The sequence below is a fragment of the Saccostrea cucullata genome, unplaced genomic scaffold (assembly GCF_032062105.1).
Source record: "Saccostrea cucullata isolate Sc308-1 unplaced genomic scaffold, CSIRO_AGI_Scuc_v1 ctg71, whole genome shotgun sequence".
Lineage (NCBI taxonomy): Eukaryota > Metazoa > Mollusca > Bivalvia > Ostreida > Ostreidae > Saccostrea > Saccostrea cuccullata.
This window is the reverse complement of record NW_026936410.1, coordinates 431,380-575,558: the sequence shown is the minus strand read 5'-3', so window position 1 is coordinate 575,558 and position 144,179 is coordinate 431,380. Positions and strand designations below refer to the sequence as shown.

At 33.3% G+C, this 144,179-nt stretch overlaps 5 protein-coding genes across 5 annotated transcripts; 3 read left to right on the top strand and 2 right to left on the bottom strand.

The window, feature by feature from the left end:
- Positions 1-24,110: 24,110 nt before the first annotated feature.
- Positions 24,111-29,508, bottom strand: LOC134245545 (probable G-protein coupled receptor No18). The gene is made up of 2 exons (XM_062727827.1): positions 29,491-29,508; positions 24,111-25,466 (listed from the first exon to the last, which is right to left on the bottom strand). The coding sequence occupies exons 1-2, from the start codon at positions 29,506-29,508 to the stop codon at positions 24,111-24,113; spliced, it is 1,374 nt and encodes a 457-aa protein (XP_062583811.1).
- Positions 29,509-43,630: 14,122 nt separating this feature from the next.
- On the top strand, positions 43,631-83,493 carry LOC134245538 (uncharacterized). Its single transcript, XM_062727819.1, is given in 24 exon segments — positions 43,631-43,870; positions 45,897-45,927; positions 47,605-47,735; positions 49,124-49,168; positions 49,302-49,451; positions 49,670-49,788; positions 49,941-50,060; positions 50,807-50,920; positions 51,588-51,750; positions 53,687-53,837; positions 54,038-54,194; positions 54,581-54,681; positions 54,865-54,962; positions 55,216-55,398; positions 64,322-65,212; positions 65,456-65,763; positions 66,113-66,214; positions 68,536-68,626; positions 73,931-74,040; positions 76,775-76,987; positions 77,448-77,516; positions 81,472-81,630; positions 82,386-82,594; positions 82,770-83,493. Coding segments are annotated over 24 exon segments (3,954 nt in total). The 5' UTR covers positions 43,631-43,767; the 3' UTR covers positions 82,906-83,493.
- Positions 83,494-87,663: 4,170 nt separating this feature from the next.
- LOC134245544 (transcription factor RFX4-like) lies at positions 87,664-104,374 on the bottom strand. The gene is made up of 14 exons (XM_062727824.1): positions 104,289-104,374; positions 103,276-103,422; positions 100,228-100,432; positions 99,841-100,026; positions 91,526-91,567; positions 91,075-91,105; positions 90,857-90,967; positions 90,638-90,718; positions 90,208-90,371; positions 89,799-89,899; positions 89,470-89,664; positions 88,384-88,478; positions 87,854-87,980; positions 87,664-87,776 (listed from the first exon to the last, which is right to left on the bottom strand). Exons 2-14 carry the CDS (start codon positions 103,409-103,411, stop codon positions 87,694-87,696), a joined length of 1,557 nt encoding a protein of 518 aa, XP_062583808.1. The 5' UTR covers positions 103,412-103,422; positions 104,289-104,374; the 3' UTR covers positions 87,664-87,693.
- Positions 104,375-108,203: 3,829 nt separating this feature from the next.
- On the top strand, positions 108,204-115,253 carry LOC134245537 (LHFPL tetraspan subfamily member 6 protein-like). Its single transcript, XM_062727818.1, has 3 exons — positions 108,204-109,555; positions 112,092-112,190; positions 114,506-115,253. Exons 1-3 carry the CDS (start codon positions 109,096-109,098, stop codon positions 114,628-114,630), a joined length of 684 nt encoding a protein of 227 aa, XP_062583802.1. The 5' UTR covers positions 108,204-109,095; the 3' UTR covers positions 114,631-115,253.
- An 8,541-nt stretch (positions 115,254-123,794) lies between these two features.
- Positions 123,795-126,640, top strand: LOC134245525 (zinc finger protein ZIC 4-like). Its single transcript, XM_062727806.1, has 2 exons — positions 123,795-125,037; positions 125,917-126,640. The coding sequence occupies exons 1-2, from the start codon at positions 124,179-124,181 to the stop codon at positions 126,477-126,479; spliced, it is 1,422 nt and encodes a 473-aa protein (XP_062583790.1). The 5' UTR covers positions 123,795-124,178; the 3' UTR covers positions 126,480-126,640.
- The last annotated feature ends 17,539 nt before the right edge of the window (positions 126,641-144,179 follow it).

Here is a 144,179-nt window from a genome sequence, read left to right as displayed (position 1 = left end):
TCCCTATATACAAGAAAGGGGAGAAACATCAACCATCAAACTACAGGCCTGTCTCGCTAACATCAATAGCCTGCAAACTCCTGGAACATGTTGTACACAGCACAGTTATGGACCACTTCGATCGGAACAACATCCTCTGTGATGAGCAACATGGTTTTCGAGCCCGCCGATCATGTGAGACACAACTTGTTATAACACTGGATCAGTTAGCCAGGAACATGGACCAGGGATACCAGACAGATGTGATACTTCTGGACTTTTCAAAGGCTTTTGACAAAGTCCCCCACCAACGTCTCCTACTGAAATTGGAGCACTACGGAGTGTCAGGCACCACCCTAGGCTGGATAAAGGATTTCCTAAGTCGGAGAACCCAATCAGTGGTACTGGATGGGCTTACATCCTCACCGTTGGATGTCCTTTCCGGAGTGCCACAAGGAACTGTCCTGGGACCACTCCTTTTCCTAACCTACATAAACGACCTTCCTGAGTGCACCAAATCAGACGCCAGACTGTTTGCGGATGACTGTCTCGTATATCGTCAGATCTGAAACCAGAGAGACGCAGACAAATTACAGAAAGATCTCACAGCCTTAGAAGGATGGGAAAAGAAGTGGCAGATGTGCTTCCATCCGGAAAAGTGCACAGTCATTCGGATCTCCAACAAAAGACAACCACTGCAAACATCATACACCTTGCATGGACATCAGCTGGAAGTGGTGGAGAGTGGGAAGTATCTTGGTGTTACCATCTCCCAAGACCTACAGTGGAACAACCATATACACACCAAGATAGGGAAAGCTACAAGAACTCTGGGCTTCCTGAGATGAAACCTTGGCCAGTGCACACCAACAGTTAAAGCAACAGCATACTGTACCATGATCAGACCATCGATCGAATATGCGTCACCAGTATGGGATCCCTACCAGACCAACTTAACAAAGGATCTAGAGCAGGTACAGCGTAGAGCGGCCAGGTTCGTCTTTAATCAGTACACGGATACCTCCCCCGGGTGCGTAACATCTTTACTTGAACAACTAGAGTGGGACTCACTCCAGCATAGGAGAACAACACATCGATTAGTCCTATGCTATAAAATAAGGAATCGCCTGGTGGACATCAACCCAGACAAGTATTATACACCCGGGGACAGAAGAACTAGAGGTAGCCATAGATACAGACAGCCTCGTGCCACCAAGGAGGTCTACAAGAATTCATTTTTCCCACGGTCGGTGAGAGACTGGAACCGCCTACCAGAGGAAATTACAGCAGCCCCTACTATACAGGAGTTCAGGACTGGACTGAACAGCGTCCCCTGGACCCAGCTGCAACCCTGGTAGACAAAGACAGCCACATTGTATATAGTTTTAACCGTTTTTAAAGAGGAAGCCTCCTGTTTTTAACCGAGCTGGAGTTATTAACACTCTGTATAGAGTTCAACTCCCTACCGGAAGAAGAAGAAGAAGGAAGAGTATTAATTTGTAGTAAGCACCAAAATATATTTATACCAATATTTAAATCATTGTTTTATACAAATATTTATTACAATGAAGGATATGGAGATAAAGAACAGAATTCAATATCAGAGTCCATAAACAATACAAAATAGGAGCAGAGCAAACACGGACCTCTAGAACATCAGAGGTGGAATTAGGTGCCATGGAGGAGTGAGCATCCCCTGCTGACCGGTCACACACGCCGTGTGATCAGTGTCATGATCGGGGAATATCGGAAAAATCCGTCGTCAATTCAGTACATAAATAATGGACTAACAATAAGTATGAACAACATCAGTTAGCATTTGACTCAATGATAAATTGTATTTGCTGAAAAGGTCATTGTATCGACCAAAGAACTTACGAAATGATGATGACTTTAAACGAGACTGCTGATAATGTTGTTTCATCAAATTGTTTGTCAATAATTTACCTCGTTTAAGAAATTGTTCTTACGTAGAGCATGCTCTTGCGTATCGAATCAACTAAGATATATAAACGCCGTATGCAGGTGATGAAGGTATATTTCTGCATAAGTAAGGGAAGTTGACGATAGAAAAGTTAAAGTCATTACGTTTATCATAGAGTTTGGTTGTTAGATTACCATTAACGTCTTTTTCAAGTAAAATATCCAAGTATGAAACAGAAGTTTCAGACTCTTATATATTTTTTTTTATCTCTAGCTCACCAGGATTTATCGTATCGACAAACGAATGGAAATTACCATTGTTAATTGACAATACGTGGTCGATATATCTAAATGTTGAGTTGAAGGCCACAGCAAGTGTTTTCTTCTTTTCACGCATAAGATTTTGCACAAACACTGCTTCATATGAATAGAAAAATAGGTCTGCTAATAATCCATTTGCCCCCTTAAGAGGTCTCCCCGTGAACGTAACCAGTCGGTAAGGGATATTTACTCCTCCTGGGTCCTTGATCCAACTCTGCAATTTTCAAGGACTCGTGTTTTCCTTTGTCGACGATTTTTTTTGTACAGTGTTACATGCATTTTACCAGACAACGAGGTAGCCTATTTCTTATAGTAAGTGACAGATATGAAGACAAGAAATTTATTTCAACTAACGTTTCCACTAAAACTATTGAAACGTTTCCACCAAAACTCTTGAAATTTCAGCTTGTACTCTGTTCACGGTTGACGATGTAGCAATCAATACAGCCTGCGAAAACAGAAATTAAACACTATCTTTCGAATAGCATGGTGTGAAGCAACCTCAGGAGATAGCGGGGGGGGGGGGGGGCTAAAAAGCATAGTTTTATGGATACCATTTATCTTCACCGATTACCATTCTTATCTTTTTAAAATGCACTTTTTTACTTCCGGTTCCATTGATTTCTAAGCACTGCTCCAGTTCAACATTAGCCTTACAAAGGCATTGTGTTGAAATCTTGGTTTGATCAAACCAAGTCAAGTACCGGTATTTTCATTTCTTTCATTTTGAAGAAAATGAGTACCATTTTCCTAAACTGGTTTGTAATCTATAATGTTTCATTTGTTCCAGTCTTCACATAGTGCATTCTACACATTTTATATACATATATAGATTTAGGAGTAATAAAATCAATTCACCTTTTGAAGAGACCCATTTTGTAAAACTTACATGTTCATCAAAACCTGCCAAACAGGTTTAGTTTTGAAAAATTAATCTCAAACTTTGCTCGGATTTTAGCTTTAACTCTGAATCTATTGATCAGAAGAGAAAGACTGATGTATCTGAAAAAGAGCTAACATAACTCACCATTAAATGTTCAGTCATGAATAATTTCTTTCAGTTTCAGAAAGTTCAATCTTTATTTTGTTGAGAAACAAGTTTTACCAATTAAATTTTAGAAATGTATTTAGCAAATCCAATCTTTTTTTTTTTAAATTTCAGAAAAAGGATAATTGGACGGAGAGAGCTGAAAAGTAATGCATCTAAGATATTGTGTGATGGTAAGTAAATGTTTTGAAATTTTAGATATGTGTTTGAAAAAGGTGAATATTGATGAGTTATTAAGCAAAATGTAGTACAGAATAATTAAAATTGAATGGTCATTTACAATTTTCTCCTCTTCTTACAATCCAACTTGAAAAAAAGTAATCTTTAGTATTCAGCACTAATATTGCTGAAGGTGAGATATGAATCCTTGGCAAAACAATACACCAGGTAAGTTTCATTCTTTCTTAAAATGTTGTCCATAAAATAGAAAATGAAATATATGGACATAACAAACAGTATTCAAGCTCAACAGTCCATTAACAATACAAAATAGGAGCAGAGCAAACACGGACCTCCTAAACATTAGACATCGGATCAGGTGTCATGGAGGAGGGAGTATCCCCTGCCGACCGATCACGTTCGCCGTGTGCTCCTTGTCATGATTGGGAAATAATGGAAAAATCCGTCGTCAATTCAGTATATAAATAATGGACTAATAATTAGTATGAACAAGGTCAGTCAGCATTTGACTCAATGATAAATTGTATTTGCTGACAAGGTCATTGTATCGACCATAGAACTTACGAAATGATGATTTTAAACGAGACTGCTGATATTCTTGTTTCAAATTATTTTTCAATAATTTACCTCGATTTAGAAATTGTACATACGTAGAGCATGCTCTTGCGTATCGAATCGACTGAGAGAGATAATCTCCGTATAAATGCAGGTTATAAAGGTATATTGCTGCATAAGTAGGAAATTGGCGATTAAAAAGTTAAAGCCATCACACTTATCATAGAGCTTGGTTGTTAGATTACTATTAACGTCTGTTTCAATGTTTTACCAACAAAATTGGACCATGAGTAATAATAGGTTCCAGGTCATGCATATTGTTATTTGCCATCAGAAGAATTGCTTGTGGTGTAATAAGTTGTATAATATCATAGTTTGGTAATGTGACGACATTATCGTGTCATAAATGATTGTAAACAATAGCTTACGATAAACGAAAGTACTTGTAATCTACATCAGTTTTATGTTCAAATATTTTACTACTGAAAGGGGTTATTTGGAACGAAAAAAAACGTTATGATTAAAGTTATGACTTCAACTTCCTTTACTTATGGTCGCCCGCGTGTCGCAGTGGTCAGAGCGTCTGCTCTAAAGTCGCGAAACAAGGAGTCGATTCTTACGTTGCGGGTTCGAATTCCACTTCGGATGAGACCGTATAAACCGAGATCTCTTGTTGCAGTAGGTGCTGGCACGAAAAAGATCCCTCACTGCTCAATGGCCCTTAGTGCCGAGTATAGGACAAAATTTGTAGCTCTCCACCTGCAAGGGGTGGTGTCTCCATGTAAGTGGAAAATTCTTGAGAAGGACGTTGAATAAAATAAATTATTTACCACTGACGTCTGTGCAATGTAACATATAAAAATTAATAACCCGGATCGGTTTTCCGAAATACGTTGCCGGTCAATAGATCGCAGTCTATTGGCAGTCAATAATAGGTTTCAAAAGATAAGAAAAACTGAAAACACATGCAGAATAGATGAAAATATTAAATCTCTCATAAAACAACAAAATTCATTTGATTAGGTTATAACATATTACAATCAATTAATTCCTTACTTATACGTAGCAAAATACCTTTTCTTCTGCGTATGGAGTTACGTCGTCTCACCGTTGCTTCAATTCGCATTGCAAGAGCATGCTCTATATACAAACGATTTCTAAAACAAGGTGAGCTTTTGCTTAAAAAAAGTGGATGAACCACGAATATCAACAGTCTCATTTGAAGTCAACATTTGGCAAAATCTATTTGATACAATGACTTTTTCAGCAAATTTATCATTAAAGGCAATGTCGACGGACGTTTTCTGAATATCATATAAATTGTACTTAGAGTTAACACATGCAAGTAAATTGCCAAATATTGATATAATACTAGTCAAAGTTTGATAAAATAAAGGGTCCCCGCCTCTTTCAAAGGTACCTCTTTCGTCTGATAAAATCGCTTTAAAAATCAGTAAAATAAAATTGTATTAGGATGTTTAAACCTGTGATTTCTTAATTTTGTAAAATTTTATTATTTTTTTTTTTTGAGAAAAATGCTTAAAAAGAACAAGTACGCTTTATTTTACTATGATGCACAAAGCATTGAGTAATGGAAACCCCAGTCGGCCCCCTGAAAAGTATAGTGTCATATTGATATAGAAGCATCCCCAGGAGTTGCAAATTTTAATTTAATTTGTTCCAGTCATGGCCTTTATTGCAATGGTGGGGTCACAATTGAAATCTAAGCTTTAGTTAAAAATATATATGTATATACTTAGGTAACAAGATCTCCTGATAAAAAACAGAGTGCCATTGTGACTTGGGTGAGCGTTTTGGCCTATGGACCTCTTGTAAAATCAAGCAGATAAATTAGAAAAAGCAGTTTTCGCCAGTTTACCTCTGTCCTTGGGAGAAAAAATGACCAGAGTAACGTCTTCCTTTCTCCTTAGAATATGCTGAAAATAAGGTAAAACTATCGTAATGTCGCTGAATTAATAGTGTAAACTAAAAAATATAAATTACTTAGAAGCTTCCCTTTGGGGGAGCTTGTTGATATAACCATACAGTTAAGTAATTTAATACTTTGAACAGTAACATTGTAATGAATATAATGTGATAAGTTATGAATTTCCGACACTCATGAGACCGAGGACTATTAGAAGATGTGTTGTTCAACAAGCGTCCAATAATCACTTGTTTTTTGTGATAAATGTTTATTTTTTTCAATATCAAAAGTGCGAGACTAGAAACCATTAAAAGGTATTTGTAGTACCCTCTTGACGGAAATTAATAGTTCTTAAGCCTTCATTATCGTAACTTTGTCACGTAAATATGAACAAATTCCGGATCAAAAAATCAGCCGGTGACCTCCGTTTCAACTTTTCATTCACAAAAATCGTCTTTGTTACAAAAAAGAATCCATAAAATTCCTCTCTTCACCGTTTGCCAATCGATAGGTTGTTTGCATAATTGCGACGGGAGATATTTTTCGAGTCTCATTCATAGTTCTTTTTTATGTCGGATTTTAAGTAAATTGTCTACTTGGAAAATCTTCTAAGTACGCCATCCATTTGTAATTAGTCTATCACGGGGAAAAAATCACAAATGCTCGACAGTATCGGCTGAGAATGAAAGGAGAACGGTTTGTAATGAATGGTCCGTAGTAATATCCTTCATAACAGAAGTGTCATAAAATCTATCAAGACTGGTTTAATTTTTTCAACGTATTCTTTAAACATTGAATACAATTGAATGAGTATTTTGCAAAGGTGGTGAAATTTTCTTAATTGAAACATTTTTTTTTAAAAAAGATTAGAAAGAAAGGAACAGTATGGTTCAATGAATTGAGTACTTTATTTTGTTTCAGAGTTTTTTTCTGATAATTTATAGAAAATAAAATCTTTATTCACAAAGAGAACGGTGTATGAAACATATGGAAATAAAGAAAAGTATTCAAGATCAAACGTCCATAAAAAAAAAAATTCAAAATAGGAGCATAGCAAACACGGACCTCGAAAACATCAGAGGTGGGATCAGGTCCCATGCAGACCGGTCACACCCGCCGTGTGCTCCTTGTCATGATCGGGAAATGACGAAAAAATTCATCGTCAATTCAGTGTATGAATAATGGACTAACAATAAGTATGAAAACGTCAGTCAGCATTTGACTCAATGATAAATTGTATTTGCTGACAAGGTCATTGTATCGACCATAGAACTTACGAAATGAAAACTTTAAACGAGACTGCTGATATTCTTGTTTCATCAACTTGTTTGTCAATAATTTACCTTGTTTTAGATATTGTTCATACGTAGAGCATGCCCTTGCGTATATAATCAACTGAGAGATATAAACTCCTTATGCAGATAATTAAGGTATATTGCTGCATAAGTAAGGGAAGTTGACGATAGAAAAGTTAGAGTCATCGCGTTTATCATAGAGCTTGATTGTTAGATTACCATTACCGTCTTTTTTCAAGTAAAATATCCAAATATGAAACAGTTATGCCAGACTCTGTGGTATCTTATTATCTTGAGTACTCCATGATATATCGTATCGACATAAGAATGGAAAGTACCATTGTCAATTGATAATACATCGTCGATATATCTAAATGTCGAGTTGAAGGTCACAGCAAGTGTTTTCTTCTTTTCACGTACAAGATTTTGAACAAAGTCTGCTTCATATGAATACAAAAATAGATTTGCTAATAACAGGGCGCAGTTGGTACCCATAGGAATTCCAATAGATTGTTGGAAGACCTGGTCTCCAAAAACCACATAAATATTGTCAATCAGAAACTCAAGCATCTTTTTGATGTCAACTTGTGTGTACAATCAAAATCTTTTTTAACAGAATGATTTTGCAAATGAACAATGACAAGGTTAGTAAATTAAAGAGTTCCATTTTTATTGAAAAGGCAGCTCTCAGCAATATACCTTCATAACTGCATACGGAGTTTATATATCTCAGTTGATTCGATACGCAAGAGCATGCTCCACTTATGAACAATTTATAAAACGAGGTAAATTATTGACAAACATGTTGATGAAACAAGAATTTCAACTGTCTAGTCATCATTTCGTAAGTTCTTTGCATGCGCGGATCTAGAGCCCCCCCTCCCCCCCCCCCCCCCCCCACGAAATAGGTTTTTGAAGTCTGGGCGAGTTTAAGGGGTTTTTTTTAGCTTGTCAAGAAATTTCTTGGTTGGATTTTTTTTGATTGGGATGGAACCCCCCCCCCGGAAAAAATTTTCTGGATCCGCACCTGCTTTGGTTGAAAAAATGACCTTGTCAGCAAATACAATTTATCATTGAGTCAAATGCTGACTGACGTTTTTCATACTTATTGTTAGTCCATTAAATATACACTGAATTGACAACGGAGCAGGGGATGCTCACTCCTCCATGGCACCTGATCCCACCTCTAATGTTTAAGAGGTCCGTGTTTGCTCTGCTCATATTTTGTATTGTTTTATGGACCTTTGATCTTGAATACTGTTCGTTATCTCCATATGTTTCATCAAAAAGCTTGGACTTTACTTTATCATGGGGTATTGTTGTGTATGAAGTAGAAAAGTCGTAAGTTTTCAAGCTGTTGATTTTCGTAAAACCTTGTGATTTCAAATTTCCCAAAAGTTTCTGGGAATTTTTAAGTATCCACATCTTCTTTACACCACTTCTTGAATATATTGTTGCACAGTACTCTTGAAGTTTTTCCTTCTTTATTGTTAATATCTTAGTGAGGAGTAAAGAAAGAGGCTTGGTTGCACATTTACTGGAACCCATTATGTACCTTGTTTCTAAGGATTTTTGTGAAGTTTCGGAATCCGGTATAGATATGGTAGTTCAAATTCATTTTGGTTCATTTGGATCTTAAAAATATTCAGAACTGACATATGATTTTGAAGAATTTAATTTCTTCTTTAGAAAGGGAACTAAGAGTATAAGCTAGATTACAACTTGTAGAATTATATCCAAATTCTTTAAAAATACAATTTATATAATGAGCCTTACAAAAGAAGACAATGTTGTCACCTGATTTGCCACAGGGACTAGTGCATGCTGATCATGCAATCTATCTAATTCTTTTTTCACTTCTGGATTGTTGAATACAGAAGAATAGATGGTTTAATTTCATATTGCCCCGCAATCTTTTAATACGCGATTTTAACATAAATCTGATACATTTAATTCATTCTGACAAAGTGTCAACTTCCTCTTTTTCATATCTTGTCCATCATTTCTTTGCAGGCTGCTATCCCCAAAAAGCAAAAAATTTTAATGTTCAGTTTATATTCAATAGCTAAACAATGTGATACTAATTTTAATAATAAGGCACTGGCAGTTATTTCGAATCACAAATGTATTATATCAAACTGTGTCTCGTGCGATATAACGAGGAACGTGATTACACGAGAATATGGACACTAAATTGAATAAAACCATTTCCCAAGAGCAGTAAATTGTCGCCTGTGGACGCAGAAACAAAATGCTGCTGTTGAAATAGATTTGTTTCCATGGGAACGACAAAGATGACCATCATTTAACATTCTTGTTTTTTATGTTTTCCATTTGGTGTTTTTGCGATGTGTTTTTAAGAAAATTGTAAGCATTAAATATTGTTTATCTGCAATATTTGTGGTAACTTTAAATGTCTTTCCTTCCTGAATTTGAAGATTCAATTATTCGTCATTATCAAAATACCATATACATGTAGTCATACAGATATTTAACTGAAGACTTCTTGTGGAGAAATAATTAAAGAAAATAATTCATTCCAACAACTTTTCAAGGTTTCTTGCAGAAACACTTTTTGATCAAATATATCTTATTCGTTGGATAAAAGAAATACAAAATCTCTTTTAAAAGTAAGTACAGACATCTTTTCGGAAAAAGACCATACATTGAAATGAAGGTCAAATTGATAAATGTCAATATGTTGCCAAAAAGGTCAATCTTTAACAGAGAAAGAATTCATATTCCCAAAATAAGATGTGTTGTTTTACATTTTGCGTTTAAATATATATAATTTATAGGAACTTGTGGTAAAAATAAGTAAGGGGCGCTCTTATTGGTCTATAAACGAAACAAGTGTCCGTGGATGCTCAATCCCTAATGAACTCTTTTAATAAAGCAAGAGTTCGTAGTAAAAAAAAATACTTAGTTTCGAATTTGACATTCATTTCTTTTCAAGAATAAAAATTGACCTTTTTGTTGGTGTCTTTCATAAGTTTAGATGATGTGTACACACAAATATTCTCTTCATTTTTAACTATTTTTTTAATGTGTTACAAAACTTTTCCAAAAACATGTCTGACATTTAAATATATAGGCTTTTAGCATGACAAAAAACCTAAGAATTAGTTTAGGACGGAAATAGATATTATAATATATATAGAAACAAGACCTATTGATTTTTTTTCACTTAAAAAAAATTGGTGTTATAAAGGAACTGTATTTTGATATCTATTGTCTACAGTGTATGTTATACATCATGGATGGTCATAGACATTTTTTCTTACATATTATAAACTTTGTTTTAATTATCTGTTGTACTATATTATTGCCTATTATAATTCGAATGTTCCTAAACTCATATTGTGTAACCAACTGCTTTAAACTTATCTCCACAATCGCCTCGATTTTCTTTTTAACGTCGGGTTCGATGCCATCAGACGTTCTGGAACTTTCAATATAGAGTGAGATCATAAACGGAAAGGATTTGCACATTTTCTTTTTTGATCACACGTTATTTCTTTTGTATCACTTAAATCAAGTTTTGAATGAATAATTCATTAAATAAATGATGTTTTATGAAAATAATTAGGCTTGTAAGATTATTGTAAGATTTTTCATACCAAATGCATGCCAAATATGAAGTCTCTATCTTTCACAGTTCAAAAGTTAGACAACAGACAAACAGGCAGACAGGACAAAATCAATATGCACCCCAATCTATTAATACGGGCTAATAAAAATGTCAGTAACATAGATCTGCTGACCTCTCTCTCTCTCTCTATCTCTCTCTCTCTCTATTTAGAGGCCGTTGACAGAATTGAAAGATACTTTTAATAAAAATTTACACTAATAAACTACGCAAGTGAAATCTGAATATAGTTTAAGGACATCACTTTATACCTTTTGTGCTCCTGGAGGAGTAAGTAAGAACACTGGTGCAGCAGTTTCGGAGTTTATTGCAAAATATATTAACTTTACCTATACAATCGTCAACTTCTTTTACTTACGCGGCAATATACATTAATTACCAGCATATTGCGAAGTTTATATGTCTCAAAACCTTCGATACGCAAGAGCATGCTCTAACAATGTACAATTTCTAAAACATGTAAATCATTGACAAACAAGTTGATGAAACAAGAATATCGTCAGTCTCGTTTAAAGTCATCATTTCGTAAGTTCTATGGTCGATACAATGACCTTGTCAGCAAGTACAATTTATCATTGAGTTAAATGCTGACTGGCGTTTTTCATACTAATTTTTAGTCCATTACTTATATACTGAACTGACGACGGATTTTCCATTATTTCCCGATCATGACAAGGAGCACACGGATGCTCACTCCTCCATGGCAACTGATCCCATGTCTGATGTTTAGGAGGTCCGTGTTTGCTCTGCTCCTATTTTGTATTGTTTTATGAACTTCTGATCTTAAATACTGTTCCTTTTGCTCCATATGTATCATTATAGGTATTATTTAAACCATATGAGTTTTGACATTAATTTTGATAAAGAAAATATCGAGATAATTTTTTCATACTTCACAAAGTACATCTTTTTTAGTTGACTGAACATACAGCTTCGTTGGTGTCTAGGAATAACCTCTTTTGTTCGTTCATGCATTCGCCTTTGATCAGCAGAAGCTTTCCTAGCTATAAAAAGAACAATACATAACAGCTGATACCCATTCCCAATGATTCTATATCAATATTGTCAATAAAAGCTCAGCGATTCTATTCTGCGTTTATGCCATTGGCATTCCGGAGAAAACCGTTAAAACTATTGGATATTTTGGTCATAATTGAAGAGCGAAGACGGGAAAACCTGCAACATCTCTCACGAGACTTCTAGGAGGTTCCTAAGCGTTTAATTACGCGCATAAAACATCTGTATTTCATTCCCAGATGTCCTATTAGAAAGTTATCGCATTAGAAATAGGATATTAATAAATAATAAAGTTGTGGACAGTACTGTTCGCCGAGAGACGATAATCAGTATTTTTATGACGATCTTACTGCCGGGTTGTCAATGAAATTCATTGAAAAATGGCAGGCTTCGGTCATTGCATCGCATCTGGTTTCTGTGTTCAAGGTTAAATTGTTATTTTTATCAGTGAATGAAATATATGTAGATAACGAACAGTATTCAAGCTCAAAAGTCCATTAAATAATGCAAAATAGAAGCAGAGTAAACACGGACCTCCGGAACATCAGAGGTTGGATCAGGTGCCACGAAATTGTGAGCATCCCCTGCCAGTCACGCTTGTCGACTCCTTGTCATATGATCGGAAAATAACGAAAAATATCCTTAAAATTGTATGAATAATTGTTTAAGAAGTTAGAGACAAATTAAACATGCATTGATAAAATTGTTCTTAATATTGTTTTTATAAAAGAATTTTTCAATGAAAATCAGAACTAATTCTTAACTTAACAACTATATTCCAGTTATTTTACATTACAACGAATACTCTCTTTACAAAACGTGACAATAAAACCAAACTGTTGATGTTAGTCTTTAAAGGTGTTGTATAAAACATGCCATAGTAGCTTTTCCTCCATGGAAAGCTTATATTGAAGCTATACTCCCAAGGATGGAGGCTTTGTAAAACAAATATTATAAATGAAATAAGCGTGCATACATATATAGGTAAAAAAGACTCAACATGACACATACGAAACCTTAGCTTGTCATAGCGCAGTGGAATACACAATAGAAACTCCATACATTTTAATGCACTAGGGATACCAAATGTATATTGTCGCTCAAGTTTAACAAAAAATGTGTCTAATAAATTGTAAAAAAGAAATTAAATTTTTCCATCGCAATTTCCTTTGCGTTATTTAATTTACACTTCGTGGCGACTATCCGGCAGTACAGAGAGGCGCTGAATTTATCATAAAGATAAATGGAAATTACATTTATGCAGAATTGAAATAAGTTGTTTTTGGGGGTGTCAATATTCGTATAACAGCACCTGTTTAGACCGGAAAATTAAAATACGCGCTATCACGTGGTATTCAATTTGTCGTATGCAGGTGCTGATTTGCAGCTCGGTGCACTTTTTAAGCTCAAATGGTTTTTCGCACAAATTAAGTCACACTCTTCTTGTCATAAAACTTAAAATTATGAATATCAAACTTCAGTCGACGACATAACCTTATGATGTATTATATATCTCATGTCAAAGGAACGTGTCCTTTAAAATCCCGAAATCGACGTCTTAAAGGGTACTTTATCAATAAAATATTTTTGTAAATGAAACAAAAATGATTTAACTTTATATTTGAAATATATATAGCGCTACTAAACTTTAATTCATGGATTATTAACTTATGTCAAGAACAAAAGTCTGAAGGATACCTTATCGTTCAGTTTCTTTTAAATCCAATATCTATTGTTCGTTACCTTCACATATATTTATCTGTCAACAAAAATTTAATGTATGTATGTATAATGTATATACAAAAGTTAGCCCTTTTTTGCTGTGTTTTTATTTACATAGTCTAAATGGACTGTTGAGCTTTAACACTATTCGTTTATCTCCATATTTTTCATTTCACAATACCATGGCAACTTACGTTTTGAAACAAAAATTATAAAGATAACCATAATATGCAAGTGTTAACGGAATATGTTGCATAAATTTGGGAAGTTGTAGATTAAACAAAAATCAATTCATCACGTTCATAAAAAAATTTTAATTGTTAGTTAACCGTAACTATCCTTTTTCAGTAAAATATCTAAATAAAAAAGAAATGAGTCAAAAACTGTTATTGTTTTTTTTATGTCGAGTTCAAAGGGATATATCGAATCAACGCTTTCATGGAAATTCATATTGTTAATTGATTTAATTTCAAAAACTTTATTTCTTGTAGAACATTTTAATCAAAATTTTTTCTGCGTTTCAAATGAATACAAAAATAGGTCTGTTAATTTTTAATAACAAGGTGCAGTGAGTATTAATGAAAATCCCAACGTATTGATGAAAAAATTCAATTTCAAAAGCCAAAGTTTGTAGATACTGTCAATAACACAAATATAAACTTTGGAGTATGTCGGAGTAAACAAAGGATTTACAATTAATGATTTTTGCAAATGAACAATGACAATGTATGTAAATTCACAAGTTTCCTTTTTATGGTCAATACGTGATTAACACCCCTTTTTGAAGTAGTAGCACAAAATGTCTGATGTTTCTCCTTCGCTGCAGCTTATAATTTTGATCTAGAGAGAAGGTCTTAGTCTCAGGCATAGGAATTATGTAATGATAACCTAATATTTACAGAACATTGTATATACCCTAGCGTCATTGACTTGTTTGTCAGTAGCCTCGTTTTAAAGTTGTCGTTCGAAGAATGCGCTTTTGCGTATCAAGTCCCACTAAGCACAAATGTACGAGTATATTGTCTTTTGCCGGATATATAACTGGTGTTGACAGTAGAAAAGTATAAGTCATCATTTTATGATCATGATTAAGTTTTAGTTTACCATGAATATGTTTCTCTAGTGAAGCATCTTAATATGCAACAGATGATTCAAACTCATTAAGGTCTTTATAGTCTAATTCAATGGAATCTTTCAATTCAAACTGATTTGTTTAATAAAAATGAATAAATGAGAATTATTTTAGTTTGATTTCTTTCGAAAAAAGTATTTTTAAGTGCAAAATTTTGATGTGGTCTCTTTTATCCGAATTTCTGTCGTTGCCATGTACTTAAATTGAGATATTTCTGAAAAAGTAATATTTAAAAAAAAAAAAATGGTGCATGTCGTTGCTCTCTATGATTTCAACACCATTGTTTATATCAGTTCAAGATGACATGTTATTGCTTATAATTCAAACTAGTAGTTTCTAGTCATATTTTTTTTTATTTCGTTATATAGTAGGATACGTATACAGAAAAAGATTAAGTTGAATGTTAAACATTTATCAGAGGTCAAGAGAGGTTGCGAAGCTTTATTTATATGTTTTATAAATGCTTGGAAAATTTTTCTGCTTGTTTTTGATATTTCGCCTCAGCAATTCAATGATTGGGTCTTTCTTTGTGATTTTATATAAAACCTATTTATATCATAGTGTAATGGAATGGATAACATGAAAATTATAAAAGGTTATTCCCCCGGCTGTCGTCAATCACAGCGCTTGCCATAGGATTTTTTCAATGTCATAATATGTGGTCTTTAGGTGTTGTTATGTTTTATATTTAAGTTAGATAAATATATTTTTTATTTATCCATAAACTACCTTTGATATTAAAATGATATTAATCCATTGCTGTAAAACTATATTGTGCATACTTTATTTAAGTCAAGATTGTCGTTATTGCGGATTATCCAATTTAAAGAAAAACTTTTTAGCATGCAAAAAAAACCAAAAAACATGGGATCATATTATAGCTTTTTCATGTAAACTAGCCCCTTTAAGAGCATAAACTCTTGCAGCCAATTTATGGTATCCCTTCTCAAGACCTTGCTTATATAAATTGGGGAAGCATAATGAACGAGTACTTTTTACACAATTCAGATAAAATAAGAGTATTCAAAGTGTCAAATAAAAATTTTTAAAAGATATACAAAAAGCATACAATACTTAAACACAAAAACTTTAAAGAAGTGTTACTCTTTAAGCAGTTCCTTCTTTTTCTAAAACCGATACGCTTTAGTTCGAATTATCAATATGATTACAATAATTGATTGAAACAAACTTTTTAAACTGTATATAATCAATAAAGTCGCTGCATATAAACAACCTAAGATCTAGAACTACACAACGTCTGATACTGCCTCTAGCACCTCAGGATGAATTGTTTTTGACATACAAATCATTTGAATTATTTGATTATCTGATGTTTAAAGCAGAACACGTCATTTTTGTTTACTATAATTAGATGGTCTGTCCCTCATCGATCGCCTTCGTTAGAATCACAAAAAAGACCTTGTTAGTTGTCAATATCATGAACATGGATTAATAAACAGAATTAGAACAGGGTTCAGGAGGAAAAAAGACGACGTTCTTAAAATTGGATAATCAATTGGATTGTACGATAGCCAAGGAAGTGATGAACAAACACTGTGGCAGTTCAACAGCAATAAATACTAAAAATAAAAAATAAAAACATAATAATATTATTAGTAGTAGTTTTAGTAGTAATTATTGTTTTCAAGTAGATGAGACTTTAATATTTTTATACATTCCGTTCACTAGTTCACATAGTAGAATTTAATTTAATTTAAATTACTTCTGATAATAGTCACCCGTTTGGCTCAGTGGTTAGAACGTCTGCCCTAAAGCCGCAGAGTGAAAGAAGGAAATCACTGGGGATCTTTTGGTTTACACAGGTAAAACTAAAGTCATGAAAATAATGTACATTGTGTATACAAAAAAGACTTCTGGAAAAATATTTAATCGATCTCTGCTTTGATATAACACGCATGTACATATAAGAACAACGTTTTTACGCAAACATTTCAAAACAAAATTTGAAATTTCGTGTATTTAGTTTGTACATGTATTTATATATTAACATTTTAAAAACAGCTCTTGAATTATTTAGCTTCATATAGAATTTGCAGCTAATTAGTATGTTGGAATTGAGATTGATAAAGAAAAACTTAAAGCAAAGGTCAATCCTTTTGATAATGAAGATTTTTTTCGTAATATTTACTCGTAATTGCTCATGTCTTTTGGTCTCGTTCTAATTTTTGAAATAATCTTAATAATAGTTTGGTTTCGCACGGTCGTCTTCGGAATAAACATTTTGATGGACAAAAAGAATACCGGGTGTTTTGCAGAGCTGATTTATGACGGTTAAGTAAAACCTTCAAATTTCCTCCCTTCAGGGCTCCCGGAGGGTGTGACCGGTCAACAGGGAATGCTTACTCCTCCTTGGCACCTGATTCCACCTCTAGAATTCCAGGGCTCCGTGTTTATGCCTCGTTTAAAGATTTTATTAGATCAACTTTTCTCGTTTTTATCTCTGTCTATTACCGCTCGTTCCTAGAGGAAAATGAATTCTCATCAAATTACTTAATCTATATGAAATAAAATTCATGAATATAGATTCTGATCACAAAAATGCAAAATAAATAAATAAATTACCATTTTGCAGGGATTTGCCATTGACCCGCTTATAAGTTGGTACAACTTTTTGCCAAAATCAAAATGACAATTTCAAATAAATGTTCTGATGTTTTAACCTAAATTCAATTATTTTTTTTAGAAATGAGGTCGATATTTAATTTAAATCATTTAAAAAATAAATTGTGCTTCATACGAATTATTTCGCTTTTGCTTTTTAGCTTAACTTGACTACAGACTGCCCTGTCTACCCGATCAATGCATAGGGACTGGGGTTGCTTACTCATAGGCCTCTTAGGCACCTTATCCCATCTCAGGAATTTTTGGGAGTCTGTGTTTATTGCCCTGCTTTTTACGGTTAATCACTTATCGTTGTCTTATCATTCCAGACACCAATTTGTATCGTAGCAAAAGGAACCAATTAGCATTATACTAAAACACTTTAAAAACATAATAGGTAAATCAAGTTTTCCATTATTGCTGCTATGTTTGCAGGAAAATATTCTTTTTTTGTTTATTTAGAGCTTAAGAGAAACCCCCCTCTGCTTAGAAAAGTGAACATGCATATCTATGTTTACTTTTCTTTTCAATTCCTCAAAATTTTATTCAGATTAACACAGAATCAATGATCGATTATGCTTTTGCCAAAATTTTCGACTTCCATGGATTTACGTAAAAGAACAAACTGTTTCCAGTCCACAATTGAAAATTCTGGATATGATGTAAAAAAGATGATTGAGTTTCTGATTGATAATATATATGAATTTTTTCGAGATCAGGTCTTTTTTCAACAATCTGTCGGATTTCCAGTTGATGCCAGTTCCGCTCCATTTTTAGCAGATCTATTTTGGTATTCATAAAAAACAAATTTTGACTTGAGAAGAAAAAAAAACTTGCTATGGCCTTAAACTCTTTTTTTTTCAATGTAGTGATGACGTATTTTCATTTAACAATAGTATGCATATATCGACTCGGTATCTCCCAATTACCTTAACCTAAAATCTTCAATAAAATCTGACACATCTCTTTCAAAAGTTGATATTATACTAATTTAAAAAAACTGTTATGGTAACCTACCAAAAAAAAATATTGTGTAATTAATTACTTTAACTTTTCTATCGTCATTTTATTCCCTTACATATGTAGCATTATCACCTGCATACGCGGTTGCCCAGTTTAATCGATACGCAAGAGCATGCTCTACATCCATACAATAAATAAAGCATTTAACGAAACAAGAATATCAACAGTCTCCATTAAAGGTCAACACTTTTGACTTTATGGTCAATACAATGACCTTGTCAACAAATACAATACCATTAAGTGCTGAATGACGTTTTTAAAACTTACTGTTAGACTATTATTTACACATTGAATTGTCTATGTTTTTTATCATATCAAAGAGAACATGGTGGGTGTGACAGGTCGACAGTGGATACTTACTCCTCCATGGCATTTGATCCCATTTTTTGGTGCTTTAGAGGTGTGCTTTTGTTCTGCTTCCTATTGGTACGTGTATTATTTTAATGGTCTTTTGATCTTGAATAATATGTTCGTCATCTCAATATTTCTTTCTTGGATATCGATTACGGCTTTTCATACAAACACATATACATTCATTCTAAATAACGGATATTTTGAGATTTCATGCTGAAGCATACTGAATAATTTCTTTTGCACATTCAATTGTACTTTGGTCATAGTTGAATAGTTGTACGAAATTGTATTGGATTGACTCGACATAAATTGATAAAAGAACAAGAAACTTTTAAAAAGTTTTCATTCCCCTTTACTTTATTATATTAGTATTCCACAACATCTAAACATTAATGATCTAAATACATGTAGTCGCTCCATGTATCAAAATTCACTACTACACTGCGGAAATATTCATCTGACAAAATTATTAACCCTTCCCTTTCCAAAAAAGAAATGTTTTAGTTGCCAAGTGATATGATTCTGGCTGAACGTCACAAATCGTACCTGCTACAAGTTTTAACTCATCATTGGAATGCATTGAACTACAGTATTCTTAATCTTCTCTAAAGATTATTTCACTAAGGTCGAGTTCAATAATAACTAAACTTAGAATTGTGTCCAAAACCTAAGTATCCATTATTAGAAAGAACGAAAAAATTGACCTTGGATATATTTTTGCCCATGACCTAAAGTTATTAACTTCATAAAAACGACATATTTCAAAAGAGGTCAATGTCACTGGCAAAATATGGTTTCTGTTATTAGTGTTTTTTTGGTATTGATTAAAAAAATCTAAATTGTCGATTAGATTTTATTCTATCGCCTTTATATTCATGATTGAATTTCTTACATGCATGTCAAAGTAAGAAAAGACAACAAAAGTATAAATACATGTATTAACAAAATATATCAATGAAAAAAATCCTGTTTATTAAGTTAATAGAATAAGAGTAAGACAAATCTTTTAAACCTTCAGTCACCTGCCATGTTCTGCTTGTTCAATATGAAAATATTTCCGTTCTTTACTTATCTTAATTAAGATTATTTAGCATTTGCTGAATAAATGTTCAAGTTTTATGATGAAATGTCACAAAATTTCTAAATACCGCAGTATCAAAAGTCGTGAAATATGTCTGATAGAGAATACATTAAATCTTCAGTCTTTTAGGACGTCAAAATAATGTATTCTTATACTTGCCATTTCATATAAAGTTCATAAAAATCAATTTTCAAAGCGTTAGTAATAAACAGACGAGGTTTTCACACGGGAAGTATCAATCTTTGTTATATTACAAAATTATTTGCTGATTTCATTTTATGATTAAATAGAACACATTAAATTATTTCATCTTCTTAATACTAAATAACATCTGCAGTCATATTCTTTGTAAAATGGAGCAACAACGAGAAAAAAAGTCCTAGACGGTCAAATTAAGAATAGTTACATCGATTCATAATCCAAATTATGGCTAAATATTTTGCTTCGTTGAAAAGAAATAAACTTGAGAAGATAGGTAGTCCTCAATGAAAACGACAAAAACGATGACGTTGTAAACGTCACGGAGCAGCAGATAACGATCGATGCAATTTTGTGTTTTAGTCGGGGAAAATCCTGAAAAACTCTATATATATTGGAGGAATCAAAAAATATGTCACAAGCGAGTCGTGCATGTGTGTGTAAATGGTACAAGTACATGAGTAACAAAGACTATGTATCGAACGAAGACGATTATTTATCTGAAAAATCTGAACAAGAACTTTTAAAATTGGAACGTGATGGATCGACATAGGCGCTTCAGAGTTGCTGATCTTGTGAAAGCACATTTAAATGATAAAAGAAATTAAAACATTGACAAAGGAAACTATACAACGAGAAAAATTGTTTATTAACAAGTGATATAATAGGGTTTTGGTGAGTTGGCATTGGACTGTGTGAAATACAAATTGTTAGTCTAGAATTTACACTCTTTATTGATGTCGGATTTTTTCGTTCTTTCCCGATCATGACAAGGAGCACACGACGTCTGTGACCGGTCGGCAGGGGATGCTCACTCCTCCCTGGCACCAGCTGATCCCACTCTGATGTTTTGGAAGTCCGTATTTGCTCTGCTCTTATTTCGTATTGTTCGGATATACTTTTGAGCTTGAATACTGTTCGTTATCTCCATATATTTCATGTAAAGGGATAGGAATTTTGAGAAGTTCTTGACGCTATGTTTTTGACGTTACATTGCCATAAAGTGTGCTCCGAGGTCACAAAACATGTTGATTATAAAGTGAAGTAAATTGATTTCTGTTGAATCGAATGGAATAAAATGCACACATCAACAAAGCAAATATGTTTACACATTATATTGTGCTTATTTTAAATTTCTTGAAAGTAATGTAAAACGAAAGATTGGCATCGTCCACGAACTTTTCGAAAAGCCCTCGTACGTAAAAAAAAGTTTTAAAATATGCTTTTGCCATCAACGATATTCTGTGAAAATGTGACACCTAATAATAATTTAATTTCACTTGTATCAAGCAACCTCATTGGCTGAATCATTCAGAGCAACATATAATATTTTAACTTGCCTACGTCACAATGAGTTACGTCAAAAACGTATTGCTTTTTCTTTTAAAATAATACATTAATTTTTCTGAACAACTGAAATTAAATTATAAGGAATGAATTTTATTTCAACTTACCGGTATGTTTTATGATATAACATAACTTTTTCATAAAGATTTTGTTATATCGCATAACAAAAGTTGTGTTCCTTAAATAAATATTTATTTAACATTTTTATGGCAATATAATTATTGGAATTTGCGTTTTCAATCACATTAATTTTTCTGAACAACTAAATAAGTTTAGAATCAATTTTACCCTTCCTTGAACTAATTTTGTTATTTTGCGTTAAATAATTTTCTATGTTAATTTTTTTTTAGAGTTTTAATTAGATATATCCTCAATTTAATTGCCTCATTCATTTGTAGTCATTGGGTGTAAATGACGTCAGAAATGATAACGAGTATTTTTCCATTCAAATCAGGCAAAATGTGCTTTTTTCTTAATCTTTACCTTATAGGAATCGTAGTGAATCTTTGTACAAGAATACTTTTATTCAATAATAAGTTTTGACTAGATACATCTTTAAAGAAATTATAAAGTCTATTCAAATCTGCGCTCCCTTTTTTCTAAATAAATAAGCTTCAATATAAGCTGTTTTAAACCAAAAAGGTTAAAATGGGAAGAAAAGGTGAACTTCACCATGTCCCTTTTCTAAATCAATGTGGTATTTTGATCAAATTGAAAACTCAAAGTTACGTCATTTATAAAGCTTTACATATTAATCCTAGAATTTTTTTAATTTTGGGATGCCGCCTGAGGCTAGTTCTTTGCTACAGCATGTAGCAGTAAATATTCAATGTCTAGAAGCGTAAAAAAGTTGTTTAGTGTATACATGTATCTATAAAACCATAAATGTATCGAGTGTACACTGTACTAGATCGTCTTAACTTTACTCGAAATTATTGCATTCAAACGTGAAAAAAGAAAAGTTAAATAAAGGAAGTTTTCGTGTTTGCGTGATAAGATATAACTCCTTATTATGCTACTTAAAATGTATGAAATATGATCAGCATTTATCTCTTTTCAATACCCAGATCGAGACAGTTTTTTTCTAGAACCAAGACAATAATGTAGATAAAAAATATCAGAATTAATATTCTGAAAAATGTAACCTAAATATGGTCAGAGTAACAGTGAGTATTTGGAATAAAAAAAAAGAGGCAGTATTTTTGGCATCAGTATATTTTATTTGTGCAATATATAAACTGAATGTAAAACATATTTGTTAAATCAATGTTGCAGACAAAACAAATCTTGAAACAAACATAATGCATCTATCTATGAATCTTTAAAGGAGGAATGACTATTTTCTTTATAATATGCTTATCATACTTTAGATAATAACTTCATACTTCTTTATACTAAATCTGTAATTACACATTTTCCTGTTCTGTAGATTTTTCCTCATTTTTTTATTAATTAAGACATATTTTATAAATGTACATGTATACATGTATAATGTATTACTGCCATAAAATAATTAAATCCATATCCTTTTTTAACAATCGATGTCTGTTGGTAAATATTTGATTTTTTATCTACTTAAACAAAATAACATACTTCACAATTTCTAACTCGATTAAATTCTCCAGATACTTTTACGAGTAATTACACGTGTATTTTAAAACTTAAAACGAGTATTTTATGTTATAACGAGTATTATATAAGTTATACCGGGTAATGAGTCTTTTACAAGTTATTAATAGTATTTTTATGTTAGTAATAGTACTTTACTAGCTAAAATAGTATTTTAATGTTACAAAAAGTATTTTATAATAACAATTGATGAAAACGATTTTACAAGTTATATAAAGTATTTTATAAGTTACATACCTAGCACTTTCGAAAATTTAAACATAGACTTTGTCAAGAAAATCAAATTAGCGATGCACTAGAAAATCCGTCTACTTATCTAATTGATTAAGACGCTTTTAGAGATCTGGTATTATATTCATCACTGCCAAGCGTTCTGATGCCGGAAATACTGGAACATCATTACCCACTGAATGAAATGTAGTTTTCTTGTTAGACTCCTGGGAACATAAAATGACCTTTTCTTTAGTTCATGAAATCTTTAACAAGATCCTTACAGATGAAAAAGATGAATAAGAATTTCCCTTTTCGTATCTTGATAAGTCTGAGCATATATAGAGAAAAAAAAATCAACATTTTGATCATTTCATTTAGAGCTCTCCAGTATAGAAAATTCCCTCTTGTATAGCTTTATTAAACATGTACAATGATGATCATAACCTATCGTATACTGCGTATCCTAAAAAGGAATCAAAATAAAAAGGAAATAAAATTTTTACCCAAAATATATGCATCTAAAGTAGCAAAGCTTTTGAATTTACTTACATGTATTTATTTTTCATTTAATTCTTTTAGAGATACACGCTTTTCAATGCTGAAAAGACATTGTTGAGGTTAATTTTATTTATGTAGATTTACATGTAGTTAGTGATTGTTTGTTCATATTGTTTAAATGCTTACATGTACTAGTATTTGTACATTTAAGAATTGATATCTGAACTTAAAAATCGTTTTAATACTTAGTTTTTTCCTAATATTTACCGATATAGCTGCAGATTTTATTATGTGTATATTTAGTTAGTGATCGTTTGTTCATATTTTTATTTAATGCTTATTTGTACATTAAAGAATTGATATATAAAGTTAAAATTTGGTTTAAACTAATACTTAGTTATTTCCTAATATTTACCGATTTTAGGTGCAGATTATTATGCCTTTCGGGTCTTCTAAATTTTAGATACTTCTGAACAAGGAAATGGAAGGCCTTTCTAAAATCAACACTAAAAACTGTATATATGATTGGGTTAAGGGCTGAATTGACATATCCTAGAAATGTTATTCCCATCTCTACACCAGGAGGTAAGTTGCACGAGGTGCAGAATGGAACAGTCACGTACATAATGAAAAACGGGAGCCAGCAAAGAACAAACACACCTACAATTATCCCCAGAGTACGGGCAGCCTTCCGTTCCTTCGATAACGAAATCTTTTGTCTCTGGTTGAAGAAGTTCTCCATAGTGTTGGCATGTTCGACGATTCTTTCATTGAGAAGATGGTTTGAATGATTTGGTGTGGTATTATAGCTGAATTCACGATTATGCTGTTCATTGTTTTCGTTACTGTCTTCAGAGATCTGTTCCGCTGTTAAATTTGGTGATGGAGGTGATCTGTTCTTCAAGAGAGCCATTTTAGAGGCGGCTGAAGCTTTTGCTCTTTTTCGGAGCCTCTCTCTGGTCGCAAAAAAAATTTTGATATAAACAAAAGTCATGATAATGAGAGGTATAAAGAACGATCCAAATGAGGAATATATGATATAACCTTTTTCTCCTGTTAAACTACATTGTTGAGTATTTTCTTTGTATAAGCTGTTATTTGGATTGTCAATCCATCCAAACAGAGGTGGTACACTTATTACTGCACTGACCACCCAAGCTGCCACAATCATGAGAAGAACACGTGTCATGGTGCGTTTTTGTGCATAACTGAGAGGATCGTGTATGGCAAAGTATCTGTCCAGAGCAATGACACATAGGTTTAATATTGATGCAGTGCACAGCAGCACATCACAAGTCACCCAAAAGTTACACATCGGTCCTCCAAATTTCCAGCTACCACGGAGTTTGTTCGAGATATGAAGCGGCATTACAAGTATTGCAACCATCAAATCAGCCACCGCTAAAGAAATTAAGAAAACGTTTTGGACATTTCGTAGCGGTTTGTACGTCAAAATTGCTAAAACGACAAATATGTTTCCCAAAATTATTACTATTATTGTTAAAATCATAAGAAAAGTCAGGAGATAATCTTCAACACACTGCATAAAACCTGAAGCATCGGTTTCGTTGGTTAAGGAAGCGTTGCCTCCAACCATGATGGCTTCCCGGAGCTCCACTGGCAGGATCCGCGACAAATCGAAGCTTATTACATGATAATTAGAGTCCAGATAAAACTCTGAATGTTTCGCTGGTGACAGCCATCTCTCCTTGAAGATTGGCAGAACAATGCTCACCTCCTTTAAGTAAGCCTGCTATTGATTGAGGTTTTATATGATAAAATATCTCTCTGGGTTTATCCATCTCCAGCACACGAGCACAACGGACAATTCCACACATGAACAATTTGATTTGCCCTTGAATCTAAACTCATCAAATCATAAAACTAGATTATTGAACGTTATTTATTCTTGTATTTCATTTATGTACACGAGTATTTGAATTAAATTGAATAGAATAGGATTAGGATTTGATTTTTTTTACCTTCTTGTACTAAACTGTTTATCCTAATGGTAAAATTATTTTAACAGAAATTTGGTTTGTTGTATTCAAACTTTTTATTTACAAATCAATGCACGCAAGAAATAATTTGATAACCTAATGAAAGAAATGTATTGTTGATCTCTTTATAAAGGAAGAAATTGTACCATCACAGCTATGATAAACCATTACTTTTTTGTAAAAAACGAGCATATTGATTATTTTCATATAAAGTGTTCAGTAAGTCTTCAATTAAATGCTAGAAAAAAAATATTGAGCAAAATTTTATGATAATTTGATTATCTTTTCTTGTTTGTATAGCAAAATTTCGCAGCCTACATTAAATTTAAGTCACGTAAATGTTTCCCCTTTTTAAAGAGAAATTATCAAAACTTTTTACACCAATTATTTGGTCATTATTTACACACTGAATTATGTACGGATGTTCCTGTTATTTCCCGATCGTGACAAAAAGTACACGGTGAGTGTGATTATTTGGCAGAGATGCTTAGTACTCCATGGCACCTTATGCCTCCTCTGATGTTTTAAAGGTCCGTGTTTGCTCTACTGCTGATTTGTACTGTTTGGATATACTTTTGAGGTTGAAAACTGTTTGTTATCTTATCTTTTTCTATTTTATTACAAATCAATTTTCATTTTTATTTAACTATAAACTTTTTTAAAGAAATTGGAAAGAATTTTAGCAATTATATCAACAAGCCGAAGGGAAGAATAAAGTCTCAGTTAATTCTTATCAAACTTACATTTATTTCTAAAGTCGAATATGTTTTATGAAAGCATGTAAATAAAGTTTTTCGAAAGAAAGACAGTGTTTTCTTTCTTCTCAATAAAAATCTCTTGGAGCAAAGTCAGATTTGTCCAATACATGTACCTGACCTTCAGTCAATAAGTCTACAATTTTACGAAGTATTGACAAGAAAGGCGCACGACTGTCAAAGGTTTCTGATGAATGATTGTCTATTTCTAATCGCTTTCAAACATCTTTAGATTTTTATGTCTCATTGCTGCTTCCTTGCATATTTTGTCATAACAAGCCTTTGATGTTCCTTTATACGATACCATATTTGCAATCGCTGTTTGATAAAGGGATTACTTGAAATCCTTTCTTAGGTGGATATGTGTATAAGTAACGCATCTCTGGTTTTCTCACGCTCCATCAGGACAAAGAATGACATATGATAAGATGAATCGATGACAAATATTTAAATTAGCAATTTTTTAAATAAAAATCTTTGATATTTTTCAGCTTTCATTTCATTTCATTACACAATAAAGAACACGTGTGTTTAATTAAAACTTCAGTGACTCTAATTTTTTGTCTTTCGTTTAATTTACCGACTAACGCGGTGGTGTATTGGTGTCTTGATAATTCTTGTCTGGACAAATTTCAATAAAAAATTTAAAATTGCCAAATTTTGAAAGTTGAAAAAAAATTAGTTTTAAAATTCTTATCTGATAATTATTTTATAAATTTAAGCCGGGCAATGCCTACTCCCTATCGAATTATGTATAGAAAATATTCGTATGTTTGAATCAAAATTGATATTAGCAGTTTACTTTTTCATATAATTATATACATCTTTTCATTTACTGACTTCATTTTTTTAGTAAGCAAAAGATTTTAATTAATTTTATGTATATGAAATTAAAGCTTGAGTTATTGGGGATGGGGTTTAGGATCAATTACCTTATTTTAATCCTAGACACCATTGTCTTAATTTACAGCCAATCAGCGTGGCTTCTCCTAATCACGTGACCATTGTTTTATTTTTTTACCAAAGGAGAAAGCCACACAAATTTACAAGGAAATTTTTTTTATCGAAAAACCCTCCATCCATCCCCCTTTCTTCCACCGTCTTATATTATATTTGTTATATATGTACTTGTATTAGTGTTCATATTTATTTGTTTGGCGTTTATTTTCTTTTAACCCACCCTTTTTTGATGAAAGGCATATCAGTGCCTCCTTTATGATATATGTAATTTTAGGGGGTCAGATTGCATAATATGTTACCAAAGATTTTTGTATTCTTTCAAAGTTTTTTCTAGTCTTGTCTGACCCCCTTATACATGTTATAATATGTTTATATTTCGTTTTGCGTGATTTACTTCAATAAATGACATTTTTTCACTTTCACTACTGTTGTTATTTTAATTTTAATCCATCAAAAAACTAGCTCAGTTGACTTGGCTTCGGTCTTGCATAATAACAGAGGAACATAAGTAATATTCATCAAATCTAACTTTGCGTTTGTTTTATCTGAAGCACAAATTGAACAGTATATTTTTTAATTAAAGGTTAGAATACACTCTTTTTTGTTGGAGATTTTTATTTCCTTGTTTGTTAGGTTTGTTTTTGTCCTCGTTTGATGTTTGTACTTTTCTTTGTTAGTATTTTTATTTTTGTCTTAGATAACAGTATTATGTTTGTTATTTGTTTTGTTTTGTTTTGTTTTTTTTTTTTTTTTCTCTGTGGTATCTTTTATCTCAAATTCACCTGGATATATATCGTATCGACATAAGAATGGAAATTTACTGGAACTTGCTAAGTATCTTTGTAAGGATTATATGAAGTTTCGGAATCCAAAATTCCCGTACTAACAATTTACCAAAGAAAGCATTTTATTATTTTAAAAAATAAAACCCACAGGATAACATTTCAAACCAGAGGTACTGTGAGCAGTGAGCTCATGAAATGATACCACTGCCTTCCATATGATTATCTTGTTTTGCTCTAGGAGACCCCAAATAAGTGTCAGATCAAAAAGTAAAATAGAAGGTAACAATGGCATTATGTTAGAAAGAATCTGTGAAAGTTTCATTAAATTTTATTCTCTTGTATAGGAGGAATTGCGGATGAGAGATGGGTACCATTCAATACTGAGTATTATAGAAAAAATGGTCAGTGTCAATGTTTTGCTATGGGAAACCTGAAATAGGTCTCCGATCAAAAAGTAAAATAGGAGGTGCACAATGGCACTAATGTGACAAAGAATATGTGAAAGTTAAATTTCATTCAGCGGTATAAGAGGAGTTGCGGATAAGAAATGGGTACCCCAAAGCGTAACAAACGGACGGACGGACGGATGGACGTACAGACAGACGGAATGGACTATGGAAAAGTTATAACATTTCTAAAGAGCATTGCCATCAGGCATTTCAGACATATAAGGATTATTGCTGCAAGAAATTCTAAACTCCAATCACTATATACCCTCCCACTTCTCAAGCGGGAGTATAATGAAGTGCAAGAAAAAGCAGTCTTCAGTTCGCATCTGGTTACAGTTATAATTCCTTAAAGTATTTAATCTTGGTCTAAGGCGGAATACAGGTAATATGAACGAAATGAAAGGCTGTATAGTTAAGATTGATCAAAATGGCTCGCGCAGGCATCGTGCAATGTGTCATTTATCGAACCTCTCATCCATGAAACAATATTCCTTCATTAATTTTTCTCTTGATTTAAACGAATCCTTCTAATCAGATGTCTTGTCAATGTAGCATGTACATGTACCAATTAGTAAGAAGGTCTTACTGTAAAAAAGCTGGAGATTTCCATGTACAAGGGAGGTTAATCTCCTACGAGCCTTTCTTTATTTCTTATACTGTGTAGCAGTACACAACTTGATCGTTCTTGTTCCATTTTCAAATTCTTACAAATGTTTGCGTTGAAGGAAAACCATACTTGTATTTGCTGTTTTTTAAATGAAGAATGATGGCATTTAATTATATTTGACTTATTAAGTACAGTGTTTGTACTTGATAAAGAATAATTACTGCTTTCTTTGCTGCCATTTCGATACAATCACTTTCTCAGCAAGTATAATCTATCATTATGTCAAAGTTGATTGCTGTATTTCAAACCAATTGCAAGACCATTATTTTCATTATTTATTTGAATTGTCTACAGAATTACCGTTTGCTGGAACATGTACATGCACAGGGAGCACATGTACACGGCTGGCCTGACTAGTCCTCAATGGATCTAATCCTAAATCTGATATGTTTAGAGCTCCGTTTTTGCTCTCCACCTAATTTGTCTTCGTTCAATGGACTTTTAAGCATGATTACAATTCATTATTTTAATATTTTATTTTAAGAATTCAAACTACATTTTAGTTAAATGTAAACAATACATTGTATGTAAATAAAGTTTAGAGGTATTAGTATATGCCTTTATAAGATTAAAACAATTTTAATTGGTTTGTTTCCTGGGCGAAAATTGATGACAACATCATCTTCATCTTATTCCTATCATTTATTTATATGGTGTCAAGTGAAGAACACCCGCGTGACCATTGGAATGTCAGCATTTTCTGAAGGCCAAAGTATTGGTTATTTCATAACTGATGGTGTTCTAATGACAGGAGTGTAGAACTGGGTTCCACTGAGATTTCAAACCAACATCACACTGTCGACAACATGCAATACAGAGTTTATTTAATGGCAACAAAGTTCATTGACCAGTAGTATGTTTAAATATTTATGTATGTTGGTGTCACTTCTTTTAGTACAAGCATGAAAACACTGTTTTTACATTCTATTGTTTTTATTCACTCCTGAAACTAAACTTCGCATTCGGTGTATAGGTGAACATAGTTTTGAATGTTTTTAAAACATCCAAAAGAACCAAAATGAATTTGAATTACCATAAATATATGTGTTAGATTCCGAAACTTCATAAGAATCCTTACAAACAGAGATACATAGTGGGTTCGAGTAAATGTTCAGCCAAACCTCTTTCTTTACTCCTCACTAAGATATTAACAGTGAAGGAGAAGCTTCAAGAGTACGGTGCAACAATATATTCAAGTAGTGGTGTAAATCAGATGTGGATACTTAAAAATTCCAAGGAACTTTTACCAAAATCAACAGCTTAAAAAGTTTTCAACTTTATCCACAACCATTCCCCACGAGAAATTAAAGTCCGGCCTTTTTAAAAAAAAATTGACAGCTGCTTTTTCAATAAAAATGGAAGTCATAAATTTACTTTCCTTGTCAATGGTCATTTGCAAACTTATTCTGGTAAAAAAAAACATTCTGATTAAACACACAAAACTCTGAAGTTAACATCAAAGAGATGCTTGAGATTCAGATTGACAATATCTATGTTGTTTTGGAGACCAGGTCTTCCAACAATCTACTGAGTATTGGAAATTTTATGGGTACCAGTTACGCCCCGTTATTAGCAGACCTATTTTTGTTTTCATATGAAGCAGAATTTGTGCAAAATCTAGAGCGTGAAAAAAAGAAAACACTTGCTGTGGTCTTCAACTCGACATTTAGATATACATGTATTATACTTTCATGTAAATTACTTGAATCTGATTCGCCGAGAAACATTTGTTAAAAAATACTATTACCCGCTAAACAATGAAGTCACGCCCTCCTGCGTAGCAACAGTCAACATTGCTTGACGACGGGTGATATTCCAAAAAATAGCGACTGCGCAGAATTTATGCGCGCACGGTTCACTGTTATATATTTGTATAAAACATTCACTCAGTATAATATAATAAATATTGCATGTAGTTGAGTGTAACATTGAAAATTTTCACCCCTTGAAAACCATTGTTAACCTTGGCTGCGCCTCGGTTGACAATACATGTAGTTTTCTTGGGGTGAGTGTTACACTTAACTACATGCAATATTTATATAATATCGACGACGTCTGTCAATTAACAATGGTAATTTCCATTCTTATGTCGATACGATATATTCTGGTGAGCTTGAGATAAAAGATACCACAGAGTCTGACACATCTGTTTCATATTTGGATCTTTTATTTGAAGAAGACGTTAATGGTAATCTAACAACCAAGCTCTAGGATAAACGCGATGACTAACTTTTCTATCGTCAACTTCCCTTACTTATGCAGCAATATACCTTCATCACCTGCATCCGGAGTTTATATATCTCAGTTGATTCGATACGCAAGCACATGCTCTATGTATGAACAATTTCCAAAACTAGGTAAATTATTGACAAACAAGTGTATTAAACAAGAATATAGGCATTCTTGTTTAAAGTCATCATTTGGTAAGATCTATGGTCGATACAATGACCTAGTCAGCAAATACAATTTATCATTGAGTCAATGCTAACTGACGTTTTTCATACTAATTTTTAGTCTATTATTTATACACTGAATTGACGACGGATTTTTCCGTTATTGTCCAGTTATGACAAGGACCACACGGCGGGTGTCCTCATTCCTCCATGGCATCTGATCCCACCTCTGATGTTTTTATTAGATCTTTGTTTGCTCTGCTCCTATTTTGTATTGTTTTATGGACTTTTGAACTTGAATATTGTTTGTTATCTCCATATGTTTCACATATACATGAATACATTGGCGTCGGAAGCAAATTGAAAGGGAAGCTAAGTGAAAGAGAAAAAAAAATCAAACCTACAAAAAAAAAACTTGACAAGCAAAAATAAAGGGGATGTGTCCATTGTCCAAACATGTAAATCCCATTTCGTGGTGGTGGTGGTAGTGGTGGTGGTGGGGTAGGATCGAACTTCGTTCAGTACCAAATTCTTTTTTTCCAAACACTACCACATACCCTTTTCTGTCCTAATCTGCAACGTGCCTGTTGAAAATGTTCAGTGCCTATATTAGGTCTATCTTTGCAAAAAAAGTGGGGGGCTAAGCCCCGCTAGCACCCCCCCCCCCGGTTCCGACGCCTATGTGAATATGAAGACAAGTATTTATACAGCACACTACAATTTTCTTTTTTCAGATTACATAAAATGTTGAGAAAACGAACAGCATTCACGCTCAAAAGGCCACTCAAACAATATATATCAGGAGCAGAGCAAACAGGGGCCTCTAAAACAACAGAGGTGAAAGGTGGAGGAGAAAGCATATTAAATTATATGCATTCAAGGTATAATAGTGTTCTATTGTTTTGCTCAGTTTTATTTAATTTGTGATCTCGTTTAAATGGTTCGGTTGTAAATTAAAATCATTTATGGAAAGTTCGACCGAACAGTTGATTTGAATTTGTTGCAAAGAAGATCTTAAAAATATTTAAACTAGTTCTGTAAATTGTCCACAAGCTTTCTAAAAGCTTTCAAGGAATGCAGGAAAAAAGATGATGTCAATAATGCTTATTCCAATGAGCCTGTCATTCCACTGCATACAGAATATATGGAATCAAGGTAAGGATTTAAAAAGTTTCAGTGAATTGAGATATTGAGAAGAAAAACTGATCAAGAGAAACGTGAAAGATATGATCAGATGCGCCGTAGATTGCATAAATAAAGATCACTATTTTTAATTCACATTTTTTTATTAACTACATTTAATGATGATGTGTAGAAGGAGATTATGAGTTTTCGTCGAGAAATGAAAATCTTAATTATACATTTCTTAGAGAGAAATATTGATTAGACATATCATCACTATCTAACACTACGACAATACTCGAGCGCATGCTCAGTGATATGGAAGATAATTGGAAGATTATTTTTATACAAGTATTTTCCTTTGATTTAAGATTTTTGAATTTTTTCCTTAAATTCGATTGACAAATGTTACAATATATTTTAATAAATTTTTAATATTTTTTAATTCATTTTTATTTATCAATTATTTATTGTTACATCACTTGAAGATTGTTAGCAATCCATATATAGATTGAAATAGGTTGAGATAATGAACAGTGCTCGTGCTCAAAAGTCCATGATACAATACAAAAGAGGAATGGGCAAACACGGATCTCAAAAACAGCAGGGGTTGGATCAGGTGCCATGGAGGAATGAGTTTGCATTCCCTGCCGACAGGTTGCACCCACCTTGGATCCTTGCCAAGTTCGAAAAAAATCAATGGACAACTATGTGTATAATTAATGACCTAACAATCAGTATGAAAAGTGTCAGTCAGCCTTTGACTTTATAATAAATTGTTTTGCTGACAATGTCATCATGTTGTATCAACCATAGAACTTACGAAATGATGGCTGCTGATTTTCTTGCTTTATCCACTTTTTGTCAATAATCTGTCTTGTTTTAGAAATTGTTCATACGAAGAACATGATCAACTGAGAGATATAAACTACGTATGCAGGTGACAAAGGTATATTGCTGCATAAGTTATGGAAGCTGACGATTGAAAAGTTAAAGTCATCATGTTTATTATGAAGCTTTGTTGTTAGATAACCATTAACGTCTTTTTTAGTAAAAGATCCAAATATGAAACAAATGTGTCAGACTCTGTACATATGTTTTTTTTTAATTTCAAGCTCACCGGGATATATTGTGTCGACATAAGAATGGAAATAACTATTGTTCATTGAAAATACGTCGTCGATATATCTAATTTTCGAGTTTTAGGCCACAGCAAATGTATTCCGCTTTTCACGTAAAAAAGATTTTCAACAAATTTTGTTTCATATGAATACGAAAATATGTCTGTTAATAACGGGATGCAGTTGGTACCCATGATAATTCCAATAGATTTAAATATTAACATCAGATTTACACTCTTTGAATACTGTACAGCTGTATATTGTTACACAGTACTCCTGAAGTTTCTCCTTCACTACTGATATTTTAGTTAGGAGTAATGAAAGAGGAAGAAAGTTCATTGATATATTAAAGCCTAATAAAGTATATTTTTGATAATATAGCTATGGAAAATCAATGTTATGATTCAAAGAAATTTAGCCTTTTTAAAGTGTAGAATGATGGTTCAAAGAAAATTGGCCTAACATTTTTAGAGGTATAGAAAGTCCAGTGTGATGATTATGTAAGGTTGACCAGTTAGAAGGTATAAAGAAATGAAACCTTATTTATGGATATAGAACGATTAGTTACAATAATACAAAGACATGTTTCATTTCTTCTACAAACGATTACACCTGTCTTTCTATACATGTATCATGAAAAAGATACTCTCCATTTCTTAGGACTAATATTATACTGGCCCCAGGATCATGAAACAGACTTAGACTTAAGTTCAATTTTCAATCCCTGTAAAATGTTTATTTATGATTGAATTTATCTCAAAATTTGCAAATAACAACACCTTTGTGAACCAAAATTGAGAAAAAAAAATTAATTTTGATCTGCTTTCTTCAAGAGCATTTAAGTTTTATACATGTATAAAGATTTTGACTCAAGCGTAAGATGTTTCATGATCCCAGGGCCTGGTCTCTCTATATCACTTATAAAATACGCTCCATATCTTTGAAATATTTTACTAGTCTTTCTATATCACCAAAAAGATACGCTCCATTTCTTTGAACTATTTTACTAGTCTTCCTTTATCACCAAAAAAAGATAGACTCCTTTTTTTTACCCGTTATACTGTTTTTTTTACATCACTAAATAGATGGGTTCCATTTCTTTAAACTATTACATGCTGGTCTTCTTATAATGTATCACTAAAAGAACGTATTATGGTTCAAAGAAATGGAACCTGTCTTTTTAATGATAAATGAAGCAATTATAAGGAGTTCAAAGAAATGAAACAATGAAATAGAAAATTCATTCTTGGTAAGAAAGGTACCACAATTGTTTACAACCAGACTCAAGTACTGTATATCAAGCTTAGAATCAGAAAAAGTATTTGATTTTTTTTACTTGAACATTATATTGATTTTAAAGAAAAATGAAAAGCTACGTTAAAGGCTTGTTACTTGCATGCATGTATAGTTCATGTAGTCTTACACCTTTTAAGATACAGCATTGGGTTTGACGTTAAGATTTTTAGGTTTTTTAAAATGGTTTTTATTATTATTTTCTGTTTTAAATAAATGCCTCCATTTCTACATGTCTACTATCTGATTAAGGAAAGGCATCCGTACCAAAACACGGATAAAAAGGCTTCAAAGCTTAGATGATAAGGAACGCTATGATGAATGGCCTTCCGTCGTTCGAGGTGGCAGGGACGTCTTCATCATACTATTGTAATTAATTGAGTACGTATTAATACCATTTGATAGTTTTCGCTTGACCGAACTTCTCCTAATTAATTTCCTGTAATTTTTATCACAGACAAAAAAGTATCGTGCGGCATAGAGCATCGCAGGTTTCTGCTTCGATCTCTCGTTGCTCTGATTGGTTTTATAGATTGCTAATATTATTAGACTCGGGGTTCAGTGATAGGCCAATAAAAGACAAAACAGCTCACAAAATGGTCAAGAAAAACAGCGTCGATACAATTTGTCACTCACTGTGCTGCTTCTACTAGCACCATTTGCCTGTTAAATGTCAATTACATGGTATCCCTTAAGTTGATTTATTGACGAATTAGTACACAACGCAAACAGAGGAGAAACAAAACAAAAAATTATCTAGGAGGTGTAAAAGTTCGTGCCAATACACGTAGACCTTTGCAGCTCCTGATAAATTCGATTACGTGCAATGTTCACGGCATGCTGAATTAGATTAGTCAACTTTTGGCAGGTTAATTTGGACATACAATTTATTTTTTCTTCTTTGTAAATTGGATTTTCTAAGTTGTTAATGACGACAGGAACTCTTGGTTCTTGTGTGTGAATACCATACATAAATTGCTTTTGGAGGGGATTAAAAAACGTTCGTTCTTTAGGGGTTAAGCGTAGGTCATAGGCAAAACAAAGTCGTTTTCAAGAAAGCAATAACGTAATTATACATTATTGTGCGTTGCGGTGTTCTTCGCAGGCTCGACACGTGGTGATTTCCAATTTAGTTGGTCCCCGTGGACCTTCTCGTCATCAATCAAACAACAATCTACACTACTATAAGGTGTCCAGTCACTGGGAGATATTTCATTTCTGGACAATGATAGCACATTATACCAACATATTAGCGCGGCTTTTTACAGCCGTATGTGCGTATTCCCCTTAAAGTCTTGTAATCTTTTCTTTTCCAAATATTAGAAATAAAACTATGTAGTCAAGTTGTCAAAGATTCTCACGTTTTACAATACAAATCTATGTATGCAAATCCCTAAGGTTGTAAAGGTATTGGAAATAAGATGGTTAACTAAATCAAGGCTTAGACAAGAATACTAACGCATCCTTTTTAAGCGCTAAGCGCAGCGCACAGCGCTTTCTGTCAGCGTAAATCTACTTCCGTTCTGGATCCAGCGCCACTATAAGCAAGTTAGATAACTCCACTTGTTATTCAAGTACTTGAAGTAGGGAACTAGGATTAAATAGTTTATGTAAAGATGTGTCTCAGCTGTGTTGCCGATTCTTAATGAAGACTTAATTAAATAAAAAACGAAATAAAATAATAATGGATACCTTCATGAAGATTTATTAATACTTGATATTAATACTGTATTTTCTTTCTTGGACTCTTGAATTATTAATCATTGAAATAGCAGAAATATTATAGGCAATTATTTTCAGTATTCCTTTTTAACTAGCACAACAATTCTCGTAGATATAATTTCCTCTCATTTTGTTTTGCATGGTAGTGAAGATCATACATACACAAGTAAAGAATGGTGAAATGCACCAGGCGTCCGCAAAAAAATACTGAAGCATTTTAAATTATTTCAACATTAGTCAAAATACGTATGACGGGTTTGACGTATATTTAATCCAAAAAGAAAAGTTAAATTTTTTATTGCAAAAACGTGTCATTTACTAATGAGTGACACATATTGTATATCAACACAAAAGTTACTGCAAATACATGTACACTGTAAATCAAATATTTGAATATCAGAGATTACAGGATAACATCAAAAGATAAATATAATATCTTTATATTAAAATGTATATTTACATATTATCTCTGACATACAGGGCGTTAATTCTACGGATGTTAATTTCATTTACATATGACGTTGTTACAAACATGATGCCAATCTTCAATTTGAAAAACTTGTAAACGCAGAATGAATTTGTTATTAAATATGATCACCAGAAGAATTTATCTTTCAGTGTTGCACGTAAATGAGAGGAATTTTAGCGACATTTTCAAGTGTTAACATTTTTTTTTCAAATACATTGTATACATTTTCCAGCAAAAGTATTGTCTTCAGACAGTATACCTACATGTACATTTAAGTTTAAATTTGACAAAACTCGATTATCATCTCAAAGAAAATAATTTTACACGCAAAAATATTTCCTTGCAATTTCTTGTACAGTACTGTAAGTAAAATAGATTGATCTTTTGACATACGAAGATAATGTATGATGTTTGAAAAAAAGGCATGAGGCAATGCTGAATTTCATATCCCGACGGGGTTCACATATTCAGGACTCACATACTTTTTGAAAACTGTGCTCGACCTAGCGCTATCGCACTGTCAAAATATCGCTTAGAATCCAATACAACAGGACATTTTAAATTAAAATATAATTCTGACGAATTCCAAATCAATATGCTTAGCGCTTCCCAGTACTTTCAGTACTTTGATTGATATCTATTTTTGTTATAACCGAAGTCAATTTCCTGCCATTTTAGAATTAAATACTTTTATAATCCCTAAAATTCACACTTGCCTAAATAAATTTAACGCCTTAATTTTCTGCAATAAAGAAATACTTAAACAAGTGAAGAAGGAATCACTCCAACTCAGTGATTTTTATTTTTTTTTTTTTTTTGATGGTATATATTGAGCGATTGTATGGAGGTTATATTCTTTTCACTGCTTTCAATACTTATCTACTAGAAGTATTTATTTTTATATATTTATTTCTGTTGTTATTATTTAAACAATAAAATGCTTTCTTTCTTCGTTATTACTGGAATTAACGGAAGCAGCTGTTGCAGAAAAAATACATAACCCGCGTAAGCGGGTTATGTAAATTTTTTCTGCAATTAATGATGCGAACGTCTTTATGCGTTTCATTGATGGAACAGCCACTGAACAAGAAATCTGTACAGGCGACATGCCTAATGTAGTTCATGCAGTGATTAACGCGACGGGTTTTCTTAAGAAATAAAGGAGAAAAATATTCAACGGATGTAAATATTTGTATGTTAAATAGATTTATTGGGGGAACAAACAGGAACAAACTTGGGAAGTTTCGTGAAGAGATAGGTAAAGAATTGGGTTAAAGGACTTGGTGAGTGTAAAGCCCACAACAACATGAGCTATTATCTGACATCGAGTTGGAGAGCAGAGGATTTTATAAAGAATTTAAAGACCAAATCCAGTGCATTGATGTCAGAACAGAATCGGCAATAGCCAAGAGAGTCAAGACTAACAGACAGATCTCGAGTTTCATCATTTAAAAAGTATTGTTTTGTGGTTGTCAGTACATTGCGTTGAGGGAATACAGAGATGAACAAACAGCAGAGGTGAGTTCAACAAAGGAAACTTTCAGGAGTTGATCCATTTTCGAGTTGAAGCAGGAGACAACATTCTTCAAGACCACATTGTCCTTTCAGAACAATTCAACTCCAAAATGAGCAGATCTAACTGGAAACAACTTGCTGTTATGCCAAGATACATATTATGTAGACGCTGAAAACGGTATACAGAAGTTTATGTACTTTGTTCCCTATGAAGCAGTTACTGGGGAAGCCCTGACGGACAAACTGACAATACGGAAGCAGCTGTTGCAGAAAAAATACATAACCCGCTTACGCAATAGCTGCGACCGTTAATTCCAGTAATAACAAACAAAGAAAGACATTTTATTGTTTATATTTATATCTGTTTAAATAATCATTTAAAGAAGGATTAAAAAGTTTAATCATTGTATTAATGATGCGAACGTCTTTATGCGTTTCATTGATGGAACAGCCACTGATCAAGAAATCTGTACAGGCGACATATGCCTAATGTAGTTCATGCAGTGATTAACGCGACGGGTTTTCTTAAGAAATAAAGGAGAAAATATTCAACGGATGTAAATATTTGTATGTTAAATAGATTTATTGGGGGAACAAACAGGAACAAACTTGGGAAGTTTCGTGAAGAGATAGGTAAAGAATTGGGTTAAAGGACTTGGTGAGTGTAAAACCCACAACAACATAGCTATTATCTGACATCGAGTTGGAGAGCAGAGGATTTTATAAAGAATTTAAAGACCAAATCCAGTGCATTGATGTCAGAACAGAATCGGCAATAGCCAAGAGAGTCAAGGCCAACTGACAGATCTCGAGTTTCATCATTTAAAAAGTACTGTTTTGTGGTCGTCAGAACATTGCATTGAGGGAATACAGATATGAACACACAGCAGAGTTGAGTTCAACAAAGGAAACTTTCAGGAGTTGATCCATTTTCGAGTTGAAGCAGGAGACAACATTCTTCAAGACCACATTGTCCCTTCAGAACAATTCAACTTCAAAATGAGCAGATCTAACTGGAAACAACTTGCTGTTATGCCAAGATACATATTATGTAGACGCTGAAAACGGTATACAGAAGCTTATGTGTTTTGTTCCCTATGAAGCAGTTACTGGGGAAGCCCTGACGGACAAACTGACAATACGGAAGCAGCTGTTGCAGAAAAAAAATTTTCTGCAATAGCTGCGACCGTTTACTCCAGTAATAACAAACAAAGAAAGACATTTTATTGTTTATATTCATATCTGTTTAAATAATCATTTAAAGAAGGATTAAAAAGTTTAATCATTATATTAATGATGCGAACGTCTTTATGCGTTTCATTGATGGAACAGCCACTGATCAAGAAATCTGTACAGGCGTCATGCCTAATGTAGTTCATGCAGTGATTAACGCGACGGGTTTTCTTAAGAAATAAAGGAGAAAAATATTCAACGGATGTAAATATTTGTATGTTAAATAGATTTATTGGGGGAACAAACAGGAACAAACTTGGGAAGTTTCGTGAAGAGATAGGTAAAGAATTGGGTTAAAGGACTTGGTGAGTGTAAAACCCACAACAACATAGCTATTATCTGACATCGAGTTGGAGAGCAGAGGATTTTATAAAGAATTTAAAGACCAAATCCAGTGCATTGATGTCAGAACAGAATCGGCAATAACCAAAAGAGTCAAGACTAACAGACAGATCTCGAGTTTCATCATTTAAAAGCAGAGGTGAGTTCAACAAAGGAAACTTTCAGGAGTTGATCCTTTTTCGAGTTGAAGCAGGAGACAACATTCTTTAAGACCACATTGTCCCTTCAGAACAATTCAACTTCAAAATGAGCAGATCTAACTGGAAACAACTTGCTGTTATGCCAAGATACATATTATGTAGACGCTGAAAACGGTATACAGAAGTTTATGTGCTTTGTTACCTATGAATTACTGGGGAAGCCCTGACGGACAAACTGACAATACTTCTACACCAGTGGGGTCTTCCTATCATGAACATGCGACAAGGCAATGATGGGGAATCAAACATGGCAGGTGCAGTGAAGGGAGTTCAAAGTCGCATCATAGCTATCAACGAGAAAGCTATCAATGTTCAATGTGCTGCACGCTGCTTTAAACTTTCCATTGTCAAAGCTAGTCAGCTGTCAAAGGTACGAAATGTGATGGGAACTCTGCAAGAGATTTGTATGTTTTTTTTACTAGTCACATAATGCAAAGGGTATTGGAGGAGACCATTTTAGCAGAGGCACCATCATCCAAGATAAAGCTGGTAGCAAGACAAGATGAGTAGAAAAGCATCAAGCTTTTTGAAAATTTTCAGAGTTGTATGAATTGGTTTTAGCCTGTATGGAGTCCATCAATGATACCAGCAGATCTTGGGTTTCCGAAACTCTAATCAAAACCAAGGGATTGCTTGCTTGACCAGTTTCCAGTAAATAATGACATCTTCATTACAAAAAGCTTTTTGGGGGGTACCTAAAACCAATTTCAGTGAATATTCAGCAAGGTCCCAAAGACATAATTGCTGCATATGAAGAAATTAAAACTGTGAAATCTTGCCTGCAAGACATGAGGAACAACACTGAAACTTACTTCTTCGTGATGTATGAGGAGTGCAAGTGAGATACATCCAGGATTGACGTTGATCCAAAGATATCCAGACAGAGCTGTCGACAAGACAAAACGCTGCAACACCCAGCAACTTCACCAGATGACTATTACAGGACCAATGACTATTGTAGGGAATGTGACTATCCTTGGAGTGCAATGATTGATTGATTGATTGATTGTATACTGTTTAACGTCCCTCTCCAGAATATTTCACTGATATGGAGACGTCACCATTGCCGGTGAAGGGCTGCAAATTTAGACCTATGCTCGGCACTCAGGGCCATTGAGCAGTGAGGGATCTTTATCGTGCCACACCTGCTGTGACACGGGGCCTCGGTTTATACGGTCTCATCCGAAGGACCGCCCCATTTAGTCGCTGGAGTGCAATGAAAGTTCGGCTTACGAAAAAAACATTGTTTATTAATGCATTAAAAAACTTTCCTTTGCTGTATTCTTTTTAAAAAAAAATCGGGGGAGACCCCCGGACCCCTCCTCCCAATGGGAGGGTATCCCCCTCCCATACCCTTCGGCCTCTTCGGACCTCGCCCCCCCCCCCCTTAAACCTCTGGATCGGATATATTTATTACAGAAGAAAAAATGTAGCGAAAATCTATGTGCATTTGACAGCAGAAATTATATTTTTATTAAATCATCTTATATGCTAGGGCTGGGTATTGGCTGGAAATTTCATATTGCGATATATTGCGATATTTTAAACTGTATTGCGATATGTATTGGAATATTTTCAATTGCAGTTAAAATGCTCTTTTTCTGTTTTATTAATCTAAAAAAAAGCCATCGCGTGGGCGGCGTGGCGCATTGGTTATAGAGCGTCTGCTCTAGAGTCGCAAAGTAAGTTGTTGATCCGTACGTCTCGGGTTCAAATCCCACTGTAGTGTGGGACGTGGAAACCCTTCGGATAAGTTTCATAAGAACGTATAAATCAAGATCCCGAGTCGCAGTAGGTGCTGGCACGAAAAGATCCCTCCCTGCTCAATGGCCTTAAGGGACAAGGGGCCTAAGGTCCTAGTTGAGCGTACGTTTTATCCTTCTGCTGCGGAGTATAGGACAAAATCTGCAGATCTCCATCGGCAAGTGGTGCCGTCTCCATATGAGTGTAAAATTCTCGAGAGGGACGTTAAACAACATACAATCAATCAATCAATCTCTGTATAAGAAACGTGTTTAACACTATTATAAATATGTTGTTAATTTTTTTATTGACTTCACTGCTGCTTTGGAAATCTAAATCCCAAAGTTTGCTGGTATATCGGTACTGGAAACATGTATCGCAATGCGTTATATTTAACGAATTGCAGTATATACAGATATTATTGCGCAGCCCTATTTTATCTCAAGTATTATATGCTTTTTATTCGGCTATGTTTTTATGCGCCCGGATCGAAAGATCCGAGGCGTATATTGTTTTTGTCCTGTCTGTCTGTCTGTTTGTCTGTTTGTCTGCAAACTTTAACCTTCGACATAACTTTTGAACCATGAATGAAAGAGACTTTATATTGGGTATACGTACTCCACTTATTAAGCTCTTTCAAATGACACCAAGGTCAATGACCTTGTGACCTTGACTGTGACCTATACGCTAAATATAGCTTTTTTGTCGGCAAACTTTTACCTTCGCCATAGCTTTTGAACGAAGAAAGATAGAGACTTAATATTTGAGATGCATACTCCACTAATTAAGCCCTTTCACATGACACCAAGGTCATCTGTGTTCTATATGCTAAAAAGTAGCTTTTTTGAACCTTCACCATAACTTTTGAACCATGAGAGATAGAAACTTCATATTTGGTATGCATACTTCACTAATCAAGTTCTTTTAAATGACACCAAGATCAATGACCTTGTGACCTTGACTGTGACCTATAAGCTAAAAATATGTTTTTTTAACTTTGTTGCCGCCGGGCGCATAGTGTTTCACAAACACATCTTGTTTTAATTAAGAAAAAATGAAGGGTCTCTTTAAAATCGCAAAAATAACATCGGGATCGTAGAACAAAAATTATCAGCAAAATCCTTGTCAGTTGTAGGTTTTATAAAACGAAAACAGGAAATGCGAGAAGAAGGTGCAGAATAACATTAAATTTAAAAAAAATTGTCTGCTTCTCGCTTCTACGAAGTTGATATGACGATTTTGGTTGTTCTGTTCGTCTTGAGGTTTGACATGGGACAATGAAGAAATGATTGGACTTTTAAGAAAAATATGTTTCATTTCAGAACAATCTAGAGGACTGAGATTTATTTCACAGACTCCGTCAAACAGAAGAAAACTGTACTCTATTGGTTAGTGTTGGTAAACATTAGTGAATTGTTGATAAGTTCATTGGTATTTGCACTGAGTGCACACAAATGATATTTTAACGATGTGATGGTTGGAGCAAGCGCAGGGGCGTCTATTGACATAAAATACAATGATTGACCCGGAATTGGAGACGACCCGGAATTGGAGACGACCCGGAATTGGCGACTCCAGTGTAAAACATTGAATACATTGTACCTATAAACACTGAGTTTACCTACACATCAGGGACTGGACCTAATTTAAACCTACACAAGTAGCTATTTTTACCTACCTTTTGTATTATCTGGCATTCTGCATTTTGTTCCCAAAAGACCTAATGGCGCAACATGTAGCTGCAGAACTGTAGCTCTCTGCTTGAGAAAATTCGAACAGATAAAGCAGCCTCATGTGTCCTCCGGGGCATGGAGAGGATAAGTAGTAAGTAAGTAAGTAAGTATAGATCTAAGCGTTAAAAAACCCTTCAATTTACGCCACCGATTTTTTTCGCTCACTTTGGCTATTATTTCTTGTATTTTATACATTACCCAATTTTAAAAACATGCAGTATTTAATAATTAATCATATATTTAACTCCAATTTTATTGATAATTTACTTAACGTTCACATGTGTTTCAATGCTAACAAAAGGCTGTTTGTGGTGAAGTACATCGAAATAGTCTTTTTTAAACCAACATTACAAAACTATATACAGGACAGTTTTGGTCTGTTAAAAGGTAAAAAAAAAAATATCAAAAATAAGAGTTAAATATATGATTAATTAAAGGATACCATTCTATTTTTTTTTTTTTTAAGCCAGTGAAAGCTTAAATTACAAAAAAAATACCTAAAGTAGCGACAAAAAATTGGTGACGTAATTTGAAGGTTTTTACAACACTTGGATTTGTAGCTCTCTGCTTTATCTGTCTGAATTTTCTCAAGCAGATCGAGAGCTACAGTTCTGCAGCTACGCGGCATGGTGAATACTATATTTTTTGATACACTCACACTAATGATGAATACAACAAAATTTTGGCCGAAAAAAGAATTACTTCCTAAATCAGCAATTTACCATTAGTTTTTATGCAAAATTGTTAATTTACGAATTAATGTTTTGACCAAATTTTGTCATATCCATCATTAGTGTGACTGCATCAAGAAATTTGGAACTCACCATTTTGCGCCGTTCAGCCGTTTGGCCACAAAATGCAAGTAAAGCAGAAGTAGGCAAAAATAGCTACTTTCGGTAGGTTTAAATACCTACGTAGCTATTAACAGCTAACTCGGTAGAAATAGTCTTTGGACTGGACCTGCACATTAGCCCAGTGATACATGTAGATGAACAAACCCAACACCTGAACATCCCATATTGTGACATTTACCTTAAACAGTCATTTAAATTCTATATTTATACTACATTTGCCTTTTCTTGTGTAATTTTATTCTTGTGAATAAATTCTATTTAGTGATTTGGACTGTGGATAGAGACCTGGGTGGATGTCAGGAAGACCTGACTATCAAGACATCCTGGGTCCAACACCCTTAATTGTTTAGCCATATTTAAAAAAAAATTCCTGCCATATTTGATACCATCAAGCACCTCTGGCAGGGACCTATAATACTAAATACTAGTTAGACTGGACTTTCCAATGAAAGTCCTGCTAATGGCCAATGGGGGAGGAATGTAGTAATATGGGCTGTATGGGCCAAGAATATTGACTTGGATAGTTCAGTGGTTAGAGCCCTTGTCTAATAATGTAAGGTTTCTGGATTTGATTCCCAGTCCAGACATAACTTGTTCTTTCCTGTAATTGTTATTAAGGAAAATTCATTTAATTTTTTTCAGTTAGGAGCAAAGTCTTGATTGTCTGTGTTTTGTTCACAGCATTATCAATATTTGCATAGGAATGATTTTTAATTGGTATTTTCTAATTGCAAATTTAAAGAAAAATAACTAGAAAATGCACTAGTATTTATCATATTTACAAGTTTTTAAATATGCAATTTTTGAAGTTTCATTTTATGTTACAGGTTGTCTATCCATAGCAATTACAACTGCAGGGTAAGACTTAATAAAGACTTAATGATTACTTAAACTTTTTATGCCCTGCCATGAATATGGCCGGGGCATATAGTGTTTGTCATGTCCGTCTTCCGTCCTTCCGTCTTTCCGTCCATCCATCCTTCCGTCCTTCTGTCCTTCCGTCCTTCCGTCTTCTGTCACACTTTGCGTTTAGCTCTGTTCAAAGCTAAGTTTCTTTGAAACTATTCAAGATATTTTCATCAAACTTCATATGCTGATAGATATTGATGAGAGCTATGCAACTGCGTCAACATTTTTTGACCCTGACCTTTCCTTTGACCTTGACCTCACTTTTCTTAAATTGGTGTTTAGCTCAGATTTGAACATACCATTCAAGTTGGTGTTATCAAACTTCACATGTTGATACAAACTTGCATGGATGATGCATCTAGAGATGAACACTACCAGACTTGCTTCGGATGCTGGATCTGACCTACATTTTCCAGATAAGTGACCAGGTTAAAGTTTTTGGAGCAGGTCCATTTCCAAGGAACTATAAGCCCTACCCAATCCAAATTTTCATGTACGATGCATCTAGGGATGAACACTACCAGACTTGCTTCGGATGCTGGATCTGACCTACATTTTCCTGATGAGTGACCAGGTTAAAGTTTTTGAAGCAGGTCCATTCCTAAGGAACTATAAGCCCTACCCAAACCAAACTTACATGGATGATGCATCTAGAGATGAACACTACCAGACTTGCTTCGGATGCTGGATCTGACCTACATTTTCCAGATAAGTGACCAGGTTAAAGTTTTTGGAGCAGGTCCATTTCCAAGGAACTTTAAGCCCTACCCAATCCAAACTTTCATGTACGATGCATCTAGGGATGGACACTACCAGACTTGCTTCGGATGCTGAATCTGACCTACATTTTAATTCCCTAATAACTATAAGCCCTACCTGAACCAAACTTGCATGGATAATGCATCTAGGGATGGACACTACCAGACTTGCTTCGGATGCTGGATCTGACCTATATTTTAATTCCCTAATAACTATAAGCCCTGCCTGAACCAAACTTGCATGGATGATGCATCTAGGGATGGACACTACCAGACTTGCTTCGGATGCTGGATCTGACCTATATTTTCATTCCCAAGTAACTATTAGCCCTGCCTGAACCAAACTTGCATGGATGATGCATCTAGGGATGGACACTACCAGACTTGCTTCGGATGCTGAATCTGACCTATATTTTCATTCCCAAGTAACTATTAGCCCTGCCTGAACCAAACTTGCATGGATGATGCATCTAGGGATGGACACTACCAGACTTGCTTCGGATGCTGAATCTGACCTATATTTTCATTCCCAAGTAACTATGAGCCCTGCCTGAACCAAACTTGCATGGATGATGCATCTAGGGATGGACACTACCAGACTTGCTTTGGATGCTGGATCTGACCTACATTTTTATTCCTTAGTAACTATAACCCCTACCTGAACCAAACTGATCAAATTTTATACACATACGAATTTTCATGTTGCTTTATTAAATATCCTCGGCGGGGCATTCATGTCCTATGGACATATTTCTAGTTTATATTTTGTTAAAGATTGAAAAGTACAATAGAATATAACAACAGTAAATATCACTTGACTTGATATTCAGGGGTCCAGTTTTCAAAAACAAAAAACATTTTTTTACAGATTTTATGTAGTGAGATATAGTATCTTGCATGATACAAACTTTCGAACTGTGACAGAATCAACAGCATTAGACAGAGATAGATACAAACTGAACAAAAATCAAGAAGATATCACTGAATTTCAAATAAAAGGTAACGGTACATGTAGACTTCACTGAGAAAAAAAAAAGCACATTATATTAAGAATACACCCTCAGTGTGTATTACTGAGGACAATTATCTTTATGATCATCTTTCACTTCTTTGAATCTTAATGAAAATTGATATTATACATCATGTACATTGCATTTGCCATATTTTTTTTATTACACAATGCCCAGTGTTATACAGATGCCTCTTAGTGACTTGAAATTTGATTTATGAAAGTGAAATAATGTATTTTTCCTATTGTTACAGTACCCCCTATAAATCAAGCAAATTTGATCTCTCCTAGCTGTTTAAAGTCCTTTTCAAGTTTACTTAGTGACATAAAATCCATTATACATGTTATATTTTGATTTTTTTTTAAGTTAAATACAAATAATTTAATTTTGGCTTAGTGCATTATTTGACTGGACGAAAAATTTTTCACGAACCTTATAGCCTGGGTTCCCTACGTCACAAATAATCAAAAGCATATCGATCTGCTTGACGTTAAGTTAAAAATTTGCTCAATTTGAAGTCATCTTTGAAAGATAATATGACTTTGATAATTTCAATACATCATTATAGAAAATTAAATTATAAGGAATAATTTAATAGCTACCCAAGTTATACTGGTATAACCTGGGTTGGAGCAGACTGTTTATGCCTTTTTATAAACTGCTTCAAGGTTTATAATGCATAAACTGCATCAAGCCAGGTTATGCTGTATAACTTAGGAAGGTTTCTTAAGGTCAGACGACACGTTCCTCAAATGTATGTTTTGTATCTCTTGGTATTATATCAAAAATTATTCATATTTGTTATTCTCTTCTGATTTCTACATTGTTTTCAAAATGTTTTTAAGTATAAGTACACCAAAAATTGTGTGATAGACAATTTAGAAGATTACCTATAAGGGTTATATAAGAAATTTGACCCTATGGTATCCCAGCCAAATGCCTGGTAAGGTACCCTAATTTTTTGTGAGGAAACTTGTTTAAGTACCTATACTTCAGTTACAAATTCTTAGGAAAAATTATATATTTTTGAGGAACGTGTCATCAGACCTTAAATGTAGTAAAAATTGCACATCTGGAAATGTGAAGGTTCAGTTGAACTTTGGTATTTCAAAAATAGATACCTTGAACTCTTGTGTTTGGTTTTGTTAAAGTGATTTTGAAGTCACAAACATTCATTCCTTCAAGTATTATATCCTCAATATATTGAATCCTCAGGTATCTAAAAGTATTTTCTCAGTCCCCCTGAGTTTGAGATAATAAGGTTAGACTGTACTTGATTTGTAAAAGAAGTGTACATGTACATAAGAAATTCTTCTCCACATGCAGACATCCAGCAAGTTTTATGATTTGACTTTTTTGTTCATTTATTTTTAACAGATGACAAGAAACCAAAAAGAATCTTCAATGTAAAAGACAAATTAGGTAACTATATCTATATTTCTTCTCCTTTTAGCAGGTAGGTTGTACTCTATACATAAATATTTTGCCAGATTAGTGACCATTCTAGAAATGGACAACAAATTCAGATATTGTACATGTATTATTCAATTTATAGGAAATCAGGTTGGATCACACATACCAGCATCTCTAATTGGACTCCTCCATTTCAATGATCCACACATGTTAGTCTTACTGACTCAATCAGCAGACCCTGCAAAGAGAAAGAAGGCAGTTCAAACTCTGGGATCCATCCATCATTGGCCAGGTGAAGAATATACACAGCTAAATTAACAGTAACTTACAGCAGTTTGTAATTTTTTTAGGGGGGGGGGGGGTTACTTTTTTCCTTACTTAGCCTCCTAGAATTTGACTTTTACTGAAAGATTATTTAAGGTATACATGTACTTTCTGATTAATGAAACAATGTATGCAATAATTTTGCAATATTGAGGCTTTTTTTTATTTCTTTGTACATACTACTAGATGAAAAATTTGAATGGGTCAGGAAAGCTTGTGATTCAAGAACATTGGTTGGTTTAGCTAGGACAGAAGATGTAGATGGGAGATATTTTGCTCCATTTCCTACCCCAGACAAAGTAGAGGTACAGTGCTAAAAAGAACTGTTTATTTTCCTGTTCTTCACACTCATAAACATAATTATTTTGCACTTTTCTATATCTTAATTGCTGCACATTTTTTGTGCACAATGTAATGTTGTTTTGTATTAAAATTGATCTCAACAATTTATTTTCAGGGAGATCTGGAATCAGGATTAAAAGTTCTGTTGTCTTCCTTGCCAAAAGATGGCTTCAGCAAATGTTTGGAGTATTTTACTACACAGGCCCTGATTGAGGGGAATATAGAAGAAGAACGGGTAAGTCAGACATAGAAGATCACAAAGAATAGTTCAGTATGGAGTAGGCCTGTTCTATTGAAATTGATCCTTCAAACAAACTGTTAGCATTTTTGAGAAATGAGCTCTTCTCCAGAATTGAGGTTCTTTACTACTGATTAAGGTTCTGGTCCTAGAGTGGGGTTTATATGTATGCAGCACATATGATTATACACTGAATGATTTTAAAAAATGCATTTAATTCTTTACTTATATTCCTAATCATCTGGAAACAAGATGCATTGCATGAGCATGATACATTTACATAATAGAATCTTCACTAAATTGTAAAATTCACTTGAGTCCTGAGTTCTAGTTCCAGAAACAGCTGGACTGTTCTATCAGTAAAAACTCATAATATTCAGGTAGCATCCAATGCCCATTAGTCTCTCCAGTACCTGTCCTTATGATATGTACTTTAACTTGAGCAAATATGTAGCACAATGCTGTAAAACATTATAAAGTTATTCAAAATGTGCGTCCTAAAATGATATACAAGGTGGGATAAACCTTTTAACTTCTTATTTTGATACACTAATAAATTTCATCATTGGAAATGGAAGAAGTGACAAAAAATTGAATTCTTGTTGCATATTACATACTTGATGTACTTGTGAACAATTTCAAATTTTAGATGGCAAATACCCAGGCAAGAATTATATATTAGTATTTTTATGCAAAATATATGTACAGTGTATTCCTTAATATTGTTGAAAAATATTGTTTAGGGAGGATATTGGAGTTTTGGAGGACCTGGAGTTGATTTTGCTAAAACTGTGAGCCGAGGGCCAGAGGAGAGGGTGGAAATTATCTGCCTACAAGCTCTGATCAGTCACTCCAATGTAAGTAAGATTCTTCTCAAAGGTGTTTCTAGGCATGAAGTTACAGATCAAAAAATGTAATATGTGCTAAATTATTAATTTTCAACAGAGGAATGATGAGATTTATTTATTGAATAAACCTGATATTTTGTCACAGTGGGAAAAATTATCAGAACTGAGACAAAGTTCTTGATTTTCCTCCCCTTTGTGAAGATCTGTAAAAAATACTCCCTGACTTCTTATAAGATGGAATAAATAAAATAAACCATCCTTACAGAGAATAAAACTACCAAAGTTTCTCCAGATGTGTTAAATTTCATGTTTACCATACGGTTTTCAATCTCATAATCCCCTAGCTATGATGTCAGGCTCAACTTTTATATTTTCAATCTCTTTGGATTAAATGAATATTTCTTCAAACATTGGTTAAACTTTTATTTATTTTAACTCAAAATTTGTTTCCAAAGTCTGAGACATATTCTTCTAAATATGTTTAAATGGAAGACATGCCTCTCAACTTTTTAGGTGAATGACTGCAAAATTACAAAAATCAATACAAACCAGGATGTTCATTTTCTCACTAGAAGTATCTGCTGATTTTGGCAGTGTACATTGTCTGTAGCAATGAGCTTAAAATAGCAAACATTCTTGATATTTGTCTCATATTTATCTATTTACTTTTTGCCAGGAGCGACATCATTGCTTTGAGATGATGAAAATGGGAGTGCTACCACTTCTACAACAGACGTACCACAAGAGAAAATACAGCATAGTGATGAGGAGACAGATTGCAAGAATCCTGGGAAATTTGTCCGTCCACGAAGAGCTACATCCAGATATCATTAAAGGGGGTAAGGGAACCCCAAAGAAACATAGGGATCTTAAAGTTATTATTCTTTAGAGACAACTGAAAGCTTATTCTTAAATTTAGCTTTTATTTGCTGTAACTTTTAATTTTTAAACCCCTCACAAACATAGTTTGAAGAGACTTATAATAATGACATTGTCTGTAAGTCTCTACCTGTCTCAGTGAAGAAGATTGTATGTAACAAACACAATTGTATTGACAAGGCCAAAAAAATTATAAATAGTTTCTCAGGCACCGCCGCATCAGTTCAAAAACGGCCGCATTGATCAATTTTATTGGCCTATTGAAAAGGGAAATAACTCAATTTTCTATTTTTCCAAGTTGAAAATGAAAATTGAGTTATTCCCCTTTTCATAAATTTTTATTAGAAAAACGATATGTTTGTTCTAAATCTACAATATTTTATAGTTTGACTTTTAAATAATTGTTTGGAATAACATTATTTAAAGTTGAATACATGTTATAACTAGAGACCAAAAATTAAGAATTAGTAGATATTATCATTTTATTGAACAAATGGCTTAAAAAAAGATGTAAAACCTGCTTAAAAAAAAAAAAAAAAAAAAAAAAAAAAAAAAAAAAAAAAAAAAAAAAAAAAAAAAAAAACAAACAAAAAAAAAAAAGTTAAGGTAACTGGAAGACAAAAGTATAAAACTTATATCTGCTCCATAAAATGGTGAGACTAAATCATTAGATGCAGTAATTTAGGGGAAAAGATGTGGCAGGGGCTAGAATTTTGTGAGATCATTTACTCACAATATCTCAAATAAAATCACAAAGATTATGTTTGTTACAAGTAGCAATGATAGGTTAAGATGTAAAAACAAATTCAGATTCTTAAGTCCTACTGGAGTAAGTATTCTTATATTTTCTGGCAATGGATATCTTTATATAACTGGACATATTTTATCTATGAGTAGCAATATGGGGACATCAGGGTTTCACAAACATATCTTGCTTTTTTTGGAACAAAGGTACAGTAAAATATGCCAATAGTGAATTGCCAGGGATGAGCAATTTTGATTCGTTATAGTGTCTGTTAAGATTACAATACTGCATCGTCTCAAACCACGGTCCGGAGTCCACATATATAGCTCTCTCCTACCCGTGGCTGTTTGATCGCCAAAAGTGTCGTAATCTTGAATATTTACACCTCTCTATTGTGAGGTCTTATTCAGTCAATGACAAGTTTTGTTTCCATCGCAATTGAAATCGACAAATTACATCAGCAGTATTTCGTACACTGCGATTGGGTATTTAAAGGTTGCATGAAAGGTCAATTTCTGACTATGCTTTACTCACATTGCTCACTTCTTAAATGCGACACGAAATATTCTCGTCTCGTCTCTTGCAACCACATTCAGAATGGGAGAAGATCGTACATTTTGGCCTTGGTTTGCGACGATGACAATACTGGTACTTTTACTGGTACCTACTACCTACCTAGTCCTTGTTGCACCCGGAGGCACATAGGGCAAGCCTTTTACTGGTACTGTTGTTTAATGTCCCTCTCAAGAATTTTTCACTCGTATGGAGATGCCACTACTTGCCGGTGGAGAGCTACAAATTTTGTCCTGTACTCGGCACTCAGGGCCATTGAGCAGTGAGGGATCTTTTTGTGCCAGCACCTACTGCGACACGGGACCTCGGTTTATACGGTCTCATCTGAAGATCTCCAATTCCCACAGTGGGATTTAAACCCGCGATGTAAGGATTAACTCCTTACTTCGCGACTCTAGAGCAGATGCTCGTGGAAATTGAAAAATCCACTCTTTTGACTGTTATTTTCCTATAAGGGTATACCTGTGTTTTACTGTACTTTGTTTATAAAATTTGAAACATTGTAGACTATGATTATTGTGTTATTAGGTATCCCGGATATAAACATATACATGTAAATGAGACTCCTGTATTTTCAGGTTGGGTATCCCTTTTGTATAAATGGTCTAAGTCCTCTGACCTTCAGCTGTCATTACACGCCTCTAGAGCACTAGTTAATCTAGACAGGGATGATGGGACATTTCTGTATCCCAGTGGAGTCTACCTTGTACACCCAACAAAGAGATCCAAGTAAAATAACATTCAACCAATTATTATTATAGTAAATGAAGAATATGATTCAGTGAGAATCATACTGTTAGCTAATTTCAAGTTTAGTTGAATGAAGATTTGATATTTTGACTATTACCTTTAGAACTTATCACATATTTTGCACGATTCTTTATATTTAAATGTGTGCAAGATATATTAGTGATACGATATATTTGTAGAGACCCAGTGATGGCTGATGTGGTGTTTGTCCATGGATTACTTGGTGGACCTTTTAAAACCTGGAGACAACAGGACAGGAAGATGCCAGACAAAGACAATGTAGCAGAAGGGCCGGCAAGTGTCCGCAAAGGAACATACACCTTCTGCTGGCCAAAGGTATGGATGAGAAATCTGTGAACAAAAAAATCTCTAGCTGTTTACTTGTACAAGCGTCTCCCTGCCACCTCTGTAGCCTGATTTCTGCACACAAGTACAGTTGAATGCAACGTCATTGTAAATGCAAAATTCCAATAGTAAGATGTATACTACTAGTTATTTTAAAAAGACATTAGGGCTGACATTTCTAATTCTGTATTAAATATATAGGTTAATGTTGAACATTTTCATAAAAAATAGTTATCAAATTAATTCAAAGTTCATTTATATGCTTTTTATTTATACATGTAATTTGCAATTTGTAGTAAAGGATATTTTTAATATCAAGACTTGATTGATCTATGAAATGCAGATAGATATAATTAATTAATTTAATTTTTTATAAGGATTGGCTGTCAAAGGATGTTCCCTTTGTCCGTATTTTGTCCGTAGAGTATGACACAAATCTCAGTACATGGAATGCAAACTGTCCATATGAGACAGAAAAGTAAGTAATGTACCTTCTTTTCTTTACTACTGATATATCATTTGTAAAAATTCCACATCATAGATAGATTTGCTGATAATCTTTATTAAAAAATAATTACTAATATAACTATCAAAGAACAAAGTTTATAAATTTAAAAAGGTACCTATATGTTTCTATAGATCAGCATTTAATGTGTTGTAGGCGTTCCTTACCAAGGCGAGCTTCAGAACTTCAGAAGAAGTTGAAGGCAGCAGGGGTGGGGTCACGACCTATTATCTGGGTCACACATTCAATGGGAGGTAAATCTAACTTCTTTAAGATGCTAAGTTATTAAGGCAATATTCGTTTAAAATGAAATACATTAAAAATGTTTAAATGAAGAAAAACACTTACTTGAAAAAAAGTCAACAAATTGTGTTAATTTTGATATAATTAATAAGTTAATTGCTGTGTTGTGTTTTACTCAGTGGTAATTCTGTATTTGCTTGCCTTCCCAACATAAAATCTATAAACTTAAGCATCTTTTACACTGTGATTTTACTTTTGATACAGGGCTGTTGGTTAAGGAAGTTCTCTGTCAGAGTAACCTAAGTCCAGATTGTTCAGACATTGTCCACAACACGTCGGGGGTTATCTTTTACAGCACTCCCCACCGAGGCTCCGCCCTGGCCAACATCTCCAACCGGGGGAGTCGTATCTTCTCCCCCACAGTAGAGGTCCAGGAACTCAGTCAGGGTACACTTTAACTTATTCATATTAGGTGCCTACAGTTAATGCAAAATGATGTTTGGAACATACGTAACTTCAAAATGTGAATATAACAAGCTCATGCTATTTCAGACAATGAATATTATAGAACAATATCATCTCAAGATCTTTCCTTACTATTAAATGATTTTATGTTTTATGTATTTGTAAAACAAAAAAATATGTTGGGGTTGGCTAGAAATTACAATGTAACGTTAATCTGAATTGATGATTTAAAACATGTACCTCATAGATTTTGTAAATAATTTTATCAGTTGTCTTCTGGTCAATACAACATTCTACTGTGAACCATAAAATGTGCACTATTCTAACAATATTTAAACAATTAAAGTCTTTTTTTAGATTCTTTAGCTCTGAGAACATTGCACAGCAACTTTAAGCAGATTGTGACAGAAAACAGAATCAAGTGCCTGAGTTTTGGTGAAACTGAGAAGCAGACTGTTGGATACAAAAGAATCAAACTTCTTATTGTTCCACCTGAGTCTAGTGGTAAGAACAGTCAAAAGTTCGTATTGTTCCTTCAAAGAAGTGAGGGCAAATTGCTTTACTGTTGTCTGTCTGTCGGTAAGTCTATTTGTTGGTCCACCAACATTTTGCATTCATTTTCTTCGTAGAGGCTGCACATACTGAAATGAAATTTTGTATATAATTTATCATAATAATATCTAGATCAGGTTCTGTTTTGGGTATGATTGAGCAATTTTTGACAGAGTTATGCCCCTTGGACTTACAAAAATTCCAATTATTTGCAGTTTCTGTTCAATTTCTCTGCAGAGGTTACACATGCTGAAAGGAAATTATGGTTTACAGATTTATCGTAGAAATATTTAAGTCATTTTCTGTTTTGGGTATGATCAAGCAATTTTTGACAGATTAGATTTAGGAGGTATCAGTCAGTGTTGCTTGTTCAAGGACAAGACCATGACATTGATATCAAATCAAGATCATGGTTGAGTCAAACTATGTTTTACTAGTATAAGTAAAGAACTTGCATTACCATTCCTCCTGAGACTAGAGAAATGTTTATTTATGACATTAGTTTCATATACACAGTGTACAATGTCTATGCACTAAAAATCCCATTGAATGATTGTTAATGAATTATTGGATGTTTTACAGATCCTGGTATTGGAGAGTTCCACCCTTTGTCAACCACTCACCTTAATGTATGCAAGCCGTGGGACCAGAATTCTGAGCTTTATTTGCTCACAGTCAAATTTATCAAACACTGTATAATGTTAGATCCAGTAAACCGCATCTTGAAGACTGGAAATGTTGTCCAAAGTCGAATAAGTGTGGATAGATTCAGCAAGTAAAATGTTTTCCATAGGGATTGAATTTTATATGAGCAAAGTGGCATAATACACTGTATTTATTTATTTTTGAAAATATATTTGACTATGCTACATACTTAAGAGTATCTTGTGTAAGAAAAAAAAAATTACGACTGAAGATTTTTAATAGTGCACACACTCTCATAGTGCAGATTGTTTATATAATATGGCACGTGTTGCATGAAATGCACAGAAAAAGTTTTATTTTTAATTTATTTTTTGAAAAAGACAACTATATTCTAGCTGCTAGCTAGTGCATGTAAACGGGTAAATTCAAATGTATTTAAAAAGAACTGTTTCTGTTGGAGATAGATCTAGATAAATCAAAGTCTCTGTTAATTCTTGTCTTATCTTGATGGTGTTCACATAAATGAGATCTGAATCCATGTAATATTTGTTTTATTTGTCATAATTTCTTATCAATTTTTAAGAAATGCTGCCCTGCAAATGAAAAATTGAACCTCATATTATTATTGATTTATTGTTTTTTAGCCAAATAATTTTTATTTTTATCTCTTAGTCGGTGACAAGTTTATGAATGCAGATGGGAGTAGAGAGGGGGTAACCCCTGCATAGTACACTGTATTATTGTGAATGTCTGTAAATCTTCCTGATTTCAATTGTTGACCAGTGTTATCACAATGTTACTGTCTTTTTGATTGTTTTCTTTTGTTGTTACATTTAGTTTTAATTAAACTTTTTTTCACATTATGAAAATACATGTTTTTATTCAAATGCTAAAAATTCAGAAAATATATACCAAATTGCTGTAACAAAATATTGCAGTCATATATAAGATATAAACTTATATACCCGGTATATCTGAGCTAAAAGAATAATAATACAAGTTTGAGTGTAGAGATACATTTTAAATGTTATTTTTACATTTTTAAATGAAATTTTCTTCGATTTTAAACTTGGATAATCTTAAATCTAATTAAATTGAGATGTTAGATCTGCTCACATGCTCAACTACACTAACATACTTAAGGGAGTATGGGAGTGGAACTCACATCTAATTTCAAACTACAGTGTACGTCTGTTGTTTAAATGTGCAATGGAGTCGGTAAATAAATTGGATATTACACAAATGAAGCCTTTTGCTGAGGTTATACCTAGATACATGTATATAGACCTCAGAAAAAGCATATTGGCCGAGCATGAACTATAAGCACCAAGATCATTATGCTTTCTCCAAGATCCATATAATTAATTATAGATAATTTACAAATTTAAATGCTATACACATGTATTTGTTTTATTATATTTCTTTTAAGGAATGAATTTAATAGCTACCCATTTTATACGGTATAAACTGGGTTGGGGCAGTTTACGCTTTATAAACCGCGAAGCGGTTTATAAAAAAGCGTAAACTGTTCCAACCCAGTTTATACCGTATAAAATGGGTAGCTATTAAATTCATTGCTTATAATTTAATTTTCATTCATTTGATGCAAGAAAAAAAGGTGATTGTTCTAATAAAATGACTTCAATTTGTACAAAATTTGAATGTAACGTCAAGCGGATTGATACGTTTTTGACGTAAGTCATTGTGACGTAGGCAACCCATTTTATACAATATGAAGTAAATTTTTTATCCAATCAAATACAGCGTTACAATCAGAATTAAATTATTATCATTTAATAAGAAAATCTAAAAAAAAATCTATGTTATAATTGCTTAGGATCATGTAGCATGAATGTTACCCGGATAGTTAATTAATGGCCAGCTAAACCTGAGTTGCACAAAAAAACTAGTGACAGTAAAAGCTTTACTGAGGTTACCTAGGTACATTAAATATTTTCATTATAATTAACATTAATATCAAATTTGCAGATTTTTTATCATTTGAAACCAGTTCTTTGCATGGAAGGGAGAATTTATATAGTGATAGAGAAAATAGAACAAGTCTAACTTGAGCAACACAAAAATTTGATCCAAATTTTGATTAAGACAAGATTGTATTATATAAATGCCAGTACTTTCTCATATAAGGCATTGTTATGACATAGTAGCAGCTGCAGTATCATCCAGTTTTTATTCAAGACTTGTAACAAAAATTATATCAACACAGCCACTATTGTTGCTTAAATTCACAGAAGAATGTTTCTATATAAAAAGGCAGTAGGTTTATAAGCTTTTTAAATGCATGAAATAGAAACATAAAGTGTATAAGACTTTTATTCATGATCATCACAAGTGATCTAGTATGAGCCGATCAGAAAGCTGCCAACAATAGAGAAAAACGAATAAGTTTAAGTACGTGTTATCTTCTACTAATCGGACATCATTGGTAAAAGTTAGCTAATATCCAATACGCCTTTTTGTGTTAAAAATAAAAAGTTCAGTTGAAACTTTGATAAACAATCGTGAAACTGAAACTAGAGAGAAAGAAATTGATAAAGGTAAGTGAAACATTTATTAAACTTTCCATAACTTAAGTAAAAAATGTTTCCCCGAAGTGCAGTTCCGTTGAAATTTTAATATTTCTTCTGCAGATCGATTCGGGCACCAGACATTATATAAGTGACGTAATATCTCAGAGTAATTACCGAGGTTGCAATATATCGTGATACACAATGACTTTGAATGAATTATTTGTTAGAAACACATAAGTATATAATTACCATCTTAAGTATATTAACATGATTAAGAAAAAAGATCTTGCAAAATGTCAGTGGCAGATAATTTTCATATATTTTTTCACCGGTGGCGATGATATCATTAACAAATTTTAAAAAAGGGAGGAGGAGGATCCAAATGATAGAACATACAGGATTAGAGCAATACTTAATTGTATATTCTTTGCTAAATGTATTAGCTGCAGTACTATAGCTCTCCGAAAAAATATATATTGACAGAACAGAGAGCTACTGTGCCACCCATTGTAAAAACTGTATATTTATTGTGCACAAAAGTTGCGCTTAGTTCTGGATTAATTCTTCCAAATTCTTACCTCAAACGCGAAAAAAAATGCCTTACTCCTCTATGAAGTACTCTCGCAGTTGACAGCAGCACGAAGAGTATCTTGCAAACCAAAATGGCAGTATATAAAATAGATGAAATTTTCAATGATCTCAATTCAGGGCGAGGAGGGCTATTAATAACAATTGAATTATAAGGAATAACACATGGTTAGTTATATTTCTTTTATCACAGTTTAAAAATATGGAGAAATAAATCGGGAAACAGCACCCTTTTTGTATAATATATACATAATCTTTTCAATGGGTGGCACTCTAGCTCTCTGGTCTGTCAAAATATTTTTTTCACAGAGCTACAGTTCTGCAGCTATAAATGTATGTATTCATATGTTTTGCATGGTTATCAAATTTGATTTCATCTATATAGCTGGCCATTAAGTGTGTCATAATTTTATTTCCACTTGAATATATTACACTGAAAAATACATTTTTCTAAAATATAATTGCTTTGTAATTTTTACTCATTTTTTTATGACTAAAACATCATTAAATGTGGAATTCTTTACAGTTTCTTCAAATTATTTCAAAATAATTTTATCTGCAGGCATTGCAGATATATTGCATGTCTAATGCAATATAAAAATTTTCAGACTCTAATTTTTTAAGAAATCATAGTAATTTGAGGCTAGAATTTTTTGTCTTGAAGGTTTTATAAATTATTCTGAATGATTAGTGTATCATTTGAAGAATTCTGCACGAATCGGTGAAAAAATCATGGAAGTTGGGCTTAGATTGGCCTCACAATAAGGTATAAAAAAACATTCTGATGAAATATATATAAATGTAAAAATGCAATCATGACTTTCTTATGGCCATATACTGTACCATATTGTCTCTAGTAAGAAGTCGCTGCTCAAAAATTGATGATTTCCAAATGTTCAAGAACATTTCAAATATTTGTTGCATAATTACCATCATTGATTAATGAAAAAATCTCATTAATGACAAATAAAAATTGACTTTTAATAGCTTAATTCTGCATTTAATTTAATACAGACTAGCTACAATAATGTAGCCCTTATCCTTTTTCTGGAGAGGGAAGGGGAGGCCTCTCCAGAAAATAGCAGATTAAAAAAATCGGAGAGGGCTACATTATTGCAGCTAATTAAAACACAGCAAAAGTCATAGTACTAAGGATGGATACCTTGCTTTGGATGATTCATTAACTGGAATTTATAAACTTTGAAGTTATTATAAATCATACACTGACAGACTGCCTCATCTCTTATTGATAAATTAAGATATCTGAGTCATTTAGAAGCTGTGTCAGCCTCACTCAGGTGACAGAGAGTTTGTTGTTTGTACTTTACATGGCTATAAGTATAGTAGGGAATATGAGGATAATAACATGTATTATAAATATTTTTCAAATAGTTAACCAAACAAGATATCTTGACCTGATTTTATATACTTAGCCTAAGGACACACACTTATCTACAGATTTATCTGTTACATTCATTGATAATAAGAAGACTCCATCTTACATTGCTAACATTCCATTAATTACTGTCCATGCTAATTATGTTTAAGTTAGAGGATGTGGTTTTGGAATGATTTGAGTCCAGCTGTATTTTTTAAGATAATTTTTTTTTTTATTTAATCAAAATGTGATGGATATTAGTTAGGGGAATATGAGGATAATAACATGTATTATAAATATTTTTCAAATAGTTAACCAAACAAGATATCTTGACCTGATTTTATATACTTAGCCTAAGGACACACACTTATCTACAGATTTATCTGTTACATTCATTGATAATAAGAAGACTCCATCTTACATTGCTAACATTCCATTAATTACTGTCCATGCTAATTATGTTTAAGTTAGAGGATGTGGTTTTGGAATGATTTGAGTCCAGCTGTATTTTTTAAGATAATTTTTTTTTTATTTAATCAAAATGTGATGGATATTAGTTTGCCATAAAGAGGTACAGGTATTGTAAAATCACGTATTTTAATCTCGTCAAATTTTTGTGGTTTGACATTTGAACACATATTTGAATGAAGAATAGTCAAATAAGGTAGTAAACTTAAATCGATTGCATGGGTCTCTTCATACCTTGAAAACAAAACAAAAATTACACATAGGCATACAGTCCCACCACAACAACCACAAAATGAGTGAATTGACAGTATTTAAACTGTGTCGGATCAAAACATTTTATGTTGATAATATTTTGTTTAGCTCATCATGTTTTGTTACTTAATATGCATTAAGGATTCTTTCAAAAACTGTAAAAAGGATTAATTTTTTTGATATATTCATTGTTGCCTAGATACTTGTTTTATTTCCAGGTTATTTAGATATCAATATTTCCTCAAAAAGCAAGTAGTCTGACTAATGAGATAATTGATTTTTTTTCTGTACAAGGCTTGTAAAATATTTTTTTGTGTAGTTTAAAGAGAAAATGATATTAGCCCACTCCAATTTTTATTAGATTTCTTTTTAAAAAAAAAAAGGAGGGGGGCTACATTTTTTGCAGCTCCTCTGAAACCTGCATGCTAAATCTGTGGAATTTGAAGCAAACTACTTTTGAAATACCTTAATCAATTTTAGCTTAGGCCATAGTTTATTTGAATGGTAGGTCCCAGGGTTTTCATATTCCACATGTCACGATTCCTTGTGATGATATAAACTTTCTATTTCTGTGAAAAAAATTGTACCTTCTGACTTTGACCTTGAAGTTTGAGATACCTTTGAAAAATTATAACCTTGATCATAACTTCAGAAAGGTTGCTACAAGGCCATTCTTATTTCACATTTGTACTCTTTGTAACACTTAAGACCTCTCTTTGGATTACAGATTTTTGATCTAATGATATTGACCTTGGACTTAGACTTTCTTTTTTAAATAAAGATGTATACATTTGCCATGGGGCCATGTTTTTCTTGGTTCTCTGACACTGTATGTTGTATTCCAGATTGCTTGACAGTACAAATATGTTTTTGTACACAGATTCAGTCTAGGCTTTCTTTACATCACTGCCATTTATGTGACAATTTGGCATATTTGTGTCTAGTTAAATAAATGATACATGCACATTGCACTTTAAAAAGAATGCTTAGTGACCTTCTCTTACCGGTAGATTGAAAGAAATATCTAGAATATTCATTGATTTCTATTGGGACTCCTCAATCATTGTTTGATAAAGTGTATAAACAGGTTAAGAAAGTTATAATGGAGTCCTCAAATTTAATTCAAAATTCAAATTGATTGCATTATTTTATTGATTATTGAAAACAAATTAAACTTTCGACAGAAAATAATAATAACATTGGTATACTTATTTTAGGCTGCTAATTTGCATTTAATACTTTCAAATTGATAACGATACACAGTACATAAATTTAATATTCCCTTTAAATCTGAAAAAAAAACCAAAAAAAACCCCTAGCTCTTATTTCCTTAATTGTCATGAATTGGATATATCTCGGTAGACAGTGCTAAATTGAAATGGCTTTAATAGGGCAGATTCATGCAATAAATTATTGTGACTGTCATAGATCTTGTATGGTTTCAGCTTTGAAAATTGTGCATTCACTTGTGCAATATATATGAGGTTTTTGCTGAAATAATGCAATAAGGCAATGAAGGCAAGACATTAGAACATGAACTGCTTGAGAAAAAGTAAGGGTTTTCATTTTTCAATTCATTGCAATACATGTTGATAACAATTAAGGTAACCTAAAAATTTTGCTGGAATTTTTTAAATGTAATCACCAAATGGAAAATTGATGGGCATATTAGGGCATCTAAATATTTTCTTATCTGGCGAAACTGCATGTCCTTGAACATTTTAATGGAGCGTTTTATCTACAAAGTCTCACATAATTTACAAATGTTCAAAAATAATTTCTTGTGATGGACAGATGTACTGTTTATTGGGAGTATGAGTGTACTGACAATTTGATATTAAATTAACATTAAACTTTTTAACTAAAACATGAGAGGATCATACATCAATCTTAAATTTGATGGATGTGAAAGGTCTTAAATAGACTTAATCCTGTACAGAAGTAATTTTCATCTGCATATGCACTAACGTGAATGTCAATGCTGCAACCATTTGATTTATAAAATATCTTGTAGAATCTTTTTTTAGTGATTTAAATATATTGATTAAAAATTTTAAGTGATCTGGATAATGGATATGAAAGCTAATTCTTATCAGTAACAGACCTAGCTCTTCTCTGAGTGAATAAGGAATAACAAATATGAAGTGAAAAAAGGTAAAAAAGCCAGACTATAATTACTCAGATGCATTTACTTTAAACTTTTCTTAACACCAATAAAATATTTTGCATGTCAGTTCCAGTGCTGAATGTCTAAAAAATTATTTCTTTAAATGTTGGCCATATATTTTACAGGTAGCTCATTCCCTCCAGTGTCCTATAAAAGTTTGTCTGAAATGACCATTAACTGAATACATTAGCACCTTTTTAAAATCATCCATATGTTACATGACAGTCTAGACTTGTGTTCATGAATTTAAATATGAATTTCCCTTCTTTGTAGGTTGAATCCCAGGTCGCAACATCCAAATTAAGCAATATTTAGATACGGGAGATAGTAGCTTCATTACCAGTGCAATCATGGGATAGATATCTGAATACATTTATCCAAAGGACATGGAGAAAAATATTGAATATGAAAAGAATGATCTAGGGAAAGATATTGAAGGTAGAGAAAAAGAAGAACAAGTGATTGATGGATTTCAGGAAGGACTATCAAACGATGAAGATATTGTTGACAGAAAGAAAGAGGAAGAAGAGAGTCAAGCAGAAATAGTCAAGGAGTCTGATGACCTGAGAGAGTCTGGTGAGCAGGATAAAAATGAAAATGAGGCTGACAGTGAAAATGAAGCTGATGATGAAAACGAAGCTGACAATGAAAGGGAAGAAAGTTTAAAAGTGGAAGAAGGAGAAGATACTGATAATGTTAAAACAAATAAGGAAGTTGTGATAAAAACTCAGGAAAAAGAAACTGACAAGCGTACAGGGGAAGACAACAAGTCAAAGGATGTTGAAGATGGTAAAGAAGTGAAAACAGAAGTGGATATGAAAACCAAAGATTCTAGTCAAATGGAAAGTAGTGACTCCATGACCTTGAGTAAATCTGAGGTCACCTCAGGAGATATGGAGGACTCGGATGTGATTTCCAATGGATTTGAGGTCATTCCGGCTGATAGTGTAAACATTCCTTTTACCCACTATGTGGATCATAAAAATCTAATACGTTCAGCAGGACAGGCTGACAGATTTGATGGGGAAATGGAACTGACTCACCTTCTAAAGGGGTATAAAAACAGTAATAAGGAGCTCAAAGACTTCCACAGAAAGAACTCCTGGGATACCCACCACACTATCCGAGGTCAACTCTGGGTCAAAGTCTGTGAAACTCTTCATAAAGCTAAAGGCAATCTGTATGATGACTATGAGAAAGATCTTTTTCACCAAAGTAAGTTATATGTATATAACTTTTTGTTCATGTTTATTTGGATTTCATCAGATTCTGAATCTTCCTCAGATATGAAAACATTCTACATATTTAAGTTGTATTTTTTTAGTATAACAGGTATTTCCTAATAAGCTCTATTGGTTGGATATGTTTTTACTTGTTATTTATGTAAAGTGTTAAAAGTCCTCCTATGATAATTTTTATCATGTGAAAACATGCACAAGTACTTTATTATCTTTCCAGGAAACACAGATGATATAGCTTTACCTCCGTTTGTGGATTTTAATAACCTTACCTCCTATCACCTTTCTGAACAAGGAACCAAAACTGTGGCCAAAATCCTCGCTATAATCCAAAATACCAATCCAGAAATTTTGTACTGTCCCACACTGTACGCCAAGCTGAGTATATTCCTCCACTACATGGGACCCTCCGATGCTTTTAACTGTATATATGCTTTACTGCGCTCCAAAGATGCCTGCATCATGCAGACCAAAGTTGCTGTGGAGGCTTCCAAACTTGTACTTCGAGATCTTACCAAAAAATATGCAGTAAATAATTTGAATAAGAAAACTTGAAATTTGTACCAATTTGTGCTTTAAATATTGGAGTAGGAAGTAAAAGTAAGGCAAATGCTGATCAAAATTTGAACTCAGGAATGATATAAAGGAAACTCTTTAAAACAACATTGTCCTAAAAGCAGTAGTAAAAGTGTTTGTGTGTTTGTTATGCAATATTGACATCAAAATTTTTTGAAAAAACAATTAAAAGAGAGAGAGATTGTTGTATAAATGAAAAAAAGGTTAAAAAAAAAAAGGATGTTTTATCTCAGAGCATATGTTTAATGATGGGAGAATCATGTAAGAATTAAACCTTGGACCTATTTTATATTTTTTACAGAAATCAGCTTATGTTTACTTGGTCCGACACAGCAGTGACATAACATCTGTGTTTGATACCTGGATGTGGTGGCTGTTTTCTGACCTACCCTTCCCACACATTGTAAGTATTCCTCACTTTGTAAGTCGTCTCTTGTGGCACTAACCTCATAAAACATTTGAGACTGACTCGTATCATTATACATCAAAGCATGAAAATACCTTTGTATCAAGACTGTGTAGTCATATACCAGATTTGTTTTTAAAAATACAGTCCCAGGATGTCTAATGTCTTTTGTCAACTTCAGTAGGGAGTCAGTAGATCTATATCATTTCTCCCAAACATGGCAAAAATGACATTTGTGTCTTTGGAATCTTTAAAGCTTTTCCTTATAAATAATAAAAATGAGTTTCTCATTTCTCTGTTGGAAATGCTTTTATGCTAGAAATCAATTTATATAAGAATGACTGAAATTCTAAGAATGAATACTTTATAAATGTTGCTTATTTAAAAAAATGCATTTATTTTGTGTACAGTTAACAATGTAGGAATGCACCTATTCACACATATGTACACCGTTCTTGTTCTAACGCTTAGAATGGGTTCATTAACTTTTATGACAGTTTTATAATCACATGACTGTTTATATTTCCCTGTAGTAAATATCGCAGTAACTGACATATAGCTTTAGGTGTATTAATTGTACCCATTAATTTTAGATGAAAAAAAATGGGAATTTCTAAACAGGAAATATGTTCACCTGTGTATGAAATATATCAACAAATTAAATTATCTGTAGGTGACTTATGAAAATAATACAATTTAAAAAATTCTTTAAATTTAATATTTAAAATATTACACTTTTTGTCTAAAATCCAGCTTCTTAATTTAAAAAAAAAATGAAACTGAAATCTTATGTAACAAATGCCTGAACAATAATGAATCAATGATATCATTTATAAACTGAGATAAAAAATCAAGGATTTTGAAATATATATCTCACCTTCGTGTGATTATGCGGTATTGGTACCCCTTTGTACCATTCTGCGTACTTTAGGATAGTCTTTTATTTTTGTTATCAGGCCTGACCTCAGATTTATACTGATACGCTGCTGCATATATGTGTTGAAGTAGAAAGTTTTTACCAGCTTTATCCAGTATTGTGAAGGACAAATATTAATCATATATTTTTATCATAATAATAATGATGCAAGACTCAAGTATCTTTTTTAAGACATACACAAGGTACCTTACCTACTGATAATTTTTCAAGATATTCTTAATTTAAGATTATTGTGCTATCAGATGTTCATAGACAAAAACTCAGTAGGCATTACCAGAGGTTTTTGGAAGATATCAAATAATGAAAATTTTTGCATTATTCAAAGAAAAATATATAAGAATTACAAAACATTAATTATTTCCTGATTTTTTTCCACAGGCACTTGTTTCTGTAATAAATGTTTGACCCATAGTATAATACTTATTATACTAGGGGTTAAAATTTATTCCTGAAACAAGTGCCTGTGTTTTTTTCCATCAAAATTTAATGTTTTAAAAGAAGTGTTCAAATCCATATATAGACATTAAAAGTACTGCACACAGGTCCTTTATTTAGTGGAACTCTTCAACTCCAGGGAAGAACCCAATAAAGTTCAAACTACGTTGCGTATGACCTTAATATCTGAATTGCCTTGTCTAAATTTGGGGCTACATTATTTTCTTTTGAGTTGTAAGGTAGATTGTATATATTTGTATTTATAAACAGAAAGTTAAAAATGGCAAAGAGTGTTTCAGTTTCAAAGGCTTATTTTATTTTTTTTTTAAATCATTATACATTGAACAGAAATGCAAAATAAAAAAAATCTTTGTAAAATAAATAAAGGATTTAAATTTACTAATGAAAAGTACCACATAAGGGGTTAAAAGTACTTTTAATATAAAAAATAGATGTATCTGTATGTGTGTTAAATAATTTCATAGTATGAGATTTAGCAATATCAAGATCTGATATGTGTGTGTTGACACATAAATCATGAGGATTGAAGAGTATCGTCAGGAGAGATAACTCCTCCCCTATACCTATATTACAATCGGTCATTGACTGCAATAGATAATAGAATGGAGACACTGACACAACCATGTGTTATTCATTTTAAAAGTAAACAAAATTGGTCATTTATTGGTGTTTTATCAAGAAAAGATCTGTGCTATACGATAAGATTTAATCTATTAGCAATAAATCAGTGAAACCTTTTTTGAGTAAATATCCATTAGATTCAAGCCTTCATGACACAGTTTATCCCACATAAAGCAGTAACAACCTTTTTTTCTTAAAAAGCACACTCTTTTTAACATGTTGATCAAGACACTAGACATTTGTTAAAGTTTTCATTTGAAAAGAACCTCAGCTATAATGTTGAATTTTGGGGTTTACTTTACAGGTGAGAATTCTGGACTGCTATTTAGTTGAAGGAGTGAAAGTGCTATACAGAATTGTGCTAGCTATACTAATCTTATTTACAAAATACTCAGGTAAGTAATTGTTCTAGCTATACTCATTTACAAAATACTCAGATACATGTAAGTAACTGTTCAAGCCATACTCATTTAATTAAGTGTTCCCATTAAACTCAATTTACTGGGGTAAGTAATTGTTCTAGCTATACTCATTTACAAAATACTCAAATAGGTAACTGCTCAAGCCATACTCATTTACAAATTACTAAGGTAATTAACTAATCTCATTAAACTCAATTTACTGAAGTAAGTAATTATTCTAGCCATACTCATTAACATAATAAGTAAGCAAAGTTAATGATCCAGAGTCTCAGAGTAACAGAACAATGTTTAGTATACTCCTGACAGTAGCCTCCCCTTTCCCCCTGTTGACTGGTATAATTAATGTTTTATTGATTTCTTAATTGTATATACATTTTTTTTTTTAGTTCAGTTCAGTTCTTTATTCCGTGGGACGTACATCCCATAAGCATCATAAGTACAACATTGTATTTATCAATTACATACACAGTACAATAACATGTTATAAACTTACCAACTAGTAATACATACATTTTATTATATAGCTAATTGATTTAAACATTCCATTCGTAATTTATTAGCATGATATATATATTTCCCTAACTGATTTACATCTTTCGTATTTGTACTACAGAATAATTGTATTAACTTGAAGACACTTGGTCTTCGGGAGTAGTAATGTTTGATGAACTTGTTTCTTAAATCGTGAAAAACTGGACAAATGAATAAAAAATGAAATTCGTCTTCAATATCATTTAAATTACACAGAACACATTTCCTATCACTCCTTATTAAGTTCTCGTATCTTCCAGTTTCAATCTTTAAATTATGTGCTGAAAGTCTGAGACATGAAATTGCTTTTCTATATTTTACATGGATGGGTTTCTTTAAATAACCTTGTAAACAAAAATAATCAACTAAATGCTTATAAACATACATTTTGGTGACTTACATATATCAGATATAGCCTTCTGTTTAAAAACGTCACACATTCTATTGTATATTATGTCTAATAAAATGCTATCTTTTTGATTACTATGAAACAAGTCAGCTAAACCTAGAGTGTACATTTCATTTTTTATACTCATAACCCAGGGATCTTTATTCTCTACCATAAATCTTGATAACATGCACTCAAAATACAATTATTACTTTTTCTTAATTTTAACCAATATTTTAATATTCTGAGCTTTCTGTATATATCTAGTGGTATTCTACCTAACTCATAATAAACAGCACTATTACAGGTATTTTTTCTTACACCAAGTATTCTTTTACAAAAATTAATATGTACTCTTTCAACATCTGGACCTTTGTGAAAACCCCAAATTTCAGCTCCATAGCATAACACACTTTTAACATAAGTATCAAAAACATTGATCTGAGTCTCAACATTGAAATTTAAATCTTTCATCTTACTATAAATACTAAACAATGCCTTGTTACCTTGTGTTGCACACTGCTTCTGTGTAGATAAGAATTTCCCATTATAGTTAAATAATAATCCTAAATAATTAAATTGATTTACAACTTCCAAATTTTTACCATTATATGTCCATTTTTCTTCATCTCTTACATACTTTCCATTTCTAAAAACTACAATTTTCGTTTTTTGTACATTTACAGTTAAATTCCATTCTTTTGTATAGCTATACAGAGTGTTTAACATTTCTTGTAAACTTTCAACTGATTCCGCTATTAAGACTGTATCATCTGCGTACATTATTAGAAACAAATTAATCATTTGAAGTTCAACTGAGGCACAATTATTTTCAATAAAATGTCGTTCAAAATCATTTAGATACATGGAAAATAGTACAGGCGATAATATTTCTCCCTGCAGAACACCCGCAGATATACGAAATGTATCAGTCAATGTACCTTGGTGTTTTATACAGGCTCTAACATTCTTATATAACGACTTAATAATACATAACATTTTTCCTTGTATACCCTCTGTTTGTATCTTGTACCATAACTTGGATCTGTTAATTAAATGAAAAGCTTTTGAATAATCTACAAAGCAACAATATAATCTCTTTTTGTTTCTCAATGTCTTGTTAATTAAACTTTGTAAAATAAAAATAGCGTCAATTGTACTTGCACCTGGCTTAAAACCAAACTGAGCGTCTGTAATAATATTATATTTTTGGTCCCATTCTAACAATCTATTATTCAAAATACACGTAAATAGATTCGCTAGACAGCTAACCAAAGTTATGCCTCTGTAATTATTTGGGTCCTGTAATCCGCCCTTTTTGAAAATTGGTACAATACATCCCTTTGACCAGCTATCTGGATACATACCAGAATCAAAAATATTGTTAAATAATTTACATAGAATAGGAATCATAACTTCTTTACATTTAATAAAAAATTCATTAATTACACCATCATCTGCGTTACTCTTGTTACATTTGAGTTTCAAAATTGCTCTCTCGACTTCTAATTCTGATATACACGTATCTAGTTCCTCATAACACGAAGCTGAGTGGTGTTCAACACCGTCGTCAGTAACGTTAGATTCGTTCTTGTTCTCAAAAACACTCTTAAAATGTTCAAAAAATTGCTCTGCTGTTATATCATTATCTAGTTTTTTCTTATTCTTAAATAACTTAAAAAATTGTCTTGGGTTATGCTTTCTTAAATATTCCATGTTATTTCCCTGGTATCTTTCATAGATGTGCCTATATTTATTTGCAGTTTTTTTTAAAATCACGTCTCTTATCACAAAGTGAGTTTCTGTTCACAGAACATTTATTAGTATTAAATATACGTGCAGACTTTCTGTATAGTCTTTATATTTAGACTTACAGATGTCATTTTAAACCAGGGTTTATCATTACTTATTTTCTGATCTGTTTGTACAAGACCTCCAGTGACTTTACAAAAAGGTGTCATGATATCACACAATGTCTTACTGAAATTCTCCACAGAAATATCTATCTCCTCTTGTGTATTGAATGATTTATCGACATATGAAAGAAAAACATCCTGAATTTCTCTTATTGTACTAATAGCATCAAGATCAGAACCTTCTTTCCATTTGACTGATTTACATGAAATCCTAGATTCATATTCATTGCCTATTTTGGTATTTTCAGTATACTCGACACTTGTATTTAAGAAATTAGTTTTTATGACAAAAGTAAGAGGTGCATGGTCAGAAAAAGTATTAAATTTCCCCGTTTGGAAATTAAAAAAAGTATCTAATGTATTCATGTCCGTCAATAAATAATCTATAGTGCTTGTACCGTTTGCATTAAAAAAGTAATATTGCCATTACAATCATTTTCCTTTCTACCATTAGCAATGCGTAATCCTGTAGTTTGACACAAATTTATCAATTTTTTACCAAAATTATTAATTCCTTTATCCATACTAAATCTACCAGTTTCGTTTGCACGCTTAGTGTCGTAGTTTACCAAAAACTGTATGTTATTCGCTAACGATTCTTCCAATACATCGTTAAGAATAAAATCTTCTAGATTTCCACATCTAGCATTAAAATCGCCTGTGACATATACGCAGCCTTTGTTATAAAAATCAGAATAAGATTCTTCAAGATATTGAAAAAAATCAACATTTTCTTTTTTATAGAACACACTGTTTTCTGGCGGTATGTAACATGCAGCAATAAAGACTGGTTTACAATGCACGTTCAACTTATTTTCAACTTGTAGCCACACCACAGAGTTACAAAATGGATCAACTACTGATATTTTTATATCCAAAATGCTTTTAACAAAAATTACAACACCACCTCCTTTTCCACTTGTTCTTGGAAAAATGTAACTATCATAACATTGTAATTCCAAATGATCATTATTTGTTATCCAACATTCTAACAAAATGATTATATCATACGCTTTTATGATATCAACAAATTCAAGATCGTCCAACTTAGTTTTTAAACCTTTGTTAACATTCCCTGTCCAGTGGCTGAACGTTTGTGTCAGTAGGTCGTACGACTGCGTTTCTTTGTTGTAGTTGCGTAGACTGCCACCCCTTTAGCTGTGCTTGCCCAAAGTTGACATTATTGTCGGTTCTGTATGGTTTACCATTTACATATAGCCGATCTTTAACAAGCTTTGTTCAATGTCCTTGGTTTCGTAGTTGCTTCACGATTGGGTAAATTTGTTTTCTACGTTGCGCTGGGGAATTGTTCATAGATACCATATCCCGATCCTTTTAATCTGTACGCCCTTTCCAAAACACTGACTCGTTCACTTTCGTATAGAAATTTTGCCACAATTGGTCTGTTTTTATTCTGTTGAAACCTCCCGAAACGGTGAACATTACCAAATTCCAGCCTCCAGTCAATCCCTAATTCATAATAGATGAATTCTCGTAGTTAGTCTCGGTATCTTCATCTTTCGATTCTCCAGCTAAACCAGTGAACACTAAATTGTATTTCATGGAACGCCACTGAAGGTCCACCACTGTGTCTTTAAGCTGTCCTATATCTTCTTTTTCAGTTTGTAATTGTTTCACGTCTCTTCTTACTTCATCAAATAGTTCTTTTTGGATTTTTTCAGCTTGTAACATATTGTAGTACCTTCTGAAAATCGTCTACTTTATTGGATACGAAACTAGCACATCTTTCTACTTCCGTAGTTTTTTCTTCTACATTTAACAATTTTTTGTCTGCTACACTAGCCCTATTTTCAATAATTTACACCTTCGTTTCAACCTGTGATAGTCTTGAATCTAGAGAAAATAGCGTTTGTTCGATTGAATCAAGCTTAGTCAACTTTTTGATCGCAGTGTCTAGTTTTCTATTAGTATCTCTGATTTGCTTCACTATTTTGTCATTTGATTCCCTAAAAACGTGATCAAAATTTCCGGTAGGGGTGGATGTGGCTGGGCCTGGGGGTGATATTTTAGCACTGTCTCCATATAGGACTCTTTCGGCCTGCCCAATAACTTCACTCAAAGGTAATGAGTCATAATCTGATTGATCTAATTGTTCATTATCTGTTGTTATGCTCGTATCTTCACTATTTTTCTTTTTTCGTTTTTTTTATTGTTTTTCTTTGCCTTTTCCTTTCCCACCCATTTTTAAAATGATTTCCTAATGTCCCTTTAATCGCCTCTATGTTCTACATGATCAGGTTTTTCTTCAAAAGTCCACTAAAAGAATTCAAGTAATCATTATATGAATTGTATTAATGATAAGATTATTATTGTAGGTGAGTTGTTTTAATCTACAAAAAGATGAGCTGTTTTTACAGTGAACATGATGAAAGGGGGGAAAACTAGAACAGTAATAACTGAGTGGTTCTCTTTTGATTTCAGTTTCAGCTAAACAGCACCACCATGGGGTAATTACAGATACTTTCACTGTGTCTGAAAGAATTCGACAATTTTGTACCAATATGCCGTTCCCTGTAGAGAAACTGCTGAAGGTAGTAAATATAAACATATTATATAATTATATATTTTATCAAGCTTCATACAAAGATTGGTAAGAGCAGTCTAGTTGTGTCATGAGTCTCTGTCATTGACCTTTTGACTGTGTGACCTTGACTCTTCTAATTCCTCATTCTGCATTGCCATTTGCCATTTAATATTAAAAAAAACAACTTTAAAATAAATTCATCAAATTCCATATAAATTCAGCATTCAGGTACAAAAATCACAGTACTTAGCTATGTAGTTTGAATAACCTACTGTAGCTTTATTTGGCTCTTGAAAAAGCCTAATTTATTCAGCTAAGTTTTCAAAATTTTGCCTTTTATTTAAATGAACAAAAATTTATATGTCACTACTAGTATTTTTACTAGGGAGTTTTCAAATAGCAATGTAGAGCATTGATGGACTAAGCATTGCTGCATTTGAATGCTTTTAAGGAAAATATGTATTTCCATTGTTTAAGTAATTGTACACCTCCTTGTGTGCAATGGAGCATGGATAAGTATAATTATTTCATATTAACCATGTTAACCATTGCTGGTCTTCTTTGTTATTTCATTTAATAAGTAATTGTTTAATCTCAAAAAATCTGTTAGAATTTCATGAAGTGTATTCAGATCAGTTCAAAGTTGAAAATTATCACTGTATCAAAGTGCTATTTTTGGTACACTTTGAAAGAAAGTGCTAATTTAAGAAATATGTGTGATTTAATAGCTTAATAATAAAGCCAATTCAAGTACAGTTAATTCTCGATAAACCGCCACCTTTTGTAATTTAGAAATCATGGCGGTATAACGAATTTGGCGATGAATCGAATTTCCCATCTTTTTAGAAAACAAGAAGTGGATTACTTTAAAAACCATTCAAGCGTTTCTATTCTTATAATAAAATGTACATGTATAAAGACCTATTTTTGATTGAAAATACTTCCAGTATTTTTTTATGTACAATTTCACTAAAACAAATTGTGCAGTAATGAAATAAAGACAAGTCATGTGTATTTAATATTATGTAAATCACGTGTATATTAAAAAAAAAACAAGCTGGGTGCTTTTTTTTATTGCCGAAAGTACGTAAAATGAATTCTTGAATAAATTCATTGTTTATGGCATCATTGTAAATGAAACGTTCACAATTCATGCCGTATAATTATTTTTTCAGCAAACTTTGCATTAATTAAAGCAGACATCATCAAAATAATATCGTTATCCGCGCACTATAACAACGACCGCTTTCATGGCAAAGCCGTGACTAAATGATTTTTATTAAACAAAAAACAAAATTATTATAACAGTTCATGTTAAAATTATTATTTATTTTATTCTTGTTTAATTACTAAATTGTATGTACCTTGTCTGCCATTGCATGCTTTAAAACAGGGATAGCGTCAACTAATTAGCCGTGCTTCACTGACCGTTTGAATCTGTGGCGGTATATCGAGATAATTGACACTTAAAAATGGACGTTTGTTTTGAAAACAGGGTGGCGGATGGCGGTATGTGAATTTGGCGCTATAAAGAGAATTTTATATAGCAGGAAAAACGTTCTGGGGAAATCATGGCGGTATTGCGAAAATGGCGATGAATCGAATGGCGATAATTCGAGAATTGACTGTACAGTCAATGAATCGAATGGCGATAATTCCGCCATCCGCCACCCTGTTTTCAAAACAAACGTCCATTTTTAAGTGTCAATTATCTCGATATACCGCCACAGATTCAAACGGTCAGTGAAGCACGGCTAATTAGTTGACGCTATCCCTGTTTTAAAGCATGCAATGGCAGACAAGGTACATGCAATTTAGTAATTAAACAAGAATAAAATAAATAATAATTTTAACATGAACTGTTATAATAATTTTGTTTTTTGTTTAATAAAAATCATTTAGTCATGGCTTCGCCATGAAAGCGGTCGTTGTTATAGTGCGCGGATAACGATATTATTTTGATGATGTCTGCTTTAATTAATGCAAAGTTTGCTGAAAAAATAATTATACGGCATGAATTGTGAACGTTTCATTAACAATGATGCCATAAACGATGAATTTATTCAAGAATTCATTTTACGTACTTTCAGCAATAAATCACGACGATCGACCCTGCTTGTTTTTTTTTTAATATCAGACGTGCAGATTTACATAATATTAAATACACATGACTTGTCTTTATTTCATTACTGCACAGTTTGTTTTAGTGAAATTGTACATAAAAAAATACTGGAAGTATTTTCAATCAAAAATATGTCTTTATACATGTACATTTTATTATAAGAATAGAAACGCTTGAATGGTATTTCTAAGAACGGTAACTCCACTTCTTGTTTTCTAAAAAGATGGGAAATTCGATTCATCGCCAAATTCGTTATACCGCCATGATTTCTAAATTACAAAAGGTGGCGGTTTATCGAGAATTAACTGTAGTTAAATAAAGGTATACCTAGGTAATTCAAGTTACATATATAAATTTGGTGATTGTCAATGTCATATTTGACCTTGACCTCTTATTTGACGGAACTTTTCACATTTTCCAACTTTTGCTTTTATGTTGATAATGACTTATTTCATGTATGAATACTTCACACAAGAAAAGCTTTGTCCTTTGTAAACATTTTTAAAGAAAATTTGCTTCTCAAGGGAGAATAAAACTGAACCAATTATAACACATCAGATAGTTTTCAGATAGGTATGGTCCATCTTTATTGTCTGACATTTATCTGTTTTATTATCAGAGGGGCTTCAGGATCAGAGGCTTGAAGAAGAAGGAAATTAAGAAGTTACAGCTTCGTCATGAGATGACGGTTAGCAGCCAGCACCATATCCAGCAGGAGATACAGAAGTCTGCCTCCACACATTCCTTCAATGGAGTCCCCCACTCCCATTCCTTCAGTGGTCGCATCGTATTTGATCAAGCTCAGTCCAGCATTATCACCAGTAATGAGATGGTAAGATTCAAAGCAAGTCCAATATTTATTTTCTAGAATTTTTTATCCATTTTTTGAGCAATACACACCATTAGTACAATATTCTGTCATCCTTGGACTTGCAGTGAGGCATGATATTCTCAAAGCTACATAATTAGCGTCTCTCAAATCCTTACTGGTTAAGAAATTTAAAACATCAGCAAATTTAAATTGTTTTTGACAACGATGAGATGACTTTAAGCCCCACCTCTTTGCCATATGAGCCGTATGGCATGTCTTACTGAAAGGTCAAGGATAACAGAGAATCGTACTAATAAATTTCTAAAACAGTCTACATATAGTTATAAAATGAAGAAGCTCGAAGAATACATTTAAGCTTTTTACCAAAAATTAAAATTAAAAAAAAATTGCAACCTCTGTCCCATGATTTCATTATGGAGAGCCCTGTTTGTTGATCAATCTTTGCTTTTTTTCTCGGAAGACTCGCAGTAGGTCTCTGGGCTTGCTCATTTTCCCCACTGTGGAAAGCCTGGTTGTTCTATTGGAGGATGTAAGTGAGCATGAAAAAAAAAATTGTCAACCCAACACATCAGCTTTAAGGAGAAAAATGTTTTTCCTCATTGCTTGTTTGTGTTACAGTAAATTGTTTCCAGCTGCTATGCATTCAAGAACTTTTGTTAAATTCCTGTTTAGCTTTGATTTGGGAGGATATCTTTTGTAGATACATAAAGTAATGTTGTTTTCATTTAGAATTTGAATCCGTGTTCTCTGCCTTCATTGTTAATTTTGACATTTTTTGTTATATTGGGTTGGAGTGGGAAAGGGGGAGGGGGGTTAGGCAAGCAATGACTTTTGCAGCCTTGGTGTAGTCCAGAGTTTAAACATTAAGTTTGGAGATGTTTAAAACTCTATTTATTTGATTCATAATTGCTACAAATATACAACATATAATTCAAGCGTATTTTAAAGATTTTCTTTGAGAGAAATATTGTGTTACTATATTGTTCATTGTTGTAAATTATATTATTAATAATATTTGTTCTCTATGAAAGAAAAAGTAAAATTAGGCCTTTTGTTAATGATCTTATTTCTCAAATTGGTTAAAGTATTTCATTTCTTTTACCCCAAGAAATGATGCAAAAATAAAAAAAAAAACAGTCTTGTTTTGTACAAGTAAGAAGACACTGGAAACTGGGATATATATAGCCAGACTGTACATTCCTATATGGACAGGTTGAGGGCAAATACAGACATAACATTGTCCGTGTTTGTTATTTGGAATATGACTACTGATATTGGGTTGTTGAGAGACTTGTAATGTTATGTGCTAAATGACTGATCAGCACTTGACAGGTCTTGGTCCTGGGTAGAATTTGGAGCAAGTGTTGTAATATATACGTAGATCATATGTAGATCAGACGTAGATCATCAAAAAGGGGCCTGTAAAGGAATATTGTAAATGTAGACTTAAAATTCTGAGAATTTTTATTTGCTGAAACACACTAAATTTTACAGAAATTTTCTATCTTGAAATTCCCTTTGTGGACTATGAGGAAGATGATTGTTTTCAGAAGCAGGAAATTGAAACCCCCAAGTAAGGCCCCTGATTGGGAGAGCTTCTCCGATTGGTGGGGTATTTGTTCTATAGCATTACTCTGCAGTTGTATTTCACTGGAGAGAGAGAGAAGTGTGTGTACTGTTAGTTTTCGATTTTATAGTACCGGTAGTATATTTAGTTTTCTCTTCTATAGTTTATTTGGAACATTTAAAAAAACATATTTCGGGGAGTCTCAGTTACTATTTTAAGGAAGTGTGATTTAATGAAGGAAAGGGAACCTCTGTTTAACCACAATGCTGAAGCCATGCATCAGCTCCACAGAGTGATCGCGTATCTACAGACAAGTGTTTGGTATACATCTTCACTGGTAGCAAGAGACAAAGAAAACAACTAGATTCTTTGTAAAGGGACATAACTCTGACATTGGACCTAGTGTTTTTTTTGTTTTGTTTTTTTTGTTACCAAAATTACATTATCTGCTGTTTGTTCTTTGTGAAAATGCCTTTGAAGCTTGGTAAAATAGTTAAGAAGCCTTTTAAAAAGCTGTTTCACAAACACTGTGTGACGATAAGTGTCTCATCTGTTGATGAGGACGACACTGTCGATGATAAAACAATTGAAAAAGTCCGCAGGAAACTAACATGCAAAAAGGTGGGAAAATCTTCCAATTATTTATTTTTCAATAATAACACACCTTGATTCTTAGAAATTCAGAAGAAGAGATTTTTTTATTCAATTGAAAGACTGTGATAAAATGTCATTTTCTCATATTTTTTTCATTTTAATAAAATGAAAAAGAAAAAAAAAAAAAAAAAAATGTCATTATAAGATATACATTTAATATTTGAATTTATGAAGCAGTTCTCCAGCTATTTTGAAGAAACTTAAAAATGACTATGGATTTCACAGAACTTATGTACTTACCAAGCCCATCAGCCTAGATATTCAGTAACACTAGCATTACAGACACGATCTACCCTTAAGCCATACAACATGACTAAATATAAACAAGCAAACAGAGCAAAGAAAATCTTTAATAATTTGATGTTTGTAGTACATTAAAATTAATAGCATAGGCTCCTAGAATGTGTATAAGCCTTCTGTGATACATAAAAAGTTTAATTCATGTGCTTTTTCGTACAGATAGCTCTGGAAAACAGTTCTAACTAGTTCAGAGCCTTGGATTGATTAAGAGAAATAATTTTCATTAAAAAAAAAAAGAAGAAAATATTCCTTAGGTGTAGATAAATAAAATTGCTGAAAAAAGAGATTCTTCAATAACTCCACAATAGTATGGGATAACATTTGCTCGGAGGGATGGATTTCATTGTAACCCTTCTCACAGATTAAGGTCTGCACAAAGATTATTTTATCTACAAACAGTTAACTGATTCATTGAATCATCTGTGAAATCAAGTTATTTGTATGACAAGAAATTGAGTTATTTGTATGACAATATGTCCCTATGGAGTATGAACTAGTTATTGTGCATGCCCATGAACATTGACCCCAAAAATTTAAAAAATTCCACATTAGTCTTAGGTAAGGGTATAATAAGTGTCCATAAGTAATAAGTCTATACATGTATCATAGAAATTGATAAATCATAATTATTGATTGTGTCTTCCATTATATCCTAAATGCCAACTATTTATGTTTATTTTTTTATTGCTTTAGTCTGAATCTGCAGTAAGAATTACATTCGCAGCACTGTTAAGGCTGAAAAAAGGGGGCGGGGTCTAATTTATACAGGAAAAGTTAACTGTGACATCACACAAAATAGTTTTCCTCATACATGTAATACCTGAAAATTAAATGATTTGCAACTTTAAACTGTATTAGCATAATAAACAACATTGAAACTTTTCAATGCTATAAAAAAAAGTAGATGGTTAAATCCCACATAGCAGGTTTTAAACAAATCACTGATCTCAAGGAACTTGTCGACATGACGTCATTTTGGAAAAAATGACGTATTTCATGTGTTGTGAGAGGCAGATAAAGTAATATTTAAGCAGCAAAAAATACATTCTATTAATAAACAGAATATATTACTTACAGATTTCAGGTAGACTATTTATACCAATATAAAACGTTTGTTTATTGCAATTACTCAATAATTATCGAGAGAGTGTATTTAATTAATCATAGCATGTTTATGCGTACAGGTTGGGCATGTTTAACATCGAGGTGCCTTCGCCTTTACGCAAGGGCATACACTCAATAGATCTTTACCATTTTTTGCTAATAAATAAAGGATTCTAACTTGAAAAGTGCTGCTGCTTTCTTTAAATCGAAAGCGTGACTTTATAAGTACACAAAATACTTGGTAAAGGTCAAATATATTTCGACATTAGCCTATTTACTTGAAATTTTTACTAATAAAACACTAATTCTATTTAAAGCAGCAGCACTTTCCAGAAAATACAAAGTATATAGAAACAATTCATAGCTTAAATTTTTAATTTCAACTAGGGTATGCCCTTGCAATATTGAAATTTGTTAATGACCTACTTGACATTTATCACGTGACTGTCCATTGATGGGACCAAACTTTGTTCAGTACAGAGTGGGTTACACTATGTTATTTCAAGAAGTATTTAAGTTATTTGATAATAAATCAGTTTTATAAAAATAAATTCTGTTTTAAAAAGTTCACTTTTTTTGCACGTCTATTTTCTGTTGATTTTTCATAGTAAGCCTTAACAGTGCTGCGTTGTATTGAAATGCTTCAAAAAACTTTCTTTGAATTTATACATGCATGTAGTGCAGAGAATATTAAAAATTGTCTCTTGAGCACACACTTCAAATATATTAATTTCTGATTTTTTCTAGCTGTATTCCATATGGTCGTGGCTGCGTATGTACTGTAAACTCTGATTTTTCTAGCTGTACACAATCTGGTCCTGGTTGCTTATGTACTGTAAACTCTGATTTTTTTTTCTAGTTGTACACCATATGGTCGTGGCTGCCGGCTAGATGTGCAGTGTGTCAGCCTGAACTGTTATACACTTCTGAGGAACACGGGACAAGCCTGAGGACCCTGTACACACGAATCGAGAATCACCAGCCCACACTGATCCTCATAAAGACCACCACTGATGAGGTATGTATATAAGCCCCAAAAGTCATGTATATGATTAAAGCTGAACATGACTCGTAAATAGGCATACACCATTTTCGATAGCATTATCTACGATACATCAATACTAGGGTATACTCGTCACTTTCGTTACACCTGACTGCTTTATTGTCACGGGTGTCAGCGTGGAATGGCGACCCACATCTTGCATTGCCTTTGTTTATATTTTATTGCAGTTACGTTTATCTGTGTTGTTTGTATACTGCACTGACTTATTCAACTATAATTGTAAATTTATTTGGTATCTTACTTTCCTGCATTAGATGAAGTATTACGTTATTATTCTTGCTACCGAGTCATGTATAGCATACGTCCGTCTACACCGGTGTTGACTGATTACACTGAATAGTGAATAATTTCTGCCCTATTTATAGGGGTCTGTAGAGGAGCGAGACTCGAGAACAAAAATGGCGGACACATTCTTTTTACGAATCATGTTCAGCTTTAACTCCTTAACAAAGCATACAGCTTTTAACATAAAGTAAATCCACACAGTTAAAATCTGTTCAGAACGGAAAATACTTCATTTGGAAGAACTTTATTTTTGCATGATCGCACAAGACAGTCTGCTCCTGAAAAAAAAAAAAAAATTTTTAAAGATAATGCAGACTTTGTGAAAATTTGTCCACCTTATAAATACCAAATGCTTATGATATGTAAACAAAATGTAATGAATATTCGGTTGAAGAATGCATTTTAAAAATGTTACTTTTTTTCAGGTGTTTGGAGCATTTTGTTCAATGTACTGGAGAGAGAGAAAGAAGAGCAATAAGAATGTGTATTACTTTGGTACGGGAGAGACCTTCGTCTTCACGCTCTACCCAGAGAAAAAGAAGTATGAGTGGGTGGGGCTTCGAGAGGAAAATATCCCCAGCACCGCCAACATGTTCCTCGCGGGGGACAGCAAGATCCTTACTGTGGGGGGAGGGTAAGTCGGAGACTCAATTCTACATGAGTTTACTGGAAGTACTTACTTGAAATTGTACCAATTCTGAAATGTAAAGGATAGATATGTATGTGAAAGATATCAGTTGTTGATTTGAATAAACAGTGTTGATTAGGTAGACATTTAATTTTTTTTAAACTTTGATTTCTATTTTTAGAAATGGTGAAGCTATTCAATTGGACGAGAATCTCCTTCACTGCCGGACAGAACACTGTGATACGTTTGATAACCCCCCTCTGTGTTCTCACGAGGATTTCACCTGTAAAGTGGTGGAAGTCTATGGATTTCAGTAAATATGTAGACAGATATAGGGGCAAAACAATGGGCATTTTACAGCTGATAATATTAAGTTCATTATGAACTGTTTGACATTTCTGGACATTAGAAGCTATGAGTTTATGTGTAAGCAGTGCTTCTGTGAACTTCGGTGTAGTGGTAACATTATAAGGACAAGATCTGTCTATCATTTATTTGTAATTAATCATGACTTAATTATTTATGTGAATGATCTTTGGATGTGTGTCAGTAAATGGAATTGTAGAAAATGCTAGTATAAAATACTTTCTAAATTGAATTCTTATTGAATGCAAATTCAGGAAAAGACAGATAACTCATACAAATCATTTGATTTGAAATAGTGTATATTTTTAGTAAAGGTCTGTGTACATGTATTTGAAATGCATTGCATTTTTTTATTACAATGTAGTGCATTGTAGTGAATTGCATTCCTTTGCAAATGAAAGATTATTTTGTATTTTTTTTTTAATCAGTATTTTTTAATAGGGATTTATAAAACATTAAGTTGAAATGTGTTGAATATTTTATGTACATATGGAGTAGTTCAAATCAAAATGAAAAACAAACAGAAAGAAAAAAATGGAAAAGTGCAATACGGTTTTGTGGTAATGATTTTTTAACATTCTTCAATTCGATGACCTTGATATGTTCATGATAGGAAGATCATTTCAAGTAACAATATTTTTTTCCTATTACTGATAGATTCTATATATTTCTATGTCATATAAATACTCAGGCAATACTTTCCTGTAAGAATTTTTGTTTATGATTTTTAGAATAGTGCTATGAAATGTCAGTATATATATTTTTAAATTTCATCGTCGAAATATTTGACAATGTAATTTGCTGATGTTCTAATCAAGATTAACAACCTCGAAAAGATACAAATTGAAGCAAATTTAATTGTTAAATGAATAATTTTATAGTTTGTCAGAAAATGGTGGTAAACTTCTTTTTGGTTTATGGCTGTATTATGAACAAAACTTGTATAGAATGACTTGTACCTATGTTTTAGCTTTGTTGACTTAGTTTGTTGAACCTTGTTTTTGTTGAATGTACATGTAGTGATGCCATTTATTGCACATTATGCAAGAAACTGGAAAAGCTTATTCGAACTATAGAAAAAGGAGGAATTTGGGAAATGCTAGTTAATTAAATAGGCGTACATGTAATTCCTTATCTAAAATTATGTTAAACCATTGATTTTCTCCATTTTTGGCTGACCATTTAAAATTGTGTTGTAAGGAAGCTGTCAACACTGTATGCTGACAAATTCCAATTCTGTCATTTTAGCTCTACTGGTCAGAGACCAGAAGAGCTTATGCGATAGTAATGCGTCTGGCGTCCGTCCGTCTGTCTGTCTGTGTGTCTGTAAACAATTTTTCAAAATGCTACTCCTACAGTTTTGGTCCGATTTTATTATAACTTGGCACACAAGTAGACTACACTATGATACATAATTCTGTGCATCGGTTTTTGATTTTGATGAGCGGTGTTGCCATGGTTACTGAAAATAGAAATTTCTGTGAAATTCTTTCAAAATGCTACTCCTCCTACAGTTTTGGTCTGATTTCAATATAAGGGGGGACCTATGTCTAAAAAGTCTTTGTGTGAAATTTTCAAAACTTTGACATTTCTTTCCTGACCACTTGCTCTTAATTTTTAGGTATTAAAAACAATACCTTTATATGCGTATTTTTACACATGAGCACACGCAAAAACAGTGTGAAATGCTAAAAATAGATTATTTTCAGTCATTATTGTTCTACCCCAAATATGTGCTAAAAAGAACCAAAAATGTCAAATCATATTCAAAATCAACACTTATTTAATTTATATGACTTATATCTTTAAAATGGAGGCAAATTCATTGAAATCCATCTTGCATGAAAAATTATAATGGAGCACAATGTAAGTATTACCCCATTTTTCTTGTCGTATTTTTTACAATTCCGTCATGCATAACAGGTAATATCTTAAAAAGTCTTTGTGTGAAAATTTTGTAATTCATATTTTTTGAAAGAAATGATTCGTCTCTTTATTTCAACAAAGAAAAAAGTATACCTTTATGATAAAATAAACGAGAAATATGACGTTTCCTTTTATTTTTGTACTCTTGTGTCATAAATATTGACCTTTCTGCACTAAAAAGGGTAAGTAAGCACTGACAAACACCTGAATATAAAACTATTTTGCGGAAAACGAGTATTTTGTTTTGATTAGGAACAATTTAAATAGATAATTTTTGTTCTACATTCCATTCATTCTGTTTCTCTCCCCCCCCCCCATTTCCCTGTCAACAACCAATGCCTATTAGAACCTAGGAATGACTTTATACAATAAAATCTACGTGTACTATATAAATCAATAAGCAAAGATACACCCGTACAAGTACATTTCTTAATTTTTTTCTTAGTTTTCTCCAGAAAATCGATTAATGGTAATTATAAAATTAAACATTTTCCCCTGATTTAAGCCGCTTTCTTTCCTGAATTTCATCTCTTTTTTGCACTATTATATCAGCATATTATCGGGGTATTTTTTCACAATAGAAATTGCTATGAATTATCAACCAAATGAAGAGAATTCTAATATTAACGAACTCCATAAATCAAATAAAACTGTGATTAATATTGAATAAATTTTCCTATTTGTAAATTTTGTACGTAATTGATTATCAACAATGTTATGCCTATATCACAGTTGCAAAAGTCAACAGGTAAAAACAAACGTCTCTATTGTGACGTCACATAACGCTGCCTTGACGTAGAACGACATAGGTGTAAAATATGGACAAGCAGCGTTAGCAGATTTCGTGTGTTAACTACAACATAAGAGTTAGTCAGATATCCATACAAACAGCATAGGCAGATATCACAAATGTATACTTTCACTAAACAATCAGTGAAAACCTGGACAAGCTGAATAGGTAAATATCACACAAGTACCTCCGACACAAAAGTAAGTGGGAAAGTCTATACATACATTGTAAGCAGATATCTTAAGTGTACACCCTTGAAACAACAAGCAGTGTAATATCTGTGGAAACAGCACAGACAGATATCAAAATGTTCTGTTTTTGATTTCAAAGAACGATGTTGCCATGGTTACTAAAAATAGAAATTTCTGTGAAATTCCTTTAAAACACTACTCCTCCTACAGTTTTGGTTTGATTTCAATATAACTTGGCACACAAGTAGACTACACTAAGATACGTAATTCTGTGCATCGGTTTTGGATTTCGATGAACGGTGTTGCCATGGTTACTAAAAATAGAAATTTCTGTGAAATTCTTTCAAAATGCTACTCCTCGTACAGTTTTGGTCCAATTTCAGTATAACTTGACACACAAGTAGACTATACTAGAATACATAATTCTGTGCATCGCTTTTTATTTTGATGAGCGGCAAGGATCATTTTTCTATTTATTGCTGTTTTAAAGTTTCCCAACTGCTACTTTTCTCTTCCTTTGTTTTAAGTATAAACCAGTAGAGCTACAGTCTCGACAGAGACTTCTGGTTTATTTTGCAGTTAGAATGATCTCCCCTTTTATGTAAGATAAATAAGTTGACATCTACAATTGACAAAATAGAAATAGATTATTCTTAATATATCATTAGATCAAAATAAAGAATTGAATACATAATTTGCATAAATTTTCCCAATATAACTAAGCAGCAGTAATGTTTGTTTTCTAAAACTTTTTTTTGTCTAAAAATATTTAACTTTAGGAAAACGATAGGTAATGTACTAGTATATTAAAAGCAAACTACATGAAAACTTGAAACAGTTTAATAATTCACAAAACATGTCATTGGTGTTAAAAATGTTAAAATTGTTGCTTTTTGCTTGATGTTAAAGGATTCCAGTGAAGAAGTAAGAATTTAACACATGTACCCATATTTATCTCTACTTTCAAGCAATATCCTAGTCTATTTCATTGTGTTGTTTACTGTGTAAAATGCAAAAAATGGTATGGATGAATATTAAATGGGAAAACAAGGGATGGTTGTCTGCTTTCTTTTATGACCATCATGAATATGGTGGTGGAATAATGATATACATTAGAGTTAGACTGGGGCAATTGTATGGTATTAGATATTTTTTTTCTGGAATACTGTGAGGTCACATATTTTTGTAGGTTTTTTTTTTTTAGGTTTGATGAAAAAGGATTAGGTAATAGGTAGAAGGATTTAATTTTGAATTGGGAAGTGTGGAGCAGTGGGACATATGAAATTTTACATTTACCCTCTAAATTGAACCCGGCCACCCCACATCCCCCCAAAAATGGGCAATTTCACAGTATACAGAATCTATAAAACCTGAAGAACAGCAAGACTGTTTTTCAAGCATTTTGAGAAAAAGTTGTATCACAAATCAAGAGAAGTTTGCTATGGTACTATGACTCCATTTTTAAGGATTTATGACTGTGCAATATGTCTCTTTAATCATATTCTAACTTGCAGATTACGATACCTATAATCATTTGTCGCAAATGTAATCGCATTTTGATAGGAAGGCGTATCAGGATTCAAAAATAAGATTACTAGAGCCAAAGGGAGCATAGCACTTCTAAAGCTTAATTTTTACAGATGTGATCCTTCTTGCTTGAACATACTTATATCTAATAGTACAAAAACATTAACTGCACATATACATGTACATGTATATTTATTCTTTAAAATTCATATACTACAAAAACAAGTTCATTTCTAACATGGTTATATTTCTTTTACATTAAAACACTGCAGTAGCATGAGATCCTCTCATAACACCTAGTCTGGTCATTTCAACAAATGGACATCCCATCTCTCCAGCAGAAAAAGCACATAGTCTCTATATAGCATGTCCAGCAACTGTAGTGGTCCTATAAAAAATTCAACATGTTTGATTTAAAGAGTTTACATGAATTCGCTATAGATTTGAATTCTGACCTTTAATTACCTAGAGAGGCAGGACAGACAAATGTGAGTATTTTGAGGATCTGGGTACAGATGAACGCCCACTCCAGCACTAGCTGACGGACCAGTTCTCCCCTCAGTGTGGGCTTGTTCTGGGAGAGGCGGGTTATCTGAATAGACAAGAGTATATGAAGTACGTCATAATATATTCATGAAAAACTAGTATATTTATATATGTATAATCTTTAGTGTCACATGAAAATCAACATGAAGATTCTGATTGTTTCTGTTTCAAAATACACAAAATGCAGTATCTTTGCATTATCAATGGTGAAAATATACTACTGGATGATGAAAAAATGCTTTTTGATCAAATTTAATTTTTTGCATGATTTTCTGCAAATCATCTTGTTCAGGAAATTGATTCTCTGAATTTTTTCTTGCAATTATTTAGGAATCGTGCTGCATTTGCATCTTAAAAGGCAAAATATTAAAACATGGACTTGCATAGAGGATATCTGCAGAATTTAAACTCTCTTACAGTTCAGAAAACAGCAATAAAATCTTCAGTACCTTTTCCATGCTCTTCAAGACAACACTCTCCACCCAATTCAAATGCTGAGAGAGAGAGCACGAACTGTCCCAGAGACTGCCATATTCCTGCAAGACTAACAAATATACTCATCATAATTTTACACCACTTTTTTCATCCAAACATATAAAGAATATTCCTCAGTATCAAATTGTATGCATTTTTTAACATAAAAATGGTTCCTTCTTTAAAATTATGTATAAACATGTATCACTTTTCATTAGTGTTGGCAACGAGTACCCGGTTAACCGGTTAACCGTCGAACGATGCGAGTATCGGTTAGTAAAATTGCTATTCGGTTACTCGGATAAAATGCATCTTATATGGTAAATAACTAAAAAAAATGTTAATTTGTTTATAAGCCTACAAATAAATATTTCTCTAATTTTCTTTACCGTTAGACTTAATGATTTATGGTTTCACTAATACGATTGATTGGTTTTCACACTTAATTGATAGCTTTGATTGCCAGCAGGTTATACAAGATTTGAAGACCCATGTTATAATAACCTCATTAAATAATTTAACAAGATGCCGCCAAAGACAAGTACATGTATAGCTTGGAAGTATTTTTAAAGAACAGCTGATTCCATACCTGTAAAATTAATTGATGTGAATTGGAGTTATCGTGACTTCAAATTTCTAAATTATTATTACTTTGAGCGTGACATATATCGGGGGTTGAAAAGTAAAACTGATGAACGCCATTGTAAAATAGCGTGACACGTTGAATATTTTTTTCTTCTATTTAATTATTTTTTTGATTATAATTATATTTAAAATTCAAGATATTTCGTGCGTGTTCTTTTTAAGTTGATAAATAAAGTTAATTCACAATACCTTTGTGTTTTATTAGAAATGATGAGTAAAGGATGAGATAAATGATACATATGAATAAATCATCCGAGTAACCGGGTACTCGATCGGAAGATAGAGCGAGTAACCGGTTACTAAAAATCGTCCGATTTGCCAACACTACTTTTCATTGAACACTTCTGCAAGTCAAAGAAATGCAATTTTTTTTCAAAATTTCCCAAATTAAACATTCTTTCCCTTTAAATACTGACACTGAGAGAGTAATTTTTGGCCTGTGGGATCTTGGGAGTTGAGTAAGGGGTTGTTCCTGAGGGATTGTTGTAAAAGCCGCCATCCCCACTGGATTGACCTGGCTATGGTAGGACTGGTCACCACTATGTTGGCCGTGATGCTCATGTGGTTTATCTGAATCTGTCTCATAAAACTTGTCTTGAACTGATGACAAGCTAAAAAAAAAATTAAGATAATTTTTACATGTCACATTTATGCATTAGGTGCTTTGAGAAGAAAGGAAAAATAATGACTTTTGCCTATGCATGCTTCATCTTTTACAACTCTTTCATAAGCCTTGAATTTCCACCTTTGACTTTGGCCGATTTTATGACAGGTGGGATGCTGTATAATCCATCTTGATGCCAGTACAGGAGATTCTTTACAAAGTTCTTCAACGTCAGCATAAGTCTGCGGAGACAATTAAGAATAACAATATTCATTTTGGAAGTAAGGTTGTTTGCTTACATCCCTCAACACAGCTTCAATAGTCTCTTTCAACAAAGAAACATTAACAAATCTATCGAGTTTTCTTCTCAGAATATAATTTTAAACAATGGACACAAAAGACATATTCTTCAAGGAATATACTTGTAGTTTTAAGTTTCTTGTTCCAAGATACATGTCTTTTTCTTGAAATGCAACTGATAGTTCAACATGAAATTTTTCAACAAAAACCTCATCCAGTTAAAGTCTAAGAATTGATCTTTTTAACTTACCCCGTAGGAAGCAGAGTTAAGATCTGGGGTAAGAGAATGCCGTTGATGGTTCTGTAGAGGATTTGATCACATCTTTCTATTGCTGCCACCACCAGCGGCACCGCCAAAGCACTCAGTGTTGAGGGAGGCACTGACCTCCAGAATTCACCTATGATATCCTTGATCTACAAAACGCTGATTTACTTTTAAAACTTGAGAAAATTTTATGGATTTTAAAGACCTGAAAACAACCATTTTATATTAAAGAACACATTAAAACCTGATTATTTGCAAAACACATATTTATAAATTCTTTAAGATTTGAAACAGTTCATGATCAATGGTAGACAATGCATATTTTTATCAATAAGCACAATACTGTACAGAATTTTACAATGTACAAAATTGTACAAATTTAAACAATATACAAATTAATATTGTCCAGTTTTACCTCGTAAAATTCAGCCCTAAGTATACAGTCAAGTATTCTCACTGCATGCCATCTGTATGTCAAATTAAGAAACTCCTCCACCTGTAAAATAAAACAGCTCATTTTCTACAACCAATTAAATTAAATGACTTATCTTTCTTGTGGCAATTTGGGGAAATTTTTGTTCAGTAATATGAAAAAATATATGTAGATGTAGTTATGTACATAAGTGCTACTTGCCACTTGATTCTCTGTCTCTGGCAGTCCAAGGTCTTTACAGGTAGGGAAACTGTGTAGCAAGGGCAGCAACTCTTGTGAATGTTCCACCACAATGTTCGGTGTTTCATTTCCCTTTAAATGATATATCAAAAGAATTAAAAAACAAAATATAGACGTGATGATGAAGTGAATAAAAAAATGTCATTCTTTTTTGACATTAAAATTAATTGAAAACTTACTGAAGCAATTTCCTCTTCGATTTTATTGTCCCTGTAATTGATTTATTTAAAAATGTAAATATCAACTTATACAGCCTTTGGATAAACAGAGAGAAAATTAAATGTAGATGAAAATACTGTAGATCACTAAATTTTCGCGACACCTTATTTTAGCAAGATAGTCATTGTCTTTGATTAGCGAGACAAAATTTTCACGAATTGTGGTTAGTGCTCTATATAATCTTCAGGAATGCTATTATACGCGAGAATTAAATTTTCGCAAGGATACGGTCTCACTTAATTACGCGAAAATAAAGTTCTTGCGAATAAAAAGTGATTTACTGTACAAATTATTTCCAATTTGTATGGCAGAGGTAATGTACATTAATGTGAATGTGAATTTGTTTTACTTCATTATTATGAAAACAGTCACATGTAATCTTTCTACCTGGTTCTTCTTCAGTAATCTTACCGCATTGTCTTAGATTTAATGCCTATGCCGCAATAATGATATCTGAAAATATACAAAAATTATTAATATCAATACATGGTTTGAATCCCTTGCTAAAAATGGAAAATGCAACCTTACTCAGTAGTCAGAATTTATTTCTTTGCAGAGCACCTTAAAAAGGAGATATGAATTTGGAGAGGTTATTGATTAGGGACCTATTTTAGGATTCAAAGCATCTGAACTTGACCTTGACACAATGATCTTGGGTCATATCACCTCAGGTCAAAAGAAATCTTTGTGTCAGGTATGGAATTCCAATGTTTCTACAAGATATTAAAGGATAGGAAATTGAACACTTTTATACTTTTCTGAATGTTACCTTGATCTTTACCAAATGACCTTGGGCCAACTACAAAACACATACTTATGTACCTATCTAATGTATCCTTAAAATGGACAGGGAGTAACCAGTCAATATATACTCTGAATATCCAATGTTATGTATCTGTAGAAATTACTATAATTTGGGAGTCTAAACTTAATTTGAACTAAAAAGGAGTCAATCTATTCTTTCTCTGACTATCCAGTTAATAATTGTGTATTACTCTTGAACTGACAGAAACTAGTTACCAGTCTATACTTACTCTGACTATCCAATGACTCTGTAAAACTTGACAGAATAATATCTGAGGTTGCCAGTCTATAGTTACTCTGACTATCCAGTGTATCTGTAGAACTTACAGGAGTTACCAGTCTATACTCTGACTATCCAGTGTATCTGTAGAACTTACAGTACAGTGGAGCTTCATTTATCCAGACGCTTTGGATCCCAGTCAATTTGTTCGGATATGTGAAGCATCCGGACACCTGAATCACCAGTTAAACAAGACAAAATTACATTTACAGATTTCGTTCCGATAAAAAGTCGTCCAGATACTGAAGCATCCGGATATCTGGAGGTCCACTGTAGTTACCAGTCTATATTAACTCTGACTATCCAGTGTATCTGTAGAACTTACAGGAGTTACCAGTCTATATCAACTCTGACTATCCAGTGTATCTGTAGAACTTACAGGAGTTACCAGTCTATATTAACTCTAACAATCCAGTGTATCTCTAGAACGTACAGGAGTTACCAGTCTATATCAACTCTGACTATTCAGTGTTTCTGTAGAACTTACAAGAGTTACCAGTCTATACTCTAACTATCCAGTGTATCTGTAGAACTTACAGGAGTTACCAGTCTATATTAGCTCTGACTATCCAGTGTATCTGTAGAATGTACAGGAGTTACCAGTCTATATTAACTCTGACTATCCAGTGTATCTGTAGAATGTACAGGAGTTACCAGTGTATATTAACTCTGACTATTCAGTGTTTCTGTAGAACTTACAAGAGTTACCAGTCTATACTCTAACTGTCCAGTGTATCTGTAGAACTTACAGGAGTTACAAGTCTATATATACCCTGACTATCCAGTGTATCTGTAGAACTTACAGGAGTTACCAGTCTATATTAACTCTGACTATCCAGTGTATCTGTAGAACTTACAGGAGTTACAAGTCTATATATACTCTGACTATCCAGTGTATCTGTAGAACTTACAGGAGTTACCAGTCTATATTAACTCTGACTATCCAGTGTATCTGTAGAACGTACAGGAGTCTATATTAACTCTGACTATTCAGTGTTTCTGTGGAGTTATCTGACTCTGACTATCCAGTGTATCTGTAGAACTTACAGGAGTTACCAGTCTATATTAACTCTGACTATCCAGTGTATCTGTAGAACTTAACAGGAGTTACCAGTCTATACTGACTCTGACTATCCAGTGTATCTGTAGAACTTACAGGAGTTACAAGTCTATACTCTAACTATCCAGTGTATCTGTAGAACTTATTACCACTCTATATTAACTCTGACTATCCAGTGTATCTGTAGAACTTACAGGAGTTACCAGTCTATACTGACTCTGACTATCCAGTGTATCTGTAGAACTTACAGGAGTTACCAGTCTATATTAACTCTGACTATCCAGTGTATCTGTAGAACATACAGAAGTTACCAGTCTATATTAACTCTGACTATCCAGTGTATCTGTAGAACTTACAGGAGTTACAAGTCTATACATACTCTAACTATCCAGTGTATCTGTAGAACTTAACAGGAGTTACCAGTCTATATTAACTCTGACTATCCAGTGTATCTGTAGAACTTAACTGGAGTTACCAGTCTATACTGACTCTGACTATCCAGTGTATCTGTAGAACTTACAGGCGTTACAAGTCTTTACTCTAACTATCCAGTGTATCTGTAGAACTTACAGGAGTTACCAGTCTATATTAACTCTGACTATCCAGTGTATCTGTAGAACTTACAGGAGTTACCAGTCTATATTAACTCTGACTATCCAGTGTATCTGTAGAACTTACAGGAGTTACCAGTCTATACTGACTCTGACTATCCAGTGTATCTGTAGAACTTACAGGAGTTACCAGTCTATATTAACTCTGACTATCCAGTGTATCTGTAGAACTTAACAGGAGTTACCAGTCTATACTGACTCTGACTATCCAGTGTATCTGTAGAACTTACAGGAGTTACAAGTCTATACTCTAACTATCCAGTGTATCTGTAGAACTTACAGGAGTTACGAGTCTATATTAACTCTGACTATCCAGTGTATCTGTAGAACTTAAAGGAGTTACCAGTCTATACTGACTCTGACTATCCAGTGTATCTGTAGAACTTACAGGAGTTACCAGTCTATATTAACTCTGACTATCCAGTGTATCTGTAGAACTTACAGAAGTTACCAGTCTATATATACTCTGACTATCCAGTGTATCTTTAGAACTTACAGGAGTTACAAGTCTATACATACTCTAACTATCCAGTGTATCTGTAGAACTTAACAGGAGTTACCAGTCTATATTACCTCTGACTATTCAGTGTATCTGTAGAACTTAACTGGAGTTACCAGTCTATACTGACTCTGACTATCCAGTGTATCTGTAGAACTTACAGGCGTTACAAGTCTATACTCTAACTATCCAGTGTATCTGTAGAACTTACAGGAGTTACCAGTCTATATTAACTCTGACTATCCAGTGTATCTGTAGAACTTACAGGAGTTACCAGTCTATATTAACTCTGACTATCCAGTGTATCTGTAGAACTTACAGGAGTTACCAGTCTATACTGACTCTGACTATCCAGTGTATCTGTAGAACTTACAGGAGTTACCAGTCTATATTAACTCTGACTATCCAGTGTATCTGTAGAACTTAACAGGAGTTACCAGTGTATACTGAGTCTGACTATCCAGTGTATCTGTAGAACTTAACAGGAGTTACAGTCTATATTAACTCTTACTATCCAGTGTATCTGTAGAACGTACAGGAGTTACCAGTCTATATTAACTCTGACTATTCAGTGTTTCTGTAGAACTTACAAAAGTTACCAGTCTATACTCTAACTGTCCAGTGTATCTGTAGAACTTACAGGAGTTACAAGTCTATATATACCCTGACTATCCAGTGTATCTGTAGAACTTACAGGAGTTACCAGTCTATATTAACTCTGACTATCCAGTGTATCTGTAGAACTTACAGGAGTTACAAGTCTATATATACCCTGACTATCCAGTGTATCTGTAGAACTTACAGGAGTTACCAGTCTATATTAACTCTGACTATCCAGTGTATCTGTAGAACTTACAGGAGTTACAAGTCTATATATACCCTGACTATCCAGTGTATCTGTAGAACTTACAGGAGATACCAGTCTATATTAACTCTGACTATCCAGTGTATCTGTAGAACATACAGGAGTCACCAGTCTATATTAACTCTGACTATCCAGTGTATCTGTAGAACTTACAGGAGATACCAGTCTATATTAACTCTGACTATTCAGTGTTTCTGTATTACTTACCAGTCTATACTGAACTATCCAGTGTATCTGTAGACCAGTCTATATTAACTCTGACTATCCAGTGTATCTGTAGAACTTAACAGGAGTTACCAGTCTATACTGACTCTGACTATCCAGTGTATCTGTAGAACGTACAGGAGTTACAAGTCTATACTCTAACTATCCAGTGTATCTGTAGAACTTACAGGAGTTACCAGTCTATATTAACTCTGACTATCCAGTGTATCTGTAGAACTTAACAGGAGTTACCAGTCTATATTAACTCTGACTATCCAGTGTATCTGTAGAATGTACAGGAGTTACCAGTCTATATTAACTCTGACTATCCAGTGTATCTGTAGAACTTACAGGAGTTACCAGTCTATACTGACTCTGACTATCCAGTGTATCTGTAGAACTTACAGGAGTTACCAGTCTATATTAACTCTGACTATCCAGTGTATCTGTAGAACTTACAGAAGTTACCAGTCTATATATACTCTGACTATCCAGTGTATCTGTAGAACTTACAGGAGTTACAAGTCTATACATACTCTAACTATCCAGTGTATCTGTAGAACTTAACAGGAGTTACCAGTCTATATTAACTCTGACTATCCAGTGTATCTGTAGAACTTAACAGGAGTTACCAGTCTATACTGACTCTGACTATCCAGTGTATCTGTAGAACTTACAGGAGTTACAAGTCTATACTCTAACTATCCAGTGTATCTGTAGAACTTACAGGAGTTACCAGTCTATATTAACTCTGACTATCCAGTGTATCTGTAGAACTTACAGAAGTTACCATTCTATATATACTCTGACTATCCAGTGTATCTGTAGAACTTACAGGAGTTACAAGTCTATACATACTCTAACTATCCAGTGTATCTGTAGAACTTAACAGGAGTTACCAGTCTATATTAACTCTGACTATCCAGTGTATCTGTAGAACTTAACTGGAGTTACCAGTCTATACTGACTCTGACTATCCAGTGTATCTGTAGAACTTACAGGCGTTACAAGTCTATACTCTAACTATCCAGTGTATCTGTAGAACTTACAGGAGTTACCAGTCTATATTAACTCTGACTATCCAGTGTATCTGTAGAACTTACAGGAGTTACCAGTCTATATTAACTCTGACTATCCAGTGTATCTGTAGAACTTACAGGAGTTACCAGTCTATACTGACTCTGACTATCCAGTGTATCTGTAGAACTTACAGGAGTTACCAGTCTATATTAACTCTGACTATCCAGTGTATCTGTAGAACTTAACAGGAGTTACCAGTGTATACTGACTCTGACTATCCAGTGTATCTGTAGAACTTAACAGGAGTTACAGTCTATATTAACTCTGACTATCCAGTGTATCTGTAGAACGTACAGGAGTTACCAGTATATATTAACTCTGACTATTCAGTGTTTCTGTTGAACTTACAGGAGTTACCAGTCTATACTGACTCTGACTATCCAGTGTATCTGTAGAACTTACAGAAGTTACCAGTCTATACTCTAACTGCCCAGTGTATCTGTAGAACTTACAGGAGTTACAAGTCTATATATACCCTGACTATCCAGTGTATCTGTAGAACTTACAGGAGATACCAGTCTATATTAACTCTGACTATCCAGTGTATTTGTAGAACTTACAGGAGTTACAAGTCTATATATACCCTGACTATCCAGTGTATCTGTAGAACTTACAGGAGTTACCAGTCTATATTAACTCTGACTATCCAGTGTATCTGTAGAACTTACAGGAGTTACAAGTCTATATATACCCTGACTATCCAGTGTATCTGTAGAACTTACAGGAGTTACCAGTCTATATTAACTCTGACTATCCAGTGTATCTGTAGAACATACAGGAGTTACCAGTCTATATTAACTCTGACTATTCAGTGTTTCTGTAGAACTTACAGGAGTTACCAGTCTACACTCTAACTATCCAGTGTATCTGTAGAACTTACAGGAGTTACCAGTCTATGTTAACTCTGACTATCCAGTGTATCTGTAGAACTTACAGGTGTATCTGTAGAACTTACAGGAGTTACAGTCTATATTAACTCTGACTATCCAGTGTATCTGTAGAACTTACAGGAGTTACCAGTCTATATTAACTCTGACTATCCAGTGTATCTGTAGAACTTTACAGGACTTAACTTACAGTTACTATACTGATTCTGACTATCCAGTGTATCTGTAGAACTTACAGGAGTTACCAGTCTATACTCTGACTATCCTGTGTATCTGTAGATCTTACAGGAGTTACCAGTCTATACTGACTCTGACTATCCAGTGTATCTGTAGAACTTACAGGAGTTACCAGTCTATACTCTGACTATCCTGTGTATCTGTAGAACTTACAGTAGTTACCAGTCTATACTGACTCTGACTATCCAGTGTATCTGTAGAACTTACAGGAGTTACCAGTCTATACTGACTCTGACTATCCAGTGTATCTGTAGAACTTACAGAAGTTACCAGTCTACATATACTCTGACTATCCAGTGTATCTGTAGAACTTACAGGAGTTACAAGTCTATACATACTCTAACTATCCAGTGTATCTGTAGAACTTAACAGGAGTTACCAGTCTATATTAACTCTGACTATCCAGCGTATCTGTAGAACTTAACTGGAGTTACCAGTCTATACTGACTCTGACTATCCAGTGTATCTGTAGAACTTACAGGTGTTACAAGTCTATACTCTAACTATCCAGTGTATCTGTAGAACTTACAGGAGTTACCAGTCTATATTAACTCTGACTATCCAGTGTATCTGTAGAACTTACAGGAGTTACCAGTCTATATTAACTCTGACTATCCAGTGTATCTGTAGAACTTACAGGAGTAACCAGTCTATACTGACTCTGACTATCCAGTGTATCTGTAGAACTTACAGGAGTTACCAGTCTATATTAACTCTGACTATCCAGTGTATCTGTAGAACTTAACAGGAGTTACCAGTGTATACTGACTCTGACTATCCAGTGTATCTGTAGAACTTAACAGGAGTTACAGTCTATATTAACTCTTACTATCCAGTGTATCTGTAGAACGTACAGGAGTTACCAGTCTATATTAACTCTGACTATCCAGTGTATCTGTAGAACTTAACAGGAGTTACCAGTGTATACTGACTCTGACTATCCAGTGTATCTGTAGAACTTACAGGAGTTACCAGTCTATATTAACTCTTACTACCCAGTGTATCTGTAGAACGTACAGGAGTTACCAGTCTATATTAACTCTGACTATTCAGTGTTTCTGTAGAACTTACAAGAGTTACCAGTCTATACTCTAACTATCCAGTGTATCTGTAGAACTTACAGAAGTTACCAGTCTATACTCTAACTATCCAGTGTATCTGTAGAACTTACAGGAGTTACCAGTCTATAATCTAACTATCCAGTGTATCTGTAGAACTTACAGAAATTACCAGTCTATACTCTAACTATCCAGTGTATCTGTAGAACTTACAGGAGTTACCAGTCTATACATACTCTGACTATCCAGTGTATCTGTAGAACTTACAGGAGTTACCAGTCTATACTGACTCTGACTATCCAATGCATCTGTAGAACTTACAGGAGTTACCAGTCTATACTCTGACTATCCAGTGTACTGTATATACTCGCCTATAAGTCGGATTTTTGGGAGTAAATTTCAGGTCCAAAACTCTATGTCGGACTTACAGGCAAGCTATAAAATGAATGGTATTATATGAAGTCAGTCCCTCTGATTTTTAAGGTTATTAAATACAACCGACTTATAGGCGAGTATATACGGTATTTGTAGAACTTACAGGAGTTGCCAGTCTATACTCTGACTATCCAGTGTATCTGTAGAACTTACAGGAGTTACCAGTCTATATTAACTCTGACTATCCAGTGTATCTGTAGAACTTACAGGAGTTACCAGTCTTTATTAACTCTGACTATCCAGTGTATCTGTAGAACTTACAGGAGTTACCAGTCTATATTAACTCTGACTATCCAGTGTATCTGTAGAACTTAACAGGAGTTACCAGTGTATACTGACTCTGACTATCCAGTGTATCTGTAGAACGTACAGGAGTTACAGTCTATATTAACTCTAACTATTCAGTGTTTCTGTAGAACTTACAAGAGTTACCAGTCTATACTCTAACTATCCAGTGTATCTGTAGAACTTACAGAAGTTACCAGTCTATACTCTAACTATCCAGTGTATCTGTAGAACTTACAGGAGTTACCAGTCTATACTCTAACTATCCAGTGTATCTGTAGAACTTACAGAAGTTACCAGTCTATACTCTAACTATCCAGTGTATCTGTAGAACTTACAGGAGTTACCAGTCTATACATACTCTGACTATCCAGTGTATCTGTAGAACTTACAGGAGTTAACAGTCTATATTAAATCATACCTGGAGTTTCCCCTTGTCCCTATCCTCCTTGTTTTGATGTCAGGAAACACTGATCGCAGGACTTTACCAAATGTAGCTGGATTACAGTGTGTAAAATTGTTCCTCTGACAGTGTTCGATATAAGCCCTATATATCTCACCTCGACTCAAGTTGTTATCTGGTTGAATCAAAAAATGGCGCTGTAACCTGTAAATATTTGTTTGAAGTAATTGAGGCACACAATAGTATGCTGAGTATACTTGAAACCCACCACCACTATTCACCCATAAACTGCATTGGAAGCATAAAAAATTCAAGAAAATGAAGAAGCATATCAATGTATGTAGTATACGATCTACTTTAAAGCTGCTGAATCTCAATGTTTAAACCGCTCCTTGTGTTACCTACCATTTGGTGATTATGGGTCCATGTGCCCCTCCCATTACAGGGGAATCTAAGTGGAACTCTTTTTCCTCCTCGTCCTCCTCCTCTGATGTGCTGGTTTCCTCCCCTGAAAGAATGGTTAAGCCAGGATTTCCTCTGTGCTGCATTTCACTTGTTTGCCTTTCCATTGCAAATTTGGCTTCATGAAGTTCAGTTTTGATTAATTCATCTACCAGAAGAACAAGATATGAAGTGAATTATTCGACCTCTTTGAAGATTCAACTCTGGCAACAGTTCAGTTTAATATCCTCGGTCAAATGATTTAATTAGTCCAATTTTAATTTTCAGTAATTTTATTCACTGTGAGAAATGTATAGGATTAGGTAATTATGGCACGCCAAATTCACAAAAATGAGATAAACCTAGTTTCACAATTGATAAACTAGGTTTATCGACGGTAAACTATAGTTTACAAACTGTAAACTATAGTTAAAAATTCGTTAAGTATAGTTTTCATCTGTAAAACTATATTTAATGGTTGTTAACTATAGTTTACGAATGATAATCTAAGTTTATCCGTCTGTAATAAGCGTTAACAATAGATTTTGTTGATAAACATAGATTCACGTATATAGTTTACAATCGTAAACTATAGTTATAGTTGTTAATCATAGTTTGACAAATCGTGAAACTATATTTATAGATCGTTAACTATAGTTAACGGTTTGTAAACTATAGTTTACAAATCGTGAAACTGTATTTATCAGATAATCTATGTTTTGCAATCGCAAATGATTGTTTTCAGTGTTAAGTATAGTTTACGGTTGTGAAACATACATTATCGCGTTAACTATGGTTTACGGATGTAAAATATAGGATTAACGTTGTTAACTATAGTTTACAGTCTGTAAGCTATAGTTTACAACCGATAAACCTAGTTTATCGACTGTGAAACTATGTTTATCTCATTTTTGTGAATTTGGCGTGCCATAGGTAATAGCTGTAAATGATGCCATCATATGGAAGCCCATGGCCATGCAAGGCTTGTGTTTCAGAAGTAGGTCAAACTCCGAGGTCAAAACAAAAGAAACTTTGTTATCCATAAAAAGAACTTGTCACATTAGGAAACAAAAGCCCCATCAGCCAGTACCAACTGTTCAAAAGTTATGGCCAGGGTCAAAGATTTTCAAAATCATGTCAAACTCAAAGGTCGAGTTCATGGATCCAAAATGTTAGATTCAAAGAAAGATCTCACAAGGAATATTTATAAGTGTGAATTATGAAAGTCACAGCTGTTCGCACCAACCATTTATAGGTTATGGCGAAAGTTAAAAGTTTTGTAGACAAACAAACAGACAGATGGACAGATCAAAACTACCAATAAATGTACCTGAATCTCATATATGGGGAGCATAAAAAGACAAGCAACATATTACAAAAGAAATTTGCCCATGCTAAAAATGATCAAATAAACAGGAACCCATGGAATGCCATATACGACAGCCAACTGCTTACTGCCAACTGCTGACTGCTTACTGCCAACTGTCAGCTGCTTACTGCCAACTGCCACACATATTTGAATAAATTTTATTTTTATATTGATATATATGTAAATTTAAAAAAGAGGCGCGGATCTATAGGACATTTTTTCCAAGAGGGTCACTCTGATAAAAAAAAATCCAAACCAGAAATTTCTTGAAAAGAAAAAAATACGTAAAGTCCTTTCCTAAATGTGAAAATTTATTTCGGCCGGGGAGAGGGGGTTCTTATGCGTCATACCTTCATGTGTATGAAATTTTTCATACCAACTTAACACGAATCCACATTTTCGGTTGGGGAGGGGGGGGGGGGGTCTAAGGTCCCTTTTAGTTGATTTATTTTATACATTAAATAACTTTTAGTTGGTTTAGTTTGTGCATTAAATAACTTTACAAATTTTAGAGGGGTAGATCTATGCATGTAAAACATATTTTATTTGTACAAACAAAGAGATATAAATGTTTGATCGGCGTTTTCTAACTGGAGGGTCCAAGGTCTGTTATACCGGTAGTTCGTTTAGATTTATATTTAACGTATGACTGTACAAATTTTAAATGCCCCCCAGATCTATGCATGTGAAACATCACAGCAACGTAGCAACAGGGTGGGGGGGGGGGGGGGCACTGCCCCCATTCCCACTTTTTTTCCCAACATTACCTTTACTGTTGAAAATGTATATTGAAAGGATGGTTGCCCCCCCCACTTTTTACCATAGTATAGTGATATCAAGGATATGTAGTATTGTGTGGAAAAAAAATGTAAGTGAAAGGTAATTGGCCTTAAAAAAAAGTTAGCCCCCACCCCCGAAATAGGATTTTCGAGTTTGGGCTATTTCCTTTTTTTCCTTTTTTTTTTTTGGCTTGTCAACTTTTTCAGGTAAGTAAAAAAAATTTTCTCTGGTTGCCCCCCCCCCCACTTTCAAAAACGATGCTACGTGCCTGCATTATAAAACACAGAGATATACATCTTTAATTTGATTAAATTTTTAACTATAGAGTATAATGGAAAACGGAAATTTATTTTCAAAACATCTTTCTCTGCGAAACGACAAATCTTTTTTATTATTATTCTCTCTTCAAAGGTTTTGTTGTCTCAGGGGGAGGGGAAGGCTTTTCAAAGATTAAAAGCAGAAAATAGTCATTTTATTACCTCTTTCAAATAGGAAAACACATTTAAAAAAAAACAATGTACTTTATCAACCACATAAATTGAATATTACATAAGATTAAACATATTGGTCATTTTATTCAATTCAATTTTACCAGGGTGACCACCTTGGAAAAATTGTCCTGGATCCGTGCCTTTTTTCCCTTTTTTGTGAAAATTCACATAAATATCAATACAAATATAAAATTTATTAAAATATGTGTGGCAGTTGGCAGTAAGCAGCTGACAGTTGGCGGTAAGCAGTCAGCAGTTGGCTGTCGTATATGGCATTCCATAGGAACCACTATTGATATGTTCTAAATTGACATTGATATTTTTTGAACTTACAAAGACAACTTCGAAATAAAATTACATGTGTTTACATACCAGAGAGGCTTGGTTGGACACAAAGCTTGGTGGATGTGAGGATAGGGTCGTCAAAGTTGTTCAGACATAAGGCTCTGTCTTCTAGTGTCAGTCTGAGATAGTGAGGGGAGGGAACTCTGTACTCCAGGTCCTTCATATCTGGTAGAGCTATAAATACTTAGGTATAAATGAAGATATACAGATACATGTACCAATTTACACAAAAACTCAGTTACCACTACAAAAGGTACTTTATATCACACATTTTTAATTTTCACTCAAATCAAGGATATGAAGACAATACATATAAAATTCTTTTTAAATTATTTCAATTACAAGAAAAAAAATTACTAATGAATTAAACAAATACATTTACAAATTTTGATGATTCTTTTTTTAAAATAAAATGATCATTAAGCAAAATAAAACTGTCACAATTAGCAACTTAGGTTTATCAAATGTTTTGTGGTGGTTATATATTCAACATTCTTGCGATATTGGTTTGGCACCTGGCATACAGATGCACTAGGGGGCTAGCTGCAGAACTGTAGCTCTCTAAAAAATAATATATTAACAGACCCATCCCAATTTTTTTTTTAAACCAGCGAGCTACAGATCTTTTCCACTATATATTCCTTTGGTAAAACTGAGACTGAGATCAAAAGTGAGCTCGTCAATTATAAGTTTTATGGCCCCCAGGCTTGCAGCTAAAGTTCTATAGGAGGCCTACCACTCCGAGTTTTGTTAGTATTTTTATAATGTATCTTTAGCAAAATTTTCTTTATTTACCAATTCCCAATTATTTCTAAAGTGATTTAGAAAAAACTAAGCCATGTTTAAATATGAAGATGGAATTAGGCTGATATATCTACGAAAAATGGGTCTTTACTGCCGTTAGGCCTATAAAGCAGTGGTCGTTCCTCAAATGTGTCAATAAACCATCATATTCATGACATGATCACACACAAGTCTGAATATTATTATTGTCATCGAACGTCAAATGTTTTTAAAATGATAAAATATTTATTTCTCACCTGATGTATCGATTTCTTGTTGCCTTCCAATGATCGATGTTTTGTTTATCGTTTTAATTTTCCCGCGCCTGCCAACTTATTCATTGTCGTTTGGAAAATGTCTGAGAGGTTACGAATGAATTGATCTACGTCTGTACGAAGCTTTGAAGAAGAATGGTTTGTGTAAAAAGAGATCACATTAGCAGTGGTTGAACAAGTAAAGAAATATAGAAAAATAAATTTAAAAAAAATAAAAATAAATCAAATAAATCAACAAATCAATCAATCAAATCAATGTGATGTGGTGATTTTTTCCTCCAAGCAAAATGTAAAAAAAGAATGAAAATTGAGAAAACAGTTTATTTACGAAATTTATTTTGAAATTTAAAAAAGCAAACAAAATAGTGTTCTTTTCTGTGAAGTCGATATTTTTATGGATGACCAAATAAATAAGAGGTCTATATTTGTTATATAATTTTCTATGAAAATAAGAGAAAAAAATAAAGTTATAGAGATTTTTATACTTTTTATAATGTTTACTTTACCATGAATGATTGAAATCAAAAAAAATATTTAGATGTTGAGCTAAACTAATATCAAGCTTATATCTGCTATGACTTTTTTACGGGGTTTATGTCTCCAAACTTATTCGCTACTTATGAGCTTTCTCCCAGTACGTCCGGATCAATTTTTAAAGCGAGGCATGCTACTGACTGATAGATGCTGATGTATCAAATGAATGTATTTAAAAATACCACCGGTATTACAACCTTATCTCTTCTCTATCAAAAATTATGACCAAGGCAAGGCAATGATAGTTTTTGTGACAGAGGGACAAATGGACAGATTGACAGACGAATGAGCAAAAGCGGGGGGCAAAAAGCACATGCTAAACTACCCCCCAAAAAAGTTATTTACATTTTTTTATTCAAAAGTAAAAAAAAAAAAAAAAAAAAAAAAAAAGAAGGAGAAGAAGAAGCTATGGCCACATCGCTATTGACTTACCTTAACAGTTCAAAGATTTTAAGTCTTAAAAGTCTTACAATATTTAATTTTAGATTTAGAAAGTACATTCTTTTCAATAAAGGAAAAACAATACTTAACGTGCCGCATTAGGGACATGCGATTTTATCGGCTAACCGTTATATCGTGATTTTTTAATTGCGTGATACGTATATCAACGTATCATGATACGGGGATTTAAAAATATAAGCATATTTAGGTAACACATTACTTATTTAATTCTGGAATTCATTCATTTTTTTTTTAATCTTTCAAATTACAAATATAGGGACTCCAAAAATGTTGCAAGCGGTAAAAGAACGGCATCTTAGCAACCAAACATGCTATTACATAATATCAAAAGAATGGAAAAAGTTTTTCAAAATCTAATGACGATACCAGTCCCAAATATCAACTGGCTGACCTTAGATTGATTAATGCATATGTTGTTAATTTGACTTATTCACAAAAAATGAAGAGGGAACAAACTTTTTCATTATTCCCTCACAAATGAGTTGGAGGGGATATAATACGCACAGCGCTTGTGTTTGTATGTAAGTTTGTGTATGGGCGTGCGTGTTAATTTGATCTGTGGAAAACGGAAGTGACGCAATTTGCACAATGTAAATACAGTTGATTGAGGGCCTTTGATATAGTGACAGTTTTACAACCCTCAATAGCCTTGTTGTTTGCATGTAATATTTAGAAATATTTTTCATGTTTTAGTATCAGTATGTAAGATGGGGATGTGGCCTATAATTTATGACATTGTCCTGTTAAGTTTTTGCTTTTATCTAAAACGTTCGGAAAACGAAGGTGAAAAATAGTTTTCAATTTGCACCTGAGCCGAAGGCTCAAGCTTTTCTTCACATTTTGATTTAAACTTTTCAGATTTTCGACTTCTTCTCAAGAACCACTGGGCCAATTTTGACCAAACTTGGTACAAAGCATCCTTGGGTGAAGGGAAATTTAAATTGTTAAAATAAAGGGCCAAGTCCCCTCACAAGGGGAGATAATCAAGAAAAGAGAAAATAGGGTGGGGTCTTTAAAAAATCTTCTCAAGAACTACTGGGTTCAGAAAAGCTGAAACTTATGTGGAAGCATCCTCAAATTGTTCAAATCATGACCTCAGATTCAATATATATGAAATTAAATGCCACTGGGCCAGAAAAGCTGAAACAGATATGTCTGACCCACGTGGGAATCAAATTTTTACATAAATATATATTTAGAAATAATTTTCATGTTTAGTATCACTATATAAGAAATCTGGTAAAGAACAGAATGGTCAAAGCTTCTCATAATGGGCCTCTTTTTCTATTTCTAATGATCAAATATACCGGTATGTTTCGACCTCTGCATTTCTTAATATTATGAGTACAGATGTATTTATTTTTATGCCCCCTAAACGAAGTTGAAAAACTTTAACATTGCCCATAACTTTTGATAAAAATTTCATATGTGTATTCCTTGTGACAAAAAAAATTTGACCTTTTGACCTTGACCTTGGAGTTAGACCCACTTTTACATGAAAATTTTAAAATTTTACTTTGGCTATATCTTTTGAACAGTAGACACCAGGACATTTATACTTCACATATGTAATGTTTGTTAAAAAACCTTTCACTGGATACCAACAACCTTGACCCTTTGACCTTGACCTTGTAGATTTTGGTACTTGTGAAAAAACTTTAACCTTGGCCATAACTTTTGCATTTTCATACTTATATATGTAATCCTTGTGCAAAGACCCTTCATTGGATATTTTGACCCTTTGACCTTGACCTTTGAATATATTTAAAAAAGCAAACCTTGATCATAACTTTTAAAGACTAGGGCTAGTGCTTTCATACTTTACATATTTGATTCTTATGACAAGACCTTTCATTTGATAACAATAACTTTGATCTTGACCTTGGAGGTAAAAATAAACATTGACCATTTTTGACAAATTTAATCCTTGTGGCAACCCTTTCATTTGATATCAAAATGCTTTGACCTTGACCTTGGATTATATTTTTTACAAACATTAACCTTGACCATAACTTTTGAACAGTAGGGGCTAGAGCTTTCATATTTCACATGTGTAATCCTTGTGACAAGACTTTTCATTGGGTATCAAGAATCTTGACCCTTTGACCTTGACCTTAGAGTTTGACCTATTTTTTAAAAACTTTAACCTTGGTCATAACTTTTGAATGGTAAGGGCCAGCGCTTTCATACTTCCCATACGTAATCTTTGAGACAACGCCTTTCTTTAAAACCCAACAACCTTGACCCATTGACCTTGAAACGGAGTTTGTCCTATATTATAAAATGTTAACCTTGGTCATAACCCTTGAACAGGTGTAGCTAGCGTTTTATTTTTCGCATTTCTTGTGAAAAGGCCTATTATTTGATCTGCATTTGAGAAAGCTTAACCTTCGCTATGTTGCCATACGGGGGCATCAGTGTTTCACAAACACATCTTGTTTACTTTAAAAATAAATTTCTTCTTTCCATAGACTTCAATCCAAGCTTCATTGATTAGTAACTGCTTAGCTAGGTAATAAAATTTTTGAAAATTTCTCTTGATAAACCCTTTTCTACTATAAAATGCTTTGGAATTATAATTGATGGAAAATTTTTATATAAGGTTGTGTAATACGCTTTTTATCCTTTTCTGTTAAAAAATATTATTTGGAAAGGTATATAAAAATTAGGTTTTTTTTAATTATTGATTTTGTGTATTACGCTTTTTACGTTAAAATAAATGGAAAGGGTATTTAAGTTTTTTTTTTTTTTCAATCCAGAAAAGTTTTCATAAACCAATTTTAAATTGATATTTCGTGTGTGACTCATGGTTCATTTCATGCATATTAATTTCAGATGTGAAACATTTAAACCAGGTTTGAACGTACCAAGTTTTACAAAAGTTTGTAATATGCTTTTAATGGCAAGAACGTGTTTCTTTGAAAGTGTCTAAGCTTAAGTAAAATTTTAGATTGCTTTCCGAAAGCTGTGTATATTGGTATCTTGTTGCACTTTTTTATGCACTATAGTCTCAAGAGTTTACGGACATTGATACAACACAGATATGATAGACGCCTTAATTCGTGACAGGGAGATCAGAACGCGCCTTTGTTTCTGGATGCCGGTGTGTTGAATCTTATTCCATGTCAGATACCATCGACAGAGATATCAGATCTTGTACAATACGGGTCAAGAGTTATCAAATGTGGTCTTTAAATCGGAACAAATCTTAGGCATGCTTTGATATATTGCGGGGCAATACACAATATTTTCCAGCGACTGGACTTTTTTACGGTGTAAAAATTTCTCAAGTGTTCTCTCATTTGTTACGGAACATTTCTATTTGTGCCCGGATAATGCCATTATTTACGTTCTACCTGAGCGGACCTCTTCACAAGATTGAGAAAAGAGAATAATTATTTATTCAGTCTGTTTTTAAAAACCTCAATCGATTTGTTGTTATGAAAAAAAAGTATTCAACTCATTTAATTCATTTTCGCTAACCGTGTGGTAAAACGGAAGAAAACCGAGATTTGCCGGAGTTAAGGTTGACATTCATACAAGGGCCATAGACTTTGACATGAAATCTTTTGTTACAAATCCCCGTTTGGTATCGTGCGGTTAATCAACATTTAGTAGGACTGCTGCCACTCCGTGTGCTTTCTCGACTACCATACCGATATATACATACTGATAGAAATTGGATAATGATCTATATTAACAATAAAACAGCGCAAACGGAGCGTTAGCATGAATGAACTTCCATAAATTGAACGCGAAGCTGGATTCCCTATTTCTTTAGTGTTATATACTGATGATACGGACCTTAGCGCGCGGGGAGAGCGGTTCCTGGAACACAGAACTATTACACCGCTCACAGAGGCAACATCCAGCAATGACAAGACTCTCAGGAATCGGGGTTTTCTGGGCTCTACTGTCCCTCCTGGCTGCTGTCGGGGCCAGTTTTGGGTTTTACATGCCATATTGGTTAAAAGGACAACTTAATGGTGTACCCGTGTATTTTGGCGTTTTCAGACGCTGCAACTACCCACGAAGGACTGTTAATGATGAATTTGAAATGGTGGAGCAGTGTGGACGATATTCGAGTTTCAGTGACATTCCAAGCCTGTGGTGGCAAGTGGCTACCATTGCCGTGGGTACCGGATGTGGACTGGCGGTACTGATAGCCTTAATTGCCATTCTGGCTATTTGTATCAGAGGCATTATATCCCCTTTCATTGCAAAGATTGCAGGAATTTTACAGATGTGTTCAGGTACGTATCAGGCAGGCATACGAAGACAAGAAATGGCACATTACACTGGCTATTTTAGAAAAAAAGTACTTATGTTTAGTGCCCCCTTTAAAATAATTGCTGCAAAACAAAATAGATAAAAACTGGCATTAAAAAATAAGATTGTGTTTCAAGAACAGTTCCATTATACTTATATTGTGTACTGTGGTTTTGAATTCTCATTCAGTGGCTGGAGATGGGCTATATAAAGGAACCTTAATAAATAGAAATCGTCGAGATTAAAGGGCATTTTTTTGCTTAGATCATTTATGTAAAGAAGAAGAAATTGATGCCACAGCTGCTTGCTAGTGTTTGTATGTCAGGCCGTCATATACAATACAGACAATTGTCAACAGTATGCATGTATTTCTGATTCATACTCTTTTTATCGATTTATTTTTCCGAAGATTTTTCAGCCAACAATTAGAGAAAAATTCTGAGTCAGAGTATGGAAACATCATCTAGATCACTAAAACTGCTACAAAAACACCACATCCGTACGTGTAATCTTTACGCTTCATGGTGGGGGTATCGCCATGCTGATGAATTTATCAAAATCAAAGAAGATTTTGGCACCACTGTGTCAGGAATTTCATTCATGTTATCTTCAGTGTATTAGCACATGTAAACAGGGTTTAGGTAATGTCGTGATAAATGGGGGGTGCTGTAAAACTGACCTGGATTGTTTGTTGGTGTAAACAGATCACCCACACCTGGGATCCCTGTCACCTATCAGTGTGTGTTGTACCTCTGTAGAAAGATTATATACCTGAGGTCATCTATGTAGATATACACCTTGTGTCTCTGTAGCGCTGAATATACCTTATACAGGTTAAATACAATAGGGCTCTGTCCTCCTCTGAAACTGCGTTATGTATTTAAGGGGGTTTTGACACAGATGAGTTCGGTATAATAGTTCATTCAACGTAGAGTATTTAAAAGCTTGCGTATATGTATATTTGAGGGAACTGTATTGAACATCAAATGTGAACAGAAAATGTTAGGAACCGCTGCTCAAGAAAGGAGTGGATGACTGTATGTGCAACATTAATTAAACACTGGCTGTCCATCTGATGTCCCTGTTTTATTATATTATTTTTAGGTAAACCCAGGTCATAAAACAGTAATGATAAACAAGTGCCCCTCCTAAGACGATAAATCTACTCCGGCTAGTGGTATTGGTGACCTACACACGTCAGATTCGTAATCATCAGTGGTATATTAATTGGCTGAGGAACCTCACTTCTAGTATCGATCTCCTTTTGAGATTTGTTATCTCCTAAAATGGCTGCAACATGGCACTTATAGCCTTCTTCGTATGTTTCTGCTAATTTCTTGGAACAGTGGTTTCTCATTGCAAAGAGTGTTTATGCATGCAGATTTTGCATTTTCCCCCTACATGTATATTAAACAAAGATCCAGGAAAGCATGCCATAATGTTACCACTAAATTGATCCCGAGTCTCGATGAGATTCCTCTGTTATTTGGTGTCCACTGTAGTTAATATATGCATGGCTGTACATAAGTATCTTCATATGGTAGTTATACTTGTACTGTAGTACAAAGTTCTTAATCCATGAAAACTAACCAATTTTGTAAGAAGCAATCTCAGAGGGGTAAGGGAAGGAGGGCAAAACCAAAGAGAAATCCTCATCTGCCCTTTGCATTTCTCCTCTCCCTCTCTTATTGTATTTTGATGTCATTTTTACGACCTCATACTGAAAATTCTATCATGGTGTAAAAGAGTCAGGATTTGGTTTCCTTTAAGGAGGGACGAATGTGGCGTTCAAGCAGGTCTGATCGACGGATACATGAGATACTAGTATCTTATTTGAGCATCTGACTAGTGATATAGAGGGCCTGGCAGACTCAATTCCTGGATCTAATCCGTCTGTCTCTTTCTCTTGCTTAAGTTATACATGTAAACTCAAAACTCAGATTCAGAGATGAAAATATTAAGTGATTTTCTTCCTTAAAATACCGTTTATTTCTCTTCTTGCAACATGCACTTTTTACTGTGTTTTTCTCATCATCCTTACTTCACATATAGATATACATGTTCAAATAATTCTGTCTAACTTTTGACATTTTGTAAATAAACTAAGGTCTATATCTTTTTAAAATGAAACAAAGTATACCCACATTGGCCACAAGGAGCTGCGTGCGATAGAACAAAACAAGTACATGTATGAGGACTAGAAGTCATAGTTCATAACCACGCAAGGGTCATTTTCCCTAAAGACATTCAAAATATTTGGCCTATGTTGATTGATGGGCAGTGAGATTTGCTGTTTAGTTGACAGCGATATACCATCAAAAGTCAATCAATTATGACTTTATTTTGGTCATTGCCAGTATGACGTCCTCCCCCTTTCATTCCCCTACCTCCTGCTTTTAATCAGATTTGTGGTTATTTTGAATCTTAAACATTAACAAGTACCGTTTAGAAACGAAATACATATTCCAGTACATGTTTAAATGTAGTATTACGTATTTATATTTTTCCGTATTTGTCTAGGTTTACTGATTGGAGGGGGTCTGGCTATTTACCCTCATGGCTGGACCAGCGCCGAGGTACAGCAGGCCTGTGGTCAAACGTCCAGTTCTTATAAATTTGGTGAGTGACATCACAGACAAAGATTACTGGTCACAGTATCATGGTTACAATATGAAAATATTTTCAAAGGCTTTGAATCGAGTAAAAATGTATGTTACATATTGCATATAGGATGAATAAAAGAGGATAAGGATTGCCATATAATTAGACGGGGGGGGGGGGGGGTTTATTGTCAATCGTGTCTCTAAATTCAGGATACTAGTATTGCTTTATTCTTACTTAATCATTATTCGATGATAACGTTCATCCTCTGTTCTTTAACGCTTTTGATTTTTTGATTTTCCAAAGATATAAAATTTCGTATGAAAATGAAAACAATTTCAGAATAGCTGTCGGTTTAATAGTCAGATAGAAATGTCCTTTGCACTAGACAATTTTATAAATGGATAATAGACATTTATCCCAGTTAGAGTTGTCTTTAAAAGAGTATCAATGTGAGAGTTGCCCCCCTTAGTAGAGGGCCATTGAACCTTAAGAGTACCGTTTTGTTTTTGTTTTTTTCGGAAAATCAAACCGTCATTTATACGCAGTATATTATTTTTATAAGACTAAAAAATAGTGGCATCTTTATGAAGTTCATGTACTGCGATTTACCCCCTTGTAACAAGAAAATGAAATAAAAGCAGAACATTAATTTTCATCTGCAGCAAACACTTAAATCCAGTTAAATCGGCGTTTCTCAAAATAAACGTAAATTGGTGTAATTTTGCAACCGCCATCCTCTCTTATAGGTTAAATTGCCTTAAAGCTCTGCAGGTATAAACCGAAATCACGATAAATACACCAGAAACGCGGAGATAATTACTGCTTCCGACATCATTCTTTTCTGAATTTTAGCGGTCACATATGCCCCCACACCATGTAGCAACAGGAAACCTGACTTGGGTGCTTGTCGTTTGTACTTATCAGATGACTAATTATCAGGTTTGATGAAAATTTGTACACTATTTTAGGTGTAGTTACTGAGATTTATCGAATGTAACAGCTAAAATTGTGATACGAAAGACCGGGGGGTGGTTAGTGCCATATAGGAACTTTATTTGAATTGTCAAGCGCTATCTAAAATCATTCTTTTAAATAAATATATTCTTCAAACAAGATGTGTTTGTAAAACACTGATGCTTCCGTATGGTAACATAGCGAAGATTAACTTTTCTGAAATGCAAATATAACATGTTGGTACACAATTTAAGGACTTCTCACAAGAAATGCAATAATGATTGTGAAATATAAAAGCATTAGCACCACCTGTTCAAAAGTTATGGCCATGGATATGTTTTTGAAAGATAGGTCATACTCTAGAGTGAAAGTCAAAGGGTTGAAGTTATAAAGACAGATCTTGTAACAAAGGGTTACATATGTGAAATATGAAGCCCTTGCCCTGACCGTTTAAAAGTTATGGCCAAGGTTAAAGTTTTGAAAAAATATGTCAAACTCCAAGGTCAAGGTCAAAGTTGTTGGTTTCCAATGAAAGTTTTTGTCATAAGATTACATATGTGAAGGATTACATATATGAAGTCTGAAAGCTCTAGCCCTAACCCTTCCAAAGTTATGGTCAAGGTTTGTTTTTAAAAAGTGGGACAAACGTCAAGGTCAAAGGTTCAAAGTTCTTGGTATCAAATAAAAAGTATTCTCACAAGGACTACATATGTGACGTATGAAAGCCCTTACCCTTACCGTTCAAAGGTTTGGCCGAGGTTAACGTACGTAAATCTCCAAGGTCAGTTAGGCGGATTACTTTTTTTCTGGAATGGAAGGAAAATAGCGAGTTTTAGCTATGATTTTTTTCTAATTTTATTTTCACACTGTGGAAATAACATTTTGAAATTCGATGTTTATTTCACATTTCTACATGTACTTAAGGAGGCTAGGGGGTCAACAAATTATTTTTTTAACCACCAGATATAACTTAAATTTTGGGATATGATATCTTAAGCTGTCAACTATCATCTGACAAAGAAAAAAATGAAAAATAAATTTTAGTTTTAAAATTTGATCATTTTGTTATATCTTTATATCGAGCTCGTCTTCTAAAGGAGATCAAAATAGTCTAAAAATGGCCACAACCACCCAGCCCTTTTATAAAGATTATGATTATACAGTGAAAATGTCTAATCCAACACCTTTGTAATTCGTTACACTGTGAATTCCGACGGTAATTAAATTTCTTTCCCATTTTTCCATGATTTTTCACAATGTGCAGTCTGACACCAGCCGGTCTGTTTCGATATAGAATTAATCTCCCAATGTCAAATGACAGGTTTAACTGCAATTCATACACTGAGGATTTTGATTTTTTGGATTTTATTTTGTAGGTACCTGTACGTTCTACTGGGCGTTTTATTTGACGGCGGCGGGAGCTGCCCTCACTCTGTTGATCGCCATGTTTTCTTGTTGTGCCAGCACACCCAAGAGGGATCGACCATATGATGACGTGTAAAGCATAGAAAGTCACAGTGTTCAAAAACACGGATCTCAAGAGACGTCATCAGGAATTCAATAGCGTAGCTTGTAAAATAGAAGGGGCCCGGTTGAGATCTATTCGAGTTCTGTCAAAATCTATTATAAATCATGTATTGTTTGATGTTGCTTTTGAGCATTAAACTTTATATACTGATTTGTTTACATGGCGTGTCCACGTACAGATTCCGATCTGAAAAGGTCGGAAATATGCTGTGGTCTTTATCTGTAATTGGACTTTCACGATACTTAGGTTGGCGCCTGTGCAAGTTACCAACTTAGCATTTGTGTATGTTTCAAAGTCAAATATACTGTGCCTATATGTATAATGTATTTCGACGTTAAAGATACCCTTTGCAATACAGAGAGAGAGAGAGAGAGAGAGAGAGAGAGAGCGATGACAGCCTACAAGATTGGAAATGACAGTTGCATGTTAGAATCACATTTACGTCATGCAATTCAGCCGTGTGTCCGTATGATTACTGTGTCTGTACGGTGGTCTTTTATCTACTTGTATGTTCATTCTATAGCATTCTTTAGTATGTTTTCTTTTCTACATGAGATAAATACTAGTATAAAATAAATATGATAAACTTAATAATGTGCATATATTACCTTGAATATTTGTTGTATAAAAATGTTTATTAATTTATAATTATATATGTATTTTGTTTCTAGAATGTTTCAGAGACAAAATAAAGATGAAAGATAATTAAAAGAATTATCGAATTGTGGCTGGAAAATTCCTGATTCAGCGTTAATTAAAAAGTGTTAAAGCTAGGTGCGTCTCGGAGTGGGAAAGGATCTAAGAAAGATAACTCTAAAAATTTACCTTACTTTAAAATCCTTATGCTAGTATGGAGAATTACAGACATTCTTATCTGTAATTAAAAAAAATTACATCAAATGCAAACTGATGCATATTGGATTCCGAAACTTCATAAGAATCCTTACAAACAAAGAAACATAGCGGGTTCCAATAAATGTTCAACCAAGACTCTTTCTTTACTTCTTACTTACTTACAGCAGTGAAGGAGAAACCTCAAGAGTATAATGCACAACAATATATTCAAGAAGTGGTGTAAATCAGATGTGGATACTTAAAAATCCAAGGAACTTTTGGACAAATTGAAATCACAAGGTTTCACCAAAGTCAACAGCTTAAAAACTTACGACTTTTCAACTTTATGCACAACCATTCCCTACAATAAATTAAAGTCCAGGCTTTTTGATATCATTGACAGCTGCTTTTTCAATAAAAATGGAACTCGAAAATTTACGTACCTTGGCATAGGTCATTTGCAAAATTATTTTTTTTTTAATCATTCTGATTGTACACACAAGTACTCTGAAGTTGACATCAAAAAGATGCTCGAGTTTCTGATTGACAATATCTACGTTGTTCTTGGAGTCCGGGTCTTCCAACAATCTATTGGAATTCCCATGGGTACCAGTTGCGCCCCGTCATAAGGAGACTTGTTTCTTTATTCATATGAAGCGGAATTTGTGCAAAATCTTGTGCGTGAAAAGAAGAAAACACTTGCTGTGGCTTTCAACTCGACATTTAGAAAAATCGACAACCTATTGTCAATTAACAATGGTAATTTCCATTCTTATATCGATAGGATCTATCTCGGTGAGCTTGAGATAAAAGATTACCACAGAGTCTGACACATCTGTTACTTATTTGAATATTTTACTTGAAAAAGACGTTAATGGTAATCTTACAACCAAGCTCTTTGATAGACGTGATAACTTTAACTTTTCTATCGTCAACTTCCCTTATACTTATGCAGCAATAAACCTTCATCACATGCATACGGAGTTTATATATCTCAGTTGATTCAATACGCATGAGCATGCTCTACGTATGAACAATTTCTAAAACGAGGTTAATCATTGACAAACAAGTTGATGAAGCAAGACTTTCAGCAGTCTCGTTTAAAGTCATTATTTCATAAGTTCTTTGGTCGATACAATTATGACCTTGTCAGTAAATACAATTTATCATTGAGTCAAATGCTGAATGACGTTTTTCATACTATTTGTTAGTCCATTATTTATACACTGCATTTATGACGGATTTTTCCGTTATTTCCCGATCATGACAAGGAGCACGGCGGGTGTGACCGGTCGACAGGGGATGTTCACTCCTCCATGGCACCTGATCCCACCTCCGATTATTTGGTGGCCCGTGTTTGCTCTGCATGCTCCTACTTTGTATTGTTTTATCTTTTATAACTTTTATCTTGAAGACTGTTTTTTATCTCCATATTTTTCATGTGATGCTGAAACACTGATCGCCCCATATGCTTATGGTCAGGGTTAAAGTTTTCCGACAGTTTCAAGTTCCAAGGTCATGAGAACAAGAATTTTGCCAAAGAGAGAATTTGTAAATACAAGGGATACACGTGAAATTAATATGAAAGCTCTTTATAGCTAGCACCGACCAATTCAAAAGTAATGTCCATGTTCTTTAAAATAAATCAAATTCCAAGGGCAGGATTAATGATGTCAAAAACGGGTGTGTTCACGATCCCTCCTTCTAAATCTAATTGAATTATAGTCCACCAATTGAAAAAGAAGGAGCTACACTTAGTAGCAAATTATTGTCTATGGTTACACATTGGTTCACTTTCACATTTAACATGGCCTCCTATGGTAAGAAGGGGCCGCAAAAGAGAAACTAAGTTTGACATTGAAATATATAGGAAAAATCTTTAGAAATCTTCTCCTAAAGACCCACTGGACCAGAAAAGGTGACACTTATGTGGAAGCATACTGGGGTAGTGCATCTTCTAAATTGTTCAAATCATGACCCATCCACCATCCACGGTTTGTAGGGGAATCTGGTGGAAAACAGCAAGACCAAAATAACTCAGGTGAGCATTGCAGTCAATGGGCTTGTTTTTTTTGGGGGGGGGGGTGTTTCTTTTTTTTTAATGAAGGAGTCAGGTTAGTGTCATTAGCTTTTTTGCTGACATTAACAATGAAAGAATAAAATATTACTGACTACTGTTGCCATTTATATGATCCAAAAACTTTCTTTTTGTGTAAAATAGATCTCACCAAATGGCTTCTACCAGATACTACTAAAAGACTTAATTGACATAAATATTGGCTAATCCGAATTTCGACTATTTTTACTTAAATTTTTAGGGATTATTTTTTTAGGTGTAATTTAATCTCTCTCTCTCTCTCTCTCTCTCTCTCTCTCTCTCTCTCTCTTCTTTTTTTTAATTATGCATTTTATATTTTTTTTTTCACATATGGTCAGTCCCTTGCGTCTATTAATATGACATTTTTATGGTAACATTTTTACACAAAAAAAAAAAAGAAAGAATTTTTTTTGCATTACCGCAGATCTCGATTAATTTGTTTTTGCATATTGTCGTCAAATTATAAATATTAAATCTTAATCTTGAAATTCGTTTATTTTATGGTAATTGTGCGTATTTTTAGCATTAATAAAATATTTTGTTATTTATGGCAATCCGCCTCCTAGGTAAAAGTCTAATATACTGCTAAGGATATAATTTTTAACGTCACGTATACGTCGCTTACATTAGCTCATATATTCATTAATTTTCTGAGAAAAGAATGAATTACTCTGCAATAGAGATTGGCTGAAATTTATGAATTTACAACATTCAGAAGTTATCGCGCTTAGAACGATCAAACGCTTACCGACTGAATGATGTGTTAATAAAAACGGCTGTGTCCGATTATCACCAATTTATATCATAGATATGCAAATCGATCTCTTTGTTTGTAACTTGCATAATATAGTCCAACTGTAGAAAACACTCGTTAGCACAGCAGGGTCCAAAAGGAATGTAAGATTCCTAACACAGGAACCGTGTGAAAAGAAATACTTCTGTCGCTGATTGAAAACTTGTAAAATAATAATAAAACAGGTCAATTGTTGGATGATTTGTCTTTTAAATTGGGGGAACTGTTTCTGGACACTTTATGATAAATTATCTTTTTTTATGAACTTTCTAAAACTATGCTATATAACTTGGGAGAATAAAATATCTAGTCGTACATCCATGGACTTAAGATAAGCTGTATCTCTCATTGTTTAACATACTTAGTTTCCTGGTTTAATGGAAAAAAAGAAAGTTAACACTTTTCAATATGCATTATTTCGCCCTGAACAAAAACTGACTTTATCTATGATATTTGGGATGGGTCTAATTACATTCCATTTTTACAGAAAGTTTTTGATAAAATTCGAATTTATTTTTACCTTTATTAAATTGTCTTTACAGAATAATAATAGTATTTTAATTTTACAGCAAATTTTAATTCTTGTAAATACTGTTATCGCCGCTTCAACTTAATTTTTTTTATTTTTATTCTTCATTTTACTTATAGGTATTAATTCGTTAGGCGTTAACAAATGAAATCTAACAAGTTTTAAAGATTATAATTTTGTGCACAATATATTTGTAAACTTTTATTTCTTTTGAAAGTATTTTTCCCAATAATTTTCTTTTTAAACAAATATAAACAATATTTGTGACAATTTATAAATAGGGTCTTGTTGGAAATATACATAACGATTGATTATGGTCATCCAATTAATTCGAAACGAAATTCGGAATTCCCCTTGAGCGACACATACTTCCTGTGTGTTGGGGATTGTTAGTTGGGGATTAGGTGAGGGGGTGGTGACACGTGTATACACAGGACTACCTATACTCATAACGGGCTACTGTGTATAGGGAATATACAAACCGGGTATCGGGCCGCTTAGGCAGAGAAAAATAAATGGAAGGAAAAAAACAACCTTTACTGTACATTATCATAAAAATTTAATATTTGATTTTCAATGATATTTCAATTGATTTAAAAATCCATCTTGTAGCACATTTAAAAAAAATCATTATTTGTTAATCAGAAAAATGATCAGATTGATACTGATGGTGACAGTACTGATAGCAAATGATGTTATTTAGGTTTTTTTTTTCTTTTACTTCGATTCTTTTTCAATTTTCAATGTTTATAATTCTACAATGAATATAAAGTTCATACAGTCCACTCTGTTAATGTATATAACCTTTTTGAAAAAATATAAATTTAATATTATATTCTGTAATTGTGTACATTTTAAACTGCATTTTGTGCAATTCAATAAAATTACTTTAGTTCATATATATTTACTTCCAAGAAATGTTATTCATGAAATTAGAATTAAATTGGTGTCAATGTCAGCATACATTTCTTAATTTGAAAACACTGACAACAAGTCGAATCTATCGAACATACCAGGTAATTTGAATAGTCTACCCTTTATGCATACCATTTTGTAAAAATGCGTACATGTGTATATATATGTGGTCTTCTATATATATATATAAACTCAAATGAAAAAAAGTATATGAAAATAAAAAACTTCATCAAAAATATTCAAAATATAAATTTTCCTTCTGAAAAAATATTCAGCTTTCTATTTATTCAAAATTGTTTATATTCAAATTAGAATAGTTTGAATTATCTTGACAAGCTCTACATAACTCCAGTGAAGATATCCCAGATTTAAATGTACATTCATAATGTACAAATTGTTGAGTTGTAGTAGTTTCTTCATTAAGCTTTTGCTTTATTTTCGTTACAAGCAAAAGGTATGAAACATATTATCTTTCTTTATTACCCCTATCTATTATATTAAATACAAAATTATATATATATTTAAGTATTCATTTTAGAAACAAAAATAATTCTTAAAAATTAAATAGCTTGCATATTATACAGGTTATAATACATGTGTAATGTATTTTAATATATGCTAACAGTTTAGTGAATCAATTGAATCAATTGAAAGTCCAAATGTAACACATCTCCCAAAAAATCTGTCAAAGTGGGACTGTTCCCAGTCAGTCCATTAATTATCAGTTCATAACAGTAACAATTGGTAATTATTATTTAATTAATCAGCTGGGTGGCTAAACTGAAATCTTTACTGTTCAGTATTGACATATGACCAAGTGTCCACGCTAATCAATGATTATCAATAATGTTTTGAAAGACGCTGAAATAAAATCACTAAATGGCTTTTTTAGCCGACTTGGAAATTATTATATCTCCTTTTTTTTAAATAAAATCTCATAGTGCTCAAGTACTTATAATGTAATTCTTTGATTCACGATTTTTAAACAGTAAGAAGTTGGGAATACATTTCGCGGACACGTGTTTCCGGGGTATATTTCACTGGTCACTCGCTGCTGACATTTTTATGGCGGGAAGTTTGGCTACTGTGTGGAACATGGCCTACCGAAACGAGGAATGTAATAAATATACACACAACTGACATTACACCCAAATTAATTTTGTTTATATACACTATGATACATTAATATATATTTTTTTTAATTTACTAAATATTAAATCCACATGGAGGCATAAGAATCTAAAATCTTATCTCTCATAATTTCAGCTATATAAGACAAGTCATAATACTTATATTTTATGCAATTTTAAAAATGCTTTTAAGGGGATTTTTAAAAAAAATTATTTTAATTGTTTCATTTGCAAACAAATCAAATTACACTTTCTGTGGGAGCAAAACAGAAAAAAATAACCAAGACTACGTACAGGTTTTTGTTAAATCACATTTTCCAAATGAAATTTAAAGATTCAATGAATTAATTGTGTGGTTTTTTTTTTTTTTTTGTGTTTTTTTTTTGTTATATAATTTGTATTTGAAAAAAAAGATAATCAGATAATTTCAAAGTGTTGACTTTATCAAGGAGTGTTTGTATGAAGGAATGTATGAATGGCGTAAATATAAATAAGAAAATTATAAAATGGTTTAATCTTTAAAATATTGAAGATTCCAAATGGTGTTTTAGCAAATAATTTAATTTCATTTTCAAAAAACCTCCCGCGGTTCCCGCGACAGTATAATAAATCATTTTTCAAATTATTGCCGAAAAGTATCCATGAAATCATTAAATATTTATAGAAAACTGCATGCATGATAGTTTAAGTTCGACAGTCAATTTTTTTGCTTTTGACTCTCAATGAAACGAGTGCCATTCAAAACCACAGTCAAAAATTCTTTCCGTTTTTATTTTTCACTTGAAAATTATAATTACGTTTTGAAAATGAATAACTCCGAGATAAACTAGTTTAAAGATTACTTTGAGGTTAAAAAATATGAATGGTCATTTCTGGACATTACAAAGGGATATTTATTCTATAAAATCCGTCTGACAGATTGTCACAAGATGGGCTAAATTTTCTCTTTCAGGGAGTGATTAATTTTTTTAACTGCCGTGTGTCAAAATGATGACCCATTCAAAAAAGTTGACGGGTGATCAGACTTAGGTCAAGCCTAATCTATCGGTTTACACTTTCGTTTAAACAAGTGGTACAGTTGTAAGACGATTAAAGACAGAGGGAGAAACGCGTAATCTTAAATGCCGTTAAGAAAAGATAGACATATTGACAAAAGCTGTATAAATCTGATAATACGTAAATATTGACATTCCGAAAGAAGAAAATTAATAAAGTATGTGGCGTTATGAAAGTATCTGCACCAGTGTCAATGATTTAGTTATCAAATGAATCTCATTAACGGTTGAATAATATTATTGTAAGATAAGAAATATCGGATAACGCTGTATTTGCTCGCTGGGTGGCGCTGTTGCTGACACTTATTAGGCGTACTGTCTTACTGTCAAATTCGAATTTGTTTTCCCCCCGAACAACACATGTTGTTCAAATCAATGTTCATATTATACCGACGATGTAGTCCTTGTAGAGTTCCACTCAAAATCAATGTCAAAAATTGTTAACTGAAATTCTAAATTCCATAACAACTGAATCTATGAAATAATCTATTACAAAAAGGAGCTAAGATGAAATAAAAGAAAAATCATTAAAACATGATAATACAATACTGTAGAATTTAAGTACACTAATATAACAAGAAAACATGAAATCACTCTATACATATGATAATATTTTTGTTTCTTTCCAGTACCAACAAATCTTCATTAATATATTTTCCCCTCAACTCTCTCTCAAAATTTATTATTTTGTTGTTTTTTCCCAATTAATTCGACAAATATTGCCTAAATTATTTTTGATGCACCATTTTAGAGACACGATTATTTCTGCAAGTCTTTCGTACCTGACTTATATATAAAACAAAGTTCTATAAACTTCTGGTAAATTTTGAAAATTTGCAAATTGCCATATTGTATACATATTGTATATAGTGCCATGAAGTAAATTCAAATTTACAATAAAAAACAGCGCATATTTTTATAACTGATTTGTGTGTGTGAGGTAAACATGGAGAAACTGAGCATTTTCCCCACAGACTCTACTAAATACAGTGTATATCAAAATCTAAGACAATATTTCTAATTAAAACAGTAAATCTTAAGTAATAAATATACCCATTTACCAGCGATTCTTTTAAATTTGGAGAGAAAAAAAAATCATGCAACTAACGTTTCTTATCGCCTTTTATCGCCTTCAAACTGTATGATTATGATTTTTAAAAATTATTTTTACACATGTGAAAATAAGAACACCTTTACTTTATTCATTAGAAATTATCAAAAAAGAAAACAATTAATTTTCAAATCAATTAGATTTTGGTTTCCGATCCTAGCTTTAGTTTGAATAGATTCTGTAATATTCAGAAATAATTTTGTTCTCCAAAAAATTACTTACAATTAGCCTGAAAAAAGCAATGAATCTAAGCTATCTTTAATATCAATTAAAAACATAATTTAATTAGTATACACACACATCTATAGATATATGAGAAGGGGAAAATATAGAAAATAATTATATTCATCAACAAATAATAATCTTCATATCTAATTTTATTTACAAATTGACGTTGAATGTAAAAATTCTTTAAACTAATCAAAACATAACTTTGAACGAAATGCCATTAGCCGAACTTTTGCATTATTTTTTCATTATTTGACACTTAAAATTCTAATTAAAAAATGTTCATTTCATTGAAAAGTTAACGAAGTGTCATCAAGCATGAACAGATTTTTCCCTCGGCTTGGATTAAATGTTTATTCATAATCTGGACGTGTCACGCTAAGCCCCGCCTACTTAGGGAGCTTATCATTAATGCGAGCTATCGACCAATCAGATAACCGGAATATCAATTAGCTAGCGCAACCACCAATCAGCATATTAATCACAGGACCTCGCATGCAAATCCGAAGAATATATCTTGCTGTGATATAAATGAATCTGAATATTTTGATATCCCACAGTGAACTTCATTCTACTGATAGCAAACTAAGACCTTGAAAAAAAAATTGTTTTGAAAACTCCGATCGACTAGTGAGTTTTGACAGGATTATTCGGAGGAATTTGTATAACTTATTCTCCCACTCAGCGCCTTACCCTACCTCTCAGCAGACTCTAAGTGAACAAACAGTCGTTTTTCCTCAGGAATTTTTTTGTCAACAGAGGATCATTTTTAAAAAAAAAACTGGACATTATTAAGCTATTTTGTTGCGAAGTTTATCATTCCACAGGATGATAAACTCATTCCTGGAGACCAGCTCCCACCTGGGTGCCGGGACCTTGAAACTGAGTCCCCCAAATCATATGAATGACGTGGGGTACCTTCAAGGACAGTCCCATCAATTCAGTGTTCCCTCCAGTGGATACGGGGTACCTCATTCTCATCATGTCAACAGCTACACAGCCAGGGACTTGTTTCTTCGCCGTTCGGATCATCTCACCATTGCTGGACACGATTCAAATGGAAACGGACACTCCGGAATGTTCGGAACATCCTCGGGATCCTTCCACTCTCACCCCTCAGAAAGCCACATGCTGCTGTCCGGACTTCAGGACTCCTCTTCTTTTTCCTCCGGACACCACATGACCAACCGACTCGGATTACCCTCTGATGTTTACACTCGTATGGAACAGTACAACCCCATGGTACCTCAAAGATCTGAACATTATCATCAACCCCAGGGGTTTAATGTGCCCTCCCTTGGTGGACTTAACTCTATGAACATTGGGTCCCATGGACCCGGGGCCTTCCTCCGATACATGAGAAATCCTATTAAACAGGAACACACGTGTCTGTGGATAGAGAAAGACCAACATGAACCCAGAAAACCTTGCAATAAAGTGTTCACGACCATGCATGAAATTGTCAATCACATCACTGTTGACCATGTTGGGGGACCAGAGATGGCAGACCATACTTGTCTTTGGCAGGAATGTTCCAGGAACGGGCGACCCTTCAAAGCCAAGTATAAGTTAGTTAATCACATCCGAGTCCACACAGGAGAGAAACCCTTCCCTTGTCCTTTTCCTGGCTGCGGTAAAGTCTTCGCAAGAAGCGAAAATCTCAAAATTCACAAAAGAACTCATACAGGTATGTCAAGCTTCAATTTATTCTTTGTCAATATTGTCAAAACCTGCTTCTAAATATGAATTTATAAAGAAGAATCACAAAATTTTGGAATGGAAATTTTGTGCTTTGCTTTATGAATTCATGTTTTTAAAGTTCAATTTGTAACACAAAGAATCACAAATTTATAAAATAGAAAAATTGTGAATTCAGTTATAAATTGAATACATTTTGTTTGATTTGCATGCAATAAACTTTACTAACATTTAAGAATTTTTCTAATAAATCGATACAGTAGTGAAGAAAGATATACAACGATTTGATTTTTAATATTATATACCAACATTATAAATTAACATTTGTTTAGCTAATATTCTTAATAATACCAGTAACTCTTTAGAAAAAAATAACCATGTTCTGATCTAATAATTCATATTAATCATGTTAATAATTTATTTGTTTTCCTAAATCATTTTCATAAAAGACAAAAGTTTAATATAAATTTAATCACTCAAACTAAAATACTAACACATGAAGTAAAATATAACATATACACATTACTAAAATTGTAAAAGTTTAAACTAGTCATACGAACATGTAAATTATGTAAAAGAACCATAGCTCTATAAATTTAATAACAATAGGTCTTTAAGAAATGTGATTAGACTGTAGAAGGCAGATCATCGACATAGGTTTTCATTTAAAGCGAATGCGTTTGCCTGCATTATTAATGAACATTTACATGTACATGTAGAGTCAGAGATATTTTAATAACAGGTATAAGATTCATTTTAAAAATTAATTATCAAATTCATTGTTTAAGTTTTCATATTTTTCTTTAAAATAAATGTGTATATAAAGAATATTTTTACTTAGTATAATATCTGTTTGTGTTATTTTCAGGAGAGAAACCATTCCAGTGTGAATTCCCCGGATGTGACCGCCGATTTGCCAACAGTTCCGACCGTAAAAAACACAGCCATGTCCACACCAGTGACAAACCATACCTCTGCAAGTTTCGGGGCTGCGACAAGAGCTACACACATCCCAGTTCACTCCGAAAACACATGAAAGCCCACGGGAGCATATCGCCACTTCCAGAGGAGTACGAGTCCGACGAACACAGCATCGGAACAGAGAGCATCCCGAGCCCGACCGTAGAGAAGACCCGCCATCTAATTACGCCACCTAGTGTCAGCTCCGATCAGTCTTCACTACCAGAAGTCATTCCTGATTCCCGTTCTTGTTACAGCGAGCCTAATCTTGTCCAGAAACATTCACCAAACGCTAGTCCCACTCTGCCCATCCACCCCTCAGCAGCTCTGCCAACATCACAGCCGACAAACCTCAACGAGTGGATCGTCTGCCAGAATAATGGACTACAAACTAGTGAGCATATGTCAATGAACTCATTTGGTACTCAGTTAAATTCCATGCATCATCAAACTTTGATGCAGTATTCATAGAAATTGTTTAATGTTATCAAAGACATTGTGCGGGGATGTGCTGTACATGACTAGTTCTCTGAAATATGTGCATAATATTAATATATTGTTGAGTTTGTTCAGTCATTTTGTATAATTAACTGTGTTAATGTTAAATTATCAATAACCTTGTTAAATTAATCATTAACAAATAAATTTGAAAAATAAAATGATTGTCATTGATATTTCTGTGTAATTGTAGGATGTTTAACAATTTTCTGACTTTTGGGGGCATTATGAGGAACGAACAAAAAGTTTCCGACCTAAGGATATCCAATCCTTAACAGGGAACAATAACTCTTAATAATATTATTTAGCTTAATTAGTTGTTTCAAAATAAAATTATTATTTCATGCATCTTTATATGATTCAACGTTTTTTGAAGTCATAGAAACAGTTCGTTTATAAAATTAACAAGGTTTAGTCATTTGTAGCCTCTATAAAAGTATGAAAAATAACATTTTTATGGAAATCGAATTCCCTTCAATATTGATTTAGATAACAATATATTAAAATCATGAAATGATATTGGAAGTGATGTGTGATGTCTTGTAATGTTTTTATTAAACAACTTAGGTTATAAGTTCTGAAATACTAAAGAAGTATTTAAAAAAAAAAAGAAAATTCAAATAATTAGAAATGTCTTGATAGTTGATACCTCGAGTTTTTTTTTTTAACTGTATCATATATTTTATGATCATTTTTTAAAAAAAATACATATGTCCTCTACAAAAATTTGAATTTTTCAATTAAAATTTGTCATATACAAATTTTATGTGAAAAATTCAAATTTTTGTAGAGGACACATATATACATATGTACACATAACTGGACCTTCTATGAATTCACGTTTCTCTGAAATATATTTGAAAAGTAAGTTTTCCTATATAGGTATAATATGATCAACTGTAATGATGAACTTTGAAGAAATAACACGGGTATATTCACTTTACTTTGTGAATTGCAAGCATTTTCCTTTTCATAAATGCATTACCAGAACCTGGGGGCTACCTTAGATCAAGCAAATTAATAATGATATTGTATACAGTATAGAAACCTACGAATGTAAAAGCTGCTTTACTAGGACTTTGATTCTATGTAGGAAGAAATAATAATTATTTATTTGCTGAATGATACATCAGTAAACTACAGGGGAAAACAAAATCTCACACTGCATGCAAAACGGTTATATGTATTTTTATGAATGGAGTAATCTGCCCTTGATGTTAGATTCCACCACATTCTTTACATTATTTTGGGCCAAGATCAGGTAATACATATTTTACTTTATTTCTATGCATTTTACCCGGGTAAGTAAATGTATTAACTTCTTTGACATCAAAATTCTCATATTGTAATACCGGTTAGCCACATTTACTAATACCCTCCTTTAAACTAAAAACAATTCATCAAAATTTGCAACCAAAAACTACGTGTCACCAATCCAACTTTTCTTTTTAAAAGTAGCATGGAACTGAGAATGTTGAACAATGAGATCACAATAAAAAAATCTGCTCATATTGTTTGCTACTCACATTAAGTCGATACAAACCTGTAAATAAAGGGGATGGAAGCAAATTACTGGGTTACCGTAAACTTAAAAAGTTACCAATGTAGAAGTAATAAATTAGTAATAAGAAACAACATGCACACAATAGGCAACACCCTTAACCTGTTATGCAGGAAAGTAAATATGATCTCATTTCACTTTTGACTCCAACCATATACATTGTATTCACATGGCTTTCATAGGCACTGCAGAAAAAAACCCAAAGTTGACCAAAAAATTCCAGGTCTAAAACTTTTAAAAGAAATCGGTTACATTTTTTTATCTTTTGGTTTAAATAATGTTTCTTTATATACCTGACAATTTTTTAGCCACGTGTCAAATTTTCCATAATGTGGGGGGTTACTCCCAAAGGTACTTAACTGATTTTTGATTCATACAGACTTGAATAGAAAACAGACAAATCAACATTTAACCTTACCCAGCAAGTACACCATTCTTTTCTTTAGAATTTCTGTTTTGTCAAGTTATTCAACCAATATTTTATTTTCATCTGAATTGGAAAAATCAACGTCTCAATTGAAACACGGCGATAGATTTTTTCCAATAGAGAAGCTGCCAGGGCCGGTTTGGGGCGACACAATGCCTAATAGCCAAGTAAGCATTGCATTGTCAGGTCTTGCTACTCTTCCTTTCCCTAAATCATTAAATTGATCCTCCTCTGTTATTCTGAACGAGTCAGCGTACCATGGGCACTTGTTTGCACGACCAGCAAACAAGAGTTATTCAATTCTCCTTCCATACAGGAATTGAAATTTTGCATTCTTCAATTCTGTGGTTTTTTACCTTCGTTCAAAAAAAAAAAAATGAATTCAACAATTCAAAATTTTTATTTCAGATTACACTGATTCAACATTTTATGCGTATTAACGTTCCATTAAAATTTCTGTTTACTATAATTCAAAACGTGTATGGCAATTTCTGTACCCCTGTACAATTATAATTGAAACGTTATCATGGAAGAATTGTACAACTGTAGATTTTTTTGTCCTACAATAAAAAATATTAATGAAAAATTAAATGTAAATGCACAAACTTTATCATTTATCAGTTTTAGGGGTTTTCCCTCTTTTGCTTACTTCTTTAGCTATCGTACCTCTACTAGTATATAGAAGGATATATATTGGTTTACATATATTTCCGGTCACCACGGATACCCCTTAGCTCTGTTTATCTTTACATACATGGGGATGACACAAATCCCCGAAAATCCTTTCAACACTCCTCTCTTTCAAAATACCCCTCAAATCGACTTAACGAAGGGGCACTTGGCAGAAAATTTTGCAATTGTTACTGCATGCCGAGAGGCGGGGAGGTGCCCACTGCGACACACAATAACAATCGACTAGATCTTGTATCAGGGTCCATCGAATTCTGAAGTCTCGCTGGGTCCCCTATTTAATACCAAAACTGACACTCCATTGAATCTCTTTTAATCCAGTCTGCCCTTTGTTGGACAAGAGCTGACAAAATGGACTTGTTTTTCGAATTTGTGTGTTCTCCTCTCCGTCTAATTGGCGTGAAGATTTTTCCCTCCGTAGAGTTCGTTACATCACTGTTCTTTTAGTCTTTGAAACGTTTTCATAACCATGAATGCATCTAACCGAAAATGTGAAAGTCACGTGATTAATTCTGAGCGGCTTATACTTCAAGTTTAAATTTCGGTGAAAAGAATGGAAGGTAGAAATTGTAGTAAAGTGCAACCCTCAGCCCTAATTGGTTTATTAAACTGAATGGTCACTTATATCAACAAAAGCCGGATTAAAATTATATATTTGCAATACACCAAAGAACATCATTTTATCAGTATAGATCAATCAAACAATAGTATTATACCTGAAACACTTAAGATTTTTGATGACAACAATGTACATGTATTTACAGTAAACCTATCACAAATCTAAATTTTCTACTCAGCCATGCTATGTCATCTTCTAAAGCATCGTATTCTTTATTCTCCTTGGTGCATGTACTATGTCGTCTTACTTTTTTATTTTGTTTAGTCCGTTAGGTTATATGGAGGAATATATCATTTTTCTGTATATTCATATAAACTCCACATTTTATGGGTATTATTACTTATTATCACAGTCAAGATGGTTGCTTTCCACGTATAACCATCAAGAAAGCACATATATTCACAGATATTTTGCATAAATTATACATTCAAAACTCGCCATTAGAGAGGGTATATTTTGAGGAGTATGATTTCATGAAGATGAATCACGCAAACGTTTTTCACCCCGAATTGAATAGAACCTCAATAAGAGAAAGGTATTAGTTTAAAAATCTAAAGGTATGTAAATTTGTTCTATTGCATATGAAAATGAAATGGCATTCATTCTTGTTAGACCATCCATCTTTGGAACAAGGCTGTCTTGGATTTTGAAGACGCACCCTTAAGCAGTTTCTTTCTCCCCTCTTCTGCGTGTGACAGATATTGGAAATAAGATATATACCTCTTAGCTCTTCACCCTAACGAGCCGAGTTTTCAGAGAATAGACATTTTTTAACTACCTTCACACACAGGTGATACAATGGCATTTCCGAGTGACAAAACTATCATTGAAAATGTGCCTTTAATTGTCGCTCAAGAACCAATGTAATACAGTTAGAGATAAGATTAGCAATCTGAAGACGATTTTCGACAGGCATATCAGAAGAAAAACATATTGTGACAAATTTGTGAGAATTCATCAACGTTATGCGAACCACTCGAATAATGACAAATGGCCTCTTATTCAAGATTTATTATCATAAAATATAGAGTTTTTGCTGACCCCCAAAATATGACTAGCAATGGTCCTTTGGAATAGTTTCTGCGAAGAGTGTTGACTGATTAAAGTCCACTGCAAACGATAGCATGCTGAAATAAAACGCATAGAAGACCCCATACCACACAGTACTATTCCAGATGTTGAAGGAACTCCGTAGCAACGCACCAATTGCAGGCGAATGTTTCAAAGTTCAAGTGTTCGTCGTTGGGGCTTGTTTTAGACACTCGCAGGTGTGCAAAGTGACTCTATTATTTAAAAATGGAACGAAATAAAATGATCAATGTAAAGAGTGAAACAACAAATTTTACAGCAAAACTGTTTTATCTTGTGAACATAAAACGACCAACAGTTTTACTTTCAGGTTCATAGCTGGGCAACCAAAAGGGCGGCCGAGTTTTTAATAGGACCGTCCGCAGGTGCATCGAATATTTCGCTGATAAGTTCTCGATTAACATTCTCCCCAACCCTTTGTTTTTCCTAATTTCTTTGACGACTTCTATTTGATATTCTCTCCTTTTTTGATGAACACACCAACAAACTGACAACAAGACATGGCTTCAATATGTAAATGTGAGGTATGATTGCCTTGTTTAATGTTATATCTGCATGGATAGAATAAGATTTAGAACCATTTACTTTCGAGTTTATTCACTGGCATCAACAAGTCCAGTAAGAAGTAAATTCATTCAGGCCTACATATATAATAAGTAAACATTGCATATTTTAGTGGAGATTAAGAATTTACAATAACTATTGAAAAATTTCATTCAAGAGCAATGAAAGATACAGCATCAAAAATGTAATCATGAAACATGGAAAGAATAAAAGAGAAAACTTTTTTATTCTTTACATTAATCATTGTGTGCACCCTGATTTTCTGCTTACTAGTTTTACACTCACCACATCAAATACCCACAATTCTCTCTTATTCTGCAGCAATGAACAGTAACAATTCCCAACTTCTAGTATCAAAGGATTGTCTGCCACTGGGAAACAAATCCAAGACAGATTACGTTTAATCACGCTTCTATATATTTAGCTTATTCTTTATACAGAGAAATTATTCTTCTAGGTATTTTTTTCTCTGTAGAATGTAAAATAACGAAATGAAAACTGAAGTGATAAATAAAGAAAAATGATCAGAATCTTTTTAAGGAAAAAAATAACGTTGTGTAGTATGTATCCGCATTTAGAAACCTCTTCAACTCCCTCCATCTCTCCTCCTTCCGGCCCGCCGTTTGATGGAGAATATTGGATTTTTATTTTCTTTTTTTTAAAAGTTACATTACCTGCATTCAATTCTGCCAAAGACTTCATTCATATCGAACAGATGACCTCTTAGAGGAATAAAATTTCCATGAATTTGATATTTCTAAAAAAAAAAAAATTACAGCAACGAAGAATTTTCAGAAAAAGACATGATTAGAACTTTAAATTAACTTGTTAATTGTTAATTTGAGCCTTAGATTGAGAAGTACCTGTAACAATAATTCCTAATTTAAAATGCCAATAGTGTTTCTGCTTTGTGAATTTTGACATATCTTCAATAAAAAGAAATGATATTTTGAAGTCTGAATTAATTTCCTCTCTTGAAATCGAAGTTTTTGTCATTTGTGTTAGACAATGATTTCCTTTTCATCTCATTTTTGAAATCGATATGAACAACAACAAATAAAATGGAATGCGGATAAGGTTGAATTTTTTTTTTTTTTTTAACAAACATATTGATACATTGTATTACACTTGATTTAAGTTATACAGCAAAAAGATTTGTTTGACAGAGAAAAGAGAATCTTCTTGAAGAGCATGATACAAAATCCTTCTCAGTACATGTATTCTTTGGTTATAAAAATAGTTCAGATTGTATTTTTCTTCCATATTTTTTTTAAAATACTTAATAATTTTTTAGAAGAAAAAATAAAGAAAATATTTTCTTGAAGTGTGTAAAAATATTGGAAGATGTATTTCACTCATATGCAATTTTCTTATTACTAGTTTTATAAGCAACCACTTTTCCTATAACCATATTATAAGCAACTTATTCATTTACAAGTAATATGAAACATATAAACACAATTGATGAATACAAGTTTATGAATTTTCAATAAATCAATACTTTGAAATGCAATCATTATTAATTCATAAAAATTAAAGGGTAAAAAAAGATCTTTTTAAAACGCATAGGTTTTTAACAAAGCACAAAAAGTTTCTGTCTGCGAGATAAACGGCTCACAAGATCGCCACCCATGTTCATTTCTAGAATTCGACTTTTCTGCTTCAATGAGACAATCCATTGTTCAGCGCTCCAAGTTTTACGGAGATTTTTGTTTCATTTCAATGACTTATAGCGGTTCTTTATTTTACTTCCTGTGGTGAATTTCCACTTCTGATTGCCTTTCATGATTCTAAGTAGAAAATCCTCGCGGAGTTTACCATTTAGGGAGTGTTACACGATCGAAAGTGATAAAGGCCTTTTCAAAGACGCCCCACGTCCTTCAAAAGAAGCTTCTCACATAGAAAATCATAATATTTCTTACTTGTTTTTAAAGGGACTCCGTGGGAAATTGGCAGACCTTATGTAAATAAAAAAGCATAATTATGAAGTCTTTGTAAGGGGCGATGCCATTCATAGTGAGTAGTCAATTCATCCAACGAATGTAAGACTTACATGGCACTACAAACGAGTATTTCATATGGACTCTGACTTTCAAAAATGAAATTCACACACAACTCACAATTTTCCAAGAAACTGATAGGAAGAAATACAAATCTACAAATATAAACATTTTATATTTCTAAAACAGCATCCTTTATAAGACAATTCTACTCTAAAGTTTTGCTTGTATGGATTATAGATTTAGGGGGAAATTATCAAATGTCATAATAATCCAAAACGACCAGTCCACTATATACTAAGTATAAGATGCTGAGTAGACAATCAGAGAGGGCATGGTAATATTGGTATATTATATTACTTTTGAATTAAACTACATGTAGTTGTTTCTATTTTCCTCTATGTTTGTCGTCTTCATTATATAAAATAATTCCAGCAAAGATAATCATGACGTATGCTGCGGCTAGCAGAGAGGATGAATATAAAACTACCCCATACCTCCTTAATCTCACATTTACCTTAAAATTATTGAAATTTATGTCTTTCCCTTTTCACCAATTCCAAATCAGGTATGCAAAGATTTTCAATAAAGGTCTAGTATAAGGTTTAATAAAAATAATGTAGATTCATAATAAATGAATTAAGAGGACATAAAAACAAATATTATCCTAAAATTAATTTACTTTTTCTTTTGATACACTATCAGGAAATGTTTCTAAAACCCATTCTGAAGGAAGTCAATTTCATCAATAAGAAGTCTTATTGTGTGGAAGTTGTCTTTGAAGTCGATTGCTTTGTTGAGATGATTTTTAAAGTAGTCCTAATTGATGGCCCGGCGCCGATAGGACGAGTTTGATTGCCAGAAGGTGAAACTTGAATGAATCATTTATTTGCAGTTGCATATTGAAAAATAAAATAAAGTCTATGACATACATAAATAAACTTAATCGATAAAAAGATTTTTTTCTTCTCTTTTTACAATTTTTGCAAACAAAGTTTAAGTTCCTCACAGGAAGTGACGTTACGTTTGCGCATGTGCATTAAAAAATCGAATCATTAATTTAGAAAAGGCGTGAAGACGTCTGTCAGTTTAGGTTAATGAGACCTTTAGATGACCAAAAATAAATAACTGCCCAACAAAATATTAGTGAATAAGAGCTACATGTGAAATGTTGGTCCTAATTGAGACTAAGACCCGGCTATACAGGTGCAATACGCGGAACAAGTCTTTGCCTTAGGCTCCGTGGTCTCTATTTATATAAAGACAAATTACTGCAGAATCGTTCTATTAAATACAGCAGCGGCCAGAGAGATACCCCACAACAGAAACACGGACCGATAAAGGCAGGGGACAATGGTTCTTGTGGGTAATTGTCGAGTTGCAGACGACCCACTGAGAATGGAGATTAATTGACACTGCCCCCTCATGTCCGTGGTAAATCAGAATGCCGCTCGTCATCTTCACTTCATTAAAATTCCAAAAATTATTCCCAATTGATAAGTAGTCGCTCCCAGGGTTAACAACTTCAGTCTTAAATTGTTTTATCTGACATGTTTTGAATAAAACATATTTCACCATTTGAATTAATTTTCCCCAGTTCAAATATTCTTTACAAATGTATATAATACCACAAAACAAATCTTTAAAGTACAAAACCATTGGTGAGAATACTTCGCTTGAGTAATTTGCTGATGACAAATTTTCTTCTTTGAAATATCAACCTCAAAAATCCAATGAAACAATACAAATTTGAAGCAAAGCAAATAAGGACCTCTTAAAACACCAGAGGTAGGATCAGGTGCCATGGAAGATTGCTGTCGATCGGTCACTTCCGCCATGTGCTTCTTGTCAAGATTGGACACACGGAAAATCTGTACACCATTAAATGAAAATAATGGCCGAACAAATTTGTATGAAAACATTTATTATTCCATAAAATGAAAAAGGTGAAGAACAGTGTTCGATTTTAGAAAAGCTACAAATACAAGTCTGTGAACGGGACATTAAACACAGGCCCTCGGAGAATACAAAGGTAGGATCAGGTGCCAAGAAAAAGAACGCATCCCTAGCGACAGGACAACTGCCATGAACCCTTTACAAATTGTAAAAGCCGAGGAAATAATCCGTAGTGCAAGTTATTATGAAAACAAAGGCCTTACAATGTTATATCAGTCAAAGTACTATTAGAATATTGAGTTGTATTTGCTAAAAAGCTTATTTCAACAACCATAGAATTATTAAAATACGACTATTTTGAGCGAGGTTCTTGAAATCCCTATAACATGTTATCTATCAGTAGGCATGCTCGGCACTCAGGGCCATTACGCAGTGAGGGATCTTTTCCGTGCCAGCGCCTACTGCGACACGGGACCTCGCTTTATACGGCCTCATCCAAAAGACCGCTCTCCACATCCCAGACTGAGATTCGAAACTGTGACTTAAGGTTCAACTCCTTACTTTGCGACTCTCTAACAACTGCGCTACGCGGGCGACGAACTCCAAAACAGATACGTTTTAATGCTACTGACTTTAGAAAAAAAAATGTGATTTTTAAATTTTCTTAAGTTCTTTGGAGTTTTTTTTTTTTTGAGAATCAACATTTCATTTACACCATTTCTAAAATAAACTGTATTACATTCGTCTGAAGTTTCTTTTGTACAGTAGAACATTGCAACAAGACAATAATCACTTGAAAATGTTTTCTTTAGAAGACTGACTCGGTTTCTGAATTTGTGTGCATACTATCCTGAATACAGTTTAATATGCGTTTCAATAGCTATGCACAGTGACCTTCCTGGAGGGCTTTACAAGAGGGACGCAAGCAACAAGAAAAAGAGAACAAAAATTGATTTGTTTGCTGTTTAATTCTCCATAATTTTTCACTAACATGGAGAAGCAAGTACTTGCCGATGGAGAGCTACATTTTGACCTATGCTTGGCACTCAGGGCCATTGAGCAGCAAATGATCTTTTTCGTGCCAGCATCTACTGCGACTCGGGACCTCGGTGTTTAAGGACTCTCTTTTGAAGGACCGCTCTCCAAGTTTCAGTGGGATTCCAACGCGCGAATCAACTCCTTACTCCGCGACTCTAGAGCAGACTATAAATAAAACTTTACAACATTACCTGTAGAATAAAAACAAGAGAGTCTTCAGCAAACCGGCTAAGTTTTAACGACATATTACGGCCATTTCAGTTATACATGGAATGGCCTGGATTTTTTTTTTTTTTTTTTATACAAATTATAACAAAGTCTTCTTTTGAAACGAAATAAAATACTAACTTTATGAAGATAAAAAGCAAACATTAACTTAAAGAAAAAGGAAATGGTTTATACTGATTTTGGTTTTTTCACACAAAACATCATCAAAGATTTCAAATGAAAGATTATGAGTGCAAAATTTTTCATCAACACAAAGATAATTAAAATGGATGGAATTTGGATTATGGTTTCACAATCCTATAATGGCTTTAATGGCATTCACATGGAGGAATTGTGATTTTAAGGCCATTTTTCATTGACAAAGACTATAAACATTTGATATGTTTTACGGATTTAACACAAGCTACTGGAGGACAAAATTCGGAGGGAAATGCTTGATCCGGATTAGTGTCAGTACCGTGCGGAACCGGGTAGTATGTAGACTGCCCGCAGTGGTAATCATGACTACGGTGATTTGTTTTCCGAAAGAAGGACAGATTTTGTGATATCAAACATTACATTTTTGTCTGTAAAACAAAAAAGAAATGTCACTGCATTTCTCTTATTGTCTGAGCCTCTTGTGTCTCATCGACGGCCATGACATGCTGGTAGTTTTGCACGGACCCCAGGAATTTGTTAACGAAGTTCTGTACAATGAGGGAAGACGTTGCTAATTTTATTCAATAATGGCATCAAGTAGCGTTATCCCTTTTTAAGCAGTAGCAGATTTACAACTAAGTCCAAGGGATATTGCACCAAATTAAGATTTTAAACATCAACAGAAAGAAATTAAAACTCTTGCGGTCAGATGTGCCAGACGTGCATTTCGGAGAAACATGAATGAAAGCTTTACAAGTTTTTAACTCAGAGAGAGAGAGAGAAAGAGAGAGAGATGGGTTTGTGATCCATTTCGCTCGAGGCAACATTTTCCAAACTTGGTATCCCACGCCTCCATTTCCTTGCTTTGATTCTTCTGACATATAACGCAAAAAAATTGTCATTCAAAAAATCTGTCACCCGAGTAATTCTAGTTTCCTTCACTGTCCTAATTATACCGTCTTTTAATATCTGTTAGATAAATTCTCTATGTCGACAACGTACTGGTTGAAGTTGTGCAGGTGTGGAAGCACCGTGGACCCACCTCTGATATAAACATCGATCCAATTAATCCAGACGACAATTAAACTTACATTTCCATTAGCATTTTAATCTGTTGTTAAATAGAATGGAGTATTCATATTACGAAACTTTTACATTACCTAAATTGGTCACATCCCCTCAACGTCAAACGTCTGAGTGATGCACTAGTGAGATACGATCAGGTGCAGATGAACGCTTTCATCATGCAGTTACTTGGCTATTTGACTGCCAGGCACCCAAATTAAGACCTATCTATCTGTAATGACACTGATCTACATTTGCTGACAGAATACTCCCACTTCCAGGTGTTGGTGCAACAAAAAGGTAACACGTGACAAATTTCTAGGGCTGTTCTCTTGGGAATATTGTGTAGAGTGCAATCATTTCCAATAAATATATGTAATTTTTTAGTCTTTGAAAAACGTGATAATCTCTTATGACATAAGAGTTATGCATTTTTCTGGGACTCAAATTTCTTAGCAATATATAATGGCATAAAAATGAATTTTCAAAGTCTGATACACCGCTATTATCTTAGAAATGTTGCTTTGTTCTGAAAAATGCAATTCAAGTTACAACAAGATATCGATATATAAGGAAAGCAAGCGGGGTGCACTTACTAATTTATACTCAGTAACAAAACAGATACAATTTTGAATTAAATTAACATTTCGAAATAAAATCAAAGTTTCTACATTATAAATATTATACTTTTCAAACTCAAGATGTATCAATTTAAATGTTATATATTTCAAAAATGATTATGAATGCTTAAACTTTTTCATTCAAAATTTCCTCGACGGTTTAGTCCTTTAATCCAGAACTAAAAGAAGAATTGTCAATTGCATGCTGAGTTTGATCATTTTTCAAAACACTTTCTATCTTGACTTGTGAAATGAATGAATAATATTCCCAGCAGATTTCTCCTATATCGTTACACTGTGGCAAATGAAAAATGATTCCCTTTTAAAAGAAGGTGCTCGCTTGTGAAAATTGGAACCTGTTAAAATGAAATTTGAACATAAATTGTACAAGCCGATCGAGTTAGTCATAAAGAAGATAATCCCTCAAACTGTATACATCTCAAATTGTATTTTCAAATGAAGATTGAATCTGGACAAGGGGGCGGGACCCAGCCACCCGGGGCGACACGCATCAGGGGTCATTCATTGCTGTAACAAAACATGTTTTCAACATCAATTAAATTAAATTCGTCAATTTTGATAGTCTATTTCCTTCTAAAGAATCATACATAATACATTTAGTGTATTTAAAACGTTCAGAATTTTGAGGCGGTGTAGAGTAGCGAGGACAAACAATGTCGGGTTCGAGGGGTGAACGCAGTCTCTAATGAGGTTCTCATTACAATCGTCTATTCTATGCCTTCCATCATTAACGGAGTGACACTTTTTCATCAATTAGTCCAATCTTTGTACGAGAATAGGTATCAACGACAAAAAATTGAGATTTCAATTGAATTGAAGAAGAAAGGGAGTTGTTTGTTCCCTGCGGGATTTTTGGGAGTTTACATGTCCTTCCAGCATGAATCAAGCACTTCTTGCACTTGACATTTTGTGACGTAATTGAAACTACTTATCATTTTAAAATCGATATTGTTGAATCCATCAGCATTTTTGCATTGTTTTTGAATAAAATAGAGAATTTTAAACTATTATCCACCCCTTTCTCACAAACAGCTGAACAGCGGTGTTCCTCGTCCTATACCCAACTGCAAAGACCTGAAAACTTTTCATATAGTGCATGATAAATAAACTCTTCTCCCGCAAACCCAGAACACAACTGTACTTGCTGAATATATGATAAAGAGCTTCTTTAAAACAATGATATTAATTAGTTGTTTCTATATAAATAAAATGCAAATATATGTATACATTTATATACTGTTCACTGAAGCCTTAGTCATAAGAAACTTGCACGTGCATCATATGTCTGCCTTCCAGTATACTAGTACACATCTGGTCTCTTATCAAAGAAATCAAGACAGATGGATAACTTTGACACTCTTTACTTCTTATATTCAGAGGATTCCATGGCATATATATTTATTTTCATAAGTTAATCTTATTTGTTATTACAATTTAAAAAAAAGGAAAATGCTGGACCATATGGAACAATTCTATCTTGCTAGCAAGGGACTAGTTTTCAAACATTACATTGAATGGAACGAAGGCCTTTATGTTTTGCAAATAATATAATTATATGGTATGCAGAATAAATGCATAGAAAATATATCCAAGCAAGTACAGCTCACATTAGCTGGGTTCGGTAAATTTGTTTTCTCTGATCGGTTTTCTCTACATGTCTCTGTTAACATTTTCAAAAGAACTTCTACACAATTTCAAACGAACCTGACAAAAAGCAACAATACAGGTGGTACTCAAGATTGTTCGAATGTATTCACGTATTCATATTTTCTATGAAGAAGACACATTTATGCAATGAAGACGTTAAAAAAATACGTGAAAACGTTCTAATATATCCGAGTTTTATTTGTCTTTAAAATTATTCTACAGGATGAAGCACAACGGGCTGCAATTAGCCAAAATGATCTATAAACATCAATTCTTGTATAAATTATTCTGCCTTAAAAATGGTTACATTGATAAAAATTAAATGAAATCAGAAATTTAGGAAAAAAATTAACAGTGAAAATTAAAACAACAAAGTAGCTTCAGTGAAACTACAGTGACCAAGCTTGATAAAATCGAAAACATCTTTAATTTTTAAAATTTTGCTACGCTTTTATATACAAATTGATGCCCCTGATTTTTACGAAGGGATACCCGTTAATAACTCTTCTGACCATAGAGGTGAAGCACATTTGTTGACAATCCTAGTTATGACTTTGTAAATCGTCATATAATGTCTGTAAAAGAATGATTCCACAGACATCCAGCAAATAAAATCTGGATCTACAGAACTATTTGCAGCATCCTGAATACATTAATCTCCTGTGTAATTCATCATTCAGTAAATCAGAGTGAAGTGTAGAGAAGTGAATGGGGATAAAATACTTTCCAGTGTCTCGTAAAATAAAGCTGATGCATCTCACAGATTTGACCATTTCATGAGATGGATCAAGAAACATATAGTACATTCCATTTTTTATATCCATCCAGATGGAATCACAATATGAAATGTAATTTTCTACTTAAGTTTTCATCCTTTTTTCTAAACTGATGTTGGAGAGAGAAATTCAGTCAAAGTAAAAATTTGAAAAAACAGAAGAGCAAAATAAAACAAAAACAAAGCTTCTTAACTTCAACAAAGTCAAAAACAACCAAACAAACAAAAACAATGCAATAACAGTAACAGAGGCAACAAGAATAGCGACAACAGGAGCACGGTATTTATAACAATAACGGAGAAAATAGGAGAAAGATATTAATAACAACACCGGCAACTACAAGAGAACGATAACAACAACGGCGACAACAGGAGCACGATACCAATAACAACAATGGCGACAAAAGAAACACAATATCTATTACAACAACGACGAAAACAGGAGAAAGATATCAATGACTACAACGGAGACAACAGGAGAGCGTTAAATAATAACAATGGCGACAACAGGAGCACGGTATTAATAAAAACAACAGGAATACGATATCAATTTAAAAAAAAAAGCGACAATAGAACCAAGGCATCGATAACAACAATGACAACAAAATGAAAACGATATCAGTACAACAACGGCGACAACAGGAGCAAAATATCATTAAGAACAATGGTGACAACAGGAGAACAATATCAATAAAAACAAAAGCGAAAACAGGAGGATAACAACAACAATGGTGACAACAGGAGCACAATATCAAGAAAACCAATGGTGACAATAGGACTATCGTATATAAAAAAAAAAAAACAACAGCAGGAGCACGCAATATCACTAACAGCGACAACAGGGGCATGGTATCGATGACAACAACAGCGACAACAGGAGCAAGATATACTAAAAACAAAGCGTCAAAAATGAGCTCGATATCAATAATAACAACAGCTACAACAGGAGCACATCAATAACAACAATGGTGACGAGAGGAACTAGGCATCGGTAACAAAAACGGTGACAACAGGAACACGATATCAATAACAACAATAGCGACAACAGGAGGACGATATCAATGATAACAATAGAGACAACAGGAACACTATATCAATAACAGCGACAACAGTAACAAAAACAGTGACAACAGGAGCACAATTTCAATAATAACAATAGCGACAACAAGAACACGATTTCAATAATAACAATAGCGACAACAAGAACACTATATCAATAATAACAATAGAGACAACAGGAACACTATATCAATAAAAACAGCGACAACAGGAAAACGATATCAAAAACAATAGCGACAACAGGAGAACGATAACAACAACAATAGCGACAACAGGAGAACGATATCAATAATAACAAAACGACAACAGGAGGACGATATCAATAATAACAATAGAGACAACACGAGCATGATATCAATAATAACAATAGCGACAACAGGAGAACGATATCAATAATAACAAAAACGACAACAGGAGGACGATATCAATAATAAAAACAGCAACAGGAAAACGATATCAATAACAACAAAAGCGAGAACAGGAGAACGATATCAACAACAGGAGAACGATATCAATAATAACAATAGCGACAACAGGAAAACGATATCAATAATAACAATAGCGACAACAGGAGAACGATATCAATAATTACAATAAGGACAACAGGAGAACGATATCAATAATAACAATAACGACAACAGGAGAACGATATCAATAATAACAATAGAGACAACAGGAGAACGATATCAATACTGTATACAGGGAAATTTTCGCCCCCGTTTTATTTTCGTCCCTTTCGCCCTCTTCTTGATTGGGCGAATTTAAAACGGGGCGAATTGAAATTACACAGTAGAATTTCTTAAATAGAACTATGACAGGGCGAATTTAAAACGGGGCAAAATTGTTTTCAAGTGCAAAAGGGCGAAAATAACACGGGGCGAAAATAACCCTGTATACATTAATAACAATAACGACAACAGGAACAGTGTATCAATAATAACAATAGAGACAACAGGAACACTATATCAATAACAACAATAGAGACAACAGGAACACGATATCAATAATAACAATAACGACAACAGGAGAACGATATCAATAACAACAATAGAGACAATAGGAGAACGATATCAATAATAACAATAACGACAACAGGAGAACGATATCAATAATAACAATAACGACAACAGGAGGACGATATGAATAATAACAATAGAGACAACAGGAACACTATATCAATAAAAACAGCGACAACAGGAAAACGATATCAATAACAACAAAAGCGACAACAGGAGAACGATATCAATAATAACAATAGAGACAACAGGAGAACGATATCAATAATAACAATAGAGACAACAGGAACACTATATCAATAAAAACAGTGACAAGAGGAGAACGATATCAATAATAACAATAACGACAACAGGAGAACGATATCAATAACAACAATAGCGACAACAGGAGAACGATATCAATAATAACAATAGAGACAACAGGAGAACGATATCAATAATAACAATAGAGACAACAGGAGAACGATATCAATAATAACAATAACGACAACAGGAGGACGATATCAATAATAACAATAGAGACAACAGGAACACTATATCAATAAAAACAGCGACAACAGGAAAACGATATCAATAACAACAAAAGCGACAACAGGAGAACGATAACAACAACAATAGCGACAACAGGAACACCACATCAATAACAACAATATAATAATATACTAGTACACATGTATTTCTAATAATATAAAATCTGAAAGAGTATACATGTATAACTTTCTATGTAAATTATATTTTTTATTTCATCACCAAATCTTTTTTTCTTAATGGAGCAGTGACTACATCTCAAGAAAGTACTATAAATATTTTTTATATGCACCAAAACTATGCATAATTTACTAATGTTATGCATAATTTACCTATTTAAAGAAACAGAGACAATGATTAGCTAGACTTTGTACCACGGTTTGTTTATCCACCCATCTTCCGAATAACTTCCTATCATGTTCCAGTCAACAACTACAATATTCCATGACCCCAGATAACCCCAATCCACCTGTAACATTAAACAAAAGGTCGAGCTAACTTGTCAACAATTTGAATACGCCGAAATATTGTAAATGTTTAATCAATAAATGAATCAAAATTTATTTTTTTAAATTGCAGTCTCTAGCAATCCATGATGGCATGGAATTGAAAAGTGTGATTTTCTGGGTCATCTCTAATTTCTTGTTGATCGGGAACTATTGCATCTACCGGTAAAATCATATTTTTTCCCA

What these genes read in the sequence shown, in the direction of transcription:
- LOC134245537 (XM_062727818.1), top strand. Translation starts at nt 109,096, where the DNA reads ATGATACGGACCTTAGCGCGCGGGGAGAGCGGTTCCTGGAACACAGAA. An exon ending in AATTTTACAGATGTGTTCAG is followed by an intron (nt 109,556 to 112,091) that starts GTACGTATCAGG and finishes GTATTTGTCTAG; the next exon opens with GTTTACTGATTGGAGGGGGT. An exon ending in GTCCAGTTCTTATAAATTTG is followed by an intron (nt 112,191 to 114,505) that starts GTGAGTGACATC and finishes TTTATTTTGTAG; the next exon opens with GTACCTGTACGTTCTACTGG.
- LOC134245544 (XM_062727824.1), bottom strand. Translation starts at nt 103,411, where the DNA reads ATGAAGGACCTGGAGTACAGAGTTCCCTCCCCTCACTATCTCAGACTG. An exon ending in TCGAAGAGGAAATTGCTTCA is followed by an intron (nt 90,968 to 91,074) that starts GTAAGTTTTCAA and finishes TATCATTTAAAG; the next exon opens with GGAAATGAAACACCGAACAT. An exon ending in CAGAGACAGAGAATCAAGTG is followed by an intron (nt 90,719 to 90,856) that starts GCAAGTAGCACT and finishes TTTATTTTACAG; the next exon opens with GTGGAGGAGTTTCTTAATTT.
- LOC134245525 (XM_062727806.1), top strand. Translation starts at nt 124,179, where the DNA reads ATGATAAACTCATTCCTGGAGACCAGCTCCCACCTGGGTGCCGGGACC. An exon ending in TCACAAAAGAACTCATACAG is followed by an intron (nt 125,038 to 125,916) that starts GTATGTCAAGCT and finishes TGTTATTTTCAG; the next exon opens with GAGAGAAACCATTCCAGTGT.